This window comes from Lipophrys pholis (assembly GCF_963383615.2).
Source record: "Lipophrys pholis genome assembly, chromosome: 6".
In the NCBI taxonomy this organism is placed as follows: Eukaryota; Metazoa; Chordata; class Actinopteri; order Blenniiformes; family Blenniidae; genus Lipophrys; species Lipophrys pholis.
The window spans coordinates 14584630-14728808 of record NC_137629.1 but is presented as its reverse complement, the minus strand read 5'-3'; positions in this window follow the sequence as shown (position 1 = coordinate 14728808).

Sequence of the window (144179 nt, the reverse complement as noted above, 5' to 3'; positions counted from 1 at the left end):
TTATTCTCGGTGGCCTTCCACCACCTTTGATTAGTTAATTTGGGTGTTTATCGTGTTGGTGACAGGGCAGAGTTTTGTTTTGCCGTCACCCGCAGCCCTTCCCTTTTTTTTCTGTGCCGCTTTTTGTCAAAGGCGTGGGTTATATTGTTTCATTATTTGGTGTATGAATAAACGGCAGCTTGCCTATTCACCTTACGTGCCTTGTTGGTTTTGTGTTGCTTCTCTTACCCCTAGACATACACTGGGTTGTAACATAAACGGGGGCTCATCTGGGAACTTCCTGTTGTTAACTGATTTTCGTGAGGTTGTCTGTTTGTTTATTGATTCATTGATTGGTCTCCGGGGCACGCATGGCGTTCAATCTCGAGAGATTTTTGCAGACTCCCTCCCTCGATTTGCTTGACGTGCGTAGGAAGGATGATTTGCTGCAGATTGCAGGCCACTTCAGTGTTTCGGCTCCTAGGCAGCTGGTTAAGAAGGAGCTTAAGGCTCTCTTGGTCAGTAAATTAGTGGAGTTGAGCTTGATTGTTGCTGCGCCGTCTCCAGCATCCGCAGTGCAGGTTGGTGGTACCCCCGCCTCGGGGCAAGCCGTGGGGGAGAAGACCCCGGTGCCGCGGCAGAGGGTGGAGGGGACGGCGAGGGAGTGAATCGGATCAAATCCCCGCTCACTATACCCAAGTGAGGTCTTCTCTCGCATCTTCTGAGGGGACTCGTGCCGAGGCCCGCCTCCGGATGGAGGCTGACGAGAAGGCAAGAAACCGTGAGTTTGAGTACCGCCTGCAGTTCAAAAAGCTGGAGATTGAGGCAGAGACAGCAGTGAGGATGCGGGAGGTTGAGCTGAAAAGATAAGCTCCGCGTTCTGAAGCAGCCTCTTCCATGGGAAAATCAAGCCTTACTCCCACTGTACCGGCCTTTTCATATAAGTAAGCATATTGCTTTAGTGCCACAGTTCAAGAATTTGAAGTGGACTCTTATTTTTGTACATTTGAGCGCATCGCTTTGGCTCTTAAGTGGCCTTCAGATGTGTGTCTTCCCTTACCCCGAGATATAAACTGGGTTGTAACAGGCTGTCTCTAAATTAGGCGGTTGCAGGTTCACGCCTGGAGCAGACCAGGCTTAGGATTCATTTGGTAGCCCCGCCTGCATGTTGAAAATCACTTCAACTCCTGATAAGACCCACAGACACATAGAATCACTCCAGGACTCACTGGGCATAGTTGGAAAACACATGTCATCTTGGTGGGGATCCAGACCACTGGTGCCATTGTAGACTTGGCACATTGGTGAGAATGGGTGTCACCCTAGTGTTTGGTTTCACTCAAATTCTTATTTTCTGCACAATTAAAATGTCTCCATTATGGGGTTTTCTTGGACGCAAAACACTCAGATTTTTGTTTTCATGATAATGTTCACACGTATCAACGGTGGATTTATTTGCATACACCAATCAATCAATAAGAGGGGTGAACATTGAGATATGTATTAAAATGATTTTGAAGAAATGGGGTAAAAAGCAGCCAGCTCAAGACAACATCTGTATCCCATTCCTTCTGTCCAATTTCATGAGATGCTTGAGTTGAGTAGCGTGCATCTGCTCTTGTGGTTTTATGAATGCATCTTTGCCTTTTTCTTCTGCTTTACCACAGAACTATGAAGAAATTAATCAGATCCATTTGTTTTTCCCCTACTGCCAACAAACATGCATCATGAACTAAAGCCCTTCTGTAAACAAGCATTAAACAGAAGCACCCTGCGTTGTGCATAACGGTACTTTGGCCTTTCCCGTGAGCTTTAAACGACAGAGCCTTCAGAGGTTATGTGAAACTGCGCGAGCACTATGAATAGGGGAAACAACAAGCACATGCACACGCTCTGAACATTCAATTGTAGACTCTGACACCCAACTGACACATCAATGACACAAACAACATGTACGCTGCCAAATGGTCTCCTGGGCCTATTGTGAGCACTTTTCTTTTTTTTTCTTTTTATTTTTTACCTTTTATTCTACTGGCTTCTGCCATTGCTGCTGCACATTGTAGCAGGGAAAGGTGCAACACTTGAAAACATACAACAAATGTAGGTGCTGGCCATAACAATCAGCAGTTTTTATACACTACTGGTTTAAAGTTGAAGAACCTCTTTGTTTTTTTTGTTTTTTATATAGTTTTTAGACAAGTGAGCTGTAAAAATCCAGAAACAGCAGCTGTAAAGTTGGTTTAATATATGGAAGTAGAGGGTAATTTAACAAGCTAATGGTTCAGAAGCAACCTTCTGCAACAATTCATATATTGTGCACCCAAGCAATGTGCTTGTTAATTCCAAACAGGGTGCAGAAGAAGATCAGACTAAAGCGTCAGGGGGAGTGCGTTGCTGTCATTGTACTGAGGAAAAACAGAAATAGCAGATCACAATCTTGGGGTGCTGGAGCAACTGACAATGAGCAAATAGCAGGCTGTGTCTTACAAAGTTTCTCAATTCAACACATTGCAAACAAAAAGACAAACAAATATTAAGCTCTCAGTCACATCTGCCATTAATTTCAAGACACATGTTTGCATAATAAGGAAGTTTGTGGCCTCTGGGTGGGAACAGAGTACACAGACATCGATTTCAATACATTGCCATGTAAACCAGAAAAATTTCTGAAACTGAAATTTCAAACTGATGCGCTTGCACTACATTGGCCTCAATGTACAATCAAACTATCTTCTACTGCCTCAAACATTCTTCTCATCAATCACCAATGTTTCATCCCAGAAAGTCATACCATTCTAGAATGACTGTAGAATTCCATCATTTGTCTCTGAATGCTAATGCAAAAAAGTTGCCCATGCATGGAGACAAGTGAATGATGGACGTATAGAGTATATAATCACAACTATAATATTTATACTTGGGTGTGCACCATTCAAATGACTTTACTAACTAGAATTGAAATGCCCTCCATGCAGTTTTTATTCTTCGAGAAGCTTGTGTTTCTGTGTGCCAGTGGACATTAGCAGTGATAGATGAGGGTGAAGTGTCCAGGGTCTTCATGCTAAAACCAATCACCATACTGTCAGTCAGCCTCGTTGATCCGGGCTTCAACTGCCCCTTTCTGCTCTCCTCTACTTTGATGTTGAGCTCTTCTCTCGTTTTAATATGATCTCTATCTGGAACATATCTCTGCTGCTTGACCTCTTCCCTGTCTCTCCTCCTCTGTCTTTGTCTTGTCTGCCGTCTTTGAACTGCATACTTTAATACTTTATTTCCCCCTGACTCGTTAATTTTGCCAATTGCCCAATAGAGGCTAAAAAAACAGCTGTTTTCGGGCATGTATTTTTATCTCCAACTTATACCGTCAATCATTCTTCGCCACAATGGCATTGAAAATGGCATTCATAGCCCAGAGGCGTTATGCTTTTAGATTGTCCATCATTCTGTCCAATTGTTTATTTTTTTGTTTGTTTTTTAAGGGCAGTGGTGGCCTAGAGGTTGGAGAATCAGACTTGGGATTTGGAGTTTGCAGGTTTGAATTTTACAGCTGACATGTCGCCACTGTGGGTCCCTGAGCAACACCTTTGACCACATCAGCTCCCAGGAGCACCCGGATGTGGCTGTCCACCGCATTGTAGAAATAGGATTGGTCAAAGAGGGAAAACAAGGCACTTACTCCAGGGGCCTAATAAAGCATGGTTAGTTAGTTCATCTTTTTGCTTTTGTTTTTTGTTCACGATATTTGGGAAACATTTCTTGATAGTTCTTGTATAAGGAAGTCTGTCCTTTACAAACTAACCAGTCAGACATAGATATGCAGGCTGTAAAGACAATAGCATGTAAAGGCGTTATACTTTTTCCAAGATCAATATGCGATACCAGGAATAAGAGAATACTATACAACTATATAAACTAAAATCACTAGTTACAAAGTCATTTTTCTCTGTACACACAACATGGCGAACCTTGTTGCCGATGGACTACAGCAGCAGCCAAAGCTCTGTGTGTGTGTGTGTGTGTGTGTGTGTGTGTGTGTGTGTGTGTGTGTGTGTGTGTGTGTGTGTGTGTGTGTGTGTGTGTGTGTGTGTGTGTGTGTGTGTGTGTGTGTGTGTGTGTGTGTGTGTGTGTGTGCGCCCCCAAAGCTGGCACGCTGCCATGTTCAATTTGCACCAACTGTCGTGAGATTGCTCAGTGCGCATACCTGAGAACATAAAATCTTTAATGACATCCGCGCAGTTTGCAATAATGACAGCTTATCTACTTTAATGATTAATCCACACCTCATATTCCTCCTCACTTCCATCTTATTTTATCTTCGGCTTATTGGTTTATTTCAATTGTATTCTTCTGCAGAAACTATAGGAGGTCTTTTAGAATTGCAATGGACTGTTATGCTTCCAGTCATTACTGCCACCCTTTCAACTTACCTCTCATATTATATGTGGCCATTATTGAGAAAGAATAAGGTAGTTTGGTAAGAAACTCTGCATGGTGTACCTTGCCTTCACACATTGTTAGCTGGGATTAAGGCCAGCGCCATGCAACCCTAAACTGGGCAAAAAACTGGTACAAAAAGACTAAATAAATAAAAAAAAATGGGTGAATGGAAGCTGGTGGAACAAGATATTGTTTTTCGTATCGCAGCATTCAACACATGTATGGTGGCCTTACCTTGGGACATGCAAACACCAGCCAGTATTACACACCAAATGTATGAATGTCACACCAGTTCTAGCTATACTGTTTAATCCCCTTCATGTTAGTTATGTCAGGTACGGCTGTTTTAAAAAGCTGGGGGAACGTGAAGCTTGATTGTTGACACATTGGAGTTATGCTCTCTAGTGGGATGCGCATGACATTTATCAACGCTATTCTACCTCCACCTTGATGTGGACATGACTATAAGCAGATAGCATTGTTTGTTTAAGTAAATGCCTCTCATGCACATCTCAATCAGACTCCATTTTCTCCATGAGGGTTTTACTCGTCTCTGAAATGTCCCCCTCAAAATCAGCCTCCACATCGCACATGAACTGTCTTTCATTGTGTTCTGGGTGTCCATTTCCAGGAAAGTGGTGCTCTGAGCCACTGAAAATTGAACTTTTCGAAAACACTCCGTCTCCGTAGAAATGGGGGATAACACTGCTTTTTGAAAGCTGCCACTGCGCCTGAGCAGAATCTGCTGTGTCTGTGTGAGGCGGACTATCTTAACCCGCACATGGCCATCTTGGGAAGACGAGGAAGTACTTCCTGTCGTGGGTTAATGTGACAGAGCAGAGCTGACTAATTGTGAGAGGGACTACCTTGATTGGGATTGGCTAAACCCCTGACGACACTATGTAGGGTTTGATTTCTAATTTGCTTGTTGGAGCAACACACTTTTTAAATAATTAAACAAGTCGGGGGAGAGATAACAGACTTTCTTCACCGCATATTACTGTTGGAAAACTCTTACAAAGGTAATTTTGCATAACAGGCCAAGGTCGATACAGGCCGAACAGATCCGCTTACATAAATCTGAGCGAATCATTCAAAAGTTTTGGTCTGGATTGGGTGGTTTCATGAAAAGACATGTCTCAGTCTAAATTCAGTACACTTTTAATATAATAAATGAGACCAACTGCTCACTTATAAAAACAAGACAATATGAAGAAACGGTACAATATTTAATTATTTAAGACAAATTAGCACGAGTGTCAAATAATAGATGCACCACTGATCAAAGATCCACACCAGAGTCACGTTTTATTTGCAAAGATTTTGTAGGCAGGGTATAAGCTCCATAACTGACTTATATTGAAGACAAGACTGCACAGATCTATAAATTTACATAGCGGCACTATACCCTCGATACATTACAGGCAGCTCGGGGAATAGGACAAAAAGAAAGACTTGAATGAATGGACACCGTTGAAGAAAAAGGGTGAATCAGGAAAAAATAAATTGAACATTAAGAGAATGGAGAGTGATGAATAATGAAACAAAAGAGGGAATTGTGGTCAAATGAAACAGACAGAGACAAAGTTCGGCGAAAGTGCTGCTTTAGATTAATGGCTCATCTTCCACAAGTGAGCAAGACACTATTTGGCTCCGAGTCTAAAGGAAGCCAGGTCATTAATCACCGTGGCTACAGATGAGACAATAGGCATCGATATGACATTGAGCTTCAGAACATTTGCCCACATTTGAGCCAATTCGTGGTTTATTGCGTGCGACAGGAGCTGAGTGCAATGCAGAATTACTTCCAGAGTTGAACAGAGGGTGCAAATTGCAGTCAGTGGCTGCGACTGAGGTTGTGCACGTGCACGTGTCCCTGACTGCAGGATTTCCTGCATTAGTGAGGACAACAGAACACAAACGGAACCTGCCTCAAGCCAAATATTAAAAGTAAAATACCTACACTGAAAGACACCAAAATACAACTCCAGTTTTGTTGACATCTTTCAAGAATGAAAGAAAATCATTCTAGTTTATGCACCAACCACCGGGATGCGGACCGGTAGAGGTCGATGGCCACAAAGAGAAAATAAAGCCTTTTATTTTGAAAATTTACATTGAAATTTTTGTTTCATCTGTATTGAGTTTTACTTTGAAAATGCTTCATATCCGTCAGCACGTGATGCACAGCGCAGCTCTCAGATAACTGAGGTTCTGGATAACCGAGGCAGGCCTGTAGTCTAACGCTGCCACTGAAAGGTCTTATAAGCAGTTTCCTAAGTTTTATTCAGGGTAAAACCACATATAGAATGTTTTTTTTGGGGTGACATTTAGGACTGCATGCTTTGGATGTGGTTCCCAGAGGAAATGTCGGGCAAAGTTACCCCTACGCAGTGACTGATAGAGAGCCGAGTTCCAGGTGACTCCATGTGACGTCACAAAATGGCCGCCTGGGGAAGCTTTGACACCAAATGAATGAATGCGGAGAATACTCGCCTCTGCTGCATTGGGCCACATGGAACTGAGTAGTCATTATCATCATTTTGTCCCCATTTTTCAACTGGAAACTCTCACAAAGGCATTCCTTAATGGATTTATTTGTTGAAAACAAGAAACTTTTATGTCGTAAGTGTAAACAGATGTCAAGGGTAGTCTGTCTGTCCGGCGTATAAAAACTGTGCTTGTGTTAAACCCATAGTCCACGGAGTTGCTTGTATAGCTGGAGTATATCATTCATCACTCCGGTTTCCTCGGATATCCAATTATCAGATTTTAAAGCGCGCAGCAAGTGATTTGCTCCTAACTTTTACCTGCAGGGAAAACCTCATACACCCTGCAAATCACTAAAAGATTTACTCTTGACCTGCAACGCGCAATACTCAAAATATTGATTTTGAGCTCCCTCATGTACACACAAAAAACAAGCACGCCTCATTAGATTGTCACCACACCATCCGAATGCTGAATACAAATACAGTGGTTGGCCTGGACACGGTCAACATGGAGCATATATCAACCCACTTTGTCCATTTTTAATTCTGGCAAATGCTCAACAGAGACCCACAGGTTTAGAGGCCCCTTAGAGGGTAGTAGGTAGGGGTGCGTACCGAATTCGAACCTTTTACAGGAACCGACCAAATTCCCTCAGTACTACCGAGTACCGATTCACATGAAATCGAACAGTACTATGTCTCGGTACTTCAATGCATCCTCGTGACCGTGAGACTGGAAGAGTCTGCGGTTTTCCGAGCCGGACCTGAACGCAGCATTGCAGAGCACAAACGTGAACAAAAAAAAATGCGATGCAGATTACGCTCACTGCGATATTTGTGAAGTGCAAGGCCAGCGGTGGGAATACTTCTAATCTGAGGAAGCTCCTGGTTCAGCACTCGGATGTTTCCCCAAGCTGAAGAGATTGCTCATTTCTTTTATATTTATTTGCCCTCCGTGGAGCCTCATCACACAAAAGTTCCAGAGGGGAAAGGAGCAGGAGTTGCTGGAGCTGGATTTTAATTTGAACATTATTAACAAAAAAACACTGCGTAGTTGTAGCTCAGCGTTTTCATGTTGAAGAAATTTGGGAAGCAAAAGTAAGTTTAAATGTTGAATTGAAAAATTCTGAGTTTTTATTATTGAACAAATTATTATTTATTAACACATAAACACATAAAAGAACCAAAAATTGGTACCGTGTCAGTTCAAATGTCAAAGGTACCCATCCCTAGTGATGGGGAACATCTGCAGCCTTTCCAACCGAAACGTGTGAAATCAACACATTCTACAATCCAGAATTAATCGTTTGTAAAGTCTCCAAAGCTTTTATTATAAAGTCCACTGCTTTGGAATGTTAATCAGGTTAAGTTTACAAGGTTCCAAGTAAAAATGGATCATTTTTTTCCAAGTTCATTTTAGAAAACATGGCATCCTTTTGAAAACAATGTCCGTTTACATGGAAACCATGTGCAAACAGGGCCTTGAATACTATAGTCGTGCTCTACTTTACTTTGAGTCAAGTGAAGCCTGGGAAGGGCCTTGAGATTTTCATACAGTATGACAATTTGCACCACTGTTGTTCATAAAAAAAAATCTTTTGGTTCTTTATTCATCTCATACTTGCTTTAAGAATGTTAATTACTTTAAAATATAAAAAATGAAATGAAAGGAATGTGACACGGAAGTAAAAAAAATCCCATGCTCTGTCAAAACAGTAATTTCCTGCAAATCCCACAAAAAACTGTTTTTCAGAATTTATAGCTAAAAAAAAAAACAAAAAAAAACCCACATTCCATAAAAGTCAAGGGGTGATTAATTGAAAGTATTTCTGTATTTCAATAGGAGTCCTATGAAAATTGTTCAAGGAAAAAGGACAAAGCCTATCCTCATGTAAGAGTTTATTCCAGTAAATTCCCTTTTACATACTACTGAGCCTTGTCACTAGGAAGAAAAAAATGAACGTTGGCTTTCAATGCCGATACTTGTCTCAATGCAACTTTTTTTCAGGATTTTGTATAACAAAGCAGACTATTAATTATTAGAAAATTAGAAACAAGCCTAAAGAGTTGTTACAGATCACTGCATAAAGGTGGGATCTTTCTATTTATCACATTTGACTTGGAGATTTTCTCAAAGACTTACAAATCAACTTTGCATTAACATAAATGACTTTTCTACTTTGTGAAGGCCTTATAGACAGCTTACACATGGAGTCAAAGGGGTTGACGCCTTACCTGTTCTTCAAAAGGCTGTAAGTTTGACTGAACCCGAGGACAGTGGATCGCTCTTAAAGACATCAAATGGAAGCACCTGAAGACAAGTTAAGTCTACCCAACATGGAGCGACGTGGTCATGCTGGTACTTCCTACGATACTGGGTACAAAGTATCAAAGGAATAACGCGGTCCAATGATATTTTAGACATTTTAAGTACCGAAGATATTACCCAGAGTCAGAAAACTCAGCTTGACATACAAGCTTTATGGTTTTGATGCACATAAGTACAGTAAGAAAAGATAGGATAGACAGAGGACAGCCTGAGATCCATTGAAAACTGCTAAAGAGAGGTTAGGGTCGCAGTTAAAACCCTGCTCTGACACTGCAGTCAGCGCTGCAGACCATTCAACATGCTCATAATGGAAAAGTACATTTCATTGAAGAACAGAATGTCATTTGAAAAGAGGTGCTGCACCCAACTGGAATAGACAAAGTTGAGCTTACAAATCAAGGCAAAGGGAAAAGTACAAAAGCAGCTGTCTCTGTTATTTGAGCGTCAGAGTCTCTTTATTTCCTAATCATCCAAGTAAAATTTACTAACTGTATTAAATTAAAAATAAATAAATAAAAATAATTTAAAAAAAAGCTGCCGATAAGCTGAACACTGTGACTGAGAGAGATGAAGAATGAATCGTTTGTTTTGCACTCAGAGGCACCATTCACAGTGTGAGGCAGATGCGATATTTATGAGATTACATGCACCAGGCTCCAGTTCCACCTGATGTGCTGTTGGAACATTTGCAGCGAGTATTAACCATCATCGCTGGCTTCACAGATGCCGTGTTTTCTGTCCTTGAATGCGTCAGGTTGTTAGTGCGTGGGATGGCTGTCAACAGTTATTACTCAAGGCTGAGACTGTGAGAAAACTGTTGGGCAGAAACTGGCACCTCCAGCAACTCATATAAGGACTCTCAGCAGTCTCATTTTTCTAACTCACTGCAGATTTATGGACGCACTTAAAAAGCTGGAATTATAGTACAATGTAAATAGAAGACATATTTATGAACGAATCATCCGAAGTAAGGGTTTTTCACAATGTGGAAGGATCGGCCCTTCTCATGTAGCTTAGATCACATTGTCCTGACTGTGATGTCAGAACTTCTGGTTTGATGTCAGAACGTTTGGTTTTGATGTCAGAACTTTTGGTTTGATGTCAGAACTTCTGGTTTGATGTCAGAACTTTTGGTTTTGATGTCAGAACTTTTGGTTTGATTTCAGAACTTTTGGTTTGATGTCAGAACTTCTGGTTTCCTTTCACTGCGGCGAAGTTGAGTCTTCAAATGAATTCATACCAAACGTGCAATGTGGACTGATGGACTGTCATACTATCACAAAGTCAGATTTTTAAATGTTTCTAGTATAACACATTTGATCATCTTACTTCTTTAAACTCATCTTTCCACTTTAATTTACTGAACCTCATCCACTAACATAGTCCTCGTTCCATAAAGGTGAACCAGAACAAAGAGTTCTCTTCCCTCAGACCCTGTTTACACAACAACGTTTCAATGGAAAGCACATTGTTTTGGCCTTTTTAGTTTCATAAATGTTTCGCATTTACATGGCAATCGCATGGAAACAACAGAAACACTGAAAATAACGTAGTTCTCACGCAGGGCCATGAGTTTGGTGCTGTTGGTGATGAAATCACACACACATGTGCACCAAGGGTAATACACGGTAAACATCAACAATGGCGAGCACACGGACATTCATACGGACCGACAATTGAGTTGGATTACTACTACCGTGACACTCCGCCGTTGTTGCTATTGCCTACTCGCACACGGAGGTAGAACTATTTACTACAGCTGTAGCGAGCATGCACGGTAGCAGCATTCCCAGGAAGTTGCACTTCCCTGTATCCATAGAGATGAAGTTGTTGAAAAAGTTCCACATTGGGAGCCGTTTCCAGTGGCCCGAGCACGGGCGTCACGTACACGAGCAGCGCAATTAAAGTGGATATATTTTGAAACAGGCTGTTTTGACCTCCCTCGAGCCTTCTGTATATCTTATTGGTATTCTATTGATGACGGCGTTTCCAGCTTTGGTTTTACTCAGTACCGTGCTGGAACGAAAGCCGGCGGGTAAACACATTGCTACCTCAAAGAAAAAAGAAAACACACTTTTATATCCCCTCACATATTGCATCTCATCATGTGACGACACGGCTGAATAAGAACCCAGCGAGTGTAGAATTCCCACGATGAACACGTGCCACTTACATATACTTTAGTGTCTGTCGAGCGTCACGTTTATATCAAGCTGTCTGTAAGGAGTTTATTGTGTTTCACACACAGTATAATATAAAAAAAAAATGTAATATCTATTTTATACCAACCTTTTACTTTTAACCAAGGCATCCATCCCTCAAGAGAAATGAACAACATTTTTACTGCCTCGTAGCACCGACTGAAAAAGCGTTTCCACATTCCCACGACTGGTCTCCAGCGAGTTGGTGTGGTAAAATCGCAACGTTGATTATGGCTCATGCGTTTCCGGTGCATAAGAATGCTAATGTTGCATAAGAGATCCGCACGCGTGTATTGAGGCTATAACATTCAATTATATAAAAAGCCTTCCTCTCTGGATGTGGAAACTGCTCCCATGGTGTGGCATTACCATAAATCTTACACGGGAATATTAGCATAAAACTACATATTATTGTGAGTACCTCCGCAAAAAAAGAAAAAAAAAAAAAACAACAACTGCATTTCCATTTGGGAACAAGTGAACAAGGAGGGCTGTTTCGGTCCATTTTGTGAGAAAACAATGTTTATAAACTGCGGAAATGCAAAGTATGAGCTGTGTCTCTCTGTGACACACCAGCAGTGAGCCTAATTATCTACACATTTTTAGGATTCGCAGTTATCGCCACGTTTGCCATCTACATGGGGAGCAGCAGCGGTGCTGATAGGCCATGAATTCACTTATCTTATTCACCTAATACATCATTTTGTTCATTTGAGGTGCCAAAAGTTTGTTCTTATCATACATTGAACTTCACCGTTATGTATGTTTGACATATTGAAGAATTAGTAGCATGATTTTAAATAATCCTAAAGCTATTAATGACCCGCTTAGAGAACCTGCTTGTAATCTGGAAAAGGCTGGCAAGGTGGAGCTTTTTTTTGAAAATGTACCGACTCTGTCTTTGTGGAAAGCGGGGTGTGGTTCAGTGGCACTGCAGAGGAGAGCTGGAGGAAGCAGCTCAAGGGAGGTGCTTCAGGAGTAAGGAAACGCACACACACACACACCTTAGTTCCATCAGGGACTAATTATCTCTCTCCTCTATTGCACGGCAGCATGCTGGGAGTTATCAGGACGACGCCCAGGAGGAAAATGGAGGGACGGCCTGGAAAGGCTTGAGAGTAGAGAACGTTTGGGAGCAATAAATGGTCCAAATGTAAGCTGGATCTGCATCGTTGTGTTGAGAACACCAACACAATCATATTACAGGGAGGAAACTGCTGCTCCTGTGCATGTGGGCCACGGTCGCAGTAAATAGGCTCCGCTGCACATGCATGACGAGACGAACGATAACGACAACGTCGGCCTCCGGAATGTCATGACTCGGGAACCAAGAGGAATCGCTAAGTGAAGAGTCTCTGGATGAATCTTTTTCAAACAATAAACGTTTAAATCTAAAATATTACATGATGGGCTGGACCCAGATCCACAGACTGTAACTTCCCCTTTAGAAAACATGACACCTAACTTAGAAACTCACTTCTAAAGACCCTCAAAACCTCAACTCGTGTTTTCTCTCTTACTCAGACCGGCGATTAAAAATCTGAAAACCTAACTCCGGCTTCTCTTCGAGCTTGGGCCGACAGCTCCCTCAGCATTGGAGAAAGCTTTTTTACATTCTAATGCACAGATTCATTAAGTCGCATTAAGAAAATTAATTATGAAAATAACTTTTGATAAAAATGCTTTTACAATTAGCAGCCTTTAATGAAGGCTCCGAACTTTAAAGTAATACAGAGACAGAAGACTTGTGCTTTTTAAATTAAAGCAGCTTGAGTTCATCTTTGTCATGGTGTTTGACCGGGTCTCAGACTGAATCCATCTTCGTCACTGTCTGGACTGAAAGTGGGTGTAATCAGGTGTAGACTTTGTGCCAGCAGCATATATTACAAAACAGCTTTTAGCTTTCTGGTCTGCTCTCTTTAGAATCACAGCATCAACAGTGGTGTTGCATTCAAGGTGTTCGTGTATGTGACCACAGAGCTCGAAGCCACCAAAAACACAACTTTTTGGGGAGCTGTACGTCTGATCATGTGACCAGCAGCATCAGAGCCCCTTAAGGAACCGTTGTCGCTCCTTTCTCTCCACCACCTACACTGCAGACTTCAGATGCAGTACTGCCACTTTCAGAAGTTCTCTGACGACACGGCCATACTGGATTGTGTGGAGGGAGGACAGGAGGAAGAGGACAGGGGCCTGGTGGACGGCTTTGTGTAGGGGGTGCGAGGAAAATCACCTGCAGCTCAACGTGGCCAAGACAAAGTGAGATGGTGGTGGAGTTTAGGAGGAACAAGTCTCCCCCAACCCCGGTCTGTGTCAGTGGGGCTGACGTGGAAATCGTGTCATCATACAAATATCTGGGCGTCCACTTGGACACTAAACTGGAGTGGTCCACCAACGGCAGAGGCTTTCTACAAGAAGGGGAACGAGTCGACTCTACTTCCTGCGGAGTCTCGGGTCCTTCCACTGTCTGCAGCAAGATGCTCCAGATCTTCTGATCAAACTGATCAAAAAGGCCGGGTCAGTTGTCGGTTCGAAACTCGTCTCTCTGCAGGAGGTGGCTGAAGACAGAATGTTGGCAAAGTTGCTGACAATCATGGAGAATGTCTCCCATCCACTGCATGAAACACTGGAAACACCTGGAGAGCTTCAGCCACAGACTCATCCAGTCTCGCTGTCTAGAGGAAGGCGACAGGAAATCCGTCCTTCCTCGTGCCATGAGACTTCATAATCTATCTACTTCTGCCCGCCGGAATCCTCACTGAAACACAGGAATCTCTGCCCCCTACACTGCAAAAATATTTTTATATGTGTACGATTATATGTGTTTGGTTCTAACTTTAAATATTTGTATATTTATTACTATCTGTAGTTTCTATTGTGCTTTTATTGTATTATATTAATATATGTGCTCTTTACCCGACTGCTGTGACATTTTATATTTAATCAATAATGTAAATCTATCTATCTATCTATCTATCTATCTATCTATCTATCTATCTATCTATCTATCTATCTATCTATCTATCTATCTATCTATCTATCTTTTTAAATTCTGCCTTTTCCAAATACATGTGTTCCTATGAGGGTAATGCTTGTCTTGGTGATTATGTAGAACTCACTAAAAGTCAATCTTTTTAAGAAAAATAACTGATACCAATTGCAGCAAAACAAAACCCAGCACAACATACAAACAGCAGCACACCGCTTTTTGAAAGTTGGGAAGGTCATGGTGACTGTACACACTGTCCTCCAGAAGCACCGCTTTATTGCTCCTCATGGAGTGAATAAAAGAGACAAAGAAGCTGCTTATTGTACACATCAATAAAAAGTGGAATGAACTGCAGCTCAAAAGACACGATTTATGTCCACGTTACATTTATGTACATTTGCTATACAGCCACAGAAATCTGTTCCTAAAGTATTTCACAAACAAGCAAGTTTGCTTCTACAAAGTGGTCAAAACGGAGTGTTGGTCATTGTTTCCTAAAATAACGAAAAAGGTAGCTATACACCATTTCCAGCACCAAAAGTAGATGTTCTATTAGACAATAAATACAACGGATGTCAATTTTAACTGCTATGAAAGCGTTTCACTGCTCCACTAAAGATATAAACATTTTTCATCATAAACTTTCTCACAGAGGCACTTGTGTCCACTCTCCTCATTAAATCTCCATGTCTGTGTCTGTCTCACACGGTGAGTGAGGACGGTGCTTTGCGCTCACGTTTGATCCAACCGAGACCATCAACACCCCGACAGGTATTGTCGAAAATTCATTAAATGAGAGAAGTACTTTTTAACCCTTCAGGCCTTTGTTCGTCAAACCATGAAATAGTCAACGACAGCAATTTGGTAACAGCGATTCCATGGGTGGTTTGTAGTGATCCCATCAAGAAAGAAAATAGTTAACAGTCGCCCACAGTGTGGCAGTTAGTCCACATCCGATATTCCTTTCACACTTTAAAAGACAACGGCCAAAATGAACAGTCCCTTTGTGTTTCAGGCAACACGAAACTGGTTCTGAACAGCTGAGAGTTAAACACGTGACACATTGCCGCGATGAGAGCTTAACCGTTCAAACGGATCACCGCCGTCGTAAGTTATGACTTTATGCTGACGACGCTGCGCAATCATCAGCTTGCTTTGCAAAACACAAGCATTTCTGTGAGGGTGTATTCCTCTCCAGGATGCTTCCAATTATGGTACAGTTCAAGTAAACAGCACGTGATGGCCCGCTGCGCAAAGGATGGTCGGAGGCGCACGTTCCGATGGATCACCACCCTGGGAAGTGATTATATGTCAGAGCAGCTTTCCCGATTCCCGTCTTGTCGCCACACACAGGCTGCAAGCAGATAGACTAGAGAAGGGGTAGGATTTAATAAGCTTATGACTCTTCCTTCCCCTCTTTAAGCATGTTAAAGTTTATATTTCCATTGTTCTCATTATTTACCTTTTTTCAGATGCCTTTTCTTCCTGGCATTGTCGGACTTCTCCTCCTTTGCATTTACTCATGGATACACACAGACAGAATATGCAAACAGAAGCACACATGGCATCCTAATCTGTGTATACATCACATCTAGTGTATATGTAGGTGAATTATATAAAGTCTTAGAGTTATATATTCCATGATGCTTTCAGGTGGACTCATGGCACTGAAATGCTTTTTGAATGCTTGAAAACAATTTCTCTTTCTCTCTCTCTCTCTCTCTCTCTCTCTCTCTCTCTCTCTCTCTCTCTCTCTCTCTCTCTCTCTCTCTCTCTCTCTCTCTCTCTCTCTCTATGTCAACTTTTCCCTTTAACATGAGCCCAATATTTAGTATTCTTGCATTCAATTATATTTAGCTGCACGGTTTGTGTCGTCTTAGCCTCCATGAAAAGTAACAAGCTCACAAAACAGCCGCACGAGTCCGTATGCGCGTTCGTTACCAGTATTTTGTCGCCCAGGACTTCCTATTTCAAAGCCGCAGCAGGTACCAGGATGTTGGGACAACAGAGCTACATTTTCATATGCCAATCAAAATAGGCCTGAAGCTCTGCTGCAGCACGGCCACACAGAGGTAATGAAGTGTACACAAAACACACACACACACACACACACACATAAATGCACACTTTGTGTTTACGTGGAGTACAATACACCTCATTGTGACACTGAGGAGGAGGAGAGCGAAAGATGGAGCGACAACAAAGAAGAAAAATAAAAGGCAAGGTGGCCAAGAACAGAGAAGGAAATGAATACAAAGGCATTGTGTTTGGAAGAAAGATGTTTGTGAATAATAATAAAAATATATATACGTATATATATATATATATATATATATATATATATATATATATATATATATATATATATATATATATATATATATATATATATATATATATATATATATATATATATATATATATATATCATGAGTCGATGCATTCTATATACAATACCAGTCAAAAGTTTGGACACACCTTCATGTTTTTTTTCCCCTTTAATTTCAGGACTATTTACATTGTGAATTGTCATTGAAGGTATCAAAACTACGAATGAACACGTATGGAATCATGTGGAAAGCAAAAAAAAAACAAGTGTGAAATAACAAAATATTTTTTATATTCCTCAAAATAGCCACCCTTTGCTTGGTTGACGGCGCTGCAACGCGTTGACCCTCTCTCAATGAGCTTTGTGAGGTTTCTCACCTTAAAATAGTTTTCACTTCACGGCCGAGCCTCGTCAGGGTTCATTTGTGGAATTTCTTGCCTTCTTCCTGGAAAATCCCGAATAAACTGAAATCAAAGAATATCACAGTCATTATCGACGCAATTGCATCAAACATGGTCACATTTGTGACGTTATGGTCCGTTATTGGTCCGTTATTGGTTGGGTCTCACAGTCTCACGAAGACACAGACTGGGAAAGACTGGGAAAAAGTGATGCAGAGCGACAATAGATCATACATCCAAAGACAGAAGCACTGAAATATATTCAGCTCCTCTCGTGTTAAAATGTTAAATTAAAAAAAAACTGTGTACTCTGTACTTTTGCCGAATAGTTAATTTCCAGCCTGTCAGTGCTGCTGTTTCCTTATGCGGGGCCTGATGAAACAAACTATTAAAAAGACATCAAGGATTAACGTTCTGGCGTTGGCGGCTGACACGTTCGGCGATTCTACCGTACTTTATCCAGATCCGGGGCCCACACACACACACACACACACACACCCTCCTGCTGCTGGAAATACTAACAATTACAGGAAGAAATATCGAATAACTCACTGCCTAAACAAGCATTTTATTAATTTGTCATTTTTCCTCTGTGATTTGACTAATGTATGCTGAGGCGTCCGGCGAGGTGGGGAAAGTACCAAAAGTTGTTGGGAGAAAAATCAAGCCGTGTCAGAAATGGCAGATTTGAAAACCACATAGAGGGTTAGTGAAATTGGGCTGAATGAAAGTGCCCATCAAATGATGGCAATTCAGTGCCAGCATCCTGGTGCTTTACACGTCCTTATTCTTCTTTATTGAAAATTTTTTTTTTTAAACTTTAATTCATGTCCATCATTCCTTCATACTGCTTGAAAACCTTCTCACTGCCACACGCTGGACTGTTATTGCCCGGTTGCCCTAAGACACTTGCAAAATAGGATTTTTATTTTTTTGCAGATTTGAGTGAAACTCCTGTCTTAATCAGAGTTTGTTGAATGTTGGTCATTTCTTACTCGGCTTTTATTTGATTTCGATTCATCCCGTCCTTCAGAGCATGCAAAGGGATGATTCAAATCAATTTGTGTTTGGACACGAAAGATAAAACTTAACCACGGGTTATTTAGCAAAGGGAAGCGGGAAGAAGAAGAGTGTGTGATCCTGCTGGGATGCTTTAGTTTGCTGCATGAACGCCTCAAAATATGGTTTTTATCTGCATTTCGGTCACAAGCCATACAGAATGTCTTCAACTTGTTACCTTGAGAACAATTGTATTTGAAGATTCTACCTAACACTGCCTTCAAGGCTGTATTAGCAGAACATTATTTCAAGTGAAAACTCAGAATTTCGGCTTTTCAGAAAGGTTCAGGCTGACATGTGAACGTGAACGCAGAAGAGGTAAATATGGAGGGCACGCAGGTCAGCATCTGGGTTGCCAGATGTAACTCGCTGTTTCCAGCCCAAATAAAATAAAACAAACACACCTGAATGAAAACCAGCCCAAATCTCAGCCTGTGTAGGAATCATGTTAAAACCGTAAAACTATTATATTTGTAATAATGAACTCGCCTTAAACACTCAAATGCAGGAAGTTAAAAGGTAAGAAAATTAGGCTCCCCCAATTGGGGGATACCCGCAATATCTGGCAACGCTGGTCAGCCCGTGTAGGATCCATTTTCAAGCGGTTGTTAAATACGAGCCGACAAAATCTAGACAACATGAGGAGGGAAAGAAGGAGGAGGATGAGGTAAAACGAGAGCACAGCTTTTAACATTTTTGGCGGAGCCGCTTCCACCGGCGCTTATCTGCGACTTCAGTCACACGTCAGTGACGAGGCGGTGGCATTTTGTAAAATATCCGAATTGGAAACCACACATGAACAAGGCCGGGGTCTGCTGTAAAAAAAATTGGAATTGGAGCTTTTACACGGCCAAAAAAACAGGTCAGATATGAGTCACTTGCGAGCAAAAAAATCTGAATTGGGTCACATTTTCCTGCAGTGTGAACGAGGCCATAGTTGCAGCAGTTTTCAGAAAGTAATGTTTTCCCCCTATTACCATGGAGGTGACTCAAAACAGTTGTATTTTCAATGCCTTGGAGCACTGTGGTCATGTAAAGCGACACCCAAAAGGCAAGATCCATTTTTCTATTTTGTTATATAAAATAGGCTTCAAACTAACCAGGCAAGAAAACAAAACCAAGTCCAGTTAACCTGATTCAATTCCTTCCAAGTCGCCGATTATCTTGACAAATCATATTATACATAAACATAATTCATGCATCTATTCATTCATGTATTCATCACCTCCAACCCAGGACACCAGTCTGCCACAGTAATAGCCATTAACTTAATGTGAAACTTGAGGTTTTTGGAAGGAAGCCAGAGAACCAAGAGAAACGCATGCACACACACACCAGTACACAGCGGTGAACTGCCAAATTCACTTCGATACAGTTTGAATTATATGGTGGCAATGATAATATGGTCAACCACGTGTGAACCATGTAGACAGATCTGGAGAAGCGCACACTCTCACATTCACAGCTCGGGACAATTTAGGGTCATGAATTAACCTCACATGCATGTTTTTGGACTGTGGAAGGAAACTGGAGAACCTCGAGGAAACCCACACACACACACACACACACACACACACACACACACACACACACACACACACACACACACACACACACACACGCACACACACACACAGGGGGAGAATGTGCAAACTCCACACAGAAAGGTCTTTGAACCCATGACCTTCTTACTATGAGTCATGAGCGCTCACCACTGCCACACCTTCATTTCAGATTACTCCGAAAACACAATATATATATACGTATATACTTATTTCAGTTTATTTTTGGTGGAAGAAAAGCATTTTAAGTACACGGAAGGTTGCATAAATGAAAAAAAATATCTTATTTTTGGAAAAATCCTGACTCATTTTGATTTTATCAGGTACATTAGATTGTTTTTGGAAGTTGATGGTTTCAGATTGATATGTAGTCTTAACCTTATTTTGCATATATTGAGGATTTCTTTTCTTTGCATTTGTCCTACCCGACTCGTGGCTCTGGATATTAATATTACCGGATTTCTGTGTAAATTAAAACACTCGAATCAGATTTGGAGTAGCTCAAACGTTCAAGACTTTCAGCCCTCTTTAGACCACAGATAACACAATCTGCCGACACAGCAATAATCACATTCTCTGACAAACTCAAAGTAGAACTGAAAATTGTTGACGCATTTTAACTGTGTTGCCTTTTGTCTGGTGTCAAAGAAGTTCTGCCAATGACTGTGAAATTCACCTCACAGGAGAAAAGATGCCCTACAATATGTTTGTGGCTCTCTGAACCCTGTGTTGCAGCCCTCTCCAGCAGGTGGTGTGAAATCTCCACGGGATGCCCTCTGAAACTCTGGGAAATGACTTTAGCCTCAAAGCACAGGACCATTGCACTGTTTTATCACCCGGGTGCCTGTGAAGTTAAAGCAGTACAGCAGGACCCACAGGGTGATTGCGACTTGGAAAGAAAGTTGTTCCTCGTCTCAACTGAACGGCCGAGGCAACATTTTCTTATAGAGGCAACTTTCTTCTACCTGGATTATTGTGCTCAACAGTCATCCAGGGGTAAATTTGTTAATCCTCCACAGTTTCTGTTCAGTTCAGCGAGGGGGTGAGCATAAGTGAATTTGTCGGGATGCTGTATGCCTATCAGCTGGACAGTAGCTCTAGCAGAACTTCACTATGTAACGCCCAAATGTTGAAAAATAAGCCCCAAACTCATCCACGCGTTATTTTTTTCCCCCTCTATGTCCACTCCCGGGCTCCGGACTAAAACAAGACGGACGTGAAAAAACACCAATAGAGAGACGAAGAGACGGAATGTTTTCTGGCTCTTTCTTGCATCTGAGGTTCAGGCCAAACTAGATGGAGCGACCCGGACTAAACCGATGAATACAGTCCGTCTCCTGGTTCCTGGACGAGCGCTGTCAGCGCCAAATTGGTGAAATCAGTGACGTATCACGTTTTGGAGTGACGCAGTGACGTAGCTCTCACTTGGCTCCATTAACGGTGGAAAAAGAACCGGTTCTTTGGTGGGGCTCATTTAAGAACTGGCTCTGACACCGGCTCTGAACTAGAACCTGGTTCTTTTTGGTGGAAAAGCCCTACACACACACACACACACACACACAGGGTGTGTGAGTGTGTGTATTTCTGTTTCAGAAAGCAGCCATACAGCAGAGTGTGAAGTTCAGGCAGCCTGTTTGATTATTTTTTAATCAAGTACTTTACATTCTTTACTTAACATTTAAGTACAGTACAGTTTTATTTAATCTTTAAGAACTGTTTTTTGTTTGTTTGTTTTTCATTAATTTAAGTATAATGTTTATTTAACTTTTCTGTGCAATATATTTTAATTGAATCATTATTTAAGTACAGTCTTTTATTTTCCTATATTTAAGCATAGTGTTACTAATCTAACTGTGTAAAATGTTAGCTGACAATATTGAATATACTTCTTTAGGAGTAAAACCTCTGCCTTGTTTTTGATGAATGCTTAGGCTTACTAGGCTACTGTATAGTGTTGGTCATTATGGTGGTACTTGGAGAGCCAAGTATTTTCCTGGTGGTACTCGGTGTAAAAAGTTTGAGAACCACTGTATTAGATCATTCTGTGTTGAATCTCCCCTGAAAAAAAGCACCAACACAATATGAAAAGACATCATTCCCTGCAGACCGAGAGAATGAGTTCCTCCTCCTACGTCACTTCCACCTTCCTCTCCAGTCTCCGACCTCCCAGAGAGGGTTAACTTGTCCACAGTGCAAAATTTGAAAAAGTGTAAATTCCAGGGGGCATCCAATGAAGGCAAATACGCATTTGACTGTTCTTTTTTAAGGGAAAAATTATAATGCAAGATTAATGTTTGGAAAAAATTTAATTGTTCCTTTTGGTGCAGAAGACTGTAAAACTACTTTTATCCCCTCAAAAAAATACTCAGGAATCGTTAGGAGAATTGATCAAATCAAAAAAAATTAAATAATGTGCCAAGACAGTTAACATAGAATATGGCTTCACTGAAGCAATAAGAACTGAATGCATCTATTGTGGTAAAAATATCAACTGGAAGCTGAAGCGGCAACAGATGACCAAACACCACGAGATGGAGTGTAAACCCAAAGAGTTTATCCTCAGAGAAAAGGAACTCATCAGTACATAATATAAAGTAGGAACTGTATTTCACATATAAGTGCGTCGAGGTTCCTTCAACTTTGTTTGTAACTGTACAGAGTGTGGTGGTGGGTTTGTCTCGGTCTACAATGGGAAACATTTGTCAAAAACATGTTGGCAACCACTGATCTAAGCAATCCCAAATTCCTCCTTGGTGGAAACATAACGTTCACAACACGCTCATAGAACCAACAAAATGAAAAAAAAATGAATTGTGATTCAATAATCCAATAAGAAGTGAAGGATGAGGGAAAAAAGGTTGTGCCTAAATCAATAAAAATCAGCGTTTTTTAAAATAAGTTCCCTAAAGACTCCGTGTGATTACAGACTATTCACCTTAAACCGCATGTGCAAATTTACGAAAGTACAAATGTCTTAACAAGTTGCCATCTTTCAAGTCAAAGCAAAGAGCACATGGGGGGGGGGGGGGGGGGGGTGATACAGGAAGAGTGCTTGTTATATATAGGGGCCTCTGGGTTAATTGGTCCATGAGGACAGGGGAGCCAATGACCAGCCAGGCCGGGGCTTCACAGGTGGAAACTACCCTGTAGCACCTAATGAGAGGAGGAGGAGGAGGCCGGAGCAAGAGAGAGAAGAAGAAAAAAAAAAAAAAAAAGCCAGAAAAGAAAATCCGCTGTAGGCACTTAACAGCCCCCGTGAGAACAGATTTTGATCAGCGCGCCGTATTGTTGTTAAGGTTACGGAAGATTTGTCACGTAATACATATTATTGAACTACCTAACATGCCGTCTTTTTATCCAATGGCTTTGGAAATTGCACATTAAACGAAGCTGAAGCGCAATATTTTCCAACCCGAACGACATTTCAGAACAGACCGAAGATTCATTAAATGTATCATGAAGATGAACACAAAATCCCTCAAAGATATGACATCAAAAGTCGTGCATTTTCACTTAGGACCTTAGACTTTCCATCACATTGGTAAAAGTCAATCTTAATCTTGCCACTCTGTGAAACATTTCTGAAGCTTGTGGACTTCTTGACGAATTCCTCTCTGGACTTTAGTTCAAGAAAAGTAGTCGGCGAACAGGAGATTGTGATACGTTCACTCCTGCCGTAGTAGTTGTAGGGTCTTTCTTCACATCAACTGTTGCAGTTTTCTTTGAGCGACCAGCTGGACATCGGTTTTGACCATAACCAGTTCAATTGTTTAGAATGGCCCAATGTTTGGGCAACAATATTCCATCTCCTCTGTGATGTGCTTGTTTTTCACTCATAGTCTACTCTCTGGCGTCCATGTTGGTTCCACACATAAGTCTACACATGCAAAAACAAATTATAGACCCGTAGACATTTAGTGCTGTTTGTTGTTTGAAGAACCAATGTAAAAGGAACTGGGCGACAGAACACACCCGTCAGTCACCTCTACTAATACTTTTGTTCACAGGTTCTTGTGCTCTCTTCTGCACGGTATATCAGATTTAAATGTGAATACCTCGAAGAAAATAGGAGATGTTGATGGTTTGTCTTTTCTGATGTCAAATGAAAATGTTCTTTGTTGGAAGCAAAGATAAATGGATTGGAGTCACTGTTCCAAAACATTTGGAGGGGAGTGTACCCTGATTGAGCGTTTTCACAGGGGCGACCAATAATAAGTAAATAAGACTTACAGAACCGGCCTCTCTAAAGACGACTCAGCTTCCTTTTCAGAGTTAAAAAGAGGTAAGCATAAAAAGACTCACCTGACTGAAGGTATGAGAAAAACTTAAACTTAAATGCAAACTCCTAAAGATGACCCAACGACATGATCAGAAATCATGAATTTCAAAGACTTCATTATACAATTAAATGCCATCATCAACTTACAGTTTTCAGGCAGGAAACATACTCAAATCAGTCTCTCTTTTTTTTTTTTTTTTTTTCTCCCTTGTCCTGTTTGGCAGCTCCGGCCAACAATATGATGTGATTGAGAGCCTTCAGAGTCAGAACACTTTTTGCTCTTGCAACAGGGAGAGACCTGGAGTCTCCTGTTGCTGCCTTTATTAGAAGTTGGCATGGCTGCTGTACACGACCGGGGGGGGAATGCTCAAAGAGAGAGAGATGAGAGAAGATTTTGGGGGGGGGGGGGGGGGGGGGCAACATACAATACCCTTGTTCGTGCTACATATACAGTATTATTTGCAGTTATCACACTGATCCAAATACTGACAGTAACATGAAGCAGGAACATGAATTAACAAAGAAGCAACAACAAAAGAAGAACATGATTTTGATAGTTGAACGAATGATGGCAGAAAACAAATGACATCAGTAACATATCTCATTGATGAGGATTGCAAATATGTGTGTATTCAAGATTCAAGATTCATTTTATTATCATTCTACTTTTCAGTACAATGAAATTACTTCACGCACAGATGGAGAGAAGAAGACAACATTGGGAGAGGGAGGAGAAAAAAGAAGTCACATTGCAGACAGTACTCCTTAGAGTAAAGTCTGGAATATAAGAAAAAAACACCTCAGCACATTTAGCATCCAGCATATTACAACATAGTACATGTCACAAGACAGAGCACATAGGATTCCACGGGGTGGGGTGGGTGGGAGGGAGGGGGTTTGCAGGAGAGAGGTTGCCCCCAGTCGATCATGAGCCTCCCATTTGCTCTACGCAGCCAGTATCGGCGCGACCGCGAAGAGACCCTCAACCGCTGGGGGGTGCCAGCGGAGGCGGGGACAGTTCTGAGTTATTCCTCCTTCCAGTCAGTCCGGCCTCTGATGATGTGAGACGACCTCGGATAAGTTCTGGTCGGAGGTATGTGTGTGTGGCCTCAACAAACCACCCCAGAGAGCCACGCCCCCGCCCAGAACCCCCCCCCCCCACACACACACACACACACCTCGCATATTTCTGGCCCTGGAGGTCACTCTCAGTCGGCTGTCCATCCAAATCAGTCTGTCTGATAACTGTACATTTGAATGGAGCGCCATCATTCATGACATCACTATAACCAGCAGAATCGATGGATTCTATTCCATCAGGATGACTTCCAATTGAAATTCACAGCGGTTCTATAACAGCAGTTTCATGATGTGTTTTTACCACTCTGAGAGAAAATGATTGAAATCGAAATTGTAAGACCACCGTCTCACACAGCCAGACACCAGGAGCAACATATGGTTCACTGTCACATTCATGGTAGAAAAGCCTAACTCAAATAGAAAAAGGAATACCCAAACTGTTTATACAATGCTGAGTGCATTGGGCCAACAAAGACTTTAGTTTGTCCATACAGAATACATCAACAGGGGAGCTGTATGTGGTCCATGGACTTTATGTTGAGTGTCACTAAGACAAACCATCTGTAGCTGTCGAGACTGATTCTGATGCAGTTATGAAACGGTCGCCACCATATTTCATATTTTTCACACACAGGATTTTCAAGCTGGTAAATAAAGGAACGTCGTTCTAAAGTTGAATGTTTTGAAGTGAAACCGGAAAAAGCAACTTTTTGAAAACGGCTCCAAAAGTAGAATTTTGGGGGGAAAAAATGAGGTAAAATGCAACTTTTCTGAAATGCTGTTACTGTGGCTCCGAGCTCTGTTGTTTGTTGCAAAATGCAACAACAGATTTCCATTTTAACTTGAAAACCCAAGTGAAAACAGAAAGACATGAAGTGATTTTCAAAGCTCAACCTAATGTTTCACTACGCATGCCAAAGCAAGCTGAGCAAATGACCCGTGCAAGTATACTTTCCGAGTGGAAAGTATACACAAACGACAGCACGACACGGTCAGAGGCAGGACAATACGTTTAACTTTGCCGTAGCTAATTAGATTTTAAATTATTAGATGGACAGGTGCAGCTTTATGTACTCAATGGCGCTAATTTCCCTAGGTGGAGATATCAAAGTAAAATATAATTATATAATGTAATTAGGCAGCAGAGCCACAGGAAATTAGACCCGAATCGTCAAATCTTTAGGGTACCGATCGAATTTATCTGCTCACAAATTATAATCTCACTCAAGCCTGTGACATGTGATTTAGCCAGAAGTAATGCACAATGCTAAAATTGTTAATAATATATTATAGTGAAATGCAAGCATGCAAAAAAAAAACAGAAGATTTTACAGTGACAAGTCAAAAAGTCAAGGTATATACTGTATTTAATTAGGGTTAAATTAAACAATGATCTGCACATAAGTGTAGACTATTCTTTGGTGCCGTTCGTGCTGTGAATTCAGTCGTCTGACTGGAGAGGAAAGCTGGTATTTTAAGGCCAAGAGCTCGCAGACTCACAGTTCGGCTGTCTGCCTCCTTATTGACCACAGATCAGCATGGCTCAGAGAGGATCAGTGTCCTGGAAATGTCAAAAGTGTCACAGTGAATCAATTCAAATCATCCAGACTTCATAAAGACCACAGCTTAGGTTGTCTTAAAGAGAAAACGATGGGGTATCGCATTAAAGGTGGGAGCCAGTACATCTATATGTGCTTAAATCCCTCCTTGTACGTTTGCTTATGTGGATTCAACTGGGAAGGCTTTCATTTGTTCAGAACACGAGAATAAATGTCAGGTTTCGCTTCGTAATAGAGAAGAGAATTTTAAAGTTATTGTTTGAGGAAGATTAGGAGGATGAAGGTGTCTGAGGGGATTTGGGGCTTTTTTTTCCTCCATGCCGCCATTTTTGTGGGTTATGGAGTCATAAGACATCTAAATCCACAAGACAGACCACAGAGCCAGTAAATCTATCCGGTCTGTGCGTCATCACTGCAGGTCTGCTTGTTTTCCAGCATCACAGGCTACAGGGTAAATATACTGTAGGACACGGACATGTGGTGTCATGTCAAAAGCAAGGATTGACCAATTCACCGTGCAGCACGATAGCATGTTCAAAGGATAAAAGAAAACTGAATAATGGTAGGAAAGAAGAATGTGGATAGACCTGCCACATCCACGACCTCAACAATCACTTTGTACTATATCAGAAGTCTCTTATATGTGCAATAAATACTTAATCAGTTCATTAATAATAGTGTCATTGTTGAACTCTGGTGAGTAAAATGGTAAATAGACTCTTCTTATCAGTCAAACTCACTTGTTTGTGTCCACAAACATGCACATGATCATACTGTCACAACCTGGGGAAACTTTGACACGATTGTTTAAAATAATTGATTCAGCCTATAAACTTGTGATTGGAAGACAACCTGGTCTATCGCCTGAGCCACAATCCAGAAAAGTTGAGATCGTGTCTTGAATCAGGCGATGATTTTGGGTGTTTTGGCGGAATAATGACTGTCAAGTGTCTTTATAACGACGAGGCTTCCCACACTTGACAAAGGAAGGACTTCAAAAACCTTTGAACATAAAACACAAATAAGTCCAGGATTTTCCATCAAACAATGCAAGTACAAATAAATACAATTTCAGATAAGCAAATTCAATTAGGTTAAAGTATATTTTAAATAAAAATTATTTACTAAATCAACGCAGGCAAGTAATGTGTAAAATTACCATTAAGCAAACAGAAAACTAGGCCTACTTTCATAACCTGAAACCATTTGTTATGTTTATATCAATTAAAGATAGTATAATTTTAATTCACCAGAAATACTTTGATATTATACTACCTTCATACATAAATGAAATACTTTTTACTGGAATTTTATCAAAGAAAAATGTGCTATAGTTTAAATACTATCACATTTTGGGCCCTTTTAAAAACAGACAAACAAGATTTGAAATAAATGTTAAACACCTTAATAAACTGAGTAAATGAATTAAGCAAATTTACTTTAACATGATGAGATCGCATTTCTACAGTTCAGTCATGAGCTCACCAGTAGCTCGTCATTGCACACAGCCAAGTTGCTTTCCCCCCTCTGTTTATAGGGTGACTTCCTCATCAGCGCGATTGCGCTCACCTGTTGAGGTGCGCCACGGAGAACTCATGCACGCACACGGAGCAGCATGAGCGAGCGCACACACCCAGCATTACACACTTGGAGCGCTCAGTGCCGATCGCCTCAACAATGACAGCACTTCACATACCTCTTAGCGACGCTAAGTTGACGTCAGCAGGAATCCCTGGACTAAAACTGGCCTGTGTGGCGTAACTGTGCAGGGAAAGTTATCATTACATCCTTTGGACCTCTCTGACTGGCCATCGTCTTCGCCACTTTATCATTGTCCCGCTTACTTCCGCCAAATATCCTCTGAGGGCTCCCTCTATTCATACTCGGATAAAAGATTTTTCTTTATTTTCAGTATTATTTTTCAGTCAAGAGGAAGACGTATTGTCTTCGGCCCCATTTGCACGGCAACGATTCAAGTGAAAATGCATTGTCTTCGCATTCTCGTTTCAGATATTGGAATTCTGAGTGAAAAATACTGGAAATGCCTCCTGCTCTGTTGACGAGTGGCCTGCCCTGACAATGTACTTGGGGCACCACAATGACCTTTTTGGATGAGTCTTTCTCCATTGCAGGTTTGTCGCTGGTTCACTACGAATTTATTGGAAAAAGCCGATGATTCAGAAATAAAAAAAAAGGATTAAGTGATGTTTGTCTTTTTTCTCCTCTGAAGTCAGATGACTCAGGATATGAGTCAGTAAAAGGCTCTTTACAAGGTCTTGTTCCATAAAATAACTGTACTAACATTTCTGGAAATGCCAAGAGGGATTTATGTCCCAGAGAGAAACATTGATTCATTCTGTAGGTCCTGACACCATTAAAAAACTAAAGGATAGAGCTGTTCCCAGAACTGTTCAAGATGATAGACGGCCATTAATAGCCCACTAATGGCTCATTTTGACTCCTCCAAAGCTACAGATGTTAAAAGAGAAATGGCTTTCCAAGACACTGCAGGTCGATCTTATAAGTAAGATGCAAGATGCACAGGAGGACCTGGCAAAGTGTTTTTATGTCATTTGAGGTAACAACACTTCGTATGCAGGACACCACGTTAAAACAGCGACTTTTATCAGTGTGTGCAGATATAATGCATTTGGTACACATGCACAGTGAGTCACAAATTACCCTCCAGCCAAACGTAATACCTATTTTGCCAAGAGTTTTCCCCATAGTATAGAAGGTCTTATTAGATTTAGCACTATCGACTGACTATGCATACATATCAATGAGGACTGATATGTCATAAGCTTTTTAAAGCCACAGCTAAAGTTCAAATTTGACAAACCCGATGATTGATGGGACGGTGGTTAACACTGTCACCTCGCAGCACGCGGGCCTTTGTTCAAGTTTGCATGTTCCCCATGTGCTTGTGGGGGTTTCTTTTCGGTAGGTACTCCATTTTTACTCCCACAATCCATGAAACATGTACACTGCATGTGAAGTGGGAAACACTTTAGTTGGGGGTTGGAGAGATGGATTGATGACTGAAATTGAATATTTTTCAATTGCCTTTCCTTTAACCAAAGAGCAGCTGAAAGCAAGTTGGGGAATCTGTGCAGACTGTCTTGAATTTGAGATTAAAATAATTTGCACTCCTGCAGCGAGTGGATTTATGACTATTTCATCACAATGCGCTTGTTGTGTTTGGTGTGTCTTACCCCCTACCAAACCAGGATTTGATTCCATCCCGAACATTCTGTCTGTCTAACCAATTTATTTCTCTCCTATCGCCTAACCTCAACTGGAACTGGAGTGTCTCCTCCTCCGTGTCTGGTTTCTGCGTTTTTTTTTCTCCACATCCGAGTTTGCATCTACAGCAAGCTTCCGCCTCTATGTCTGGTTCTACAGAAAGTCCTGGCTCAGCAGGTTTCTCTCTGTTAGAACTAAATAAATAAATAAATATATGGTGATTTGACCAAGTTTTGCCCAAGAAACGTCAGTGACAGTCGCACTATAAGCTTCGGAGAATGTCGATATTTATACGTCAAGGTTTTTCAACTGTGGCACTTTAACAATAAAGGATGGTGAATAAAAAGTCAGTGCTCGTCTTGTCTCGTCTCCTCTGTGTGTAGGCCCGAGGGTGGCAAGCATTTACACAAACTCTACTACCATTATGAACGTCTGTTATGTAAGTGTCAGGTATCAAAGAACAACAAACACAGTTTTTGGTCAGAAACAAGGACATCCAAGAAAAGCCTACCAGAAACACTTAATTCATTTTACATGTGTCCTCTTGAGAATCCTGCTTCTGTCTTCGTGTAAATGCTCCTTATTTGTTCACGCGTGCTCAGTCAATCCCGATAATGTGATGCAGTTATTTCAAGTGGGCTATAAAGTTCACTTAAATTTAACAAAATAGCTTTGATGATTTAAATCAAGCATTTTTGCTGTTGCCATGACAATGAGTGTTTTTTGTTTTTGCTGCTACAGAAACCTAAAACCTCATTTTCTATTACACACATTTAAAAATACCAATTACTTACAGTCTAAGCTTCATAACTGTAAGGCTTAAAGCAGGGGTGTCCAACACATTTTAATTCAGGAGCTGCATACAGGCAAGTTTCACCTTGAGTGCGGTGGACTGGTTAAAATAGTGCCATAATAACCTTTAACTTTAAACTGTAAAGTTTTATTTTCTTACAGCGCAGAGTAAACGTGATGAAAATGTTTATATTTTCACAAACCCAAGCAAGCAAATTGCGAGGGTTCAAAATACCGTGAAATGTTCAAAAAACGTTTTAGTACCGCTGTTGCATAATGCATGTCTTTAAAAACTCACCCTGCCAGCATGGCTTTGAGACGAGTTTGATAGCAACGAGGCAGCTCACTTTCAAGGCAGCGTTACCGACGTCTCAGCTCGGGTCTCGATGAAGTGGTGCCTAAGGTAATCTTAAGATATTTGTGAAAGAAAATAAATGAATCAATGTCCACTTGAAAAATTTGCTTAAAATCAGTTTATTTGGAGCTCCTCTTACGGGCTGGTTTCGACCCACGCGCCTTATGTTTGACACCCCTTTCCCATAGCATTGATCTACAACCTCAGGCCTGAGTGCCAGTGTCGGCACATCGACACAGGCCTATCATTTAAAATCAGCCAAGTTTTCACAGTCACACAAACAGGATCAATGGATTCTTGTTTTTGGAATTAGTTTTCTATGAAATGTAAGGAGAAATTCTCCGCCTAAAATTGATTTTCAGTCTGAATATGTTGGTGTTCACCCTTAAAATGAAAATGTGGGTTCTTCATATATAAAACTTCTTTTCTACATTTCCAGTTCAATAGGTAATAGATTTCAAGTTGCTGATGCTTTGTAATATAAATAATAGCTTTTTACCTGTAATTCCTGCTACTTAAAAATATAAAAGAACCCAATGTAGTCTTGGTTGTAGTTCAACCATCCCCCCCCCTCTCAATACTGTATGTTTTAAATGAGTCTTGTGTTTTGAAAAGGGAGCCATGCTTACACTGAAAGCTCTTGTGATGAATAGACAAACTATCCTTGGCCTTAATGTTTGGACAAAGGTATGTGTTCTGGAGCAGCTTTTTTTTTTTTTTTTAATTTTTGTAATCCAATTGAGTTCAAGCCTCCTGGTCATCATTGAAAAGAGAATTTCAAAATGTCACTCTGCGTATATTATGGTTACTTGAGGTAAAAAAAGATTCATTTTGTCTCCGTTATCAGACTGAAGTGAAATACTTTAACATAAGTTGGCTTTTTTAATCTAATCAAAACGCATTAATTTGTAAGAAAACAACCTTCAAAAAAGTTAAACACAAAAGTGATTGAACATGTTTACATAATCCCCAAATAATGCCGTGTAATGAATTTGCCGCATCATAAACAAAACAAAAAAGAAAGAATTGTGATGATCCTGTCGGGGTTCAGGGATAGACAGAGAGAAAAGAATTGAACAGACCAATTGTGGGGAGGGATTCAAACCCTTGTTCAGGTAGGGGGAAGGAATAATAAGCCAACAGACATAAATCTACTCATTGCAGAAAGACGGGGGCAGGAGCCTCAGACCACAAACCTCAAATTCCACTGTCCACTGACTGTGATCTTGCTCCGGCCCACTTCATTGGGACACAACAGACCTGATTAACGAAGATCCTGTATAAAACGTTTGCAGATGATCAACTTAAAATAATAGTGTACATATTAAATGGAAATGATGTGTTGTGTCCGCTGCTCTTCAGAAATTTGTTCAAAAATCTATATTTTCCTCAACAAATTATTACAATTTGCTTGGTGGTTTGGCGGGCCAGGCTGGTTTTGGACCTTATGTTTGACCACTCTGGTCTATCGGGTCCTCAGTACGCACCGTTAGATCAGCTTCCATGTTTGTGTATGCAGTAATGAGTTTGGAGTTCAGTCGGTTGGGGCCAATGGTCTACTAGTGGTACAGAAATGTTATAAACGGATCAAAATCCAAACACTCTGCCAATTTAATTTGTGCACCAACAATTTATTTACTAAGTCCTTAGTCATATACTGGTTTGGTAAACACATGTAGTTGAAGGAATTTGTCTGGAATGCCCGATCAGAAGGCTCCTCCTGCTTCCATACACTGCTGGCTAATTTGATAATGACTCTACAGTGTAAGTCATAATGAGGTCCCATCCTGTTTGGCCTGAAAACATATGCTACAGTTTGTACTTGCTCGGGCTGTCCTCGCCAAGGAACTTCCACCCAGAAATAGAAGTTGCATCGTCAGGTTACCTAATACCTGGTTGAGTCCCATCTGGGACACTAAAAAAAACAGTATGCCGCTACTTATTAAAGATGTTGCGATTGCACTAAAGCTGCAAATAAAAGTACATTTTTTACAGTCATGTTTCTGTAATCTGTCTTCAGCTATAGAGCTCTTTAAAAAATTAAATGCATTGATGGAATAAGGCTACATTAAGGATTTCTCTCGGGCCCTGCAAGCAGCCACTATAAAGCTCCTTTATCTCCCAGACCTGCGCCGACTCATTTTGACTGTCACTTGATGAGGGCTGATTATTAAGTCCACGGATACGTCCCATCGCAGCAAAGATCAAAACATGTGACTCCCCTCAGCCTGCTTGAACAAATCCTCCAGAAGCACTGGGTAATTTCAGCAACGGACTCTGACAAATGAGCTCTTTGATCAAGTGTCTGTTGGGCGATGAGAGCCGCGTCAACTACATCTCTGGCAGCTTGTGATTTCCTCGACATCTGTGCTTTTTTGACTTGATGCAGAGGTCAGTTGTTGAGCGGCGTAATACGCTGCCGAATGCAACAGCGAACAACCATCAAAGAGACTTGATGCCAATGTCTCAGAATCCTACAGGGTTTAGTGAACTTTTTTTGATTGATTTCTTTTGGGGAAATTAACTCTCCGCATTTAATTTATCCCAATGATAGCTTACTTAACTAGACAGACAAGGAACTGCGGCCTACCACAGTGCAGTACCCAGGGAGCTGGTGAGGGTCAGGGACCCACTGAAGGGAGTTGTCAGCAGTAGAATTGGAACCTGCGAACCTCCAATCGCAAAAAAAATAAAATAGCTACTCTTAGAGAAGTGGCATTCAGTGAAATTAAACTCAAGTCCATTTTAAGTATTGCATCTAAAATATACAGGGGGAAAAAAAATTTATTATTCTGATTATAGGGTCAAGATGTTCACTTACTATTCCCGACGTACGGACATGTGCCAAGATGAAGATTTATCATTGTTATTCATTATACCTTCCACAATGCTTAGGATGATCTGTGTTTAGGCTAAAAGGTCCATTTTGACAATTAATTAAAATTGACATTACTGTTGTGTTTATATATAATATTCTTGTCGGTCAAATAGGGTTCTACACATATTCTAGATATTAAATGTACAGTGTTAGGATATTTTATTTAATATTTTACCACATTTGGCAGTGGATGTATGTGCAGTTATTCTTCATGGCACTATTGGCTGTTCTGCTATGAAATTTCTGAAAGAAATTTACATCTGAACTACTGTATTTTATTTATTCTTTAATAAATCGTAGGTGCTCTCTGACTCTTAGATGTCTTCAGTTCTTCATCCATCCATCCATCCATCCATCCATCCATCCATCCATCCATCCATCCATCCATCCATCCATCCATCCATCCATCCATCCATCTCTGATTGCTGCTCTATCAAACCAAAGGTTGAAAGATGCTGGAGCCATTCAACAGACTGTGGGGAAGAGGCAATCCATCAAATTCTTAACATAGAGACTGGTGATGGCCAAATGAAGCTTCAATGAAGCTTTGAGAGCGCCTTGGTCCTTTCACTGCGAGGCAATACTACGAAGAGCTATATGAACATGTCGTACATTTTGATGTATTTCAAGTACTAATAATTATTTTTGCATGACTGCTGACCCGATTAGACAAAAACTTGCCTCAATTAACATGAGAGACAATAAACTGAAATATTGTGTTATAAGCCCCGTTTACACTGCAATGTTTTCAAGTGAAAATGGAATTCTACCGTTTACACAACAACCCACTGAAAATGCAACTTTTGGAAAATGCCCTACCCCCCCCCCTACCCATGTGTTTGGAATCACTGCCTTGATCGGTCAGTTACAATATGCTCTGTAAGATCCAAAGTTTCACTATTGGATTGCAGGGAATGTTTCTCGTGTGGAATATGTAGCTGGTCAGACAGTTGTTGAGCCTTGATGTAGTAAAAACGTTACCGAGGTGCTGTCTGTGTGAGCCCCGGGTGGGCAGCCGCAGTGAATGATCGCCCTGACGGATATAACCTACCTTCAATCACTCAGAAGACAAGGGCAGTTCATAATCGTAATCTCTTTGCAAAAGGGGACTTGAGACGGATATCGGTGCTGTTTCTTCATTTAGCACTGTTGAAGAATTCAGTATGCTGTAAATGTGTTGCAGCAGTTCTTAAGTTTCCTGAACTTACTTGTGATTTAGGGCTATATAAAGACAAATGACATTTGTTACTTCTGACATTTCTTACTCCTTCTATTTCTCCTTCCAAGATAAAGATTTTCACTCATTTTGACAGCATATATATATATATATATATATATATGTTTTTTTTTTTTTTCATAACATGCACTACAATCTCTCACATAGCACTGTAATTTGGAAGATTTATGACAGTTGATCTTTCTTCTGGCATTTTCTTTCAGTCCGCAGCGGCAGCTTTTCTTTACAATCTCGAGTATGGCCTTCGGCTCTACTTCTACAGTGTTAATTCTGTTCCTTACTCGCTCCTCTTCCTGTTGTAATTGCTCCAGATATCCCAGCCACTGCATCACTCACCAGCATGCTCTACCCCACCCTGTCCCTCGCTTCCTGTTTGTCTGATTGGCACTGGCGACCGGAACATGTTGGACGCCTCTGCCAAGCTGTTTGGTATTTATAACCACTGAGACTGACCTTGAGGGACACAGAGAAACAAGGAGACGGAGGCTGAAGGATCAAAGTATTACAATAATCACATGTGTCTATGTTGGACTGCATTCAGTTACAGAGATCAACGTAAAAACAATAATAACATGTCATATCCTCGTCATACACACTCATTCATCATTCACAGTGCTGCTCAGTTATGTTTTATCTTCTGAACCTTTTGGCTTTGCCTGAAGCTCAGTAAAAGTTGGCCGATGCACCAAGTGAATGCACTTCAGAAGTGCTCCCAAAATACAGAATAATCCAGCTTTTGGAGTGACCCAGTCAGAGGTGAGACCTCAATCCAATAGGATATCCACTGAGAATGTCTCTCTGAGCACAATCCAGTGCATAAGAATATTGCTGGACTAAAGCAGTTCCGGAATGAAGAATGATCCAAATATTCCTCCTGAATGCTTGATTGAGGTTGTTTCTGCCAAAACGGGCTGGAGCAGTTAATAAATCCCGGTCTTGCCTACTGTTTCCTCAGCGGCTCTGTGAATATTTGAAAAAACATCAGAATGGATAATGTAGCACACTCTCATTGTGTTTTTCTATATGTGTCATTTAGATAAAGCTTACGTCCCTGTTGGATTCACATGCCATAAGAGTGTCAAGCAAGAGGCCCATAGGCCAAAACCGGACCGCGAGAGGCTCCAATCCGGCCTGCCAATCCACTGAAAGGTTCAGAGAAAATGTTGGCTTTCCAGCAAATGTCTTCAGAGGAGCAGACACAACACTGAGCCGAGCTGAGATATCTGTGATGCTGCCATGAGAGCGAGCAACGGGGCATGCTGGCAAACTCGCCTCAAAGCCATGCTGTCAGGGTAAGTTTATAAAAACATGCATAATTGGCTTTTTTGTTGAGATTTTAGTCATTTTTGTAGTAATTCTTTGTTTTGGTGAAAAGAAGGAAAAAAAAGACAGTTAAGGATCAAATTGAATGGCTATTATGGGACTTTTTGGCCCACTCTAGATGATATTGGGCTGTATGTGGCCCCTGAACTAAAATGTTTTGGCACCATGTGTTGCCACAGCAACATCTCAAGAAACCAGCTGAAGCCCAGCCTGGTTATAATAGTGCTTGAACAAGTAGGTACACAGCTACACCTATGAAACAATTCTGTGAAACAGTATCACATATTCACAGTACATGAATGAAACTTGCAAAGTTTGCTTATCCTTTTAAGAAAATGTATTTTAGATGATTTTTTAAAAACATTTTTTGCAAGTAAAAGGTTGTCCAATAAACTGGTATTCTCATGAGAAGTTTCTCTTTTCTGTTTGTGTGTGATCTTCCAGAAAAAACAGGATCTCATCAATCAGTGTTTTCCACATATTAAATAAAGGTTAAAAGGAAACAAAAAGATTGATGTGACCTTATACGGCTAATTCCTGAGCATGACTTGAGCCTCACAGGGCTTAAATCAAACTGCCTTCTATCTGGAGAGAGAGAGAAAACCTTGACTCACCTTTCTCAGGCCTCACAATTCTCTACCCGGGGTTGTAGACTTGGATGACTGACCCTTTTGTTTGAGCCAGCGCTGACCTTTTCACAGAACTCCCAATTAAAGTCTCTCATTGAGACACTTGTGATTCTGCGAAAGGCTCTGTGGATGCTCACTGTCAATACCGCTGCATCAACCTGAGGGCCACAAGTTCACACTTTTTAACATCCAAAACTATGCAACTGTTTTTCCAGAGTTACTTTTCGCTTGAGAATGTGCGGAGGTCTCCTTTGGCAATACAAGTGTATTGGACATCGAATCTGCAAGTCAGAAACTGTGTTTTATATAGAAGAGCTTTAATATTGTAATGGAGAGTTTTTTTTACGAGTTTCTAAGCAGACTTTAGATGTTTTCATTCAACCCAATCAACCGGGAAAAAAAAGAAAAAAACTAACTGTATCCCCTGATTTTCATTATATATATGTGTGTGTGTGTGTGTGTGTGTGTGTGTGTGTGTGTGTGTGTGTGTGTGTGTGTGTGTGTGTGTGTGTGTGTGTGTGTGTGTGTGTGTGTGTGTGTGTGTGTGTGTGTGTGTGTGTGTGTGTGTGAGATGGAAAACAGGGTACTCCTTAAACAAGCCAACGGTTCACCCATAGAAAACAGATAAAACACAGAGGAACTACTTCCAAATTAACGTAACAAACAAGAAACTAGAATCAAATACAGACAGTAAGCAAGTAACGTGTAGGAATACATGACATACTGCAATTGTGTTATAAAATACAATCATTTGGCCAATAAAGCAAAAATGTCAGGGCTTACCCCAGTGATATTTTAGAATTTGGCAGAGCAGGACTTTCGTCTCACTAAGCCAGAGAAAAATACACGACTGCTGGCTTTAGGGGGATAGATGAATGGAAGGGAGTGGGAGAAGAGAGGCAGGGATGATCTTTAGTCAAAATAAGAGTCACCCTGAGGTAAAGATAGAGACACATCGGGAGAAAACAGCACAGTGGCAGCAAGAAAGGAGGGATTGACCGACAAAGCATGAGATGCACACACAGGAAAAAAGAGTGAGGGAGTTTTTGATGGGTGGATAGATTGCTTTGAGGGGAGGATTGAAGAGTAGATGGGTTTTAGCTGTGAGCGAAGAGGTCTGCACTTGACTGTCAGACAGTGAGGGATTAAAGCAGGCCCAGTCAAGGAGCACGTACTCTCTGCAACAAAGTGCCACTTAGATCAGTGTAGTAGTAGTAATGATATTAATGAGGAAGGAGCGACACTGCGACTTATCTGCAATGTACTTTACGACTGTATTCCCTATACTCTGCTGCGAACGAGCAACAAGGATGGGACTAAATGTCTGAAGGCCTCAATTTGAAATAACGCAAACTAAACATGTATATATAAGTTCATACTTGTCAAGTCAAGCATGTGCACACTGGCTTAAGGAAAGTGTCCGAAAGCCCTATTTTAATCACACAAATCATTGTGTGTTGATTGAGATTATGTAGAAAAACGTTTCATGTGTCCTTTGTTTGGAAATGTGTATTGTTTCAGTAATACAAAATTGTCCAAATCTGTGAAAAGCAACATTTCTCATAGGGATGCACCTATATTCTACAGGGTACTTGTACGCTAAGTGCTCCCTGATACAAACCAGCGAGTATTATTCCGTAAAGTCATCCATCAGCAGCAGGTAGACCGGAGAGGATGAGCGATGTCAGTGGCTTTAATGAGACTGACAAGAGTACGACAGACTGTAAATCATATATCCCAAAATATCAAGAGGAGGCAAAAGATAGTTCATACAACGCCACCAACCTAATCAGCGGCGACATTTGGACCAGCAGAATTAGCCCGATGTCGCTCATTAGTTAAACTGGTCAGTGGATCCAGGAGGATTTTACCAGCAATCCTACCGAACGTGCTAAACCACTGCATGAACAAAGGCAATAAAAAGAGGTGTCAATGCATGCCATGATTTTTTTTTTTTTTATTTAAATTTTTTTTTTTAGATGGAATTTAATTTAATCATGCATATGTTTAAACTATGTAATTATCTAACAAGCAGAGGTGACGTGTCTCATTTGTGCCTCTTCTTGCATCACGGTGGGTATCTTTCCATTAACCTTTCAACATCTTCTACTTCATTTACAGCAACCACTGAAATAAACAGTTCTCAATATTTGCCCCCGCCTTGTACTAAAATCCCAGCCAGCAAACCCAAACAGGAGTCCTGGTGTGGGACACCGATATTCTTTGAAGGGAAGCTTCCAGGGGTGCCACACAACAGCTACGACAATGCAAAGCTTGAACACGAATGATCACAGAGCGCCCGGAGTCCTGGCTGAGCTGTCGCTGCTGTGATTGATGAAGTCACTTTGACCCTCCATTGGTTTCTTAAAGCACTACATCCCCCTCGAGCTGCAGGCAACTTCCTTTCCCGCCTTTCTTTGTGTCTGTCAGCTGCTCACTTTGTCTCCCGACTCTTTTCCGTCGTCTTTGGGGTTGATATTGATTGTTTCTGTTTGTCACTTCAGTTCTCCCTCTCATTCAGGCTTGGAGGGATGATGACTCTTCTCATCCTCTCCAAGCTGTGATGGGTCATTGTCTGTCATGTGATGGTGATAAATGTCTTTTAGCTAATTTGATGTCCTGCAGGAAATGGTGGGAAATAATATTTTGAATGAATATATTATTCATGATTAATAGTAACCTACAACATGACACATTATTCAAATTGGTCTTTGAGGCAATCTAAATGGTAAAGAATCTTGTATTTTGATGATTTGGCCAATTGCCTTCATGATTGTGAATTATCTGTCAGGGACAACATTTTAAATGTGTTGCCCTATTTTCAAAAGTGGAAGTACAGATACATACATAATGCATTTCATGTAGCCACCTGTCTAATATTGTGTAAGCTGTGTTATTTGCCACAAAAATGCTTGCAGCAGGTCCTTGAGAACCTGCAAGTTGGGCGGCTACATGGATCGGGGGAAATTGGATATTTGCTTTGGAGCAGTGTTAAATATTAGTCTAAAAGAGACTGCCTTAAGGGAATGCTGTTTCCATTAAACGGGTTTACATGGTCTGCAACAATGCTCAGCCGTGTTGTCGCTTTCAAAGTCACATCCACATGCTTGGTAGGATTCCCAACAGAACATTGGACCTACAATCATACTCCCTCTGTTGGCGTGGCTTCTTTCCACCCGAGTGATTCATGTTCCTCAGTTAAGTGACACAAATGGTCATCTGATTTCAAGAAAAAAAAAAAAAGTTGACCAAGCTATTTTCTATTGTATTTATTCAAGTTTGCATGCTTGCTCTGCCATTGTTAGTGCTTTAGAGGTAGCAAGAGCACACTGACTCATGGTCAGCTGTACAGCCCCATACATAATAAATTGTACTGTGCTGTTTAATCAGACACCTCTGTCACGTTTGGCTCAAAGGAGGACTCAAGACGCTGTAGATCTTTATTCCCAACAAGAAAAGACAAAAACCCAAATGACCAGAAAGATCAAAGTCTGCGAGATCACAGGTGAATCGTGAAGAGATGCTGGATGGTCTAAATATGGGAACAGAAAAAGACAACAACACAGACTGAGATGCTGCCAACACAGGAAACACAGATGGACCCAACCACAAGAAACAGAACACCATTCCCTATATAGACATCGCTGGCACCAAGTGGAGACAATCACACACTCAGACACAAGTGAAACACATCGGGGCAGGGAACAGCAATCAGACACGAGGAAGGGAAGACAAGGAGCTTGAAACCTGAGAGAGTCAGAATCTCACAAAGAACTCAAGAACACTAAACGTGAACCATGGCAACCTCTTCAACAGAACAAGGTCTGATCGGTCAACATTCCCTCTCTTGATAGCCCCTCCAATGTCTATACAAGTAATATTCCTGTCTTGGATAACCTTTGTATATATATATATATATATATATATATATATATATATATATATATATATATATATATATATAAAAAGCTATATATATATATATATATATATATATATATAGCTTTTTTTTTTTTATATCCACAGCAGAACTTTTACTTGTCTAATTTCAGGGTTGGAATTTAAGCCTAATTTGTTAAGATTACCTAAAGCTCTTTAAACTTGGCATTCTGAGGTCTTTGTTAGCCTTTCAATGACACTCTATGTTGCCTATTCAATTAGACTTGCTAATGTTAAGCGAGGCACATGTCACTTAAACATTGCCTTCTTTCCTCACACAACCTGTTGTGAATGTACTTGGCATGAAAAGCTGTTTTTGCCACCATGCCTCCCTCATGTTCACAATTTACAAAATGCTGGTTGGAACATGACTTTTTCTGAAGTATTATTTAGCTCAGAATAGCGGTCTCTTTCAGTAAAGCTTGAGAGCGTACAAGCCTCTTACCCATAATAGGTTCATTGTAAAGGTATTGTGGGTAATCTTTTCTGGGAATAGATTTCTTAATTAAGAAATAAAAATGTATTTTTCTTCAAATTCTCTTTATTTTTCTTCTTTTTTTTACTACTAGCCATGACATCTAAAGATACTGTATGTGGGACAAAGCTGAGCCTGCCTTAACAACCTTCAAATATGAAACCATCACTTTTCAATATATATTCAAAGCACTGGGGATGCACAATGGGTCCCTACAGTTCCCCTGTAGTGAGTTTGAACAACACAAATAAGAATAAACCTAAAAGTATTAATTTACTTACGATCTAACAGTTCCTGGTCATATGAGCGACAACGCAGTCGTCTGCTGATTGGTAGTGATAATCGTCACTCTCGACTTGCCCGCAATATTTAAATAGTTCATCGGCTGTAAACCCTCCCGTTGTTGTTTACATGCGCTCACTGGTTGTTTTGTTAACTGGGTTTATTGAAATATCGGCGCACGACACAGCATGGCGGACTTTTAACGAGGTGCAGACGCTCCTCTCAGTAACAGGAGTGGAGGAGATTCAGCAGGAGCTGGACGCTGCTGTTCATAATGAGAAATTTAATCAGTGTCACAGAGAACGACTCGGACGGCAGCTGAATAGCGGCCGGGTGAAGCCGGTGAAGCCGGGTGAAGCTGGCTTCCGCGTTCTTCGCCCGATGCGTCCCCGCGTCGTTCACAACCCCGCCTACATTTTTAACCGTACTTTCTGTCATGGGACCGTGCGACAGACTTGGGGCCTGGATGCGCTTCGCCGTACTGTACCCCTGTGGCACGTACTGCACGGTGGAACGGTGGCTTCTGTATCATTGTGAAGATTGTGTTACTTTGAATGGAAGTTCCATGTTTATGATGAAATTAGCTCAGTGCTGGCTTTCAATTGAAGCTCCATGCAGTTCATCTAGCCACAGTACCAATTTTTTCCCCCTTTTCTTCTTCTTCATATTATTATTATTTCTTTTTTTTCTTTTTTTTTTTATTATTATTTTGTTTTTACATGTGGCATTATATCCTTTTAAACTTTGACATCAGAAAGAGCAGGTTTTAAATCGCTATCTAAATCTGGCTCCCATATCCCCCCGTGTTCTGGTCATTAACCCACTCCATATGAGGCATATTAGAGTCGCTGCTGTGGGAATCAAACTCTTTTAGCCTGCTTTTAACTAAAGATGGCCTCTCTCTGCATGATATCTATCTCCTCTGCTGTTTCTCATTATGTCTCCGGCACTGCCACCCAATGAGGACAGTGTCCTTCCCCGCTCACTGCTGAGAGATTAACAAGGGCGTTTAAAATATATTTCATTAGTACAATTAGGGACTGGCTTGTCCCCCTTCGGCTCTCTAATTCTCTCCACTGTCTTTTAGTCCAGAAAATTGAAACTTAATTATCCAAAAATGTAAGAGTATCCAGTCTCATGCTGTCATTTCTGATATTCCTCCACTGGCTCTGTCATCACAGTTGTTTAAACTGTTATTAACCTAAATGTAGGATAGTGTAGTCCAGAGAGATGAATTGAATGACGATATACACTGAATAGTTGTGGAGGAAAATTTAAGTGACTACGCCTTCCTGAGGAATGACAGTAACATTTCCACCCTTCACACAAAACATATATTAAATAAATGCATGGTTTGCGTAACAATAATCATTAAGACCTCAGAAAAACCTCTACAGCCAAGACTCACTGGTTATATGATTTATTTGTGATTAATTGTGTGTAATTTTAGGGATTTCCTCCTCAACTATAAAAAAATGATTCCTTTGGAAAAGTACATACTCTTGGAATCTGATTGTCAAACTAATCTATATACATTCCTTTTTTCAGACGGTTCAAGAGGTCATACACCGATTGTGATTTAGGTTTAACGTCCACACCGACAGCCAACTTTCTTTTATCGGGTAAGACCCCAACATGACTGTTACTACAGTGTTTCCAAAAGTCAAAGCAATGACAAAAAGTCGTTTTTCTCCATTTACATGGAGACGAAGTTGGAGAATTTTTTGAAAAGTTCCATCTGAGAAGCCATTTTCAAATAACTGCCTTTTTAGAAGCTCCGAGCACCGCTGCCGTGTAAACGGCAAAAGACAACAAAATTGTTACGTTTTCACTTGAAAATGTTACCGTGTAAACGGGGACCAACACGGAAGTTGCGGCTCCAGCTCTGTGGCTTCAGCGCTCCGGCCACACACACACACACACACACACACACACACACACACACACACACACACACACACACACACACACACACACACACACACACACAAACACACACACACACACACACACACACACACACACACACACACACACACACACAAAAACAGGTTAACAAAACAACAAGTGCTAAGCGGAGTATGTAAATAAGAACAGGGGATTCATACAGATGATTAAAATGATTTAAAATGGGCCAGATGATCGGGCATCCATCCCCGCGTCGCCTCCGCTCACCACCGAGCGGCCGCCGGGGGGAGCCCCGCCCCCAGCTGAGACTACTATTGTGTAATGACGTCACATATCTGCGGCGCTCACCATCCCTCTGTTGGGCTCAAGATTCCATTGAAGACCTCCATGCAGTTCATCTCCACCCAGAGGGGGAGGAGACGCCAGGAACAACGGAACAGGCCATAAAACCGCAGGGGGGAGACAGAGACCATAGAGGGCCGCCACCCCCAGGTTTGGAAGCCAATAGAAACTCAGCTGTGATTGTCACGTCAGATGCGCCCATCCAGCATTTCATTGGTCGAACCGACTGGGACACCGCAGGCGTCCGAAATTCAGGACTTCCTACAAACCCACTTCCAACTATCTCTCGGTGTCTCTTCTCACCCGAACAGACGAGAGACACACACAAAATAGCACAAAGTGGACCCACAGAACCAAACCAAGGTTCAGCCCGCTGGATGAGCAGAACACAGTTTGGATCACTTTTTCTCTTTTTCTTTTTCTCTTTTTTAGATCCTTGTGATGCGAGCCAGCGTCTCTCCTCACTGCCACATCAACGTACAGCTTTCTGTAGTAACAAATTTATTCAAATTAACAACTTGTCATTAATATATTATTTTTGATCATTTATTACCTTGAAAGGAATTCGTAGTTGTTAATGAGTAAATGACAGTTTACTTCCATTAATAATTTACATTTTTCCTAAAACTACTTTCAGTGATTTATTACTTTCCTATTACTTACAGTAATTTAATGCGAATAACCATACATAAATCCCAACACCTCCTACATTTTAACCGTACTCTCTGCATTGGAAATGCACAACCGATTTGGGCCTGAGTACGCCTTGCCGTACCGTACCATCACATTCTGTGCAGTGGAAACGAGGCTATGGCTTCCTGGAGTCTCTTTGTTACGACGCTGCGACTTCTGGCACTTCTTCAGTTAACTGTAGTAAAATGAGCAAAAGTTGTGATTTTGTTCTTAGTTATTTATAACGTAGCTCAACACTGAGAATAAAAAACAAACAAGAAAAAAACTAAACTAAACTAAAGCCCCTTACTAAAGTCCCATATCTTTAGGACCCGATAAAACTTCAAAGGAGCCCGATGGCATCCGTGCCAAAAAACTGTCCAGTCGAAAAGCTTTTAGTTGTGACAAGAGCTACACCTCAGAAATCCGGAGGCATTTGTCCCCCTTGTCTTATTCAGCCGTGGCCTTCAGGTTTGTTGGTGTTGTCTTCCCCTTTTGATCTGGTGTTAAACAGTCTTTGCTCTTTGTGTCTCTTTTCCCTGTCCCCAGCTGTGCAGCGTGTAGTCAGGTAGTTCTGCAACACAAGAGCCTTTGAAATGCAAATTACAAGAGTGTGTGTTTGTGAGCGTGTATGTATGTGTGTGTGTGTGAGAGAGAGAGAGAGAGAGAGAGAGAGAGAGAGAGAGAGAGAGAGAGAGAGAGAGAGAGAGACAGAGAGAGAGAGACAGAGAGAGAGAATCTGTTAGTGTGTGAGAGACTTTTGTAAGCTTTGGAATAAAAAAAAATGTGGCTGGCACGCAGACATAACTTGACTGGTAGTAAAAGTAAAACAAAAAATCTACAGGAGCTCAATTTCCTGGAAGCCTCTGGTCTTTTGTCTAATTTCAATAAACATGTTTAATATTCCTCCAGCACCATGATGCCTTATCCTGTTTGTCCTCTAAGAATTGAGATGGTCGGGGGGGGGGGGGGGGGGGGGGGGGCGTTTGGATGCTGGATTTCATTCTAAGAAAAGTGCCGTTGCCTTGGTGTGCCTGTGCATTTTCAGTCAAGTTAAACTGGGGTCTAAAAAGTATCACGTTTTTCATTTGGGTAAACTTTTAAGAGCATGTAAGCATTGAGCTTTCATTTATAGGGGTATCCTATCTAAATGCTACTGCCTGCACATATTCAATAAAGAAGTATTTCACCCTTTGAATGTTTTCCAAAGTTATTTTTTTATTACTCGGTGCGCCCACCCTCTGGATCTTCCTGACCATTACCTATGACATCCCCAGCAACACGACGGTGAAATTTGCTGATGCCAGTCCCATAGTTCTGATCTCAGCAATGACATTGCAAATCAGAAATTCAGCACAAGATTATGTTCTGCCAATACCTTAAAAACAGCAAATATCTAGGAATAAATACGAGGCTGCTGACGTTCGGGCTGGTTCAGACCACAATGGAATGTTTTCTAGTGAAGCTGCAATAGGTGTGGACTGCTGCTTGATCGACGACGAGCTTCTTTCCTTTCTCACTCGCCATGTCGTGTTTCTCTTACATGTCACAAACATTCTGTCTCTCTAATGTATTTTGTGTACTCTCCCACTCTGTCTCTTTCTTACTTACTCTCTCTCCCACTCTACAGTCCTGCAGGAGCTATTATATTGGAACTTCCAGTATCATAGCTCCTATAGTCCTTCAGGAGCTATGATATTAGAATTGGAAGTTCGTCTGAGGCTTCCTATCTCATCGTGTCTGAAGCAAGTGGATTTAGGATAATCTGTTGGGTTTTTTTCCTAGTTACTCGCTGTCGTATCCTTTTCTCACTTTCTATCCTTCCCAGAGGCTCTGCTACATAACTGAGTGGTTTCTTTAGTGGGTGGCGGGGGAGAAGAGGTCACTGAAGTGCATCTGAGTCCAAGGTTCTGTGTTCCTGTTAGTAAAAAAAAGCCGACAGTTGGTCTTTGTCTATGCAAATAACTAAAAGCAATTGAGTTATTACTTAAAATTTAAAACGTGGATTACCAGTGCTACATTGGCAAAGGTTGTATTAAGGTTGCTGTACAAATTATATCGCCAGGATAAGCTCTTTTACCGCCATTTTTCTTATATTTTTTTCGTGTGTGTCGTGTGTTGTCAAAAAGTAAGCACTGAACCACATGTGTACTGTCTCCCAATGTTTTACCGGCAAACAGCCATAGCAATTTCAAAATGCCCGAATGTGGAACAAACCTGAAAATCTGAGTACTGGAAATGGTGCAGTGGAGTGAACAAATCACAGCCCCCTTTGGGTCTGTATCACGTTGACACATAGTTAGAAATGTTTCCAGGTGTGCGATGCAGAGGTTAGGGTTAGGGTTAGGGTTAGGAGGTGATTAGTGGAAACGCAAAGCCTCTGAATAGTCTTTGTGTAGCCTCGGCATCGATTTGATGTGGTACAATAAATTAGACTTTAGAGAAAACTCTTCTTATCTGAGCGAGTATCAGTGATCTGATCTTCCTTGAAACACAATTTGGAGCCAGACTTTCTCACCTTGTTCTAATATGGAAAAAAAAAAAAAGAAGATAAAACAAATGAAGCTTCTTGCACACAAATGCAGTCACTCCTCTATTGATATCAGGAGAAAGGGTGCAATCAATTATTAATCTCTCCTGAAGAAACTTGGATTTTCTTTTAGAGAGTGGTTTGAGAAAGCTCTCATAAAAACATTAATCGGCACCAAAAGCAGCCGTATCCTTGTCATTGCCATAATCCCGAATAACAAAAAATAGCAGGCTATTTTACAAAGCTTATAGGCGATGAATCTTTTTGGAAAATACGGAATATGCATTCTGAGAGTGAGCAACAAAGTAGAATGTGTAAAAAAGATTTTTGGGGGAACTTCCGATTTACTCCCGTTTAGAGAATCATTATTTATTTATTGATAAATACGTCGATAGTGGGACTGCACGGAGGACCAATTTCATGGTGAAGTACTTATCCATTTCATTGTGTTTTAATTCCAGTGTGCCAGTTATATATATATATATTAGTATTATATTTATTTTATTTTATTTTTTTACGCAAAGGCATTGTTAATTCTTTTTCTATAACACTGGTCATCTGTCACTTTACATCCACTGCAGTCGACTGGTTGCACAAAGTAAACATCTTCAAGAGACACATGGATCATTTTCAGAAAAAGACCAAGACAGGCATAGCAGACAACGCTCCCAGAAGTGGACATGGGTGATTTTGCTGCAGTGCTTTACCGATGCAATCATAGAATTTTTTTCCTCAGTTGCAAAAAGGCAAAATACAAAATATCTTGCTTTTCCCGGCCTCATTCGTCGCATATGGTCAGTATTGCTGCTACCGGCAGAGGTCACCCTGAAAATGGAGGCATCCTGTGCTCCTGCTGCGATTTGGGGTTTGAATCGATGCATTTTTGTGGTCCTGTGTAGATAGAGGAATGGTTTATAAAGCCAAAAATATTCCTTTTATGGTAAAAACTGTGTCCACTGTTTCATCCCTTACGTACTTCTTTTTTCTATTGGAATAGATGGCTGCCAAAAAGATAAACAAATCAATCAAGTCTTATGTAATTATTAACTGGCTTAAACATCTCTCTAAATAACCAGTTTGTTCTCACATTACAGCATAAACAAGATGCAACAGTGAGCCCCAGGAGCTAATAATACGCGCCATGATGATGTCCATTGTTGCATCTTTCTAAACAAAGCAACTCTTGATCGCTTTAGACAGCAGTGTTTTTTTCCCAACTTGCTCTGTGCCTTGCTGTATTTTTGCTCATCCTGTGACGCGATGACAACTCAATAGCTCTGCTCGTTGTTGCCTTCTGGTACATAAACCAGGGTCTCGCAAAGATAAGACATTTCCATTTTTATAAAACTTTTTGATAAACACGCCCAAGCCGCGGTTTTAATGCAAGGTATTATACTTTACAGGCAACAGGCAACTATTTAGGGTGACAGATTATTTAAAAGTTGGCATTGTTTACACAATAGCAGAAGAAACGAAAACTGTTTTCTTTGTAATGTATGGGTGAAGTCTCGCGCTGACACCTTAAGAGTTGAGTCATCCCAAAGCCCCTGGAAGAGAAACAGTAGTTTCATAACAACATTTATTTAATGAAAGGGTGCTTCTTTTTTTTCTTTTTTCTTTTTTTTTCTTTTAACTCAATTTGTTGTTGCTCTCCAGCTTGGTTATGTATGCTTTTTCAAAGAGTTTGCTCTTGTTATATAATCCAGATCCCTCACAGACAGACACACACAGGCGCCTTTGTCTTTACACAAGTTGGAGCGAATGGAACTGGATACGGGTGAGGAGTGGACATGAGCAGACACTGAGCAGACAGACCTGTTAGCGTCAATAAATCTAATTGTAAAACTAATGATTGTCTCTGCGAATCCACTTCAGAGTGTTCACCGCTAATCCGCGAGGATGGCAGGCCAGATAAGGAGTAATGAGCTGAGATTTCAGGTTATCTATCTGTGGAGATTTGTGAGGAAGTGGCAATTATTGTCCGTCTTTGATTTATTGTTTGTTGTGAGCTGATGTCCCCCGACCTCACGGAGTGGTGCTGCGAACGGGAGTTTGAATCTCTGACAATGAAAACTTTGCCGAGTGGAGAAAAAAAAAAAAAACTCAACGCGGGGATCCACTGGTTTTGCGTGGAAATACCCCTTCAAGTACGAAACTAACAAATCTGCACCCAAAAAAATTTACTTAACTCATGTTCATGTGTGTCCATTCACTGAATGTTAAGATAGATAGATTGACATGTTCACAACAGGACAAATCGAGTTTGACTGTTCATAACAAGACAAAGAATAATTGCCCAGTCTATACAATCGCCTGGGATAATTCAAACTATTCATACCAGAAACGTTTGGAGTTATAACTATTTTTTGCCTTTACGTTTAAGAAACGTTTGCTGTTTACACGGCAACGTTTTGAAAATAATGTCTATTTATATGGCAATGGCAGAAATTCTGAAAATGACTTAAATCTCATGTAGAGCCATTAAGTGAATGTTTTTTTTTTTCTTTGTAATGAAACCAAATACACATACAGCACAGACAACTGTGTACTATGGAAATGAACAATGGCAAGTACGCTGACATTGGTATGGCCGGACAACCGAGTTGGATTACTATTACGAGTGACTGTCAACTCCAAGGTCCAAGAGAATATGGACCGGGAGTTATGACACTCTGGAGGCAAATATTGTTGTTATTTAGAAATTAGTTTTGTCACTTATGAAATTTAACTTAGATAAAGCCCATGAGAAGATGTCTTTTTTGTATACAGACCCAAAAGTTTTATCTCAACTTGTGAGCTCTATATATATATATATACAACAATATAGCAACCTGTTCCCTTAAGATGTACCCTCAACAGCAGATTCCTTTTTTTTTTTTTTTTTTTATAAGAACAGAATACCTATGATAAACTTGTTTTGTTTGCCCAAATAGTAACTTTTAGAAAATGCAATACAGCGGCGGAGGAGGCGGCACAAATCAGCATGCGGCAGCTGTGGCTATTTACAACAGCAGTCAAATCAATGGAATACATCAGCAGGTTTGAATGGTTCGGTCTTTCTATTGTTCTCTCCCCCCCCCTTTCTCTCTCAGGACAGTTTGAGATGTGACACAGCAAAATACAAAGTAGCTCTAAAAAAAAAAAAAGGTGATGACTTTTGTTCTCTTGTTTTGTCTTTTGCTCTATGGACCCAAGGGGTATTGCATGATGAATGATATTTCGTGAAAGTGAATCACCCAGAAGATTTGGGCAGGAGAAAAAGATAATGTTTTTCAGGTCGAGCCGAGAAAACGTCCCCCCGGTGGTGTGGTGTCCGTGATTGCACACTCGCTCGAAGTGAGTGGGCACGTTGGCACAGCGGTTTGCACGCTCGCCTCACTGCAAGGTTGTGGGTGCAAATATATAGCCCCGGGCCTTTCTGTGTGGAGTCTGCATGTTCTTCCCGCCTGTGAGTTTCCCGAGCAAGACCCCCGCGGGCCCCACCAGCTCGTTGAAGAAATTCCCCACAAAAGGGTTAATAAAGTACTGTTCATTCAGGACAGGAGGCCCATGCTGGAAATGAAGATGAAGCAGAGACATTGGAACCTAAAGTTCGTCACGATTACTAGTAGATACAGAACCTGCAGGAAAGGTGACCTGTTAACTGAGCAACAAAGTTTAAAACAACGACCCAAGCGATTTTGCAACTACGCACAGTATGCAAAGCAATAAAGCATGGCGAAGCCCTCAGGCAAACGGACATATGAGTAACTCAGGCCCCGTTTACAACATTTAAAGTAAAAACGCATCGTCTTACATTTTCATTTAAGTTCTTCTTATACACAACAACCTATGTTTCCATGGAAATAGCAGAAATGCTGAAAAACGATGAAGTTAACGTGTCAAGCCAGGTTAGTGCAGTTTTTTTGTTTTTTTTCTCCTGTATGTCCTGTTCGGCGGCTTGGGCAATAAAAATTCTTGATTGTGAGCCTTCAGTGTCAGAACAGTTTTCGATCGGGATGGTGGGAGCCCGTTGCACCAGGACCCGGGGTGATCGTACAAGTCTTGTTCTATTAGGAGCTCTGACGCATGTGCTGCAATTAGGTTTATGTAAAAAACAGCACTGAGGGTTTGAAAACTTTATTCTGCTGTGACTCCTCCGTGGGATCAACAGAACACCGGTTGTACATCCTGCGTCGACATACCGCAGAGGTTCTATTCCGCAAGACATTCCCACCCTGTCGTCTACCGTCACACTTCAAGGTTTGTCAAAGTCACTCAGACTCTTAACACTTTTCCTTCTTTCTAAAGCACCAGCTTCTAGATCCGGCCGTTACTTGGTGCCTAATAGAGCCCACGCTTTGACAGGTGCCGTAGTAATGAAATAATCAATGTTATTCCCTTCACCCCTCGGCGGGTTTAGTGTTCTGTCTGAATAGTGTGTCTTTTTCCACTCTTAAAGTGAGACGAATGACCTTTGAAAACGACTTCATACAAAAGAAAGCACCTGATAGCTACCATTCACGTAAGTGCCCAACATGAAAACCTTGTTTTTAAAGTAAAACAATAGTGTTTTCCTTGTCAGCACTGATAAAGAAAGAGAAAATTGCACTGACATAAAGTAATCTCGCAGCAAGTGAACTTACCAACTGTGTTGTGTTACCTTAGGGTGAACCCTTCAGGAAGGCAAGTTTCTTAACATTAATTAACCTGCCAACACGTGGTTGGTGCTATTGGAAGGTACAGGGATATGGCTTAGCTGTTAAACACTTTGTCAAGAATGGAAATTCAAACTAATTAAAAAAAAATTTAAAGGACAACGGCCCAAACAAACAGGGTGAGGTTTTTAACTGAAATTGAAGGCCGAAAGGAGATTCAGGCTTTGCGTATAAATCTATAGAAGTGTGTCACTAATCTGGATTTTAGACATTAAGCATTTTGCAACTGAATTTATATAACTAGTTTGAGCATCAAGATTTGTTAATTGCATATCCATCATGCTCCTCTTCTTTTTTCCAATTACAGAAAGGAATCTCACAGTGATCAGCCAGAAATATTCAATCGTGAGTTCTCATTGTGCTTCTAATGGCCTCTGATTCATGCAAACATGACAAACGCTGACTTTTGAGACTTTTGTGCACTAAAAACTGAATCCTTCAAGTACTGGAAGTTGTGGGGTTCCTACCGCACGTCCATGAAATGTACTTACTGGGTGTGAGTTCCTATGTGATGTTACTCAAACGATTTCTCTGGTCCCCATTTGCATATTGAAATGGTGCATTATCCTAGCGCCATATAGCCTTTAAGCTAGTAGCATATTGCTGCAGTGTGAGTCATTGAAAGTTTTTTTTTTTTTTGGTTTACGTGATGACGTTTTAAGTGAAAAGGCAACGTTATTTTCATTTCAGAACAGATATTCAAATGAATAGCAATGAAGTTAGATTGATATTCTGAGTTACGCAACTAAAATATGGCCTGACACTCATGATCTTGAGGCTGTTTTTGTTCATATTGCCCATCTACTCGCCTCTGTGCAGAAGATGTATTTACTATGGCCATGGCACACATGCACAGTAGCAGTGTTTTCAAAAAGTTGTGTTTTCACTGTTTACTCGACAGTGCGTATTCAAAATGTTCCAGAGCCATGAAAAGGTCACATTTTCAGTGGCTCTGAGCACCGTCATTGTGTAAATGAACCCCCAAAACACAATGGAAGTTCTGCGTTTTTACTTGAAACGTTGCCCTGTAAACGACTACAAGCTCGATCTGTTCTCTAAACTTTGTTCACTGTGACACCCGCTGCAATAACCTGAAGGTTTTATAAAACACAGCTTGAGTTTGTGGCTTCATGCTGTTAATGTCTTATTAAAAGCCATATGCCAGCTCAACTGGAATGGGAATTCATCACATTAGGCTCCATCTTCATATGTTTTGAATACCCAGGATAGCCTTTTCTGACTGGAGTCTCACATTGGCAATATGCAGTATATTGTCATGGCTGTCGGTCTGGCACAAGCAGGTATACAGGTACTACGGGTAAATAATCTAATCAAATGTAGGCATCCTGACTGTATCATCTTCAAGTTGTAAAACCTGAACAAATCCCAACATCTTACTGTTCATCCAGACTACACTTTTCTTAAGCAACTGTCTTCAACCATCCTATTATGAGCCTTAACTGTTTGAAGATTCTCCAGTTGATTGCATTGGTTTCAGCTATAGTGGCATCGAAATAGAGATGATCGCACCATGATGCTGGGGGTGTGCACTATCGCGATATTAGATCATGAAGGACTAGAATGTGTTGACGATCTGACAAAGCAGAGAGGTCGTAGTATCATCTGTAGAACACATTCTATATGTTGCGGATAAGATAAGGCATCCCAGCTGAGCGTCTTTCACTAGGTGGATAGTCAAACATTAGAACGAAATTAAACTTTGTATTAAAGTGTCAAAGATATTTCTGTGTAGTTATGGGCAACATTTTTCCTTTTGAGAAATGTAGAAAAGATTGGAGTTTTCACATTGTCGTTTTCTAACGTGTGCATTCTCAAGTGTTCCCGCTTGAAGTGCATTTCATGGAAGTGCAGCTCTACAGCTCCCTGCAGAGCTTTCGTTATGGAACGCTCCCTCTGGATTGGCCATTTCAGGGGTTGAAACTCTTCCAAAGTGCCATAGGAAAGATAATAGGCTTTTCTCCACGCTTTTCTTTATGGGCTGTATTATTTGGGAGGCTGTTTGGAAATTGCATGAATTCTGACACAGGCCAGCAAATCCTCTGTGAGTCCTTAGATGACTTTATGCTTTCTTTTTGTATAAATACTTTCTTGATTGAAGGAAATTAAGTGATGCCAGTTCAAGAAAACTAAAAGGATATGTGTTGATTATTGTTTAGTTTGCTTTTGTGGTCATTATCCTTCTGCCATATCTCAAATCCTCACATTTCACTGAAATAGTATGTTCCTGTAAGTGGCCATTATGTAGGCTCTAAACATGTTTGTGAAATGAAGGCACACAAATAATACAAGTTTAAAATGTTTATTAGCAATTGATTTTTTTTTGTAGAAGGTGCAGACCTGTGTAGAGAAAACAGTGTAAGTAAGATTATTTTTCTAAAATGTCTGAATGGTGGAACTGTACTTACCTGTGGTTTGTTCTGCCTCCATAGGTGTTATGGCCAAAAGAGTCCCTGACGAGCCGGAGCGCCCGAAGAAGGTGTTAATACAGGAGGGATGTCCTGCACTGGAAATCTGCCTCAGCTCTGGTCTAGTCTTCTATACTTGATTTATTTCTTGGAGTGACAGCTTACTTTTGTCCTGAGCAGCTTGTGCTGTGCTGGCCTTTATAATTTTATTATGTCTGCAAACTGCTTTGGAAAATGGATCAAGATCTGCAGCACAGGGCATTTGTCACCTATTTGGCTGAGAGCCGAGCAGCGCAACAGAGCACGCTACAGTTAAAGAAAAGCAAAATTGGATGATTTATAGTTTATTTTAGCACAGGCCTCATGTCATATGCATTAGTGACATAGTGTACTTCTCTATATGACTTTGCCTCGAATTTCTCAGCGTGTTTACACAGTGTTCAAACTTGGCCACTGACAGAGGCAGAGATATTTCCCCCTGTACATAAAAGAAAGAAAAGAAAAAAAAAAAAATATATATATATATATATATATATATATATACAAATGTGCATAAAAACCTGGTTAAAAGCTACTATGAGCAGGCCAAACCTATAGGGGGCAGTGTAAAAGAGAAGCATAAGCCATGCTACTGAATTTGAAACCTGGAAAAAAACATAACCCAGGTCGCCCACAACTGACACTAGTGCCACCAAAGCTACTGCCGTAAAAGCTACTGCCGCTAACGCTACTGCTTCTAAAGCTACTGCCGCTAAAGCTACGGCCACTAAAGCTACTGCCGCTAAAGCTACTGCTGCTAAAGCTACTGCTGCTAAAGCTACTGCCGCTACAGTTACTGCCGCTAAAGCTACTGCTGCTAAAGCTACTGCCACTAACGCTACTGCCGCTAAAGCTACGGCCACTAAAGCTTCTGCCGCTAAAGCTACTGCCGCTAAAGCTACCGTCGCTAAAGCTACCGCTGCTAAAGCTACTGCCGCTAACGCTACTGCCGCTAACGCTACTGCTTCTAAAGCTACTGCCGCTAAAGCTACGGCCACTAAAGCTACTGCCCCTAAAGCTACTGCTGCTAAAGCTACTGCCACTACAGTTACTGCCGCTAAAGCTACTGCTGCTAAAGCTACTGCCACTAACGCTACTGCCGCTAAAGCTACGGCCACTAAAGCTTCTGCCGCTAAAGCTACTGCCGCTAAAGCTACTGTCGCTAAAGCTACCGCTGCTAAAGCTACCGCTGCTAAAGCTACCGCTGCTAAAGCTACCGCTACTAAAATTACTGCCGCTAAAGCTACTGCGCTAAAGCTACTGTCGCTAAAGCTACTGCTGCTAAAGCTACTGCTGCTAAAGCTACTGTCAACATGCTTTCATGCTAGCACAAGTAGTAATGCCATTATGCTAATCAATTTCAAATGTTGCATATATATATATTTTTTGGAGCTATGCTATAAAGCCAACAGATCAGTTTGTGAAGGGTCCAGATGCCAAGGCTTCCAATTACAAATTAGAGTTCACCTGGTCAGGCCTGCAGGGAATCACCAGATGGCGATTACACCCCAATACCATTTGGAATTTAATATTACAACAACATGAGCATAAATCATTACCAACATAAGCAAACTCTTAAATTAAATGAAATCAAGTAGGGGAAAATGTCAATGTGTGGTTATATTGTAAAACGTCTTCATATAATGCTATTATATGTCAATAAACTTATTTTTCTGGGAAGTCCACAGGTTGCTTCTTCTCAGGCTGGCCAGGTCAATTCTGGACACTGTCTCATCATAGATCTTCTAACATATCTGGAAACATGTTCTGCCAGAGAAACGTACCCAGAAGCACTATCACAACTTGTAATTTACAAGTTACACCTGGCTGATCACTCGATCTACACTCGCCAACAGCGCCATGTTATAACTCTTCCGTATTAGAACAGGAACTTTTGTAGTATTTCTTTTTTTTATTCACTTCATTGAGTGCTAACGATTCTACCAATCCTGACGACTGAACACATAACAGAATAGATTTTGCCCGTTCAGTAAACTATCCAGAAAGAATATTGTAGAAATCTAGCGGACATGGAAGCGTAATTTAAAATGAATGCGAGTTCCTATGCCCATGTCAGTTTAACTGAAGTCTCCCCTGAGCTTTGTGTGGACTCTACATGAATACATCCCAGGAGTTTGGATGCTCTGGAAATCCACACACGCACACACCAGGAGTTCCCTCCACTAATGACGAGCGGTGGCTACCACTTCATAGACTGTGACCTTACCAAGCCCGAAGGTCAGGACCAATAAGGAGTAGATTTCTGTGGGGGGAAGAGAGGAAACACCCAGAAAGGAAAGTCTTGGGTCTATTTTCCAATGTAATTCCAGTTTGCACTGCGGCTGTAGGGGTGATGAAGAAAGAGAGGAAGAAAGTGGAATAGGAGGAGGACGTGATGGATGAAGAAGGTGGAAGGTTGAAGGGTATTTTTTATTTATTTTTTTCACTCTGCTCTGTAATCTTCGCTTAGGAAGACACATTGAGGGAGATGAGGAGAGGAAAAGAGGTGCAAAGGGGTGAGATCAAAGAGCATTACATTCCTTTCCTGTTGAGACGCAGCGTGGAGGAGAGGGAAGCGGCGGAAAGAAACCGGACTTCTATTCATCCATCTATGTATCCATCCGTCCCTCCAGAATTTAGAGGCAGAGACGCTGCAACTGCTGTGAGGCCGCTTAGAGCGAGAGAGAGCTGAAGGATGCTTTGGGTTTAGGGGATTTCGGGTCGGAGGGTCTGAGCAGGCTGGATCACGGATGAGCAGACAATTGAATTGAGCAATCCTGCATTTTGGCCAAATGAAGTGACCGAATTACCAGCAGATGCAGAGGGCAGGGAATTCCACACATTACTTAACAGTTTTCTATCCTACAATGGATGGGAAAAACTTTGATTTGGACTGAATAATATATAACAACCAAAAAAAAGGCCTTATTTTGTATAGCAAAATGCTCTTGAAGTAGAGGACGAGTCAACCAATGCTCTAAATTCTACAGATGGGATGAAACAAGTTCAGCTTTTAAACTACAGACAACTATCTCAAAAAGAGCAGACATCCTGTACTGGGCAGACGAATCATTGTGTACAGACCGCTTCTGAAAACAAAAAACAAAATACTCTGAGAGGAAACACTTGAATGGCAACCTAATCCGTTCTTTTTTGTCAGTGAGACGTCCTAATGCACTCACACCAAACCTTTTCCTGTGCAGTTTTAATCCATCCAGCCCTCATCGAGGTGTCTATACACTCCCAGTCCTATATGAACTGACAATCTCTGCCTCGAGGAAGTCGAAGCAGTTTAGAGGCTTTTGTGTTTTTGCTCCACAAAGATGCTTTATTCAAATGCAGACGTGCACAGCTGCAAACACTCAGACGTATAGGAAAGGTTTACCCAGAGTATATAGAGCCCACCTCTAATCCCTAACTGGCTCCATTGTGGAAAGAGTAAAAACTTTAGATGGAACGGAGTGTGTGATCTGTTCAATGGCATGCAAATGGAATCAGGAAGCAACCCACGCCCAGAAGTGAGGAAGAAAAGCTCAGCTGTTGAAATAAATATACATTTCTTGAATTCTCATATTTGTCTACAGCATCCTTTATCTATATTGGTGTATCCATCTTCGAGGCAAAGGTTGGCTGTAGTCAATCCCAGCGGCTCATGAATTAAGACAAGGGTACAACTGGTCACAGGTATATCTCAGGTCAGTCCGAGCCCGTTTACACGATGTTCAAAATGAAAACGCATTGTTCTGTGTTTGCACTAAAGATTTGTGTTTACACAGCAACTTTTGAAAACGATGTCCATTCACATGGAAAATGCTGAAACGAATAAAATGATGTACTTTTCATGTTAGGCCACTAGTGGGTGGTGGTGTTAATGTTTGGAATGAAACCACACAAAAAATATACACAGAAAATAGTACACTATAAACATTAACAATGGGAGTACACAGATATTTCAAAATGAAATTAAATTAAACAATGAAATTAAACAATATATTAGGCCAAAACCACACACACACATATATATATATATATATAAAAAAAAGTTCATCCGTCCCGTTCCAGAGAATATATATATATATATATATATATATATATATATATATATATATATTCTCTGGAACTTTTTTTAAACCTTTTTCCAAATGCCTTTTAACCCAAATAGTCTTGAAATACCTTTTTGAAGACCTTTTATCTCAAATACTTTTGAAATGAGCTTATTATAAATCACCTTTTGGAACTTTTTTCTGAAGACCATTTTTAATTCAAATAGTTTGAACCTTTTGCTTAATATACCCTTTAATTATTTTCTAAATCAAATTATGTCCTCTTCAACACGTTATGCACCTTTTCAAAAACACACACACACTTCCAGAGTTAAGTGTTTAACCCGTAGGTGGCGCACTTCGCTCAAAGCGGAGCCCCAAAATAAAACGTGTACTTTAGATTTTATACATTTTATCTCAAACATAGGTTTTTAATCATTTTAGACCGTTTTAAGTCCATTTTAACCAGTGTTTTAACACACTTTTAACAAAATTTACTTACTGCCTCTCTTTTTTTTTCTTTTTCTACAACACATTTACACACTTTAATGTGGTTTTAATCCCTGAAATATTTGCTTTACTTTGACTCAAGCATGCTTGAGTTATACAGTCAAACTAAAGTTACACATTTAACGGCGAATACATAATGGAAAAAAAAAAAAAAAACATTTTACAAAATAGGGTGTGATTATTATATCACAGAGATGTTTTTTTTTTTTTTTTTTACTGATGGCCAAGATCGATGTATTTGTTACAGTACTTGATAAAAGTTTTCTCAATTGTTGTTTGGAGATTATTAATCGCACGGGGTCTTACCTAATGCCGAAAACACAACAACCGGCTATTCCCGTGGCTGGTTGGTCCACTAAGGCAGGAAAAGTAGGACACTGGCGCTTCAAACAATGACATACGGACATCCCCGTCCCCAAGCAGATGGAAAGTCACTCCTTATTAACTGTTGTCATGTCAGGACAGAAAGATGGGAGAGACTAATGTCAGAATAGCCCTGAGACAGGTTCCTCAGTTATTTATACCAGCAGCTTAGTACATTCATCTTTGAGACTGGAGGAGATATTCTTTTAGAAGTCACATTAAGCAGCAGAGCTAACTTTAAGTGGCATAATTTACAAAGTGAAGGGAAAAAACCTGAATGCCTGACCCCTGTAGTGAAGTAATCTGCTGGCTCTGTTAGCCCGTGGAGGGAATTGTTTGGGTCCACTTGCCCTCTCAGAGGGAAGTGTCACTGCACATTACTACAAAGTTTTGCTGAGTGATCGCCTTCATCCGATGGTGAAACATCTCTTTCCTGATGGGAGTGCAGCCTTCATTCATGAATCACCCGCTCTGACCTTCGCGTCAATGGAACACTTTAGAGGAGATTTAGGAGCAATGTGGAGCGTTCCTTCAGTCACCATCATCAAAACACCCAATACAAGTGACCATCCTTTAGGGGAATGGAATTCATTACGACAGGAATGTAACATCAGAAACTTGGAGAAGTTATTGAAAGAATGATTGTAGCTGATCCAGTGAGACAATGTGACCTAAAACCTAACTTTTTGTCCCCGTTTTTTTTTAATCAACAGGACTCACTCTTTGCCATCTTAACGATATTCACAGTGTACAATGTATTGTAGATGGTTTTTTTTTATTTTTATTATCTTAATTATCCATACATGTTTGTCTCACTCACACACTCGGCTGCTATCATTCATTACTGTTAAGAGTGTAGTGCGCTTAGGCTTTCGGATAAGAGTGACAGATATGTGACTCGTGTGTCAAAACCAGTACCCAATAGGGTTAAATGCAGCTCAAAGGTGCAAAGATAACAAAAGAAATGATCAAATATCAATAAAAACAATTGCTGCTCCTCCATTGTTTCAGTAATAGTTATGGTCATGACAAAACACTGAGACATTGAGCTTTTGGAATCGAACGTCCAAGCTTGAAATATTAGTGATGAACTTGTGAATTATTAGAAAAATAGCATTTGCATCAAAGCCAAATTTTGTGGTAAGTTAATTTTTTATATATGTATGTTAAAGACTAGAATTCTGACAGCACTTGCACATACAACTCTGAAGGCATTCAATGTACTTGGCACGATGTCCCTTTCAATAGTGTACTGTTGTGGTCTGAGGCTTCGTTTACTCGGCATAGTGAAAATGCCTTGTTTTTGCATTTACACGCCAACATTTTGGAATGTTTTGCCATGACAGCACACCCGCATGTGGGCAGAAAACAATATACGCTATAAACATTAACAATGGGAACACAAGGACATTCGAAAGGACAAATGACCACGTTGGCTTGTTATCACAGTGACTGTCAGCAATAAAACTACCAAATGTCCTGACACTCTGGAGTTCCACCATTTGTTGTTAGTGTCCATCTACTCACACATGTGCAGAGGAACTATTTACTACAGTCATGTTTTCCTCCGTTTGCGAGTATTTTCAAAAAGTTCCACCTTGGGAGCTGTTTTCGTAAAGTTGTGTTTTCAGTTGCACTGCGCCCCATTGCTAGTGTGGGTAGACGCCAAAAAGCAACACAAATGTGCAGTTCTACCTTGAAAAAGACTGAATCTCTTGTTGAGATCTTGGTTGCGCTTTGCACCACTTCAACAATGTGGTCCTGTATTGATTTCCCTTGTAATTCACTCATTGATTTGTAATTCGTCGTGACAGCACTGTATTGTTGAGGATGCTGTGGAATCTTTTTTTTTTCTGCTAAAGTGTATACCAAGCTGGTGATGCAGGACGACAATGGCTCAGAAAGCGGACCTTCAATGCAAAAGCCATAAAGTCAAACGCAAATCCAAAATTCAAGATGTAAGCGGTGGACTTGTTTCGCTTTGTGTTGACCCTTCTGGGCCGCTGTGCAATACAAACTACAAGACAGACTCTAAATCTGTGGTGTTTTAGTAAATGTTAATAAATTAATTCCCAGTCAACATTGTGCACATTAATTATTTCTTATTTTTTAACGCTGTGACTTTGAAGTGAAGTTTATATTTTGTACGAAGAATTGTGCTTCACCCAGAGAACCAAAGGTTACTCATTTTGTCCTAAAGATTGCTACAGACTGAATGTGAAGCTGTATTCATATGGAAATGTGAAGAAAAAAAACAGGTTCATAGCAAAAGCAGCCTGCATACCTGCTCCATTCAGAAGTAATAATTTTCTTCTATTGTGCAATAAATTATAATGGAGGTGAGGCCATAGTTATACTCTTCATCCATAAGCAATAGCTCTCAGGCTTTATATTGTATTTGGGTTTTTTTTGGGCGTAATGCATAATTTAATGAAACGATGAACCAGTTAAATAAATGTGAATGCCCCCTCTGAACTCTTAAGGCCTCTTCATACTCCATAAGAACAAGACGAAAGTTCGGCAGTGCGGGGTCCTGCCGAACAAAATGACGTAATTTCCTTCTTCCAGCTACCTAGAGCCGAAGAAATTAGTTTACTATGCGGGTGCCACACTGCCGAAACCTCTGCACTGCCGTGTGCTGCGCATGCGTGTTCCAGTTCGCTCATGACTATCAGTCATATTTTAATCATATTTAGCTTGTAACATCGCTACTGTACGAGCGCCGCAGCTCGTTAAAATGTCAAGGCTTTTACATGATGCACCTGAACGCATCACGAACAGCTGTCATCTCCTGTAGTTAAAACCGGACCAACATCGCGCTCGGACAAAAACTCTCTTTTATTACTGAAAAGGTTCAGTGAAATGTACTTCTGAAAGCACTGGAGGCGAGAAATAAACTGCAGTTGAAAAATTTTAAACGCCGCATCACAGACGTGTGGCTGCTGCGAGGGGGCGTGGCCTCCGACTTCGGCAGCTTCTTATCGGAGTATGAACAGTCCTGCTGAAAAAGCTTTTTTTTTCTGCAGCTGGCTGACGTCACTGCCGAATTTTCTTCTTGTTCTTATGGATTCAAAAAGGGAGAATGCAGGGGCCTCAATAAAATCAACCCCAACCTCGCTGGCAGGAATCACTCTTTTATTAAGTTGAGGACTCGACGCTCGCTTCGTCCTTTTCATGTGCTGCAGACGCTGCTATGCTGAACATGCATGAGCGGAAGGGAGAGGGAGGAGAGGCTTTGTATGATGGATGCCGTGCGTGCGGCGAGGAAATGGGGGCACAGTTCACGGGGTCAAGGTAAAGTCACGGGTTATTTTTGAAGGGAAGGTGGAGACCGATTTTTTTAATTGTGTACTTGGTGCACTAATCACAGTGTGGAGCTCGTGTCAGCTATTTTCAGGCTGCCGTACATTGTGGAAAATGCTTGCAAGGCTTGTTTCTGTATGTGTGTAATTACAGAATGGTGTTCGGTCCAAAAAAGAGCCAATTTGAACGGGCTCCTGACTTGTGTGCTAACAGGGAACCTTCATTGGGAGGAAAACCCTCATGAGCTTATTAAATTGTACCACAGGGGCCAAAGTTAGCATGCTGGAGACTTCCCCCAAATCTCTCAGGACTTTACCAGATGTGGAATCGAGATTAATAACCTCACTTTATAATCAGGCCAGGTGTGGTCACCTCTATTTTGAGGTCCTTTAATTAGGTGTCGTGGAGAAATAGGAGGAAAGAAAGAACCGGGTGCTTTTATCAGCCGATCCAAAGATAAGCTATCGCCCTCTTTCGTTCACTCCTTCAGTCTTCTTCGTACTTCCTCCCTTGTCTGACTTTCTTTTTCGCTGCACACTTTTTACTCTCCAGAGACCCCGTCGCCACAACCTTTTAATAATCCCAAAGCAATTTACAGAGACTTTGGCTCATGTCATTTCGAGGAGCGGCTCATCAACGACCCAATAACAATAACAGTAACCCCACTACTCCCAAAACTTCAAGTATTGATCGTAAGGCAAGACTAATAGGGGCAGAAGGGTCATCTTAGCCCTTTTTGGTACTGCTTCTGTGTACTGTATGTAATTAACTGCACCCTGATCAATGAAGTTGTCTCAAGTGATGATGCGTTCAAGTTCCGGAACATGAAAGAAAGACACGTGGCACTTGGAGCAGTTGAACATATAGTAGCTGTATTTCTGTACAGCTGGGCCCGTTTTGCACAATGTTTTCAAGTGAAAATGGAAGTCATGGCTGTTTACATGACGACGGTGTTCGGAGCCACTGAAAATGCCTCTTTTTTGAAGGGAGTTGTTTCTGACTATGTCTCAGTGAAAACGCCAGAAGTCGATGAATAAAAAGAACAATGGCGGCCTCTGGCATGACTCCCAGTCCAGATTCTCAACAACAGCACCAACTCGTGGCTCAGTTGGTCTGGTTCACACCATCACCCACTCAAATTACTTGTTGCCTATCAGACATTGTGAAGCTGTTTTCTACTGAAATTCCGCCATATAAGCGTCAAACCAAATACAGAGGTCACCTTTTAGTAGAAAGAGTACAACAGATATTGTTTGATATTGCGATGATTTAATGCCCACCTTCAAAAAGTTTTTAAAAGTGCAGCCATCTCATTCTGAATGCGTCATTTGAGCTCTCAAGTCTGGGACATTAATGACACCAACCTGATCATAGAATTGCCTGAACACTTCCTGACATAAATCTCCTTTCCTAAAAATGTGTAAATTTATATTATCTTATAGTCCGTGTGTTGGAAAAGAAAAAGACGGTCGACCCATTAGATGTCAAGGAGTGACCCACAGTGTTGAGTGATGTATCTCTCAGGGAGCACCCCCCCCCCCCCCCCCCCCCCCCACCACACACACACACACACTGTTGAAAAGACTAAATCCATGCTTGCAGCACACAATATAATAACATTAGCATACTTAACATTTGTTCCCGCTCTTGAAAAGACACATTCCATTCCGAGGTTTCATTTCCAGTTGCTACAATTAGAGAGCCTATCATGGAGCCGCTTATCTACAGTATACATGCCCTGCTTTGGTCAAAACTTCCCCGACCTGAATCTCTTACCGAATACACCACAAATCCACCTGTGAGGCATTAGTCCCTTAAGATTTGGTCACGGTTTAGACGATCCTCCTCACTATATGACAACTCAGTGCATGCTCCTATTGTGAGAAGTCCCACGTTCAGACCATCACTTTCAGATGAAGCGTTTGACATGTGGCTTAGAGGAGGAATTACCACACTAAATGATTTATTTATCGACAACATTTGAATGTCCTCCGACCAGCTAATGCTGAAATTCAATATCTCTCACTCTCATTTCTGTAGAATCAGCATCCATTCCCTTCCATCACAACCACCCTGCTCTCTCCTAGATTCATTTCTGAAACTAAATCATTGTTCTAAATATACTTCATATTTAACGTTTACACAAGAGCTTATGTTTGAAACCCCAGTTTTAGACAATGAATCAATGCCCTCATGAATCATTTGAGACAGGAGAAAACTCTCTACACTATAAAAAAGCCTGCTCAGAAATGTTGTCACATGGCAGCTTCTTTTTAAACCTATATAGAAAAAAATGGCCGCTGTTAATATTGTATTTCTGTGATAATGACCTCATGCTACTGCTTACATATTTTTCATTTGCAACTCAATTGCTTTTTTGTTTGTTTGTGTTTTTATTCTGTTACCCCCACTTCATTCTATATTTCTCTCTTTTTTTCTCTCTCTCTTTTGCAAATACCCTGTCCTATCAAGCCTGTTTGTATGTACATGTAATTATTTATCGAGTGCTTGGTCAATTAATGGTGCAGTGCCACTGCTGCAGGGATTGGGCTTTGTTGGAGCCAAATATGAGCGGAAATATTGTATTTATCCAATGTGTTTGTAAGCACTGCAATGTTTACGTTTTCTCCAAAAATATTTTATATTAAAAAAAAAAAACAAAAAAAACAAACAAAGGAACTGTTTGATTTGACCATTCCAGACTGCAGAAATAAGGCCGAGCAACACTGCAGGCTCTGTGAAAGATGACCTACATTCTATAAAGAGCTATAAAGGGATCATGCTACAGAAACATAAAGCTGCAGTTCCTATGTTGGTGTCATGTGCTTCTTGGACGGAGTCACGTATCAATGGCAAACTCAAAAGCAGACTCACGCAAAGGAAGTTCAGAGAGTATATTGAAAGGTTCAAACCCGAGGCAAAGATATCCTGCAGGAGAATCCTGGATGAAAAAATAAAAAATAAACAAAGGAAAGGCACGAGATTTCTAAACACAAAGGTTGAAAGACGATCTGGCACTGACACATGAGGGAAAGAGGGCTTAAATACAGTGGGGAGGGGAAGACACAGGAGGAGACAATGAGATGCACAGAGGGACGGAAGACAGGAAGACAAGTGTGCAGCAACTGAGATGAAACAGGTGAGTATCAAAATAAAGTATTAGGAGGCCTGAGAGATGGAGTTTGGAAGTCATTCCAGTCTGACTTTAGTTTGGTCAGGGGAAAAAAAATAAATGACAACACTTGATGTGTCAAGAAAAATGTGATGATTCCAATCTGTAGGTAAAAGCTTCAGCGGTGGACTCTTCTTCAATAAGCCACTAAACCAGAAGCAAAAAATGAAAATCGGAAAAAAAACTGAATGTCAAGCAGGAACCTGTAGCAATAATGTATGCAGCATGTTGCACCAGCTGTTGAACTTCAAACTGATCATCAGAAGCCGGACAAAAGGTAATTTGACTTTCAACGCAGACAGGTTGTTGGTTTGAGTGTTTCACAAATTACCGATCTGCTTTGAGTTCTACACGAAAGCATGTGTTGTATTTTCACAGAAATGCCTGTAAAAGATAGAGTGAGCCGGAGTTCTCTGGATGAAGATGTCTCGTCAGAGAACAGTCAGACCGATTGGAGAAAATAGGTGGAGCAACTGAGTGTCACCTTGTTTTGTGTGTCTCCAGTGGCTTGCTGTCATCGTCAGCCCCCTGGGGAGCCACACTACAGTGGTAACCGGATACACCAATGGCTTTGGGTTATCTATAGGATGGAGATGAAGCAGTGTGGAAGGAAGAAAAGGGGCTTGACAAACACATAGTATACCCTGAACAGTATTGAGCGGTACGGAAGATGGATGGATGGTTATTGTCTCGACCAGTACAGGGTGACAGCCCTTATTCCGTCATCATCTTATTTAATCATCAGCAAACCTTCCATTGTGATCTGATTAATTCATGAGCAAACCTTTCATCATAACTTCATATAATCATCAGATAACTTCCTATCACAGCATTATGATATTTTGAGCAAACATTCCATCACGGCCGCAAGGAGTCGTTAAAACCTCACGGAATCAAGAGAGAGCCTTCAATCAAAAAGTCACGAGGAAACCTTCCACAACTACCCCGAAAATTCGAATAATATCAGCCATTCTCAATATGCCGCTGTCACCCTGGTTGTTCCCGTTATCTGCATAATCTTGTGCACTATCATCAATATAACTCTGCTGAAGAATGAATGAAGAGGGTTTCAATGCCGGGACGCCACGTTTGATTGAATATCTGCACTCTTAGGTTCCTCTAAGACTTTTCGGCTTCAGATGCTGCTAAAGAATATTAATGATGATCTCTCTGATAGAGGGGTGCAGCTCATTCTTTATTGTAAGAATGAGAAAGTCACTTTTGCGAGAGCTCCGAATTACGACTCCATCAATGAAATTGCTCTCATCGTCAAAAATTCATTTGGCAAAAGCCGACGTCTGTGCAGTCAGATATGCCTTTATGATACAGTCACTAGTGTAGATCATCTTGGCAATGGAGTTCAGTTCTCTTCTTCAAATCATTACCTACATTTGGAGTCTTTTCTTCTAATCTTCACTCACGGAACAAAGAATCGACGAGCTGACAAAGACTTTGAAATAAAAGAGAGGAATTGCGAGACGAAATTATGGGGAAAACAGAAACACGTAGTCGGGGAATAATGAAGATAAAATGTCAAGTATCGCTATTTTGGTACAGATACAGCGGGAATGAAGTGAAAAGGCCAAGTATGAGGAACCCAATTACTATCTTGGCAAATATAGATAATAAGGAAATGTGCAAGAGTGTATGAAAAAAGTGCGATATTCCAGTTTGATATCAATGTAATGATGAGCTCTTTATTTTCCAACAGGTTGATTTCACCAGACATTACTTTCTCAACATTATTAGATTGTAAAGTGCTGCATAATCTCCCTGTTTGGCTGCAGAATACGACAGCGACTGGCATTTATCACCAGTCAAACAGTGGGATGTCTTTTTGCTTTGATAGGTTTGTTTCAGAGATTTTGTGTGAGTGGTGATCTTTCATTTAAAATTTTGATTTTGGGTCTTTGGAACTATCACTACTCATACTAACTTGCCCTATTCTTTTCAATGATGCTAAAGTACAAGCAAAATGATTGACAGTGCGTTCTCTCGAATCAGTTGCTTGGTTCATTTGTGTGTTAAATGGTACCACTTTTGAATTTATTGCACCGCCCACATCCACTTGTCAATTTAATTGCGGTACGAGTTTAAAAGAATATTTACTAAAAACTGCTCCATCGTCATCACATTCGTCCATGCATCCATAGACATTTCCAGCTAAGCCCTTAAAAGGGTTAACACAGGCACAAAACCAGACATACGCTCACACATACAGTATAGGTTGCAAAAAAAGGCAAAAGGAAAATCCTTGAGACCTTTTCTAGAAGCGCCTAAAGAATACTATGCATAGGAAGAAGATAAAATCTCAATCTGTTCCACTGCGAGGCCAAAAATTAACCACATCAACAACTCTTCTTTTTTCTGTCAATTCTGTAAAATGTAGAGTTGGTAGAGCGGTCGTCTCCCAATCGGAAGGTTGCAGGTTCAATTCCCATCTCTGCCATCTCCGCCTGCCTACATGTCGAAGTGTCCCTGGGCAAGACACTGAACCCCAAAACTGCCCCCATTGGAGTGACAGCGCGTTGCACGGCTGCAGCCTCCAACGGTGTGTGAATGTGTGTGTGAATGGGTGAATGTGATGAGTGCTTTGGAGCTGTTGTCAGCGAAAAAGCGCTATATAAGTTTGTCCATTTGCCATATAGATGATACAGAGAAAATGAGTATGAGTAACGAATACATTCCCTTTATATTTCTCAGACGGTATAAAAATGTCACACATAGTCTGTCTTTAAAATGTTTCTAAAGAAGAAAAATGGGAACGAAAATCTTCTTGAATGCTACATCATCAAAATACGGTGTAAAGTGAAAACCATGTTGGTTATTATGGAATGAAACCACACACACACACACACAGACAAAAATACGCTATGAACATTAACAATGAGAGTACGTGGACGTTTGTATCTACAGACGACATAATTAGATTGTAAGACTATAAAATCGTTGTCATCTAAACGTATCCCAAAACAAAAGTGTTCCGTTTTCCCTCGGAAACGCTGTCGTGTAAATGGATCTTAAATGTTGAGCACCACTAAGATTAAGTGGTTAGAATCAACCCAAAGATAACTAGATTGGACATAAAGACAACTACAGAATTTTGGGGAATTCACACAAAGGCTGACTTTGGCTCGGAGGAGGCCCAGAACAAAAAAAAAAAAAAAGACAAAAAACAACTACTCATCCTGTTGAATTTCAAGTGGACGCCCGTCAGCAATTGGTGAACTTTTAGAAGTTTGCTTCACCCTTGGAGACTGTTAAGGCTGTTCATGCCACTCGGGCTATGCCCTCACCACCCTCTGATATGCAACTGGCATACCACAGGGGTGAGAGGTAGTCGACTCTCAGACCTCGACTCATTGTATTACCTCTGTCTCAGGGGAAGGCCAGCCGAGTTGCTCCAGATCACGCCCACCCTGGTCAGACTGTCAGAGGAGCATACTGAGGAACTGCTTCTTTTCTAGAGCTGTACCTGCATCGTCCCCACGGGACAAGCAGACCTCACCTGAGAAATGAGAGACACTGCTGCAATTTGCTGTACGCCGTCTTCATTTCTTTTTTTTTTTAACTTCATGCGTCTGTGATTATGTTCCATATATCTTTATGTTATTTTCCCCTTTCCGATTCCATCTTTCTTTAAGATGAGAGGGAGGCAAATGAATTTTAATGCCACAAAGCACCATAACAAAAAGTTAATTTGAAGTCAAGTAAATATAATCTTTCCAGCGGAAATATCAACAATGGTCATATGAGAAACGTTATCACTGCATGAGAAGAATAAGCATGTTTGATGTGTTGTGTACCGAAATGTTGCTGTACTTTTAGTGTTGTAGTGGTATTTTTGCCTGTTTTAAAGCAGCCTTAAACACCATCCGGTTAGAAACCGTGGCGTATCATTCATCCACCCATTTCTCCTACCTGAAAAAAATGCTTTATGTTTTGGGAACTTACTAAATGAGAATAACCTCCTGTGATCAGATTTATGTAGTTCTACTAGCCTTGGTGCACATGTGCAGTAGCAGCATTTCAGAAAGGTTTTTTTTTTCCGTGGAGACGGAATTAAGAGACAGACCCTTTTCGAAAAGTTTCACCTCATGAACCGTTTTCGAAAAGTGGTTTTTTCAGTGAAATGTTTACATTTTCACTTGAAAACATTGTCGTGTCAACAGGGCATCAGTATACTCACTTAATCACTCATTTGAAACTGTGGGATTCTGATCTCTGCCAGTGTGTCTCTGATCTTACTTATGCCATCACAACCTCAAGGAAGGAAATTATAAAACTTGCTGCCTGATAATTGACGGAAAAGGACTTGAGTTGTATAAGCAAGTTCAAGTGGTTCATGGCTGATATCATCAAATAGTAGCAAGTGTTCTTTCCTTACTTCTTCTATAACTGCACAATGAACATAATAATTGAGCTTAATTCAGTCCTTAATAGGGCTGGCAAATATACTGTTGACACGCAATCACTAAAAGTTTGTTTAAAAAAAATAATTATAAAAAGTGTTGTTTTGCTGTTGGAATAAGCAAGAAGACTTAAGAAAAAAAAGTCTGAAATATGCTCGAATATTCCAACCTTAATGTAGCTATGGAGCTCTTTGTGATATGACATGTCTGGTGTCATGCGACCCTAATCCGAGCACCCAGGAAGTGTCTTCGGGCTGCTGGAGCGACTGGTGAAACAACACAGGACCACAGAACAAAGATATAGAACTCGAGCCCAGCTTAAAGTGCAGTCACCAGGTGAAGACAATCACGCACCCAGGCACAGGTGAAAGACATCCGGGTGGAGAACAGCAATCAGACATGAGGAGGGGACGTCAGGGAGCCTGAAACGAGACGCAGCGTGAGACTTGAAAAGTAAAACAGGAAACAAAAATGTGCACTGTGACAGACACAAGCAGAAGTTTCACTCAAACTGAAAGTGACCGGTCCACCCACTTCAATGTCCCCATAACATCCAGATGTTTACCCAATTCAGCGATCAAAAGCTGCTTTCTCCATTGCGGATCAAAGAAAAGTTTCCCCATATGTAGTCCACCTACCTGTTGCCTTGTGACACCCAGTACACCCTGTACCATAGCTAAATACATGTACACTCTGCTCCAGCAGTATGTATCCATCCAGAAACCCTCAGCCTTTTTGCTTGAGGACAAAGACATTTGTCTGACACGGACTTTAAAAGACATAAGGTCTTTTTTTCTCCAATTTCCTGAGCTAAGAGCTTTTCATGAACTTGGAGAAAATGTTTCTAACCATATAGAAAAAAAAAAATCCTGCTCTTTTAGTGTCATTTCCAATTTTTGCTGATATAGCTTTCCAATATAGGCACACAAAAAAAAACAAAAGCGATGGTTTCATCAGGGTGGGCACCGAGAGATACAGTATTTGAATGTCAATGGAGCTTCCTTGGGTCAAAGATGCCTCCTCTTGACACGTCTTTCACCGGAATGAAAAGAGCAAAGAAAGCAGCATTGGGACCAGAAATAAAAGCCTTCCTGCGATCAACATTTTCCTTTCATGAGGAAGTTAAAAATCCATCAGGTCGAAACTCATTTTGTTTTATAGAAGCCCCGTGACAGCGACACATGGAATCCACCCAGGACATCCTTATTTGGAAAGGGGCGAGTTTGTTTGAATATCTAGAACTGGATGTTCCGGGTCTTTATTCTGTTCTTTGATGCGTCTCTCTCGAACTTTCATGTTTAGTAAGCAGTTCATCCTTGTATCCTGATTGGCTGCTGCCTGAAAGATGAAAAATGCTCTTTCGTTGATATGCGAGTCGTATCCAGGCCAAGCAACAACTCTTATGTGTGTCGCATGAGCAAATCTGCACGTTTTTTTTCAGACGCATGCTCATTTGTGTGGACGCTCGCGTGTCGGAAAATGTATTTTTTTTTTTATGTGAGGCCACGTATGTGCAGCATTTTAAAGACCGTCTATTTTTATTATTGGACTGTGTGCTGATTTATGCAGTCACATTCATATTCAAAGCGTTGCTCTTTGGTCTGTAGAACCACTCAACCGTTCCGCTATCTTCCAACTGCAGCGCCGCCATAAAGTTTCGGACTTCACTATTGAATCTCTTCCCTATAACAAGCTTAGGTCGGCAACAGCCACGCATACACACACACAGAAACACACGCACACACATAGAACAGCTCTGTTGGAGGAGTGGATTTACAAGGAGCTTTCACTTGCTTGATTTCTCTCTTTTTACGACGGGAGATTTCTTATTTTTTCTTCCAATTTTCATTCTGTTGTTTTCCTTTTTTTTTTCCCTCCTCCTTTTCATTTCTCTCCTATTTCTCTCTTTGTCTCTCCTCCATCCTGCGCCTCATCCTGCTTCCTCCAATAAAATCAGGAAAGCTTCCCAGTCGGACTGAAGTGGACGTCAAGTCTTTTCAACTCCGGCTTCCTTTTCAGTAGTTTTTTTTTTATTTATACCGTGATGACCTGTGTGGGAAAAACAGACAGAGGCCATTCAGGCAGGGTTTTTTTTTTTTTTTTTTCTTCTTTTTTCCCAAAAGGCTCGATTAAAAGGAGACCGTCTTCTTTTTCCCTTCCACTTGTTTTTTTTTTTCTTCTCCCTTCTATTTCCATTTTCTATCGCTCCCGCTTTCATTGCTGCTGCTTCTTCATTCAGGGCAGCCCTTTTTTTTTTTCCTCCATAAAGCCTGCCGCTCGTCTTCTCCTAAGCTCCTCTCGCCTCCCTACCGATGAATGAGGGGCCACCTTCCTCTTTTCCTTTTCGTAGTCAATGACCTGGTTTTGTACTTGAGATTTCTTTTTTTTTGTGGCCTCCAATAAAACTGACGCTGGTGCGGAATGGGAAAATACAAAGTTATAAAATGTGGTTTATGGCGCTTTCGAATGGTGTGTAAGGTTCTGCTTGGCTTCACAGTACCTCCGTAAGTAGAAATACATACATAGTTAGAGCAAACAATTGAAAAAGTAAATGCGATATTTTAATGATATCATCCTTTAAAAAATGGTTATTTACAACTATGGGCTTCAGCACAATATTACTGTGATCTAAAGACATGAAAATGCTCCTTTTATCAAAGGCATTACATTTCTCGGTTCCACTCATTCTGGAAAAACGAATTGCAGTTAACAAAAGAAAAAAATATCAAGAGGCCACATTAAGCTGGTTTTGGCAGCAAAATCCAGTCAGAAGAAATAAAGGTCAGAGATTGAGCTGTGCAAAGTTGCAGTAGGGATTCAATTACATTTTATTTATACAGTTCCGAACAGACACTGCACGAGGCACTTTTACAGAGAAAAACCGAAGAATTCCACATGAGCAAGCAGAGGAGACGGTGGAAAAGAAAAACTCCATTTTAACAGGAGGCAACCTGCAGAAGCAGAGGTGGAGATTTTTCTGCTGTTCCTGTTTGGTGTTGGGGGATTAAAGGAGAGAAAAGGAGAGGGCAGCAACAGAGTGCAACAGGCAACAAAGACTGTTGATCGTGGGGAGAGACGCACACCCTGGTTTGGGTATAAGGTGACACAAGTCAATGAAACAATCAGATTGTTACGAATCAACTTACAGCAGACGGGATGGAGGCCAGTGGCTCAGACCACAAAGTTCCAGTTCTACTGTCAGAGATCCAGCAGGAAGGGAGATAGAAAGACAGAGAAGAGAGAGAGAGAGAGAGAGAGAGAGAGAGAGACAGACAGAAAAAGAGAGACAACTTATTTGTGACATTTGATAGTGACACATCAATATATGGAGAGTGAGAAAGGAAAGAAGCTCAGTGCAAGTCTCACAGCAGTCTTAACCGACAGCAGCTTAACTAGAAAGCAGTCCAAAATGGCTTCATGAAGCTTCATGAACCACTTTCTATATTTTCTGACTCCACCAGATGGCACTCTTGGTTTCAAGATAGAGGCTGAAAGACTGGCAATGAAGTGTGTTTTCAAACATTTATTGAACAGACAGCGCCATCTGGTGGCTTCAGAAATTAAAGACAGTGGTTCATGAGGCTTCATTTGTGCCATCACTAATAAGCTTGAATAGAAATGTCTTAAGCCCTAACTTTAAAGTCTGAGACTGTGTCAGCCTCCCCGTCAGGTCTCTGTGTCGGTCTGCCCCTGTGTGTCTCGCCTCTGGTTTTCAGTTATCCTATTGTGTTCTTCCAATGTTCAGCACTAATGTGCAGCACATGTGGCATCCCTGCCTTCCCTGTGTGTCTAAACCCCTCTCTCCCTGTTTTCTGTGTCAGGTTGTCTTGTCGCTTGTCGTTCCTGATTCCCCTGCGGTTCCTTGTGTTGCCTGGACTTTTACTACTAAAGGATAGAAGCTTGTGAGTCTGTGTTGGGGTCCATCCTCACATGTCCTGACACTCGGAGCAGAGAAGCAAAATTAGTTTAACTGAAAGCCTAGCACTTCAGTGTTTCAAAATGTTCATTTTTCTCTGACTTTATGATTCAACAAAAAAAACAAAAAACCCACTGCAGCAGGTTTTCTGTTATAACTTTGGGCTACACTTTCAATCAAAGAAAATGCTATATATACAGACGGTATAGACACGGGCAATCGAGATGAAAAGGCTGCAGAGGATAGGTGCTGTGAATGAAGAAGCAGGAATAATTAAAGTGTCATTTACGTGAATCCAAACTATGAAGAAATTGTGTGTTGCGTGCATTTTTGCTCGGTGTTCAAGTGACAGTGTATTAAGTGAAATAAAATTTGCGGGGGCTTTTTTCGTTTCAGAAAAGTTTTGCATTTACACAGCAAAGTTCTGAAAACGATGCAGTTAGTATGTCTACTCTTGAGTTGGTGCTGTTGGTTGTTTTTGTAGAGAAACCACACACACACAGGCACCCAGAGAACTCTAAAAATATTATCAATGGCAAGCACATGGACAATGATATTGTACATCTAAATGTTCAAAAAAATCGATTTACTACAGTCGTGGTCTATATGCACCGTAGGACCGTTTCTCAATCAGAGCATTTTCAGAAAGTTGCATCCTCCCCCTTTCGACGGACTCTGTGTTTTCAAATATTTCCCCAAGCCCCATTGTCCTCGTCGACACCTAAAGCATAACAAAAGTTTTCAATTTTCACTTGAAGACTGTTAAGATAAATGCTGTACTTGCTCACGTGTTTCACATAAAAATAAATTCCCATTTAAAATGTTGCACTGGCAAATTTTACACTTCCTGGTTTTGCATGTCTTACTTTGTAGCTTTGCCCAAGCTGGAAAGTACATGTCATCAAAAAACATAACATTGTAAAGTTTCATCATTCGAGTGTGAATCCCAGTTTTATTGCTGCATCCAACTCTCACCCTCTCCTCCTCCAGACTGAAGACATCCACTTGTTGTTTGTTTCTGTTTTCTTTTCTCCAGCCTGCCTCTATGAATTTGAATCTGAGTTCAGAAAGTCCAGTCCTGCAGAGGACACAGTCCGTGGCTTGCATGACTCTTGGGGATCTTCAGGCGCTCAGGCAGATATTTAACTATCAGGAGAAGAAGAAGCCAAATACAGAGACGGGTTTTCTTTAGGGGTCACATTTAAAATGGGTCTACTTTGGAGGGCAGATCATGGACAATGCAATTTATTTCATTGCTTTACATGTTTTTGATAAATTACCGTTCCAGCTTGATTCACAATATGTGTTTTGGCTGGTAGTAATAATATGTATTATTTAAGTTCTTTTAACCCGGTCAGGGTCGCAGGTTGCTGAAGATGGTTGCTGCTAAATACAGAAAGACAGAAAGAAGGATTGTAAAGTACATCTTAGTCTAATTTATATTTATAAATTGCTTGGTTGAGACAAAGTGCTGTACATGAGGGGTATGATGTAAATACAATGAGACTGTCTCTGTGAGCACCAAATCAAAACCGGTATAAAAACTGTTTAAAACACCTCCGAGCTTCCGCTTTGATTTGGGTTCCACCATTAGCAGCTGATCAGCTGACCTGAAAGGCCAAAGAGGACCTCTGAAAGTTAGTAGGCAGTGAGACGTTTAAGGATTTAAGAACAATAAATGATGTTTGAAATGTACAGGCAGCCAGTAAAGTGAAGCCGGACTAAGTGTTATAGTTTCACTCATACCTGCTTTTTAAACCAGCTGAAGACGTGAGAGGGAAGAATGAAGTAAATGATAGAAATCCAGCTGAGATATGATGAAGGCATGGAATACTGCCTCAAAAGCATTCTCCTGGAAGCACCAGCTTCACTGTGCTCGCTGCCTTGCATGAAAAAATATGGCCATCGTCACTTTGATGGTTCCGCTTAACATCACTGTCTATGTCAAAGGACTCAGGGGTATTTACAGCAACCAACTTTTTTTATTGTTAAAACCTAAAAAAAGAATGTAGGACCATCAAGTAATGGGGCTCTCGCCAGCATGACAATCAAAGGAGATACTGTGCTTTCTCAGAATAGAACGCAGGGTAAGTAAATTACAAGAGAAAAGCAGGGGCCATAAGATTGAGCCTTGTGGAACTCCACAGAACAGGGGAATGGAGAACCCAAGTGAAAACTAATCCTTTCCATCTTTACATTTTGTTTGGTCCCTGGCTCCGGAGTGAAGGCTTTTAAGACAAACACGAGTTATTGGCTGATCTTTATCTACTAAGTGCTTTTGTACTCCATTTATTGCATGAGTCACCTCGAAACACATTAACATCCCACCCAGGTGGGGCTGAAAACACACCAATCCTTGTAGATTCTACATACTTGTAGTCGACCATGAACCCACAGTTCACTCTCCAGGGCTGAGCAGCAGCACTAATATTGTTTCACACTTAATTCTACCCCCCACCCCCCCACACACCGAACCCTTTCCCCCCTTTTCCCTTCTCCAGCAGCCTTGCAAGAAGTAGAGGGAGTTATTCCAAAGGGGGAAGTAACCCTTCCCATGATGGGGAGAGGGTAAGAAATGAGGACATATTCCACTGATCAAATGATTTTAGCATTTCAAATCAAAAGAGAATAATTTAATATCAGCACTGACTCCTCATTCTTTCCCCGACTCTCTATGTCTTTGTCTCTCTCGTCCTCCAGTCCTTCTCTGAAGTCGGCACAGCTTTGATTTCAGCAAATGAAAGGACACAGGCCCATAAAAGCTGCATGATTTCAGAACTACCATGTAGCCGCACGGAGCTAACAAGCCTGAGAGGTGAAACGCTGTCCTTATTTTTGTAAATCTTGAGCATGACAATAGCTTTCAAAGTTCACTGGCAGCAGACCACAGAGAGAGCAGAGCCAGTTCCTATCCCAGAATGCACCCTCAGCAACTTTTCCCTAAATAACTTGGTATGTGTCAGACCAGAGCGCATACATCCTGATAGGAAAATGGCCGAAACAGCCCATTCCCGCCTAAAGTGCACATTTTGTAATCCCTGAGCATGATATTTTGATTTCATTTAAAAAAAAAAAAAAAAAAAAAAAAAAAAAAAAAAAGGTTCAACAAATCAAGATAATTTCTTGTTTCAAGGGATGCATTGAGAAGTTTGGTTCCTTACATGGACTATTCTGTGAAATCAACAAAAATAAACAAATGACCCACTCTCAAAGGTTTTCTCTTCTTATAACTTTGGTGTTTTCACATTGCAGAGTCATAGACTGGTGATACAGGGCTCCACTTTAATGGCCCCTAGTGAAGTTTTATGTACATTTTCTCAGCTCTTTTGAAGTAAACAGATCATAATGGGCGGAAGTTGAGCTCAACAACTCACTCCTTCCGATTTCAGGCAGCTACATTTGCCAAGTAGGTTTTCAATCCATGCCAGGAAAAAGTGTCTGTATACTAAATTTACCCTCGTCATGTTACTACAAAGCCATCCGACATTTTCAGTCTTGACTATGGTAACTTTCGGTGACTTTTTAAAAAAAAACGTTATTGCATGCTTCAGTGTCAGGACAAAGGTTAAGAACAAGCAGCGATATTTTATCGGCTCGTGTCTCCAAGTGAAGAAAACCCATTGTGCTTGAACGAAAATAAAGTATAAAACAAAAAGAGCATTCGCAAACTATTTCTATGGCAAACACTTGAGAAATGACTCAGTATGTGGTAGCGTGGCCTAAAATGGATTTAGAAACCCATTTCAATCACTCCGTACTACTAATAGATATATGAAATTAGTCTCAAAGAGGCTTCCTCACAGTTGAAAACGTATAAACATTATTTAGTCAACACTCAGCAATGAGTCATAACACCCAAGAGAATGTATATGGCAAAGTCAAAAACAACCATTTTAAAGTTTGCATTCCTTTTCAAAGCACTCCAGCAGAACTGGTCTCCTATGCGGAACGCGTCTAACATCCACAGAAATCTGTGTTTCTACAGAGAATGAAAAGCACAGCAACACCCAGCCCGGAAAAAGCAGGTCCCCAAAGAGATACGGTGATCCCAAAGAGAAGCAGCGATCGACTGTGCCTCAGACAGAAAGGGACCGCCATAGAATAGCAGGCAGGCACATGTATACTCTACCTTATTGACGGAGACGGAGAGAGACAATAAAGAGTTTTCGAGAATAAATCAAAAGAGCCCCAAAAGTTTGTATCAGCTTGAATGTATCCAATGCAAGAGAAAAAGACAAATACAAGTAAGCCTGTGAAACATTTCAGAAAACCTCTTTGTTGTCTGGTAGAAAGACCAAATAGTAGAAATGGCATCGATCTAAAAAAAAGGAAAACACTTCAGCAGTAGGGACTTCAGGTCTTATTACGCTTAAATTATCCTCTCAAACTGTCTTGACACACACACACGCACACACACACACACGCACACACACGCACACACACACACACACACACACGCACAGGTTGTAATGAGCTATCAGGACAGAACGAAGTGTGTAAAAAGATTTTTGCAGTAAATGTATAGATTCAGCTGCAGTTTCAGACCCCCCCCCCCCCCCAAACCACCCACAAAAACAAGCTACAGTACCTCATAATTGTGAAACCAAGCCTTTTGTTTTGCTTTCCAACTGCTCAGCCAGAAGGTTAAACGAGTTATCTTTGGTCTTAAACATGTAGAGGAAGGAGCTGTGGGACAAGGTGGCATTCTTGAAGAAACAATATTTCTCTTCAAAACTTTTCTGCAAATGGTTTAGATCATGTACACAGAACACGAGGTGAGTTACTGAAGTATTTAATGACCTTCTGCTCCAAATGGAACAACTGTGAACAGTTGGACGCGCAAGGATCAGTGAAAAGCATCGTCGCCTCTTGAATACTGTCCCAATTTTCAAGTCAATCAATCAATCAATGATTTAGCAACCAAAAAATACGTTTCTATATTTTAGGTATAGAGTAGTCACCTTCTGCGATCGATTTAGAATTTCCTGCACTGCTGTTCACACCAGTCAGTCGAACCAGACGCCCTACATTTTAAATGCAGTCAAACACTTCAGCAAAGACAATCTCAAAGTCAATCAGATTTCTGGAAATTCCAGTTTTGAGTCAATGTTTAGCGTTCTTTCTCCGTTTGAAATGTGTTTGGTCATACTGTGGAAGTGAACAGGGGACCTTATCAGTCTTTTATGTTTGTGGCAGAAACTTACAGAGTGACCTGACCCCACAGAAGGACAGCGCCAATGCCGTCAATAGATTCAATGATGAACGGAGTGTGTTTGGCAAACATGAGGTGCAGCGATCGGGGGAAGTCAAGGTGAGTAAATAAAACTGCAGTCTTATCTGGAATCCACTAAGACTTTTCACCATTAAGGGGAGAAAGGGGAGGTGAGGAGGCATTGAGCATGAAAATAACAGCTGTGGTAGACTTTGTACATAAAGGTGGGAAATTGTTAGAAATGCATTCAAGTGGTACAACCTGAAATACTGGATTATTCAATAAATATGACACAAAAAAGTTAGACCAAGATGCAAAAGAAAATGAAATATTCAATGTATGACTGATTGTATGACTTCAACGTATGTCATATTGAAGCTTAGCAAATTGTGACTATCAATGACCCCCGTCAGTCAAAACCTTACACAATACAGTCAATCAGTATTACACAGATTACATATACTATTCACAGACACAGGCATGGCTCGGTTGGCAGAGCAGTCATCTTCAAACTGAAAAGTTGCAGGTTCAATTACCATCCCCACCTGTCTACATGCCAAAGTCTCTTTGGGCAAGGCACTGAACCTCAAATTGCTTCCATTGGAGTGACAGCGCCTTGCATGGCTGCAGCCTCCATTGGAGTGTGAATGGGTGAATGTGATGAACCATGTAAAGCAGCAAAGCTTACCGAGAGCTCTGCTCCGCCACCACAGAGGGTACAGTTGAAATGTAGTTGTGAACGACACAGTTATGTGACGTCATTACGCAACGATCGTCTCAGCCGTCTTGGGACCAATGGTTGTGGCCACACACAAAGAAAGTGTGAAGAGCAGAGTATGTAAACAACAACAGAGGATTCACACAGCCGATGAGATATTTAAATATTGCAGACTTGTCGAGAGGTAAATCACTGACCATTTTCTTAGCTTATAGAGAATTTGAACGTCCCTTAAACATTTCTGGGGGTTCAAGAAAAGTTGATAGGAAAGGAGATAGGAGGATGGATAGTACCGAAAAAACGGTACACAAGGGTTAAGATTTTTCGTCACCCTTCCATTGGGGTAACCAGCACTACAGAACTGGTGCGATAAGGAGGAGCACAAGTGATTGAAGTTTCAATGCTTCCTTTACAACCTCCTTTATCATGGGACACACGGGTGCATCCTTTACTAAAGGAGACGAGATAATTCTGCTGCCCCACAATTCCTTGCGGCGACAACATTTAAAGGGACCCGCTCATCGGTGCGTTCACTGAAGCTCACGATGAGTCAACGCAGATCATGCAATAATCTGCCTTGAACAACTTTAAATAATCTAAAACCCAGATCCCAACTATGAATGTCATGCAGATGTTCTAAAACGAACACAGTAAAGTTTTTGTGCAGCCTATTCTCAGTTTGCATTGGTTATTTATTCACCTGGCAGCCGTTTCACCTCAGCCCCTCATAGCCTGGTAGCCTCTTTTCCTTTGGTTTCAATTCAAACGTTGTGATATTTGAGATCATATCAGCGGTTAGAAGGGGAAAGTGGTAGAAATGCACTTTTTTCTTGTCCCTTTTCAGAAATTTGTAGTTTTTTCACCACGGCAGATGTCACTGCGGATCATTATTTCATCACCTATGCGGAAGTGTGGTCGGTCAAAACAACGCGATCGCCTTTTCCTAACTCCTTTAGGAAGCCTCCTAACACCTTTCCTTAACCCCGGGACGTCATCCATGGGGCTCAGGAAAAGTTGGATAGGAAAGGACAAATGACTGTGAAGATTACTTCTTCTTATTAACACGATATTGAATATTCAACAGCTGGTATGACATTTGAAAGTAGGTCTTAGCAGAAGTGATTAAAAAAATGAAGGTTGTATCATTTATTGATAGCTATATAACCTGAAAAGTAAACACATTCCAGTGTTATATACTTATTGTGCTAATGATATAAGATTAGAAACCACGAAAACCTCTCAGCTCTGGATAACGTGTGTCCAGAGCTGAGATTTTACTGATCTGCTGTTCATACACAAATTTTCCAGGTAAATTAGTTTACGCTCACCGCATACAGCTAACATGTCAGACCAGTAATATCAAAAAGTACTCAGAATGGACGAGTAGTGCAAAAACAAATTGCTAATATTCTCTGCCCCTGCTCATGCCACATGGGCAAGTACTGTTGATGTATTTCATATCTCACTCTGTGGTTAGTGGAGACTGAGCGGGTTTAAGACACTCTGCATTAAAAGTATTGCGTGGAAACTCCAGCAGTGCAAAACCAATGAATGCTTTAGAAAAGTCAGAACAACTTCTGGCAGTAAAACGTATAATATGCTCCAATGCTGCCTAATCCTGTTTATGTTAACACGTTGTACTCTATATAAGATAGGGATTCCATTCTCAGGGTGGTACGCTTAGTTCAAATAAACTAAATTTCAGTACATGAATTACTGACACAGTCCCCTGGTTGACGGTTGGGTGAGATGCCATGTTGACACTATGGGCTTGACAGACCAAGATCAGAGGTGTAATATAAGGTAAACAGAGTGTATACCCATTTATGCAGAAACTTCCAATTCCTCCCTGATGCACCATTCAGCAGTATCTGTGAGCCAGATTGTCTAATTTCACCCCCCTTAGGATGATGAAACCATGAACCGCCGACTCTCATTGGCAGATTCTTGATGCATTCACTGATTTGATTATTTAAAGTCTATGTTTACTGTCCAGCATGAGGGCTGATAAGCCAATCAGAGGAAGAGTAGGGTGGGTTGTCACAAGGGGAGTATTTCTAACTGATAAATGATACAGAATTTATGTGACAAGGAGCAAATACTACGGATGGTTTTTCACTAAAGTTCACAATTGATTGCACAATACATTGAATGAGTTCATGAAAATGTCCAAAAAATGTAAACTAACTGACCACATGACTTCAGATCTTGGATTGGTCTGTACGTCAGTCAGATAATCGAAAGAGTTTCTACTCACATGTCCATCATCACTGACATATTGGGAATTTTGTACCAGACCAACATCCTTGGTTTACAATACCATCAAGCATCATTTGTACAACTTTGTCCCTTTAAACAAAAAGAGGTTCCAACGATTAATGAGCTTTTACTCATTAATATGGTAGAAAGCAGTTTGAGAACTAATCAGCTCATCTGCTCTGTAGGGGAAACCTGCGGTGTAAGTGAGAATCACGTATTATTTCAGTGTTGCTGTGAGTTTTACACACGGTCCAGAGGCCCGCAAAAACAGTCATCTCTTTTTGTATAAAGTGCAAATGCAGATAGCATTAAAGGAGAAGTCCATGTGGATTTTAGACCGGGACTTCTATATGTCACACTCCTGTTGTCCAACAGCACACATTGTTATCCACAGTGCTTGTGATCCACATTGATCCAGTCACATTAATCCCGTCTCTTGCTGAAGACAATATTGCGCCTATATATCAACCTGTAGGGCTTTGGCCATCAGGATGGATGGAGCGGGCACCGTTGGACCACGTGCTGGGGATTTGCGGTAAAACCTTGGAACGCCGTCAGGTCGATGAGAGTTGCAGCGTCAGCCATCATTCAACTCAGAAGGCCCTTGGAAGAAAAAAAAAAGAAAGAAAGAAGAAGGGAAAAAAAAAATCTCGTCAATCAATACAGAAGCCATCAGAGTCAGTCAGAGACACACGAGGAGAGGAGAGTCATCTATTACCACCTTTAAGGCTGGGGACAGTGCGGAGGACTTTTTAGAGTACAGGCTGATTTTCAAAATGGAGTGCATCGCATAAAACCTTCATCTAAGGTTTGTTTTTGTCACAGAATTATTATCTGAGACGTTTTTTTTTTTATTTATTCACCTTGTGGTTACTGCTGAGGGCCGTGCTCCCAAATGCTGATAAGTTGTTGTGGTGTGATTTTAATCTGCTGCTTCGGGTGGAGCTCAAGGTGAAGACGAAAAGGACTCAAAAGCACATGTAAATACGTATCTTCAAATTTGAGAGTGGCTGTGTATTATCTTGACAATACGGGGAGAAAAGGAGGGAAAAAACACTGCTCACGAAGTTCAGACACTGTTTGTCTGTTCAACTGACTATTAACAAGAGTGCCATAAATTAGAAACGGATTATTTTCGTACTTACTTCTATTAATGTTAATATACCTGTAGCAAATCAAAAGCTATAAAGCAGAGGTGTCAATCATAAGGCAAGGTGACCAAAACCCCTCCCATAAGAGGTTCTAATCCGGCCCGCCAAACCACCAAGCAACTTGTGAAAACTTCAAAACAAGCATTATCGTAATTTACGGACTAAAAGCCGCTACTTTTTTTTTTTACACGCTTTGAACAATGACGTGGCTAATTTAGGAAATCTTATGGGTTAACAAGCTTCCTTTTTAAATTTGGTGGGTGCAGCTGATATTCAGGTGCATTCAATATTCCCGAAATTATGGTAATTCATTTATTTCTTCTTTTGTTTTCATTCCTAAAAGTAGCTTACACAACCCAAGATTGGGGGGCCAAGCTGAGAAATGAACACAAGCTACCGAATCACTATCAAACAACTGCTATGTGACAAGTTTTTCCACTGTGTTTTATACCAGAACGTTTCATTTAAATTGGCTTTTGTTGAGATTGTGGTAATTTTTGGGTGTAATTGTTTTGGTTTTGTGAAACTTTCATGTATAAATTCATATTTGATAAACACAATTGCTAATACTAAATTATCCACTATGGCTGCTTACAGTTCGATTAGCAAACGTATACTCCAGAAAACTGAACTCACAGGGTGCAGGAGTGCCTGGAATCTCCTTCAGGATGGAGGTTTTATGGACACACCCAAAGATGTATTCAAAATTGCCAGTGAATTTCTTCTTTTCTGCATGTGGAAACAATTGCAGCATGATTTTGCAGTTAAAAACTAACATATTCTGTCCCATTGTGTCAAACAAGAATTCGGAAGGGCATTTACATCCAAGAAAAATTCAGTTTAGTGAAACATTCCAATCGATGTGAACAGTCTCAGAATGTACGGTTTGAAGGTTTGAATGAAAGCACACGTCAAGTCCTTTATTCAAAATCATCATAAAGGTAATCTTAATTTTGATCAGTCTAGATCATTCAAATTTCACAACAAATACTTCAGTACATCTGTTATCTAATGCTGATTCAGCAAAACAAAACAAAACAAAAAAAAAAAAACCCAGAGTCAACCTTAGACACCTGGGAACTAAACTGCCTGTGTGTGTGTGTGAAGCAATTCTACAAGCGTTGCATTTTTTTAATATACTTGAGGTGGCAAAGGTGGTGATAAATGGTGCACAGTGCCATGAAGTCTGGCTGCCTCGCTGTGTTTTGCTCCCGAACTGTATCTCTGGTGGAAAATCATTTGAAAACTTTGACTTGAAGATGGGGCCAGAGCGCGACTTTGAACCCTTATAAATCACTGCCCTTTTTCCAAAATCAGCCCCGTTTGCAGCTTTGTCTCTTGCATTTATTACAGTTTTACACAAACACCATTCCTCTCTGACGTACTGGCATAAAGAGCAGTGTTGCTCATGATAGATTAGATTATTTGTTTTGGAGGAGATGCCAGAGGGAAGCTTTGAATGACGCAGGTTTTTAAATATGGACCATTATTGACATCCCACAGCAGGATATGTCCTTTGTCGACCACAAGCCACATTATACTGTGCTGAGTTGCAAACTTTGCTCAACTTTGCTCTTTCGTTTGTAGTGTTTTCTGGCTGGAATAAGAAGGGGCCATAGGGGACAAAGTCAGACGCCAAGATGGGCTGATTATGCGCACAAGAAAGACGGCGTTCTGCTAGTTAGACACGCACATCCCGAGCCGAGGTCGACCGAGCATCGTTCCCACCCTGAATGTCTCACGCAGTGTTTTTGCCTGTGGGGTGTACTGCTGCCACCCTTTTCATTAGCGCTGCAGCCAGGGCAGGGAAATAATACCAGAAAAAAAGAAAAGAAAAAAAGAAACATGAATAAACTGAAGTGACAGTCTAACACTGTTCACAGCTCATGAATAGAAATGGATTACTTCTCCAAGCAGGGAGTCAATTCTGAAGTGTTTAAATAGGCTTTTTTTTGTGGCTGTTGGGTCAAAAAGTGCAGGGCCATGATTCACGCAGTGTTTTTATGGAGGAAATTATTTTTCATATTCTGTTTCAGCCCTCGAAAGAAATTAAATGAAATGAATACAAAAATAGCAATCGAGTTTCTTGTGATTTCCCAAATTTTTTTTCATTAAGTTTTGTTAATGGAAACAGAACATGCGGCATTTGTAAAAGACTAAAGGCCACAATAAGTTCTTGAAAATGACGTCCCATTACACGGAAGTGCTGAAAACAATGTAGTGAGCATGTATGGCCATGAGTTGGTGCTGTTGTAATGAAACCACACACACATGCAAGCACAGAAAATAATAACAATGGCGAGTACACAGATATTTGTACGTGCAGACGACCAGGTTGGATTGTTCTTACGGTGACTGTCAACTGTAAGAGAATATGGACGTGGAGTCATGACACTTTGGAGGCAAAGATTGTACTTATTGTCCATCTAGTGAGCATGTGCAGAAGGACTATTTACTATGATGGCGCACAGGCGCAGTATTGGAGTCGAAGCATTTTGAAAAAGTTCCATCTTGGGGGCCATTTCAGAGGGTCTGAGCAGCAAAAACGCCAATAAAGTTTTGCATTTTCACTGGAAAACGTTGGAAACCGACCGTTAAACTAAAATCAGACGCAAAAGGAAGGCAGCTCTTTCAGACTCATTCTAACCCTCTTCAACGTCTGGGATCCCTTTTTTTTTTTTTCCCCCTTTTAAACATTAAAAAGTGTCATCCACCACATTTTACCCTACTGGCTTTCCATAAACTTCTAGCCTCTTGCAGACCATCAGCTGTCTTCATTACTCTGATCGACGGGTGCGTTGATGAAAATCAAAGACTGTTGACGCAGGCAACTGTTGCGAAAAACACAATGTAATGCTCGGAGAAATGATGACGCTTGTGAGTGTCACCAAATGTCCCAAAATCAAGGAATAAAAGTGAGAGCACCCCAGAAGGTCCGTTTAGCTCCACCTTCTTTCCCAGCACTCGCTTCAAGTCATCTTTCTTTGCCTGGATCCCTTTTGTGTGGCGTTTTGGCTCCAGTCACCATTTGAGAAGGTCATTGTCTCGCTGCTCTCTGATCCGTTGTACAACATTTCATTCTCTGCACTTAGGCAAGATAAGATGCTAGAATTGGCTTGTCAATGTCAGCAGAAGAAAGAAGCTGATGTTTTGCCACTTGACTTGTAGGCACAGTGAGCAGACTGTGAACTTACTTCACCGTGTTTCGCTTTTGAGGAGCATTCTTCATCTCATTCCACTCAGTTTCACTATTTGACAAATTGTCACTGAAGAGACATTGGTCCCGGGCAGTTACGGATGTGACAGGCTTTGGAGGCAAACTGCAGGACACTCAAGAGTCTCGGCAAAAAAACGATGGGAGGGGCTGACACATGCCGTCATCAGCATATGAGTAGTACCACCCAAGGCGTCACGAAGGAGGCGAGTGATCTCAGCGTCGCGGTGCGGATTATATGGGCGAAACGCATATGCTTACTTGCCCTGAATGGCCATCGGCCAAAACATGAAGTCAAAGGAGAAGCTGGAGCTGTACAGACCTCGACACACAGACTCGGCAGTGGCTTTCAATAAAAGCTGTACCGGCTGGTTAAAAGTGGTTCACTTGGCAATGTGTGACGAAACTCTTTGCTTGGAAATTGACTCATCGTGCCTACTACATTTTAAACTACCTCTTGTTTTCTCCATCCTGCAAGGACATTCATTTGAGCACAAAGTCCTTGGAGTTGGGGATCTCATCAATATAACATGAGGCAGTGTCAATTGAATTCAACCATCCTGAGATTGAACTGTTTTGGACATTTTTTTATTTTTTTTATTTTGGTTTTGTTTGGAAGGAAATTCCGATACCAGTAAGGCACTGCCTTGTCATGTCTGATCACTGACTCTTTGCATGTACGCTCACCACCTGTGGTTTATTGAAAGAATTGCCTTGAGAAGTCATTTACTTTGACTCCTTCAGCAACAAGATCAGCAACCAGAGTTATTACCCATAATGGCAGTTTATGTTTTTTCCTCTATTGGATTTTTCCCAAAAAGTTGTAGTCTACTGCAATTTGAATGAATTTAAAAGAGCGTTTTAAAATGTATAGATATGATCTATCTATCTATCTATCTATCTATCTATCTATCTATCTATCTATCTATCTATCTATCTATCTATCTATCTATCTATCTATCTATCTATCTATCTATCTATCTATCTATCTATCTATCTATCTATTTTTTTATTTATTACCCCTCATATCCTTGTCATGAGGTATGGAATGTCTCCAATAGAACTTGTGCTTGCCACCTGAAGAAAAATAACACATTCTCCTGTTCTTGTCCATCCATCGTATTTTCCAGACTATTGAGTGTACATGAATATAAGCCACACCCGCAGAATAAAGAAAATAAAAGTACATATATAGGCCACACTTGGCTATAAGCTGCAGGTCAGGGCAGGAATTTCACTGCAGGAACACGGGGATTGTCCATATTTTCATCAATTCCCGCAAATATGATAATAAGAGAGAGAGAGAGAGAGAGAGAGAGAGAGAGAGAGAGAGAGAGAGAGACAGAGAGACAGAGAGAGAGAGAATACCAGAGGGTTTTATCTTTGTTGATAAAGTATTTAATCGGTTATTTGCTGATTGTGATTCCGAGGAGGAAGATTTCTCAGCCACAGAGTCCAGCAGGGCGGCTTTACGTGATGAACCTGAACGCATCACTCACAAGTTCCAGACCACAGAAAGCAGCACAAGACGAGGTCACGAAGAGCAGAAATATCACTTTTCGGGCAAGTTTTGGAAAAACAGAGGCTCAAAACAGCATTTATCTACATGCGGAAGTAGAATCTGGTGGCATGAAGCCAGTTAGCCCGTAAAAATCCATAAATTAGCCGCATCATTGTATAAGCTGAAGGGTTCAAAGCGGGTGAAAGAAGTAGCGGCTTATAGCCTGAAAATTACGGTAATTCATATCTGAATAATGACATGCATTAAGGTGAAAAGTTAACCATCCTTATTTTCCAGTAAACCAGAAACTGAGAAGACGGTAAGTGAGAGTAATTATGAATTATGAAATTATGAAGAAAAAAAAACAACCTGGGTCAATATCATAATGAAAACTTGATGCAATTCACTTAATTAGAACTACATTTCTCTGAGTTCCCTGATTTATTCAGGGGAAAACTACATAATGATAACCTTGGAGGGAGTAAATTACCTGGTGTTTGGTCTCAAAGAGCTGTCACTGCAAGGAACCGCTAATGACTTCAGTCACTACATGGAAATTGAGTCGCCATTACTTAGTGTCAAAGAAATATTGCATAATTACTCAGATGAGAGATTTTTCTTTTTTCTTTTCTTTTCTGTCTGAGTGAGCCAGGTCTTCTGGTGCACAATGTCTGCGACCCTTTATGAGAAGGACAGCCTTGTGGAAGACATATTGGACCCGTGTCACGACTAATGGGTTCTCCCGGGGGGGGAGTTATGTCGACGATGGGAAAGAAATGATGTGAGCCCCTACATGACAAAAGAAGACTCATGGAAGGTGAACTGGCAATGGGAGCAGGTGATCATCGTCCACAAGACTTTCTGTCCTATATGCTCGGCCGCCGCAGTGCTCTTCGCTTCATAATGCGGCGCCTCTGCAAACGACAGAGCACCATTTGAGAGGGCTTGAGTGCTTTTCCTTTCCAGTAGTCCAAACCAAAAGGCTTTCGCGATGTCTTTAACCTATAGGAGTTGCAGAATACACTTCTTCAAATTTGCGAGATCATTTCAAATCTGTGAAGTAAAAAAAAAGAATAGAAAACTCAAATTATGTCACATAGAGTGCCGACATCTGCTTCAACCTACTTTTATTTTATTTTATTTTTTTTTATGTTATTGGCCATGTCAAAACGGTGCTATCATAATTATCATCGCACGCTGATATTCATCAGCGTATTCTTCAAAGCATTTCTCAGCTATTATTCAGCTTTATAAAGGTGCTGAATCAGCTGATACCATAAAATGGTTGTGTTTTAGTTTGGGGAAACGTTTTGCGTTTGGACGGCCAACGTTTTAAAAACGACGTCTGTTTCCATGGAAACAGCAGAAATGCAGAGAATGATGGAGTTTGTCGCGACACCAGTGGGCTTGGCTGTTTTTATGTAATAAAGCTACTTGTTGTTTGCCGCAAACACTGAAGCTCCCTTAAACTGTCTCTCTTTGTCGTTTAGGTCGGCTCAATACCGGCTGTTTCTCCAGGTGATAGTGTAGTAAATGAGTAAAAGAGTGAGGAGCACCCACCACATTCATTACCATGGATGAATCCCTACGCATGCGCAGAACTATTTAACTTTCGCCATAGTGTGCATGCACAGCGTCAGCGTTTCACAAAAGTCCAATTTTCACTGTTTTCATGGAGACGGAGTGACTATTGTCGTGCAAACACCCAAAAATGCAGCTGAAACTTTCTGTTTTCACTTGAAAACACTGTCACATAAACAGGGTTTGGAAGAGGAAGTCACACGGTGCAACTGTGACAGCATTAAGATGGTGTGCAGACGCTCCTGCGAGGACCTTCTGTCTTGCCACTTGATGTTCCCCCTAAATTGTTCTTTAAGGGGATGCAGCATTCAAAACAGATTTATTTTCTTTTAACACAGTTCATGCAGTGTGTCAACAATGAGTCTTGAGTTTTTCCTCTCCACTCTTTTGTTGGGTTTTTCTCTGTAAAAGTGTCTTGAGATGACTCTCTTGTACCTCTCCCTGTTTTGAATGCTTCATTCTCTTTCATCACACCACCTGTTGCTTACTAACCCGGTAAAGGTATGTTGTTTTAATAGGACTTAGCATTATGTAACATCCAGTCTTTTTTCTTTGCCCCTGTTCAGTCTTTTCTTTTTTTTTTTTTTTTTTAAGTAGGAGTTGGTTGTATGAAATTGAAAAGGGTCTTACATTTTTTCAAACACAGTAGAATGTTTCAGTTTTCTCTGCTTTTGCTTGGCGATTCATTGAATTTTGGAATTCAAAAACATCCTATATCTGTGAAGTCCAAAAGTGTTTCATCAATTTGATTGCTACGGCGGAGGAGCGGTTATTGACTAAAACTGGGGGGTGCTTTTCGTTTTCTTTTTCAATAGCCTCAACGGCAAACGGTCAGAAACATACTGGCAAAAAGCCCAAAAAGCCCCTGTAGTACTTTATAAACCAATGTAGTAAGGTAAAACACTTTTTCAGCAGTGATACACACACACACACACACACACACACACACACACACACACACACACACACACACACACACACACACACACACACACACACACAAGCTCTGCAAACTACAGTGATTGGCGGTGGCAGCAATCTATGGACCTGATCTCCTAAAGATTCCCGCATATGAGAAAAGGCGCAACTTGATAGGCTGGGCTTCGAGGGGGGATCCACCGAGGGTCACATGACACATCTTTTTTTTTCTGATGCTGTTTTCGTTGGCCACAGAACTGTGTGTAATGTGATTTTAAACATCTGAGAGTGATGACATTATGTATTATCTTACCTGTATTTAGTGCAAGTACTTACATTAAATATGCTCTATTTGCACCTCTCACTAAATAAAGAACCGTAGAGTGTCAGGTCCCCTTCTGCGTTATTGTCCTTCCTGGTATATTTTGACACGCCTCTCTTTTCCACGTTCTTGCATATTGATCCTTCCTGTGCTTTCCCTGTGCATCTAATTGTCTCAATGTGCCTCACCTGTGTATTTAAACCTCCCATGTATGATCTTTCAGTGTTTTTTTTGGCGTTACCATTTTTGAACGCACCTTTTCGGATCACATTCAAATGACATCAGGATTTAATAAACTCGCCCGAGATGTTTGACAATAAAAGGTTTTTCTTTCACCGTGACTTTTAAATCCAGACTTTAACACAAGATTGTCTGTGTTCCACCTCAGAGGATGACTTTGACAGATGATCTATTACATTGAGTTTTTCTTCCGCAAAACTCCTTTCAATCACTTCAGGGCGCACGCATACAATAATATATGGAAAGCAAACTTTAAGTTTAAAGGTAAACCTGAATATTTAACACAGGACCCAAGCGATTACGGCTGTTTTAAATACACAATGTAAACTTTACTTGGAGTCCGTAATTGGACCTGATTTTTTTCAACTGACCCTTTACAAACAAAACCCCACAATTCGTTCAGTAATACTTCAGTTCCAGTCCAGGAATCTCTCAAAGAGACTCCGACTCTTTCAACGCAACTTGGGAGATTCAAACTCCACTTTTGAACGGAACTAATAACTTTAAGAAGTACGGATGAATGCTTTTAACTTATCTTAGACTTATCTTCGCTGGGATTCCTAAAATAAAGTAAAACTTCTTGGACTAAAAGTTTCAGTGAAACCAGCAACCTTAATACCTAAACATTGGTTAGCTCGAGGTTAAACTCTCGAAAGTCTTTCAAACTTGAACCACAATACCAATGGGGTATGCATGAAAAAAGAAAAAGAAAAAGATAACATTATGTGTATGCACACTCCAGTGAAGCAACAGATTTCTTCATATTTATACTCTCTCGAGACTAAATATCAATTTCAAATGACTCTAATTTCGCTGGGTCACTACATCTCAAGAGGCACGACCGTACAGTACACAGCCCTCTCACATAGACACAATTAGTAAGACTACACTACTGAAAGGCGCTATCTAATTCTGACATTCTGTGTTACATTAAAAACCTAATTAACCCTTGGTAACCCACAGTAAATTATTTGCGCATAGATAATTTTCCTAACCCTTTCTTTGAGGCACTCACATCTTCACACAACGCCTCTTTATGGAAATAGATGACACACTCTGTGACCTTGTTGGGTGATTTAGACAGGAAATTGAATTAATGCTGATTGCTGGAGTCATGCTGTATTATTCGTTAAATGGGGCGTTCCAAATGAAGTGAGAGCAAGAGATGGGACAAAGAGATTTAAGCAGGTTAAAGACGGTGAGCGATCTGGGTCAGGAAAGGTTCTCCCTAATGGCGAGCTGGTGAGACTCTGAGTCAGAGAGCTGCTCTATTTGTTACTGCTGCGTACAGATGCACCGTGGTGAGCGATACGCCTAAAACTGCAGGCGACTATGATTGTCACGGGGATTATTAAAGTGGAGGACAGTCAGATCATCGCTTTTTGAATCAGAATTGATGGCTTTTGACCTTCCAGTTAATACATACACACGTGTTCAGTTATTTACCATATATGTTCATCCCCAGCTTTTTGTTGTTTCTTTCAAACTGACAGAAAACATCACATTTCAAATTTTTTTAAAAATTGTGCGACACACGCGTCCTGCTTTAATTTGAATGACATGTTAGGATGGTGAAAGCTTTTTGAAAACATGAAGTGAGATTTGAAACTATAGTTTGATTTAGAGGACACAGAATATCACCATATTAAATCTATCTTTTGCTGTTATTGATCAACACTGAATTTTCCTATTGTGGGATAAATGAAGTCTATCGTATCTTATAAATACCATCTAGGTTGTTTTTTTTAAAGTGATTGTAAAAATGAAAAGAAAACAGTCAAAACAAGAGTCAAAAATAAAATAAAGCAGTGTTGAATTTAGGGTCACGGTTTACAGGAGTTGGGCTGACCTTTGCCTGACTGTCAAAACGTTTTCACTTTTTCATTTTATTGTCTTTGATGGTTGCGGCGAGTAAACCAGCCATTGTACTTTTGCTTCTTAATCCTGCTGTAGCTCCAAAAGTGACTAAATACACCACCTCTAACTGAAAACTCGTGCTGCAAAACTAAACCGGCTGGCACAGGTTGGCCAGCACGTTACAAAACTGCCTTTGAGATGATATCAGAATGATCACATCTACTTCTTCTGATCATTTAAATGCAACATGCGAAAATATTACACAAGGCACCATTGTATAAAGTAAACACTGCTCAAATGATTAATGTACAGAATTAAAGTTTACTTTTGTAGGAACGTATAAAGAAAGAAAGAAAGACTCAACACACTGAACTTGCACTATATCAATGTAGTACTCTCGTTTCCTGATTCATCGAATGTTTTAAAGGACACTTGTCTTTTTAGGCTAGACAGTAATGCTTCATCTTGAGGGTTTTTATGCGGAGAAGCTGTGATCAGCAATAGGTTAACTATTGTTTCTTTTCTGGCTTGACCACTGATTTCCCACATGAAGTACACACAGTTTGAACAATGAAAGTACAAATAGTTCATCAGGAAACTTTGTGACATGAAAAAAAAAAAATGTTTTCATCGTTTTAGACAATAAAATAAAATGTCATTTTTGCAGGGTGTATGTATGACCTGCTGTTCTGACACCAGAAATATGTGTCTGTGAATACAATGTAGCTCAAATCGACTGGGAAATGCCATATGTGCTTTTCTTTTAACGATGCAAATATATTTGATTTAGCTGACCAAATCTGGACATTTGCATTAAAGCCCAGGACCAGACGTTTAATCCAAAAAGCTTCTGGCACTGTTTGAATCCACATGTTTGCATGTGCAGTTAGTAAATACAGCGTATTTGGACATGTCCACATGAATAATCCTTTTTGGATGAGCCCTACGTGCTAATGCATTCTGGTAATATATGTGTGTTTGCTTGCACACAACCCTGGGCCAGTGTGAGGGACTCGATGGGTTCGAGCAAAGCTGGAATAGAAAAAAAGCAAGAAATAAAGTACAGGGGTGAACCTGAGGGGTCGATTTAACGAGGAGGGAAGGAATGGAACCAAAAAACAAGAGATAAAAGTTGGTTTGCAATGAATTGAATTTAATCAGGCCCCATTTACATAGCGTCTGAAGTGCAAACGCATCAGAGTTTCTTTTAAGGAAAGTTGTGTGCTTACATATCAATGTTTCGGGAAAAAAAAAAATCAGTTTACATGGAAATGACAAACACTGAAAATGATGTAGTTCTCATGTTGGACCACTAGTGGGTGGTGTTGTTTGTTACTGCAATGAATTCAAACACACGCAGAGAACAATACATAACAAACATTAGTGATGAGAGTAAACGGGCATTCGTATGGACAGACGACCAAGTTGGATTGTTAATCCAAGTCCCAGGAGATTATGGACTGGGAATCATGACACTGCGATGGTATAATATAATATAATATAATATGATATAATCCAACAGTTTTTCTGTATCAGGCAATATAACAAAGGAAAGCTTCCGTACTGAAGGTGGAGAAGTCGCCTGTGTTGGGTTGGAAAATGGCTCTATTGGTTATAAATGTCCTCCTCTGGTCTGGGTCTCCATGCATAAAGACTTTACTGACAGAAAGCCTGTTGATTTCCACATGTGTAGCAGGCTCTTTTGAATATAACTTATAATATAACTTGCGCAGAGAGAGAGGCCACGGGCCTGGCGCCTATGCCGAACTGTAACTTAGGACACTGTGCTCTTTTGGAGAATCAAAACTCAACAAATATCTTTGTTGTCTTTGGTCAAAGACCATGACGACGTCCATCCTTGAACCAGTCTCACAGTGTGACGTCGGACCCCAGATTTAGAGCCAAGACCAAAGATTTTGACACAATTCTTTTGCGATTGCTATCTTTCCTTGGTGGCGGCCGATAATCCCACAGTATGTAGCGGCCTTGAGGACACTGCTCATATCCAATGAGAAATTGAATGCTGACTTTGTTGGCCTTTCTTGAGATTAGGAAGAGTCGGGAGTAGAAATCATGCCATGTCTAGGTTCTCCTAGACCGGGGAAATGACAAATATAATATATATAATTTACTGTTGCAAATGTAACAATAGGTGATTGTTTCTTTCACGACACATTTTTTTATATATACTTGGTAATGACTGTTTCTTCACAGAAATGTGTGTTCATACAGATATAGCTACAATGCTCTGGAAAAGTGTCTGTACTCCTGATATGTTCATATGTCGATGTTTCTTGATAAAATGTGGTCCAAATCCAAATTATGACAAAGGCCAGGCTATTGTAATTAGCAATGTCCTGATCTGATTAGAAGTTATTCAATCAGGGACATTTTTAGTGTAATTCAATTAATCACTGATCAAGAAATTAACTCATTCAGCTCAGCCAAAAGTTTTTCAATACAGGTATCGTGAGCAGATCATTGATTAGACCACATCCTAGTAGTGTCATCAACACATTGGCTAAACTATCAGCTATGAAGACATATTCCCAAGGAGAAAACACAAGCAGTCTAAAAGCCACTTGCAACATCTGCAATCCCAGCAATTCAACAGATCTATGTATCAAGCGTGTTGTTCATTATTACCAATTTGATACAATCTAAGTAAAAACACAATGGGAAGGTTCAATTATGGTACTCTCACACGGATTGAATTTCTTTGTCCAAGTGCTAAATCAAGGCCTCTTCGACACAACAATGTTCCAAGCGAAAACAAATACTTCTTGCATTTTTATGTTTGAAAAAGTTTTATGTTCATCCACCTTTTGACACCGAAACTGCAGAAACGGTGAAAACGATGCAGTAGGCATACCCGGCCACGAGGTCATGCTGTTGTTTGTTTTCGTAATTAAACCACTCCCAAATGCGCGCAGAGAACAATACACTATAGAAATAGAGAGTACGCGGATAGGCGACCAGGCTGGATTGTTATTACGGTGAATCTCAACTATAAAACTATCAATATGGACTGGGGGTCATAACAGTGTGGCGGAAAACATTGTTGTTTGTCTATCTACTAACATATGTGCACGTTGACTATTTACCACTAGCGTTTCGGAAAAATTGCAATTACTTCATCTTTACAGAGAGTGCTTTCGAGAAGTTCCACTTTGGGAGCATTTTCCAAAGAGTGGTACAGTGGACCTCATAAATGCACTGTTGTACTCAAAACACAAGAACAGTGACGTGTGCCGTGCGATGGAGAGCTTGCGCTGTATAACAGTTCACTTAAAGGGAGGCATCTATCTGGTCTGTAATCGTGTGAACTGCCATTCACATTTTCACCTTTGCTTGAAGACGAACGTCCCGGACGGAGCCTCCGAACACGTGTAGAATGAAGAGAGAAGGAAATGCTCGCGATCCATGAAAGTGAAGCTGACGTGTCCATACCTTCACGTAATCCCATCACACAGCCTGCTGAACTGCAGCCTTGGTGCTGCATCAATGAGAAACAGTGGGGACAAAGAGAGGAGATGCAAAGTGAACAAGTCTTTCTATGCCACAGTTTTTGCAGCGCGACACCCGTACAGGCTGAGAGAATCCGGCTCCAGCCGGGCGGGAGCCACACTTTGTAGTCCGACGACCGGGGGACAGGAGGAAGAGGGGAAAAAAAACCCAAACAAAACACACAAACATGAATGGCATGACCGCAAAAAGTGTGCCAGACTGGCGTGTTGTCACCCAGCAGCAGATCAAACATTATCTTTGCCAAGAGCTCAGTGTTTCTTTAAGAAACATCAGAGAAACAATGAGTGGAAAAAAATTACTTGGATGGAAACAGGGCCAGCGGTCAGTACGTGACCTTGTTCTGGTCCAAATAGATAGCTCTGTCATCTACTGCGTGTGTGTGTGGGTGTGTGTGTGTGTGTGTGTGTGTGTGTGTGTGTGTGTGTGTGTGTGTGTGCTTGTGTGTGTGCTTACGCAAATAGCATAATCCAGTGTCCTCGTGCCACCTCCGTCAGACCACGCTCTGCCTCCCATCCGCCCTCTTCCTCGTCACCACTGCCCTCCTGTGCAGGTGTTTCATTCCAAATGTGAAATTTGAAAAGAAGTGGGCAAAGTGAAAGTCGATACAGTTTGCTCGATATCACAGAGTCCTCTCCACGCTCATCGGAGGCGACAAAGGCTCGGGCTGATGAAGAATTGATGTAGTAAATGGCGCTGGAGATGCTTCTGTCGATCAGCTAACGACACGGGGGCCACGTGCCATCAGCCCCGCGAGGTGTGGAGCTGAGAAATGCCCTGTCAAACAATGACACCTATCTTACTGTGTTACAGCCACACAGCATTCACTTATTTAATGCTTATTTTCATTTAGTAGTGTCTCCTCCTCAATTAGCCTCAGTGCTGTGTCTTTTGTCTCTTTTTGTGTTTGTTGCAAAACATGGAGGATCACAGATGCTGAAAATGACAAAGAAATAGGATGCAAATTGAATGAAAGGTCAATAAAATCATCCATTAAGACACAGCAAATAGACACGCCGCATCATTTGATGTCATTTCTTGCCTTGAACGGAACATGAAAATAATGAAAACGACTAGGAAGACCAACAAAATTCTGGTAAATACAATATAAAAAAACAACTCAATATAGAAATACAAAATGACCACTAAATAGCACATCTACAGCGACAAAAATAAATGCAAGAAATGAAATGAAGAACACCAGATTCAACAAAATAGATCTTGCATGTCCCCATAGCAACAAAACGTGTATTATGACACAAGACATGGTTACAAATGCACTAACATCCGTGCCTATGTGTCCCTTTTACCATTGCCAAATACCATGAATTTAGTTTTACTTGAGTTCAAAGATCATTTATTTATGTTAAACCACTTATTTAGTTTGCACATTTCACCACCGATTGTTCTCAGTAGCATCTGTAAATCTCCCCCAAGACAAAAAATATTTGTGCCATTTGCAAAAAGAAGTAATTTTATTACTTTTGATATGTTGGTAATGTCATTTATATATATCAAAAATAGTTTTGGACCCAATACTGATCCCTGGGGAACCCCACAAGCAATGTCCAAGCACGATGATGAGCACTCTCCGAGTTTCACAAATTGTTTTCTGTCCATTAAGTAACTTTTCACCCATTGCAATACCACACCCCTGATCCCATACCATTCGAGCTAAGTGATTAATATGTCATGGTTTATTGTATCAAAAGCTTTTTTTTTGAGATCGATGAATACTGCTAAATTAGAAAGAAACCAAATGATCATAAGTGGATTTAAACATCCACACACAAAAACCAAAAGAACAACGGTTATCGACAGAAAGATATGATAAGTGGCAATAAAGTGAAACCACAGGCATCTACGAAAGGAAACTTATAGACGCCGGCAACCAAGAAGAAACATAAAAACATGAAAACACGTCCCAAATGAATTCAAATCAAACCCAGAATTAGAATTTTTGTTGTCTGTTTACTCAGCAATGGTCCTCAGAACAACTGAAGACACAACTTTTTGAAAACAACTCCGAAGGTGGAAGTTTGTGAAAATGATCCGACTCTGTCTCCATGGAAAAGGGGGAAGCAGACCTTTTCTGAAGCACTGATGTCGGCTGTAGTGAACAGTTCTTCAGCACATTGATGGACAATAAGAACAATGTTTTCTCCAGAGTGTCATGACTCCCAGTTTAGAATCCGCTGGGACTTGGTAGTTTTGTAATGAACAGTCACCATAATAACAATCTGCCTTCGTCGTCTGTCCGTACGAATGTCTGTGTTCTGGCCAATGTTAGGGCAATCAATATTGTTGATTGAGAGCCTTCAGTGTCAGTACGGTTTTTACTATTGCAACAGGAATAGATTTGGAAAGTCCTCCTGTTGCTGCCTGTTTGTAATCTTACATTTCGAGAATATTATCCTAAAAGGAGGAAACCAGGACCAATACGATCTCTTTAAATAATATTATTTTTATAGTTACTGCAACCAAAAAGTTTCAAATCTTTATGCATTCCTACATATAATGCCACAGCTTGCCTTCGTGTTCATAACATTTGGTACATGTGTCTGGAACAGTTGGTCAGTTTTACAGGTGTGATATGCAGTATATTCATTATACTATGAGTAAATACTATGTGAGTTTTCCATCAACACATATTTTACCTTCTATAGTTGTAATTACAAAGACTGTAATTTCTTATTTCCTACAAGGGCACTTTTGTACACAAGTATTTGTACTTCTATGGGAGTAAACAAAGTCACTACATTTGATCGATGGTGCTACTGTGACTCAGGGTTAATTGGACACTTCAATTTTATATTACAGGCAGTCAAATATAAAATTGTGTCTGGAAAGTATTTTATGAAGCTCATTTGTTTATATATCTTGGATAATAGTATTTCACAACATTACATATAAAAGGACCCCTTCACAAATGAAATGCTGCGGTAGTCTCCAAGTACATTTTGAGTATTATCCGTGTCTGAACCCCGTCTGGTTTTGAATTATTCAGGTATTGGGTTCAGTTAAGAAGCAATATAATATCAGATATTCTACTGAAAGCCTGCTTCATTAGAAAAAAAAAAAAAAACACACCAAGAAAAAATATGTATAATTGAATACCAAAAAAAAAAGGGTATTTAGGGTGAGCATGCATGACACAGACTCTTGGCACGACCTAAATCAGAGCAGATTAGGCTTTGCTTCGTTCCTCCTTTACATTAATGTCTCCAGATATCCCGCCCAGGCCCAGTTTTTTAATCCCATTCTCAAAAAAAATTTACCCTATGTAACCTGCGAAGCATTCACTCGGGGAAGGTACATGTGCCCTTCCTATTAATGCTGGTGGTGAGAAAGCATTGAGAGCTTGAAAACAACGTGGATGCTTCAGAAACCAGCGTCGGTATTGCTGCAGAAGCCCAGAGGTGTTCATTTTGTGTTGAAGCAACCTTTCACAGTTCTGACTCAACCTTCAGGATACAGAAAATAGAAATGTGACAAATGCATTCCTCCATGTATTTAAGAATCGATGTGTCACTGCGAGCGCGTTGTTTATCGAATGCCAAGACGGTAATGGCTTCTGCTAATGAACGTTTCATTCCTGCAGCATATGTTAAGGGGTTAATCCTGCGACGCTGAAGTCACAGAGGTCGTTTGTGCAAAGTTGGTATCCAGCAACGGTCATTACCATCGAACAAATCTGCAAGCTCTGCTGTTACAAAATGAAACCTTTGTGCATGAAAAGAAAAAGAAAAAAAAAAAAGAACCTGCCCGTTTCTTGTATTATAAAGTGTCAGTGTTTGGCTTTGCAGCAATGCGTTGGCAAAAGACTGAACATAGAGGGGGGTTCACAGCTTTTCTTACAGAGAGTATGGGGAAGCTCCAAATATGAAAGGGAACGTTCTGGCAAACGATACATAGGAGGAGAGGGTCCCAGCCTCTGAGGGGGCAGGCTACAAGGAAATAAAGGTTTGGAAGACTGAATGAAAACATGAATGAATGAGAGATGCGTCGATTCCTCTAAGCTTTGGCGAGTTGCCAATACTGAGCACCGATCAGAGTACTTATTAAATGCTATAAAGTATGCTTATGCTTTGCATAAGCGTTGCTGCGACCAGTGTTCATTTCGTTCACTACTACTATGGCGAAAAATATTAGTCAACCACTCTTTTTCATGGGCGAAGACTTAATAAAAACTAAATAGAATGTAAGACATGCAAACAAAGACTCAGAAGAAATGTACCTGACACTTTAGTCAACGAATCAAAATGAGACAAACACGTTAGGGCGGGACGACTGAACAAGAGATCCAATCAATTAATATTAGACAATCTCCAAACAGCTGACATCGCTCGTGCTCTCTTGAGTTTGTATCGGAGTAAATACTATTTACCAGCTTTCACCGGTACGAGTATACCGGGCAGTATCGGACCAGGTACTGCTATTGGTATCGCTGCGTCCCTAAAAAGATTTTGAATGTTCAGACTATATAGATGTAAAGAGACCACAAGCCCCGTTTTACCAGCCATTCAGGAAGCACTATGAACTTTATTCTACTTCTCTGGAAGGAGCTTTATCAAAAAAGAAATAAAAAGGGTGGTTGATTGACTTTGTGTTTCAGTGATTTCCTCACTGTACCACATGTAGTACATCCATCACTGCCATCTTGATAAACAAACAAATTAATATATATCAACAGATAAACATTTGTCTCTATTGAGAAAACGTTTCTGAACAATCCCCTTGGTGTCGATGTACACTGTGCAATAACAGCATAATTAAACCGCTGAAGTTAGAAGCTGGCTAAATAATGCGACCATCAAATTTGCGACATACGTGAAATGACTCATATTCCCAACAATATTGCGCAATAGTGATTCATGCTGATTCGCCCTGCAGCACCTCCATATCGGCTGCAGCGCATGCCTCTGAAAGTTTTTTTTTTTTCCCCCCACTTGTTTCCACTCGGTTCCTTCAACAATCTATCCCTCCCTGGGGGGCGTCTGCCATGACATTGACTGAATATGTGTCACGAACCCCTAACTGCACTAATACCAAGCCTCTGCAGACGTCCCCCTTTATGCATGTATCTGCCACGGCTCCTTTTGATCCGGCTGCGTCACACGCTTCTGTAGATTTGATGCACCGCGTCCATCTGAGAATGCATGGAACGCTCGGCTGCACGACGCCGCGCGTAAACACCAGTTCCCTTCATAACGTGCCGAGCGAGCACCTGTTGCGCTTGTTGGAAGATAAAGCCATCAGGCCCCGAGCTCGGTAGTCGGTCCTCCAGTCAAGTTTGCGTGTTTCGCGGTCGGCTGTCAAAAGACTCCTCTGAGCATTTTCCATTCAGCGCATACACGCCGCTTCCCCCAGACTGGTAATGTATTCAACCCCCCTGCTGTCATGTTTATGCAGCGCCTGCCATCATGGTGATTTCGGATCGCTGCTTTTCTGGGTGTCTATCACAGCCAACAAAGCACAAATAAACCGGATTGTTACTCCCCGCATCAATTTTCCCCCCCTTGACGTTATCATCATCCCAGCTCTCTCTGCCGCTCCTCCCGTCTCTTTCATATCCCTCTCTCTCGCTATTCATTTCCTCCCCCCTTTCTGCCTCATCCCTCTGACACTTCTCCTTTCTTTGCCTTTTCTTTCTTTCTTTCTTTTTTTTTAAATTCCTGACCTCACCAAATATTTCCTAGCGTGCTTGCCTGGTGCCACTGTGCCCGAGGGGGGATTTGGATTGGAGGGATGATCAAGGGAATATGATGTGCTTTGCAGGTTCTTTTTTTAAAGGTTTTCTACCCCCCCCCCCCCCGCCCGTCGTGTCTATGTAGTACTTTATCTCTGAACGTTTAGACGACTCATTGGGTGCCAGCTCCTCGTGATACGCAGCTTGTTACACTGTCGACTAAGCATTAAAAAAAAGAAAGAAAAAAAAAAGAGGCACTGGCATCTTACCGATGTGCTTGAAAATCAAAGTAAAAAAGGCTGGAGATGATGTTGAAAGACATGTCAATTGAGGAGGAGGGAGTGGCCCCTGAGGTAAAAACAACTGATTGAAGGTGAGATCTGAAATGAGCCGAAAAGACAAAGTGAAGCACGAGGCGCAGACGAAGAAGAAGAAGAAGAAGAAGAAGAAGAAGAAGAAGAAGAAGAAGAAGAAGAAGAAGAAGAAGAAGAAGAAGAAGAAGAAGAAGAAGAAGAAGAAGAAGAAGAAGAAGAAGAAGAAGAAGAAGAAGAAGAAGAAGAAGAAGAAGAAGAAGAAGGTGTTTCTAGGTGAAGCGTAGACTGGAGGCGAGATCTGTGATCCCCTTTTCTTTCTCCCTCTCCCTCCCTGACACACTTCATGAGTTGCCAAATTAAACGTGGAAGTTATGAAAAAACAACTTGAATAGGCAATTATCCCCCCCGCCCCTCCTCCATCCCCCCTCCACTTCCCCTCTCCCTCCACTTCCCCCATGACAATCCCCGTGTTAGCGTCGGCTTATTATGATGCGAATGCGTCTGGCATTTAGCGAGTTGTTTGTTGCACAAATGAACGGCGAAAAAAATCAAAGCTTCAGAGGAGACTTTATTAGACTCTTATGTACTCGCTCACTGGGCCTCCTCGTGCACGACTGCCGAGATTAAAGCGTGTGAAGACGGAAAGCTCAGAAAAATGCTGTCTTTAAAAATACCTTCATATGCCGAGTTTTCCACAAGGTAAGAACATTCTCAGACTGCTCTGGCTTGTTCCCAGCCCTTTGATTGCACGGCAATTTGTCTACAAAGAACAATGTTCTTTCTTATACCTGAGATCTCTGACAAGCAGAATCCCTCGTAGAATCTCTAAGGTTGAAAACTTTATGATGCTTCTTTATGAAGTAGAAATCTGTTTGACTTAATGGAGTTATAGATCAACACTTGTATCACCTCGTGGTGCAGGACAATGCAAGATTGAAAACGGTCAGGATCTCTGAGAGAAATCCTCCCAATGACTTTTTGAAGGAACTCAACATCCAGTAGTGTGATGGCCCCTGCAAAAGTGGGAATAATCCTAATTTCTTTCAAAACAGCCCAGATATGCCTTTTTTTTAAGAAGCAGTGGCTTCTTTATTTAGTGAAAATCTGTACATAGTATTTATCGATTAGTATCATTAGCGTCATAACGACCTGCCCTAATCTGCTTCGGATTGGCTGGTCAGCCCTCATGCTGCAAGGGTAAACATTTACAATAAACCAATTAAATCAGTGAATGCAGTGGGTACTAGCCAATCAGAAGCAGAGTAGGACCGGCCATGGCTTTATCAAAGAAATATGCAACCTGGCTCATACTTACTGCTGAGTGGTGCATCATGGGGGATTTGGAACAGGGTTGTATGCAATGCTGACTGGAAAATAAATATGTATATGTTATATAAGTCACATATACCCCTGAATACACCGCTGCAGGCGGGCACAATTGTGCAAACCAAGTGCAAGCAACTGCAGCATATTGAGAAGACAATATATATCACAAAAAAAACAAAACAGAGCACATTAAATAGTGAAATGGGGACTGAAAATTGCTTCAGGTGGAACTGTAAATCATTTTTGAGAAGGTCAAGGGAAAGTAGACACTTGGCATAATCGTGAAAGACACAAAGACACATTCTGAAAAGATGAAAAATCATAAAACAGGAGTGCAAACATGGGATAAATATTGAGCCAGCAGGAAGTGGAAATTACTTCTTTAACTCTAAATGGTTTTATTTGAAATTGAATGAATTGATTGGAATGTGCATCACAATAAAATCAAAACCGTATTTCATTCGATTCGGCTCCCTAATCTATTCAGATTCACTACTTTCCACTCAGATTCCCGTTTTTCCAATCCAATGTTTCGTGCTGCATTGTCAAAATACACAATAATACAGAATTTAGAGACCAGTGACGATGAAACATGGCAATTATCCATCAAAAAATATCAATCGCTCTGTTGTGGGTCTTTGAGTCCATGGAAGGATGGACCATGGACGAGAACTAACTTTCTTGTTCATTGCACCATTGAATTCCCTCTTTATACTCATCAAACCATTATCATGTAATACCTCCAGTGGGACCGAACATATTATTCGAATCAATTCAATTCAACTTTATGTAGTGCCAAATACAACACAATAATTTCTAGGTGGTTTTGACAGAGATTAATTGTTTTCCTTCTATTATGTTTCTGGAGGTGAAAATATCGTTGAAAGAGGGAGCGAATGCAACAACATGATGACACACTGTGTAATAAAAACATTGACTTTTGGCCGGCGCAATAAATGTACTCATATGTTTCACTATATGCATTGTCTGCCATTCAGGCTAAATCATTGCTTTTTTTCCCCACATCAGCGTCTCAATATCGCTCTTAAATAGTTGATGAAAATGGACGGTTGCGGCTCGGTTGGTCGACCGGTTATCTCTCAATTGAAAGGTTGCATGTTCGATTCCATCTCCCCTCTGTCCACATGTCGGAATGACCTTGAGCAAGAACCCCCGAATTACTCCCATTGGATGGACAGGGGTGTGTTGGCGACAGGTGAAGGGTTAAAAGAAGGAGCGCGGTGACGCATGAGAGAAATGTTTGACTGTTGTTGGAGGCAGTAAAGAAAATCGACTCGACTCGTCCGTCCGTCTCGTCTTTCTCTGCCTCGACAATATAAGTGCGTTTGATGTATTATTTACCAACCAACGTAAAGGTATTGCGTAAAAGAGGAGAATCAGAATATGCGTCATGCTTCAAACCTTTTTTCATGTTTGTAAGGCAAAAACAAAATGCATTACATTTTGTTTAATCCGGACAGGTACAACCCCGCCAGTCGAAAAGCCGATTGTTCAATATTGTCTCATGTTTTTTTTTCCCCCCCGCCTCGTAGGCTTTTATGCCATTGCAGTTCCAATTCAGTATTCAAGGAAACTGCAGTCATTTCTTGAGCATTTGTGAGGATAAGTGATTTGTGCAAAGACAGGACATGCGAGAAACATTGTGAGGTACATGCATTTCTCTCGAGACGGAATTCTCCATGGACGTGTACGTTCAAAGACGCAACTGCCTCCAGGAATTGATATCAAAAGATTTATATCATGGTGGAACTGCTGCTGCGAGTAGTTCCTCCTCATTTCAGCGTACATTTTTCTTTTCCGTGAGTTTGGTCAGCTAAGCCTTTTTATGATTACTTTAATGTGGTACAAACACAGTGAAACAAAAATGTAAAGTAATCAACAGGGCTGTAAAAATATTAATTACAGGAACTCTCACGATGTCACAGTGGAGGGGTAAAAAAAAAAAAAAAAAAAACCCACATCGAGTTAACCCGACATCTCATCTGGGTTGTGCTTTACTGAAACCATGATACGTTTCTTTCCACACTGAGCAGAGTTAAATAGGTCCTTTCCTGAATGTAATCTGTTCCAAACGTAACAAATGTCGCTCGGGTAGATCCAACTTGTTGCTCTAATCTAACAAATCATTTGATTGCGTTCCCTTTGTAATGCAGGTTATTCGAATGTAGCTTTCGTCTAATCTGCTTGCTAAATGACTCATAATTTGAGCTCCGGAAGATAAATGTTTAATTACTTTAGGGGACAAAACACAGGCTTGTGGCAATCATCACACCAATCAGCCACAACAATAAAATGTCCGGCCAAGTATTTCAGACAATATTTGGAAGTGGGCCTTAAAAAAAATCTGTTGGGAAACATCAATAACCCTGCAAGACCTGATTCTGGAGAGAGTTCTGTCACCTTTGCATTACAAAAAGAAGTTAATCATTAAGATTTTTGAGGAGATCTGAGAATCTGTTGTTTTACAGAGATAAAAATATAAAAAAAGTCAACCTTATCAACTGTTTGTGTCGTTCCTCAAACCAATACTGAGACCTCCTTTTACGCGCAGTGGGGAGTAATACCCCGCTATAAGAATCCACTGTGCTCACCTAATACCACTGCCCCTGGAGTGGTAACAAGTGGTAAGTGGTAATATTTCGGTGGGTGGAAATTGTCACTGTTACACCCACATCAACACTAAGACCAAAGGCTTCCCAGTTGAACATTGCCCGTAGGACCATGCCGTCCTGCCTGCATTGTCCTTTTCAATAGCTCGGGAGCTCCGCTGTAGGATCAGACCACATGAATCAGTCTTCACACCTACACACATCCATTAGCTGTGGACACCCATGACTCTGTCGCCAATTATCCCTCCTTGGACTCTTTTTGTGGGTGCTGACCCTGGCAGCAATACCTGTTGTTTTGGATTTGCCCTCAGCAAGCTGTCCACCTATCACAGCCAGCCCTTGTCAGAGTCACAACAATTTATATGCTACGCTCTCAACATATCTGCTCCTACAACTGCAGCCATCTGTGGACAGCCAATGGTTTTCCTCTAAAGACTGACAGCTCTAAATCTTATTCAACTGGGGTAAAGGTATAATGTATAATCATCATATCACGCATGCATACATACATACATAAAGAGCCCATACTAAATAGAGATTCATTTTCAATCCAATTTTACTTACACAGCTAATCTCAAGGCAGATTTACAGAGAAAAAAGACACTTCCACATGAGGATTGTGGAAATGAAAAACTTCCTTTTTACAGGAAGAAACCGGCAGAACCAGAAACTAAATTTGAGAGATTTTTGTTCATTCTTTTTGACTTCTTCTGTGATTACAGATAAAAGTCATTGCAAACCGTTTTCAATCACAACTGCTTTGATTTCACTTGGTAGTGGATCCGAAAGAGATCCAGGGGTCCATGGACGGGGGGGGGGGGGGGGGGGGGGGGGGGGGACAAAGAGGTACACCCAGTTGTACCGAGGAAACTGCAGATGAATGGATTCTTTAAAGAGTCATTGTCTTTATGGTTATTGGTACACTTGAGAGATTTTCGACGTCTTTGTTTAAAAGCTGCATTTGCAGTTATTACATTGTCAGTTTCAACTGCTGACAAGAAAAGCCATTTAGCCGAGTCATTCTCCCTCTGTATTGGCTTCTGAAAAAGAAATCTGTGGTTGGGGAAAATGTAAGGTGCACTCGAGAACGTGCCCGTTTTTTTTCTTTTTTCTTTACTGATCTGTCTTCATGGAGTCGTAGCTGAGACTCTTTAAGTTCATAATCTTTTGTTTGGGGGTTTTGATTACAAACACACACAAAAAACCTGCAGCATCTCACTTAGGGAAGGAGCTCAACTGCAGCAGCAGCAGGGAATAAATTGCACAATAAAGAGAAATCCGCACTTCGGGTCCAACAACAATGGTGCCATTTAGACTCTGTCAGCATAAACAGGGATATGAAAGGCTAGAGAATTAGAAGGCATTCAGCAATTTCTTAGCACACTGTGTCGGTTTTATGCGAGACACTGTAACGAGCCATTTTGTGGGAAAAACATAATTTTGTTTGACGGCAATAACTGCTGGTTAAGGCAGAAGGTGGGGGGAAAAACTGCGAAATATCCTGCTTAAGTCGGCCCCTTGGCAGAATTAGACGGAATTGATTCTGGATTGTATGGATGGACAAGGGCATATATTTGACGGGGAATACACATTGTAGGACTTTGGGGTTTAATGTAACTCACAAACTAAGGATGTTGATGAACTAGCTTTTCTTTATAATATAATCTAACAAATATAGGAATAAAACAGTAGTAATGGCTGTGATTAGTCGTATCCGTGGATAATAAAGGATTTAAACAGAGCAGGAAAGACGCTATAATTGTTTTGTATGCATTTGTAACACTCCCTGGTATGCTTGCATTAGTTATCTCCGAGTGGAGCTCTTTGTCTCAGATGAACACACACACACACACACACACACACACACACAAGAGCGAGACACTCATGCACATCCAACTACAAACACTGCATATTACAGTATTTGTCTTATCCGTCCTCGGTGAACAGGCTGCTGTGCTACGGAGCTAAGCTGGTGAATAATATGTCACTGCAGCGTTTTCAACACACACACACACACACACACACACACACACACACACACACACACACACACACACACACACACATACACACACTACGGGCAGAAACTGCATCTTTTACTCCCCCCATATGTCCTTGGTGAGCAGCTGTTAGAAGTAGATCATAGGGCTGGAGGATAACATGACACACAAAGCCTTTAAGCCCATTTAAATGTTCATAGGGTTTCTGACTGAGGCTGGGCGGGGGGGCATATCTACTGTACGTCCATATGTGTGTCTGCGTGTGCGAGGGTGCATGCGGCGTGTGTGAAGGGTTGAAATCGGCATGTCGTCCTTGTCTGAGTCAGCGTGAGCATGCTTTGGGTGTCGACTTTGAAGCTTGAAATCTGTGTGTGTGTGTGCGTGTGTGTGTGTGTGCGTGCGTGCGTGTGTGTGTGTGTGACTCCAGCGCAGACTTCTGCCTCAGTCAGTTTAGCATCAAGCATTCCGAGCTGCCTGCGTGTGTGCTGGTGTCAGAGCGGGTTACCACTGTGAGCGCACGCAGGCTGCACATGCGAGCACGGGCGTGCGTTGCGCCGCTCGTCGTCTTCCCCCCTGCATCACAGCAAGCGGCGGCACTTTACTCAGTCAACCTGATAAAGAGAGCATTATGGAGGCAATCCATTTGCCCGGAGAAGGTTTGCAGATGAAATAGAATAGCTGGCTGCTTGGGGTGGTGGTGGGGGTGGTGGTGATGTGAGCTCGGGGTGAGGAAAGAGAATACAATTTGACGCATTACTCAACATGTCAAAAAGTATTTTTCCAATTTATTCCACGCAACTTTGGGAGAGTTAGAGAGATAGAGGGGGGGCATTTGTTTTGAGAGCAGCCAGTCGACCCTTGTGGTGCTGGGAGGGATGGAGAGAAGCGGAAAGAGGAAACAAAAACAATAGGAGGGAAAAGGAGGGGGGAGGAAAAACTGGCAAATATACCTTAAAAGTTGCACTGGGCCAGCACCCTTTTTAGCTCACATCACAAACTGGGGCATGGACGGAAATCAAGGTTCTCCCTGCTTAGGCAGTGGCTTGACCCCATTTGCACAGATGAAAGAACAATTTACATATTTTATAATGTTTAAATCTCTGCATTGGTGCTAATGTTCTTTCTTTCCTTGGCTATAAATGCCGCCTGTCGTGGCTTTTGCAAAGGATTTATGCTCATGACATTAAAGCTTTTGAGAAAAGTACAGCTAAAACTCTAAACTGCCCAGTGTAGACCTCTTGTGGAATGATTCTGTTATGGCTGTGAAAGGAAGGGAGACGTAATCTAGTACATGGGCTCAACGTAAGTTTATTTTAGGTCGGGCAGATGGACCCCAGACAGAAATTTCCCTGACGAAACTTATTTTGAGTCGAGAAGAAAGACTGAAAATCTGAAGGAAATGCAGTTTAATTCATCCCTATGAATTACAGAATAATTGCGGCGTCAAGATAAATTAACTGGTCTTCAAAACCAAATTTTCTAAATTCTTCAATAATGTCTGCCTACCTCGATTATGTTTTCTAACAGCAAAAGTAATTGGTTGAAATTGTTTTAGACTGAATCCGGATGGGTTGCACACAAAACTATATTACACCGTAAACGTGTATAAATAATTAATAAATTGCATAGCAAATCAATTTAAGAGCAGTCAAACCAACACAATGCTAATTTTATAGATTTGCAGGTAATTAGTTATTCTAGTGAAGCCTGGTTGTTTTCATTTTAGTAATCTGTGATTGGTGAAACTCAGCTGAATTATAGAGTATACATCTGTGAAACATGCACACAATGCTGCTGGTAAGTCCTATAAAGAGCAATTTATACATTTAAAAAAAAAAAAGAAGAACCATGGTAAATATGAAAACCTAGGTAATAGTTATTTTCCGAAAATCAATTCAGAACATTCGGTTATTATCATTATCGCTTTGCACTTAAGGGCAATTGGCTAAAAACACCCTTGAATAACACAATGGGGGTTAAATTGTATAGAATAAAAAAACAACAACAAAAAAAAAACATCTCTCTACAGCAGGGGTGTCAAACTCATTTTCACCGAGGGCCACATCAGCATAATGGTAGCCCTCAAAGGGCCACATGTAGCTGTTAAACAATATAAAATGTAACTCACTTTAACCAGATATAATGTAAAATACATTTAACTACTTAATTTGAAATAGCTCTGACTTTATTCCTTATTGATATTGCAAATATTACGTATGCATTTGCATGGATAAAAAATATGTTTGCTCGTTGCTCTGTCAAGGCTAACTTTGGCATACTTTGCTCCGTGCTTGGCGTCATAATGCCAACATATATTTCACTCTTTGACAACCGACACTGCCTCATAACACAAAAGACGTACCGTTTTTTTTTTTTCCCTTGAAGCACAAACATGTATTCGCCTTCCCATCATTCATGAAACATCCTTCCATCTGCTTCAAGTTTTCTCTTTTTGGGATATTTTATGGATCATTTGTATTTCTCATGTCTACTTGTTGATAATTGCATTGATGGTTCTACACTGCAATATAGCGGGCATGCATTGTGGGAAATGTAGTTTATGGTCAATGCACTTTTTTCAAAGGTGTGGCGAGCTCGAATAAACAAACCTCACTACTCGATAAAACGTGATCTTTTGCAGTGGATGCAAAAGTGCATAAGCAACAGTCATCTAAAAAAATTTTTTATTGGAAACAATACGGTATCGATTTTAATACAATCAGACTTTTAAGCTCTCGCGGGCCACATAAAATAACAAGGCGGGCCACATATGGCCCGCGGGGCCTTGAGTTTGACATGTGTGCTCTAAAGGGTTAGTGAGTGACTAATGTTCCCAAGCAGGGCTTAAATTGCTCCATTTTGATGGTATTACAATGTCTCCAAGTGAGCCAGCGACTCTCTGAGCCAGCTTTAGGTTTGTGTCACTGAGCTCATGAGTCCAACTGAAATCAACTTTTTATCTGTAACAGATGCGTTCGAATATAATGTATCACACAGGATCTACCACCGTTTCTGGACAGGATGCGAACGTCAAATAAAACAGTCATTTCAACAATTCCACATGAACAAGCATAAACGATGGTGGAATAGAAAAAATCCCTTTTAAAAGGGAAGAAACCTACTTAACCAGATTCTGAGGAGGAGATTTACTGCTGTTCTGGTTGGTGTTAGATGATGGAAATATAAAAAAATTAAATAATGATAGAACAGACCAACAGATTGTGAGTAGGCATTGAAACCCTGGTTTGGGTAAGGGGTACGGATTTCTCACTTTGTTCCCACAACCTCCGCCCCTCGGAAAATATCAGCAAGACGGGAGGAAAAGAGGAAGAGAACAAACAGTGGGTCTGAGCAGAAATGAAAATGTAAATGCATTTGTCCCTGGTTTCACTGTGCTTACGCTCAGCGGGGCAGGATCAGAGCTGTTGCGTTGAAAATATCAAAGACATTTGATGAGGACGCATCCCCTCCCAGACGAGGCTGCGGCAATCGGAAACAGCGGGGTGCTGACCTTCTCCCGGCAGGGCATCGATGAGGTGCCGCAGACATGTGTCTCCTGACTATATGGAAGTCATTTGGAACTGACTATGTATCATTTCAGAAAATGCACACTCATTCTAAAGAGGTTTTGATTTGTTTTGGGTGTGGAAGTCTATTCAAGTGTGCTGGTTAAGAGTCAAACTCTATTGTATACCATGCACGTTATGCAAGGCCCTGCATTGTTTTTGCATTTTTGTCTCAGAAAAGTTTCACGCTTACACGGCAACATTTCTTAAATGATGTGTGTTGACATGGAAACTGCAGAAATGCTGAAAACGATGAAGTTAGGATGACCGGCCATGAGATTTTGCTGTTGGTTGTTTTTGGGAATCAAACCACACACACATATGCTCACAGAGATCAATACGCTATTAACATTGACGATGGGGTTCAGTGAACAGACCCTTAGACAAGAACTGTAAGCAAAGGCGTTCATGAAGCCCATTGATAGAAGGGGGCAGGAGTAATCGCAGACTGTTTTTACATAATGTGTCCAGGTGAAAATGAGAATTTCATATTGCATTTTGTATGCCGCTGTCCATTTCTTGAAAACAGCTTCCAAAGTGCCCCCGAATGGAAAAAAAACTATTTTTCGAAAATGCAATGAACTGTACATGTACACTCCAGTCATAGTCAGGAGTTCTTCTCAATGCGTCCAAGTAGACTTTATGATCTTAGAAAGTGTTGGTACTGCTGATTCATTGTAATCTAATAGCGTTTCTCCAACAAAGGGAATATTTACTACACCGTCATCTGTATAAGTGGAAGCACATTTCTTCGATGCTCAGAAACTGAGTGAGCCGACGCGACGAAGACGGACAGCTGTCACATCCTCACCCAATGTTCACCCACATACATGTGGGTGAACATTATTGTTGTAAACTGTGCATCTCCAGACCTGCTCGGTGATTGGCTCAAAGCCAGCCCTGGTTTGTTTGGTTTGACAACAAGTCTCTGATTATTAACTCTGTCACTTCTCTTTCTAATTTACTTGTTTGAAAATATTTATGAATGACTGAACATCTAAGAGCTTAAAAAAAAGCACACTATTTATACTGCCCTTCTTTTTTTGAGGTTGTTTTTTTTTTTTAAGGCATTTTAAAATGCTTTTGAAATATGAATTAAATGTGTTGTTTGAAAATATATGTGATGTACTTTTTGTTTTCCCGAATAATTTCAAGTAAACCAGCCACAAAACATTCATTTTGTCAAATGGACGAGTGAAGCATCGGCTTGTATTTGTTTACAAGTATGTTCATAAAACAGTCATCTTAATAAGTGTCCTCTATTCACTAGTTCTTTCAAACAACTATAAGGTTTCCTCACTCAATCTAAAGAAAAGGCAAGATTGTTGTAATGTGATTTATAAACGCACTGTGTTTAAATGAAGTTAACGTTGGCTGAAATTGTATAGTGATGAAGAGCCCAACCTAAGAAATGTATCACCAGCTGCCACTGGTCTCAACGTTTTTCATACGCCCATGTGAATGGCGACCATTATGAAAATGTTCATGACTGATCAGAAAAAAACAACAACCCCACAATTCAAACACAGACCTCATCTTTCGTTCAGCAGTGTTGGGAATAATGTATTATTGACGAATGCAATGATTTAGTTGGGCGGGAATAATCATTTACGTGTTACTGCCATAATAACCAAGTTATAACAAATTAGTATTGTAACCATTTGTCTTTTACCCTGAGTGAATCGCGAGCTTTGATTTTAGGTCCAAACTGCAGTTAAACTGGTTTGATTCCACTAAACATCTGTTTAGATGAGGTAACTTATGATCCAAGTCCTCCTGGTACTAGAATTTTACGATACATGCATAATGTAAATGTCTGAATTTTAGAATTTAATCAGCTTTATCGTTGCTGCTTCTCCTCACTGTCATCAATTCATTAATCTGTCGCTTTGAAGAGGCTCTGACATCTTAAGAATATCTTGAAAGTAAAGGAAACCAAGACTTATGTGCATGTTAATAGGCTGGCCTGATGGAGACTCACACATCTAATGCAAGAGTTACTTAAACAAGTAACTCTCTACTTTATAATTTTACTGACTCATAACTTATAACGTGTGCGTACCGAAGAACTCATAAGTATAATTATGTACTGTCCCTTATGCCAAAACAGTTTACCAGAATATACCTGAGCTTGGTTTCTGAGCATTTTCATCGCAACAAAACAAGTCAGAACATACAGGATTGAGAGAAGTAGCACACCTCTCAAGAGTTTATTGATCACCAGTGTTGGGGAATAACAACTTATAGCGCTGAGCTATTTTCAACAGGTTTCCTGGGGATTCCGAATGATTTGTTGTGTAATTGATAGTGATTTATGACGCAATCCATCTTTTGTTCAGACTGCAATGTCAGGAATGGTTGATTTTCACTTCATCCGCATAAACCCTCTGGAGGAGCAACATGACATTATACCAAAAACAAAACGCTGTTTAAACCGCGCAAACATTTTACTTAGACATACGAAACATCAGAGTTGGATTCAATCTTATTTGATGTTTGGAGCCACGTAGTTATTCAACAATGAATAGAGTTTTCGATTTTTTTTCAGTGATTAAAAAACACTGTTAGAGGGATCGTATGTGATCCATCTGTGCACACCATTCTCCCACCATCTTCTAGAGGTCACATTTGACGAACATGTTGTGTTTTTTCATTTCTTTTTGAGGAGACCAAAAGAAGATTTAATACAACCAAACATGACAGAAAAATACATCTGTCCGAAAACATCTGAAATCAAACTGTTGCTCACATTATGCCGACTTTGCTTGCAGTTTAAAGAGACTGAGGAACTGGAATAGTTCAAGTTGACAGTATTATTGAACTTTTACCAGCTCAATAGTTTGAAACAAGGATTGTGATTACTTACAATCACTTATTGGCGATGTTTTACATACGTTTCATTAAACTCTCCCGTGATGAAAAATAGCCCGACAGAAAACACTGTCCCTGGGAAACCAAACCTGTTCTTCCAAACGCTGTGGCTTTTACTCTGTTGTGTTGACCCTTCTTGGCCACCGTATCGTTTTGCTTCCGGACTGCCAGAGAAGCGATGGAAAGTGACTTTCGTCTGCTGTGACTTCATATAAATGCCGACATCTTTATACGCTACCGCAAGTATCTACAGTATGGAAAAAATGAAGAATTTTAACAATCAACGCCACTTTGACGAGGAGGTGGAGGCAGCGCGCCTGACTCACATCAGGTGCCATTCAGCTCTCTGCACATAAAGGCGGAGCCGCCCGGACACAGGCGTGACAGCGCACTTTGTCATCGGAATGGTGGCGGCAGTATGGCGACCAAAGCCGGGGGACGGTGAGGCGCCAGAGAGCTGCAGCAGTTTCAGTAGAGGTGGAGACGAGCCGGTGGATGGAGGCAGAGGCCGAGTCCAGGAGGGCGGAGACGAGTCAGTGGGCGCCTGTCGGCACGTCTACCACAACCACTACTACCACCTTCTCTTTACCACCCGGCATATTCAGTCGCAAGAGCAATCACATCCAGCTCCATTACCTTGATCCCAGATTACATCTTCTCTTTTCTTTTCTGATGTGCCAACTTTTTTTTTTTTTTGCCAACTCAGCTCAGCAAAATGCTTTCATGAAATATTTATAGCTTTTTTTTTTTTTTTAATTCGTGCATCATTTTGTGCGTCACTGGCAACACTCAAAAGTGTTTGGATTCGTGATCCCGCTGTGGGATTTCCACTTACATTTTTTCTTTTTATTGTTTTTTTTTTTTTTATGAGGTGCTTAAAAAGTAGATAAATGTGATAATATATGATAGCAGGTGGATGGAAACATGCCCGCTGGCAGATGCAGCACAGCCTCTCTCTTTAGCTTGAGGGACACTTATTATTTCTCATTGTAGAACACTTTGTCGCGCTTGCAGTTTCACCACCTCACCCCTTGTTGTTCCTCTCATGGTCGCAACCTTGAATCTGAGAGGAGAACCTTCGACAATGAGAATATCAAACTAAAAATACAATTCAGTGTTGTGCCAAGCTTTTCTGTGTGTGTGTGTGTGTGTGTGTGTGTATAAATGTATGATTCTGTTCTCTTTACAATCACAGTACATTCGGTTGCACAGTCCCTCTCCTTTTCACACACACTCCCACTTCCTCCAATTCTCCTCTTCACACGCACTCACACACAGTACTCTCAATTACGCAGCACTTGATCATCAAGGCTTCACATATAACGCCCTCTCATCGCTTTGACACTCGCTCTCCATCACACGTACACCCTGGCACTACTTAATCATCACATACACACATGCGTGCACGCACAAACACACACACATCACAATCGCTTATCAGGCCCTCATCCTGTAGCAGTGTGTACCGCCGAGTGGACTTGGAGTGATATTAGTTCATTACAGCCGGCGGTAATTGCTGAGGCTTGCGAGACAACAGAGGAAACAATAATAAGAGGAAATGTGAATTCCTCTGAGAGTTCGCTGCTGCATCAAGATCACACACACACACACACAGGCCAATACTGGTGTTATACATACAGTCTGCATATTCATAAACATACAATAGCTTACTTGTAGGATACATCTGCTCATGTGTTCCTTTTACAGACTTGGGCCCAGTAAACACAAGTTTTGAAGTGAAAACAAATAGTTTTTTGCATTTTTGTATCAAAAGAAGTTTCACACTTCAAGGGAAACGTTTAGAAAACAATGTCCGTTTCGAGGAAAGGGCAGAAATGCTCAAAAGTATATAGTTAGCATGCCCGGGCCATGAGTTGGTGCAGTTGATTGTTTTTGTCAAAAAAAAACACACTATAGACATTAACAGTGGCGAGTACATTTGTATGGATTGACAACCGAGTTGGATTGTTATTTCGGTGACTGTCAACTGCAAAACTACCAAACTCCAAAAGAATATGGGCTGGGAGTCATGACACTCTAAGGGAAAACATTGTTGTTATCGCCCGTCTACTCATGTATTTGCAGCAGAACTATTTATAATAACTGTGGCGTGAATGCAAAATAGGAGCGTTTACGACATGTGCATGTTCATCCCGTTTTAGTTGTCGAGCACGGTTGTCGTGTAAACAGACACCCAAAAGTTTTCAGTTTGTAAACGGGGCCTGTGAGGCATGAGTATTTTGGTCACAAATTTTACATGAGTGGCCAAACCAGGTTCAAACCTCAGCAATTAAAAGGTCAATAAAAGCTTTTAATGTTTTAGACAGAGGTTTGGACTCATTTTTATTGTCTGTGCATAAAAGAGCTACAGGTGTCTAGTTCTTCAGCAGGGTCACATCCCCCTTCTTTAGGCAGCAGGGAGATCACCGCACTGCGACAGGAAGCAGGAAGAGTCCCATTCTTTAAAAACATCTCTATAAACATCCAACAGGTCACCTCTAAGCAGGCTCCAGAAATGTTTACAGAACTCTGGAAGCCCTGGAGACTTCCCAGAGGCAATCTGTGACACCGCAGCACTCAGTCTGACGGTCCTCTGGACTCAGCTGGGGCAGATCTTGCAGCAGCTCCGCAGCAGCATCCCCATCACAGTCCTCCGCTCCAAACAGGTCTTCGTAGAAGGCTACAGGATGTCTCCTCATCTCAGCAAGGTCAGAGGTCGGCCGCCCATCCGACACCCATCTGTCTCCGCTGAGCCTCTGACCTCACCAAAGTGAAGAAGAAGGAGGTTGGAGCATCCATGTCCCCCAGCGTTCTGAGCCTGGCTCGGACCAAGGCTCCTTTTGCCCTCTCCTGAAGAAAAGACTTCAGTTGTTGCTGCTTAGACAGCAGCAAACCAGCGTCAGAATCAGAAACATTCTGTAGTCCACTGATTTCTGCTTCCAACTCTTCAACAGCCCTCCGAATCCTGGCAGTGGAAAAGGAGGTGTTTAGAAATGTACAGCAAGACTTAATCCATTTTTACGACATCTTATGGATAAAAGTTGAATTTGAATGTCACTGCGATTTAAAATGAGAGTTTTGAGGCATGTCATCATTTTGATCAAAAAAGAACAACACAAATCCAAGAAAGAAAGTAACATTATATTTAGGGCTCGAGCCCAAAAGGCCCAGAGGGAAGGACCCTATTGTTTTTGTAATGGTTCTTCTTTCTTATTATTAATACGCCGTGTCATTAGACCCAGATTTGACCCACTAAACACGCTCAAAAACTCACCAAATTTGGCATGTTCTTTAGGGCTGGCGACAAATTGAAGAAATTTAATAATATGTAAAAATGGATCCCAGAGTGCCAAAATATGCTCTCCAGCACCACCTAGAAATACTAAAATGGCCACCAGGGCCTGTAGGAATGTCGGAGGGAGATCAAACCAAAACTCCTTTGTGCGTCTCATCAGACCTAAAAATGGCACCGATACCCCGGACATAAATGCAACAGGAAGTCCACAATTTGCCTTTCAAAATAAGATTTTCACCCAAAATAAGCCCTCGCGCAAACGCTATCTCCTCTGAGGTCGAATATCCTATCGGCTTCAAAACACGATTGAATAACAGAAGAGACGCTTTTGCTCAAAACTTCCGTACAACTTTTTGATGAGTCAAGCGGTTTCATTTTTATTCGCCGTCAAAGTTCCCAACACAGAATCCCTCCGCCTCAATCCTCTCATTCAAATACATGGGAAAACCAAAATGTCTCCTCAAAAACAGCCGTGGGTAGAACACCTCGAACAAGTGGCGACTGTGGCTAAACCGTGACTATGATCGACAGAGCGAGCAGATCAGACGCGCAACAAGAACCTGCTGAACAAGACGATGTCACACATGTGGGAATAATTTCATAAAACATGGCCTTTTTGACGAGAGAGAGAGAGAGAGAAAAAAAAACATGTCATCTTCTTTTCATCCTGCGATTTGAAGCGACATTCACATTGAGGTTTGTGACTCCGCTCCACTCTTCCTCTCAAGAAACGATAATCTTATGAAAATACTTGCCCGAAATCTGAGGAGTCGTTTCCAACATATGTAGATAAACTTCGTCCTCTCTCCCACTCCGATGACATCACTAACTGCAGAGCTCGACTTCCGGCTTCGCTGCTGTGCAGACGTGTCCTCTTTGCCCTCCACTTCACTTTTGACCTATTTTCCTAATTTTTTGAAATTCTTTTTCCCTTCCAAGAAAAGACAATAAATGACTACATTTCCGTGCAAGTAACAGTAAATGATATACTTTGACTAGATCATGTACAGAGGGAAAACCTTTTAACCCTGAGAGTACTAAGCCGCATGTAAACCACCTGCATAACTCTGCAGTAGTTGATTCTTTAGTTTCCTTTTAAATATGAATAGTGCGGCTGATTGTTTTAAGTTGCTTTCCAACTCATTCCATACGTTTAGACCTCTATGACATATACTAAAACTGGTACATTTTAATTTTCTATATTTACCTTTTAGAAGTTTATTTCTGGTATCATGTTGGTGAGAGGGTGAGTATAATGGAATGAGTTCACGTAATCTAATATACGACCTGTTAACGACATTGTACATAATACATGCATTGTGATAAAGATTCACTTCAGGAAGCTTGAGGAGACCCTATTTGTGGAAGAGAGAAAAAAACTTTATGGACTCAACTTTTGTAATATCTATGCCGTCTATTTTTATATTCATGACCTGGTCACTGTACTTGATGATATTTAATGATAATTTATTACATTTAAACCAAGTATTTACCTTATCAAAATGCTCATTCTGGAGCTTTTCAAGCTGATCCATGTGCTTGTGTGACATAAACAAATTTGTGTCTTCTGCAAAGAGTATTTTATCAATATCACTAGAACAATGTACAAAGTCATTAACATAAACCATAAACAAAAGAGGTCCCAGAATAGATCCAAATTCTATGTTTTCCTTTTCAGAATTGATACCATTTATATTTACGTGTTGCTGTCTTCCCTAAACGTAATCCCTGAACTACTGGTGACATGGTTGGTAGAATCGATAGAGGCCTATAGTTTTGCATGTCATTTTTGTCCCCAGATTTATATACTGATATTATACGTTGATAGAATCGGTTATTTCATCAATTAAGTATTTATGTGCATCGTTTGGATCAGTGGTATTGTATATTTCATTCCAACATAAATTTGGCAGGGTTTTGTTATTGAGGACTTTTTACTTTTCTCTCTGTACATGAATTGGTTATTCATTTGATCCCGTTTGTAAAGAATACAACAGGATAATGATTGGAAATGTCTGAATATAATACACCTGATTTACAGCCAGTCTGTTGTATACTAGTTATTTTATTATCCATGGTTGACTTACGACTTTCTGTAAGCATTGGCATTGGCAGACACAGATCCGTCAGCCGGTTCCTCAGTCTGCGGAGCACTGGCTCAACAGCCATACTGTACAAGTTCATTGTGAAACCAGCTTCAGGGTCCATACAGGAAGCTGTGTGAAAGCTACATAACATCATTAATGCATTAACACAGACATCTCTAATCGTAACACTTTAAGAAACCAGGTCAAATCTCAGAAGCGCCATCACATTGCTACTTTGAAGGGTTCTTCTTTTGCATAACGGAAGTGTCTTTGGCATCACATTTGACACAGGGGTGGCACAGCCATTGACATTACCACTGTCGGGCCGATTACAGAAAAAAAAAATATATATATATGTTAAGTTACTTTTCCAGTTACTGCCATACAAAGTTACCTGGGAAAGTAGCCAACTTAATAAGGACTTAAAAATGAGCAGTTACTGTTATTTTCCTAGTGTTACTGTGGTAAGAGCCAAAGATAAAAAAAAAAACCATTGGAACAGAGTCAAACGGGCAGCGTTTCACTGAGAAAAGTGGAAAAAATTTGAAGCACTTTGAGAAACTAACGTGAGTTTTCATGAAACCTTTTGGAGCAAAATGCAGTAAAAAGTCCCCCCCCCAATAAAAATACTTCTCCTATAGCTGTTGCATTATGGATGTTTTTACAAACTCACCCTGACAGCTTGGGTCTAAAGGCTAGTTTGATAGCAACGGTGTGGCGAGCTTTCCTTGCAGCATCACCGATATCTCAGCTCAGGTCCAGTGTTGTGTTAAAAATCAATCAATGTTTTCTTTTAAGATTTGTTGCACTTCCTGGCTGGTTTTGGCCTTATTGGAGCCTCTTGCTTTTGGCCCAGGAGCCTTGTGTTTGGCATCCCTGGTCTTCAGGGTAAATAGTAATTTTTCTGCATACCATAAAAAACATTATATTTCCCACTGGAACATGAGTGCTCCTTGAGATGTAGAGATTTGCGATAAACTACCAACATCTAGACAGCAGCAGGAAGTTGGTAGAAAAGGAAGCTGATATCTAAAGCTGTTACAGCATCACAGCTACCGTTAGCACAGGCTAATGCTAATGTTACACACAATTTATGTGTCTAATCTGCCCAGTGTGCCTGAGCAAGAGACAGCGGCTCTGTAACGCTCCATCTTCTTTAAAAGTACAACAATAGTAACGGAATTACCAATTTCAGTGTCACTGTATAGTAACTTTACTGCTAAAAGTTATGATCTGAGAGTAACATGCTCCTTTACGGCACATCGATCCTTACAGTGGGAATACACAATGACTCATTTAAATATGTTTAAATAATGTCTCTGTGTTTTTTGTTTGCGATTGTGGTCATTCACATTAGTACCCAACACGTCTCCCTATTTATTAACATTAAAAATAGTTTTTCCCATTTTGTTGTAATCCGCAAGCATGATAGATTTATTGATACCAAAAACAAACAATACATCCTGCTCCAAGGAAAAGTGACGAACCTGAATTTATTGTATCGATTGTAGGCAATCTATTCATTACATTGCATTTAACTGAACAACAGACCAAGTGACGCTCATCCACAATATCAAGCAAAAAACAAAGAAAACAAAAGCAAAAACATCCAGTAAAATTATCTTGAAACCCGTCAGAAGAAGACAAAACAACGTCAAAATGTGTGCACAGTACGTTCACCATTAAGCAGGTTTTCTTCCGTTTAAACACCCGCATGCTGCTCCACAATTCAACACGTTAGCGTATTCAGCACCCCGTCCTCAGCCAACATATTTACATCCACAAATTCACACGTGCAGCCGTGTGACGCACACAAATGCCTAAACCACTGCGAAACACCCACATCTTTAACATGCGCGCAAACACACACCTCCATGCAGAACGAGTGACACCCTCATGGACACCTTCACACACACACACACACACACACACACACACACACACACACACACACACACACACATATACACACCCCACACCGTTTGTAGCTAAGCATGCGTGTTGTTCTGCTCTATTATTTCTCCTGTATAGAGGTGGCATGTTATTAGGAGAGGTTTTATCACACAAAAACACACACGCGCACACACACACACACACACACACACACACACACACACACACACACACACACACACACACACACACACACACACACACACACACACACACGCACAGTACGGCGTCTGCTAATTATGAATAATAAAGCGGAGGTTTAAATAATTGCCACGGTGGTCCTTTGGTGCCTCTCCAGCAGCTAAGTGGGTCACACTTGATGGAGCGTTTCCTTCCAATCCGTCCGGCACTCCAACCCCCGATAATAGCGAGTAGGCCTGGGAATTCAGCCGCGTGACATCCTGCTGAAACCATCCAATATAAGTAGGGAGTATTTTTGGCAGGAAAGCAAAAAAGAAAAAAGAAAAAGGAATTTTCCGTGTGACATTTTCCATTGTGTTGGGGGAAATAAATCAGATTCCATTACCTATGAGGACACACATCATATTTCCATGGCAGTCCAATGTGATTTGGGGAATCGGGAGAATGAGAGGCTTTTATAGCGACGGATCCCAGAAAGAATACAGAGGTGGGGCAGCAGCAAATAATAGGAATTTGTTTTATATCCCCTGTACACTACTGATTTGGCTCCATAATATTCATTAACATACACATTCCCCAGCCTGAAACCCTCAATTAGATGATGGGAATTCGGGAATCTTTATGTATATCTGTGCATGTCCCAGGATAGTAAATCTCCATTAAATATATATTGGGAATAGCCCATTATTCTCTTTCTTTGGTCTGTAACACTGGCAGAAGCTTTCAAGTCTCCGAAGTGGGCTTCAACGTCCAAGACATCCATATGCATGGAGTTAATTTGGAGTTAAACTCTTAATGGTAAATTCCCATCACTGCATCCCCTGAGTCGAAGGTGGGAATTATTTATAGTATTAAGTGTTAAGCCTTCAGTTGTTGGCGCTTCAATGGCGGGTAATGAGCCAAGTCTCTGTAGTCACATGACAGGCAACCATATGTGTGGAGAGTAACTGGAGCTGTGACTCAGTTTCAGTGCCAGGACAATATCAGTTATTCTCGTAAAAATAAATAGAAACATACTGTACTCTTCCATATATAGCCAGCACTGGATGGTGCCACTAATTTATGCATGATATTCAGCATACAGAGTAATAATTACCTCCCATGTGCTCTCATCCCTTAAAGCCGAGGTTCTCATACATAATCTATCAAAAAAAAGTTATTTGAAGTTTTTAGCGTACGTTGATAAATTGATAAAAGAACAAGCAAGGAAGGTACATGTCAAGTTTTAGTGGAGTTAATACTTTAAAGGGAAGTCAATAAAATGAGTGTGAATTTAAAATTTGAATCCAAAGGTGAAGTTAAAGGACATTCATATACTTTTTGGCCCATTTTTGGAACATTTTAGAAGGACAACAACAACAATGTTTGCCTCCAGAGCGATCTCCATATTCTCCTGGGACTTCAAGTCACTGTACAGTCACCATTATTAATGTTTATTATAGCGTATTGTTTGAGTGGGAAAGGCTCATTGATGCCAAAGGTCAACCTGTGTGGTCAGACAAGCTACTGAAACTCAAACGTATGGAGAGTTTAATGCCAGTTCTAAAACAATAATTAATACAAAGAAAATCGTAGCATGTTGTGTATGCATAGCCATAGAGCAGTCAGGATGGCCATGCTAACTCCAGTTCACCACCAAAAAGTCAACAACGAGCAACAATAGAAGCATCAGAACTGGAACACGTAGCAATACATTTAATAAAGTCCATCACTCGATGAGGTCAAGGATGTTTTGTGACAAATTGAGCACAATGACATGGAAGATTGGTACATGTGCCATGATATGATAAGCATAGCGCTTAATGGTAGACTCTTCAAAAACCTAAAGTATCAAACTTCCTTCAGAAAATGGTTCTCAACAAAGTCAGATTCAAATCACTGCACGTACCAAAGTTCTTCGGAAATACTTCCCGTTACTAAACTGGCCTCATTTTTCTAGCAAGACAAGTCTCCACATCAAGCTGGATAGGAATTAACCTCTCAAGCACATGCCATGAGACAATTATCAATCAAAAGCTTTACCAGTGACACACCCATGAGTAAGACAGATGGCGCCATCAAAAACTTCTCAATGACTAATTAGAGTAAATAGGGCATGAAGCTGTCAATGTCTTATTTCTATGTTTACGTCGACACTGATTCTCCACCAGCAATCTGTATTTATAAAGTTCATAACATTTTTTTTTTTTTAAATGAACATTTGACAAGAAAAGTTTGGTTCAGTTGGAACTACTGCTATCGGGGTAAATACATGACAGTATTTGTCAAGTCTTATCCCAGTCCCAGAAACTCAAACTTCTCTGAGATCAGAGATCTTTTTCATTCCAACCATGACACAAGCTGAAGTGAAACACATTTATAATCTCAAGGTCCTGTTGGCATGACAACGTTTCTGGTTAAAATGCATAATTTTATGCATTTTTGTCTCAATAAAGTTTTGCTTTTATTTGGCTTTTATTTAAAAAATCATGTCAGTTTATACGGAAACATCAGAAAGACTAAGAACAATGGAGTTAGCATACCAGGCCATGAGTTTGTGCTGTTGGTTGATTTTGGAATGAAACCACACACACATCGAAATGCTAAAAACAATAAAAATGAGGAGTACATTAACATTCATTTGGGCAAATGACCAAGTTAGATTGCGATTACGGTGACCCTCAACTATAAGAGTGCTTTCACACGAAGATAGTCTTTTAATTTTGCACTTTAGAGAGCGAGACCAACCGCCTGGGCAACATCATGCAATTACAACAGCTGCTGGTTTGGGGGCAGTATCATCTGAAAGAAGAAGAAAAGTACGACAAAGCAGAAACCCGGAGTAGTGATTGGTCTGGACTCCATGAGCTGGCTGGTGGGTAGTCACAAGCAACCGTGATACACAGGCTATCCCTGAAACAAACTCTGGTTTGTCTGTTTGAAAGCACCCTGAGATTACCAAGTCCCAGGAGAATATGAACTGGGAGTCGTGACACTCTGGAGTTAAACATTGTTCCTATTGTCCATCTACTCAGGCATGTGTAGAACAACTACATACTATGGCCACAGCCTGCATACACAGCAGTAGCGTTTCCACCCTCTACATGCAGACATAACCCGAACATTTCTTACAAGTTTTTTGTTTTTTTTCCCGTTTCCATAGAGACAGCCAGTGCATTTTGAAAAAGGTTCACCTCGGCAGCCATTTTCAAAAAAGTGTGTTTTCAGTGACCTTGAGCACCGTTGTCCTGTCAACAGACACCCAAAAACCCCAAAACACAAAAGTTTTGCGTTTTTACTCGAAAACGTTGCGATATAAACAAGGCCTTAAAACGAGCACGTTTCACGTAATGTTTTTGTTTCTTGGCATTTTTTCCCCTGCCAAATAAAACTAGAAGTGGGACAGCATATAACCTTTAATTCTCAATTAGACTTGGTATTTTTATTTGCATAGCTAAACCGCCGCTGTTCTGATCTGTCAGACAGCAAATATTCCCACAGATTATCTCTCCTGTGTGGTACATCAGAGGACCTGGATGGACGGATAAATGAGGTGCTCAAGACAGAGTGGACAAAAGGCTGAAGATAAAAGGATGGCAAAGACATTGAGAAGCTGTGAATGGAGATGACGGCTCACGAAAGACCTGAGAGTGACTGGACGACGACAGAAGGTAGTCACCCGTTCTTGATTAGGGGCTGCGGTCTGTATGCTCTGACAGTCTGTGAAAGGTCAGGAAGCCACGGGGAGGCGTAGCTGCTAATGTCAGCCATTCGCCCGAGAGACGAGTGCATGTATATTTTACTACACATGTGTAATTATGCATGTACATGTGCTTGGCGTATTTTCAATGTGCCTGAAGATAATGGAAAGCTGAAAGAGATGGAAAAGGTCTACATTCAAATGCTCCGATTGGTATCGAAAGGTTGTTAGTGCTTGCTTTGGATCCATGAATGTCAGTGTGGAGAGTGTCAAAGAAGGGACTTTTTGCACCCTGTTGATTGTAAGACTGTAGTTTTATCACGCCCGTTCATGAGCACCAATAGCTTCACATTCACTCTCAGCTTGTTCTATGATTTCACTGGTGCCATTTAGCAGGTTGGGCCACCATGTCACACTTTATATTCATACTTCCTCTGACATTTACAATGATCTACATACGATTGTTCTAGTGGTGACAATAAAAGTGGAGAAATAAAACTGATAGTATTTTGAGAATACTATAATGATCTCACACACACACCCACCCACACACACACACACACACACACACACACATATATATATAAATATATATAACAAAATAAATGCAACACTTTTGTTTTTGCTCCCATTTTTCGCGAGTTGAACTCAAAGATCTAAATGATCTGATTTCTTATGAAGCCGCGTCTGTGCTTTACTCTTTCTGAAAAGAGTCCTCAAGTTTGGTTGACAGGCTGCTCTGCTCGCTGGCTACAAACTCTGGTATGGGTTTTCTGAATGGAGGCGGGTCTCATTGAGACGCGGAGTAATGAGTCAGGAAATTTGTTCCACAGTTTGAAGCCAGCTCGCAGGCTAAAGTAGTAGCATAGCGCTAGCCAACGTTTCATGACAACATGTCCGCTGTTTGGACATACAGTATTTTACGCTCAAAACACCGGAAAGCAACACAGCAACTTGCGGCCGCTCTGCCGCCACGCATCACCGTTTTAAAACGACAGCTCGTCGCGGAAAACGGCGCTGACAGAGGCATCAAAACAATGAAAAGCCGCTCAGCAGGCGATTCAGACTTCCCTGAAGCTGCGCCCTACCCCAGGCAAGACTCAGTGAAAATAATCCCAACCGTTTCTTCTGCGTTAGAGCTGGAAAAATGTCTGTTTGTGCCGCATTGCTCAAGAATTTCCCCAGGGATTAATAAAGTGATTTGAAAGGTTTTGAAGATATAACACGTTTATTATGAGACGATAACGTCACGCAGACCTCCACATTGTCCAAATTGAACAAAACTAGTTTGTACTTCTTTCTTTTCTGACCTTATACTAACCTCAAGTTGCCTTTTGAGAGAATACGTGAGTGCATTCATAAATTTAATACTTGCCTGTAGAGAGAGGCGTTTATTACAGCCTCATATAAAATCAACAATAATGATAATAATAATATTTAACCAAAGAGCTCTGGTATCCGAATAGTCTCGGTATCGGCAGATATCCAAATTCAGGTATCGGGATTGGATCGGAAGTGAAAAAACGTGGATTGGTGCATCCCTACATGTTATATTAGAACAAGTTGGCACTGCTCAGTCTGATGACGTCACAGATTCATTCAGACCAAAAAATTCGACAGATCTTCTGATGATCAAAGCTGGTTCAAATTTGTCTGTTTTGCTATATTTAAAAACACACATCATGAACTTTTTTAGGGGAAATAATTTTGATAACAATAATTTGTCTTGATACCCAAAGGCACTACCATTCAACAAAGATATGTATTGTACGTACCGTTTCATCGAGATCCAATCAAATGTTTTCTTTTCAAATGTGTTTGTTTTGTATTATTAATTCATTCCAGACATGGCAAAACAAAGATACAAAAATGCGCATCCATATACAAAAGAAAAAAGAAATCTATTTGTGCCAATTTGAATTTATACACCTGTATAACGTATACATGTGAATGCACACATGTGCACACACACACACACACACACATATATATATATATATATATATATATATACACATTAATACAGCCACACACTTGCACAAATATACACAGATATATAAATATAAACCCCTTATAGATCATCTATAGAAATAAATACACACACAAACACACACACAGCTAATTCAACATGCCTGATAAGGGGGAGGAAGAAGTAGAACTTATTTTATCCTACCTCTTCCTGCAAGATGGAACAGAAGCATTTCTCGCAGACGTTCCTTTAACCTTTGCACAGTATTGTTTATCTCAAAGTTCACGTCGTAGAATGGTAAATTAATTTCACTCATATAGCGCTTTTCAACTGCTTGAGCAGTCGCACAGTGTTTTGCATCGTTATTCACATTCGCTCCTCATTACTATTCCATTCCTGAAACTGTAATTGTTTTATTGAACGTTGTTTGTTTTTTTTCATGGTCTGAATGGGAGAATCATGAAAAGTAATTCTCTTGCTTCAAATTTCAAAGTTTGAAGCTTTTAGCTTTAGCTTGGCAAAGTTTGGTGGACTGTGAGGTTACCATGAGTAAGTGTGGAGTTTATTTAAGTACTTGACATGTTGTATTTTGCATTTATATTGGTAATTTGACAGTATATCAAACCAAGTAAAGACACCAATGTTTGTTTCCTGGGAAAACTTCAACGGAACCACTTCATGGAAGATTATACTGAATGTTGACTGTGTCTTTTGTCTTCGCACCCCATGTGCATCAGTAACATCGAACTGCCTGTAACCTTTTCAGCAGTTCACTGCTTTACATTCTCTGGACATCTTTTGGTTGACAAAAGACCTCTGAAGACTGGGGACACCTCACAAGCTCCACAACTGGGGAGACACTGACCCAGTCCACTAGCATGTTCGTGAGCTTCTAACATATTAATCGCAAAACGTACTTAAGACAAAGCCAGCAGACTTTAGTGGCAAGCTACAAGCTCGCTTCCTGCATGGTGTCGTCCATATTATCAGAGGTGTGCAAAGCGTTGTGTAAACAGAATATTTTTGCCTTCCCCCTTAAGTGTGCTCTTAACTCTTTAATTTAACAGCTACTCCAATAAAGTGCACATTTACGACACCCATCGTCTGTGTCACATGTGGATTTTCTTAACATGTCCCATGACGTATTACAATGGACCAATCGGAGCCCTGGTGGTCTGCGTACTCTCCATCACGTTCTGTGACACTTTGAGGCGTAGTTAGAAATGTTTGTAGGTTTGCGTCAGGCAATGCAGACTCAATGTATAGGGAATGAATAGCTTTTGAGTATCCTTTGTGTATGAAGTATAAATTAGATTAAATTAAAACACTGCCGGGTAAAACAGGGCCTGAAACCTTTAGGTCTTTAATATACAGTGCATCTGGAAAGATTCACAGCACTTCACTTTGTCCACACATTTTGTTACAGTTTTATTTTAAAATTGATTAAGATCTTTTTTTCTTCTCAAACTTCCACACACAATACCCCATTATGACGTGAATTAATTATTTTTTTTCATATATTTGTATGAATAGGAGAAAAGGCATATTTGTTTTTTACTTGCGATACAATGTTTTGCTAAATGGTCTTGTCTTCAATTTAGTTTTACAGCACATAATTTTTCAAACATGAAGAAAAGACTTGGAGAAGGTGCTGTTTCCAAAGGCTTCATATGACACCATTCATTGTTTCCATCTATGCAATTAATTAAAGTGAAAATGCATCATCACAGAGTTGTCATATTGGGCCCAATAGTGGATGTTGTTGGTTTTGTATTGAAACAACACACACATGCATGCAGAGAAGAATACGCTATAAGCATTAACATTGGGAGTACACAGGTTTTCGTATGGACAGACGATGAATTGGATGCTATTGCGGATGACTTTCAACAACAAAACTACCAATTAACAGAACAATATGGACTGGGAGTCATGAAACACTGGAGGCAAACATTATTGTTATTACTACTACTATTTACTACTCGCACATGTGCAGTAGCAGCGTTTTCAAAAAGTTGCATCTTTCCTCCGTCCACACAGAGATGGAGTAGGACCGTTTTTAAAAAGTTGCATTTTCAGTGGCCATTATACAGTATAATGTAACACAATACCTTTGAAGTTTTATCATATTATGATAAACTGGGGATGGAATTCTACATGTTCCATTCTACGCTTTATAACTTAAGCTAAACTGGCCACTTCGGGACTTGGATGTTGCTTCCATTGTCGGCAGAATTGAAGAGGGATTTGGTGTCTTTGGTCTGTTGTGGCGCTCTTTGAGAAAATGAAAAAGATGAATCTGTGTTTGTGCCAATGCGGTCCAAGGTTTCACGATGACAAAGTTAATGAATTAGGCGCGAAACAGGGTGTTGGCCTCATTGTTCCGCCCCTTCAGGCTGAAAACAAAGAGGAATAACTGCAGTTTCTTTGCCGTCTTCAGCTTCTAAAATCAAATACCTCAAAATGAAAAGTACAGTATTGTGTATACAGTAAAACCGGCGATGTAGGGACATCCTAAAATAGAATACAGGTGTCCACTCTTCAGAGGTCATGAGGACAAATTGTAGGACCAGTTGATATTGAGTGAACCAAACAGCAAATGTGTTATGGAAAAGAACAAAAAACATACTTTTATTTAAAAGCACATAACTGAATATGTACATAAGGTTAAAAAGCACATTCAGCATAATCCCAGATCCTATTTACAGAGCAGTTTTTGCAGTAACATAAACTATACGGAGTTAACCTGAAACAAACAATAATGCTTATCAGTCATACATCCTGACACCATGTTGCTCCACCTACCGTGGCCCAAAGAAGATAAGTGTCTTTGGACACGAATCAGCAGATTAAGTTTCTTGACAATTTCACCAAACTACCATGAGACCGAGTTGCTGCTCCGCTGATGTCCTGATCTGCTGCAGACGGCCTCTGCACTTTCTCCGTGCGTTAGTAAGTCTATTGTTGAAATGTTGTCGTGTAAACGAGATGCTGTCAGATGAAATGATGGAACAGGATTCATACCAGAGAGAGTTCACGTGGACAGAACTCACTTCTTTTCACTTGTTTGGATAAAGGTATTGTAAAGTTGGAATTACGCTGGGAATCATATTAAAAAATTGGGTCAGCAGCGGTTTGCCCAAGTGTGGTGGGCGCCACAGAATCAAGGACTTTAGTTATTAAGAAGCACGGTCTCTAGACATTGTTTTGCCCTCCTATAAGCAATTAGGAAGCACACCAAGGCAATTAGAAAGCATTTAAAAGACTGTTGCTATCTTGGGGGTGTTCATAATAACAGAGTCAATGGAAGAAAAACATTTTTTTATTTATTTTTTCACAGTAGTATTTTTCCTTTCTGCTTCTCGGTGTTTGTTGTTGTTGTTGTTGTTGTTGTTGTTGTTGTTGTGAGACTGGGTTGGGATGCAGTGTTGCAGAACTGATCAGAGTCCTGGCAGTTGCGTGGTTGTGTAATCCTGCCGGCATTACGGACTCGAGCTGGTCAGCGAGCTGAAAACAAGGCTGCGTTTACCCCCGAAGTCCCCCCCCCCCCGCGTGACCTCAAGATTATCTGTCCATCCATCTATCTGGACAGTAGTGACTTTTACAAACATACGCAGGCAGACTTCTCCTCACTTTTTTCCAAGAAAACTGGCAGTGACCCAAGTGAGCTGCCCTGTGTGCAATATACAAACTCCAGATTTGATATTCCATGTATGCCCTAAAATGCACTCCTCCAGTTATTCCGGCAAAATTATAAAATAAATAAATAAATAAAAAATACTAACAATTTCATCCCAAGCTTCATGAGTGCACAGCAATGCAATAAATGCCGCTATAAATTAGGATGAAGGTGGAAAGTGGACTAAAGTAGGTTTATGAGTGGGGAATGCTCATTGGCTGAAACTGGTTCACTCTGGATTTATAGCAGGAGCCTTGGCTGTATGCAACAGGGAGACTTGCTGCTGGGAAAAGTCAGCTCCACCTGCAGTGACTGCATGAGGCCCATGGCTAACTCGAGAGCTGCCATCTTTCCACATGTCCTAACAAACGGTGTTCTTTTTCTTATTGCAACAAATGTCTTCAATGTTTCTTTGGCCCAGAAGGGTCATCACAATGCAGACGCTTAAAAAAAAACTAAACAAACAAATGCATAAACCTAAAGCCTCTTTATTCACATTTTCCAAAAGTTCCACCTCGGGAGTTATTTCCATAATTTTTTTCAGTGGCGTACCGTTGTCCTGTAAATGGACTCACAAAACGCTGGGAAATTTGAGCGATTTCACTTGAAAGTGTTACTTTAGGCAGGATTAAATGTGACGATTTGGGTTTTCTCCCACATCATGTGAATGAAGCTTTTAATAAAAAGATAGTTCGTATTGAGCAGAACTCAAATCAACCGAACACCTCAGCTCTCAATAGTAATGCACATTCTTCACGTGGCCCTTTGGGGAAATGAGTTGCCCACCACTTTTCTAAAGATTGTTGAAATGTTAAAATGAAAGATCTGGACAGCATCGGGCATCGCTGGACGTTTCCACTCTTACACAGGACGAGTCCTGTTCGAATTAAGACACGACTTCTCAGTATGTTCACACACCAACCTCGAACTCAAAGAAGGGATGCAGCAGAATCAGAAACACTACAGTTTTAGTGTCTTGCATCTTCTTCAGTGCTGATAACATCACTGGCGATTCAATGTGGGGTTCATTATGCAAAGCCTCTTTTCCTCTCTTCAGGCATGGAGGCTTTTTCAACATGCCTTTGACATTATTCGACGGAGTTCTCCCGTCTTTGTCAACAATGTCATCTGTTAGTGGTGGATGATGTGTCTTTATATCAGCTGGCGTAAAAACCTAAAAACAGCCATACAGGGAACACTGCAAAAGAGAAATCACACACTGGACTAGGACAAGTCCGGAGTGATCCACTCTGAAGAAGACCGCCACGAGTGCCGGATCATGGAGGCAGTAGAGAGATAAGAAAGTGAGGCACGAGGACAATGGACCAAGACGAGGGAGCGTATGTGTCGTCTCGCACCTGGAGCAGGGGTCCTGACGGAGCGGACGGATCGCCGTCAAAAGCGACAGGTCAGTCGCGCCTCTGTAACACCAGCTGATAAACCGACATGTCATCCGCCGCCACCAGATGACGTTTCTGACAAAGACAGGAGAATCCAGTCGAAACGTTTTGAAGGTTTGTTGAAAAAAAAAGAAAAAAAAAAGAAAAAAAGCCCTACTTGCCCGAAGAGAAGAAAAGAGAAAATGCTTACCGACACATGATGGTTTGATCTGGTTCAGTACCTCGCAGCCGTTGGTCTGAGAAGTACTGCTCAGCTCCTCTTTGGGATTTTATTTCATTTTCTAAACCTGTAATCCTCCACCACAAACCCTCAGACTCAAGCGGCATAAATGAGGGTTTTATGAGGACATTTATCACGGCTTTATCACACCGCTTCCTCTGGAGTCAGGCAAGAAAAACTGCGTTATGCAACTACTTTTGTGTATGTAGTCGAACTCTTCTACACCTGCAAACTGCCTCCAGAAGCCTCCCTGGCGGCGCGGCGTGACGGATAAATGTCTCAGCAGCTCAGGCAACTTGACCGTTCGCCATACTGTGCAGTTTTAAAGGATTGCCTTTTGATTGGCTGTTAATTATAATCATACCCAGAGGTTCCATCTTCCGGCTTCAGCCTGCTATTTTTGTTATAGAAGCAGGACATATAGAGCGGTGTACCTCACTTCCAGCCGAGCGTTGATGGATTGCTGTTCTGCCGAGTCATCCCTCATGAGAAAACGCATCTTTATGAAAGCTGCGCGATGCCTTTACTGTTTAGTTCAGTACAGTGTGGGTAATTCGAAAGATGTTTTTATCGTCGCCTGTCGAGTGAATGAATTGTACCTAAAACTTTTCAAAGCCAGAAATTAGACCCCATGTTCCTGCTTTGACCTTTCCAGATTCATACAGTCGAGCGCTATAACACCATAAATTCAGGGTTTCCTATTCAGAAAGTCCCTGCGCCACAGTAGTATGTCCGTTAGATCATCTAATTGTTCACAGTGTTATGAAAGGAGCTGATCCATGTCTGTCTGCTCTTTGGTCCAAGACAAACTCTGCTACTTATCTGCTGCTTAAGACATGGCGAGACAATCACAACCTGACCTTTCCACTGCTATCTGACTCCCATTTGACTTGCTGCCTCCATGGCTGGCAGGAAGCAAGATAAATCATGTGGAACCTGAAGCTCACACAAAGGTTTCAAATTCAAATTCTTGGAACCTGAGATAATAATTTCCCGAAAAAGGAAATAACAGAGCCAAATAAGTGATAATCAATATGGACGAATTCCTAGAATATACTGACAGACGACAAGTTATGGCCATAATTGTAGTTTTTTTGATATGACGGAATAGGGAACTCAGCCTCGAAACGCTACGCTAGATATTTCTTTTAACTGTTGTTATTGTCACAGGCAATGGCTTTACTCGACAGCATGACTTGCACACTCGTGACTTTGCTGTTTTTCTGGATTATGAGGTATAATCCAGGCCTCAATCACAGTATTGTGAGCCAAGGTTAATAATATTTGAAAAGTTTTCCTGTTGGTCGATATTCAATTCATACATCAGGATCTACATCAGGAGTGTCAAAACACATTTTTGTTTAGGGGCCAAATGCACCTAATTTCATTTTTGAGTGGTCTGGTAAAGTAAAACCATAATAACTTTTAGATTTGAAAGTTTTTAAAGTTTTTCCTTTGTTGTGGCGCAGATACGCGATGAAGTGAGACAAATGCTATTTTGATAGCTTCCATGGCAGCATCACCGATGTTTCAGCTCAGGGTTCAGCGTTATGCCCACTACTCTTTTTTTTCTTTTTAAATCAACAAACAAATAGCAATTGGAACAGCAATTCAACGTTATCGTCTGTCAATACGAATGTCTGTGTACTCACCGTTGTTAATGGTTTTTTTTTCATATTGTTCTCCGTGTGCTCGTGTGTTTGTGGTTTCATTACAAAAACCACGGCACCAACTGAAGGCCTTTACATGATAACTACTTCATTGTCAGTGTCCTTTTGCTGTCTTTGTGTAAACCGGCATCATTTTGAAAATGGTGCGTGAAGGTGAACACATTCTGAAATGAAAACACAAAAAAATATGTATTTCTACCTAAAATGTTGCCATGTGAACGGGGCCTGAAGTGAGAGGGATTTGCTTTACAACCCTGCAATGTTCACGTTGACAGGAAAGAACATTTTAAAATCCGAACAAATTTTTATTTGCATTGATATGATTACAATAAAAAAATTAATTTAAAAAAAAGACACTAGCTCTCAAGACTGATTAAAACCCAGCACACATATTTGCCCTTCATTTAATATGCAGTTAACTGAGGCAGTCAGGAATACTTCTGGCAGAGAACCTGCTGAAGTGCAGGTAGAGAAAGTTTCCCTGCAGTGCACAACTCAAATCACAATTCTTCCTCCTTCTTCCGGACCTGAGACCTCAGGGTAACCCTACCCTACCCTTCTGGACTGAATATAACCTGAGCCCAACATGACTACGCTCCCAAGTTGGCCCAAGTTATAAAAGAATCTAATTGGATCTGTACAACTCTAACTTCAGGTTTGGCTTTCATTTACACAAAATTAAGCCCACAGGTATGGAGTACGCGCTAAAGAGTGCCTATTAATGGAAAATGCAAAGAAGTGGGATTTCCAAGTTACCAAATAAGTGCAATTACAGCTGTATATTGTAACAGTCACATTGAGAAAAGCCATTAAAGTTAGATTAAAAGCACAGCTCTGAGAAGCAAAGGTGATCGTCGGGGGAAGATCAGGATCACTGCGACTCAGCAGGATACATGCAGAGCAACAACCAGAACATTAGCATGTCCAGGGAAGTTGAAGTTAAAGAAGCTTCAAAACTAAACAAGTTATCAAATTTGATTTACCAGAAAAATAAATAAATTAAAATATGAGACGCAATAAAACAATTTAGGTATGGATGGACGGATGGATGGATGGATGGATGGATGGATGGATGGATGGATGGATGGATGGATGGACAGACAACTACAATTTTGTAGATATTTAATACAAATCTAAAGTTTAATGCTGTTTCGTCAAATAAACTGAGCAAGACACTAAATGAAACAAAACTGATAATGAACACTTGAATATTGGCCAATGATCATGTATAACCCTTACTCTTTAATATTCATATTTTATCCGACACTGTTGACGATTCCGAATTACCTGAAATAGCAAGACACCATTAAAAAGTTAAGATATGAAAATGTTTATCTTCTTCCTTTATTTTTATGCATTTACCCTGTAGAAGGGATTTGACATTAAACACAGAAGATTCCACACAACTTTAGTAGTCTTCTTGTTTGTCAATATGTGGAGTGAGATTGTGGCAGGGGTTGGAGGTGGAGCTCAGGCGGTGTCCGAGAATGACCCGGTTTAAAAAGTGTGAAGAAAAAAAAGGTTTTCACAAAGTACAGGGAGGAGGATGGGCTGTTGACACTGTAATAAGAATGACTTATCATTTATTTTTTCATTTATATTACAAATGTACTACTTTTCTGGTGAATATGGATATCTATGTATTTTGTTTGTTTGTTTGTTTGTTTGTTTTTCCCTTGTCAGGACAAGGCAGTCCCCCCCCATACCTGGAAGAACAAAGGCCCCGCCGGGTCCAGTCAGAGGACAGCCAACTTCACTGCCCCCACGACCCCTGTATTCCATTGTTTGTTTGTTTGTTTGTAAATATGTACATCAATAACCACAAGGGTGTCGAGTGACTGATGGTTGAGAAGAAAGAAGTGTCGGAGTAACTAAGCTTACGCTTCGTCCGACTCCTTTTTGGATATGTTGGGTCATTTATCTATTTATTTACTTACTTGTTACTTATTTTTTGCTTTGCTTTCCTTTGTTATGTCTGTTTTGTTTTGTTTTTATTTTAGTGTTTTGTTGTTATTCCCACATGTCCAAAATGCAATTTTCAATTCAATTCAAAGTCAAGTTAAACATGATCAAAATAAATATATACAGACAAATTCACGAAAAACAAGCATAAAAAAACAAACAATTAACAACAATACAACAGTCCTGTTTGAAAAGCACTGCAGCTTTGTGACTAAAATCTGAAACACAGATCAGTTTCTCAGCATCATGCATGTCTAGTAGTTAATGAAAATTTGATATATTAAGGTGATAAAAGGCATTTCAAAAGTTTAATTTCAGACGATGATGTTGGACAATGTTTCATGTGGTGCGTCTCTTATGGCATATCTCTTATGGTTACAGCATAACAATGGCAGCCAACCAGATTCTTGTTTATTTCTGACATGATTATAACGGAAATAAGACAGTGGCCCCAGTACTGAATAGTGAATACAAACATCACACAATATTTGCACATTGTTCAGTTATACCAGATAAATGAACAATATCAAGCCAATGCAATATGGGAAAAAAATCACTTTAAAACACTTCCAGAAAGGCCGATAACTAGTGATGACCAAATGAAGCTTCATGAACCACTTTCTATATTTTCTGACTCCACCAGATGGCACTCTTGGTTTGAAGATAGCGGCTGAAAGACCGGCGATGAAGTGTGCTTTCAAACATTTGTTGACCAGACAGCGCCATCTAGTGGCTTCAGAAAATAAAGACAGTGGTTCATGAGGCTTCATTTGACCATCGCTACTGACAAAAACATGCAGATTTTTCAGTGATTTCAAACACTGGGTCATCCAAAATAGCATAAATAGAAAAATCTTGAATATCAAAACGAAATAAAATTAAAAATGAAGATGAAATTGGATCGAAAACACATGAAGACGCACATATAAGACATTCTCTGATGAAGCTATGAAGCATTCTTGATGTAGAACACCGGTTCAAGTTGAAGCCGTAATGAAACCTAAACAAAGAGCCTTGTACGCCAACGTTGGCGAACAAATGTAGGTTTTTATAATAGAAATAAAATCCACATTTGGGAAATGTAAGTTCTGAGTTCTGCTGATCAAGAAAAGGTTTCTTCTTCATTTGTATGCCTGCAAGCACGTAGCCAAGGAAGTGGGTCAGTGACGCTTCACAGTAACACAAGTTTGACCGTCTCTTCATTAAGGAGAGACTGAAATAAATAAATATGGAATATGGAGGAGGTAGAGGGGGGGGGGGGGGGGGGTAACAAAAGCGAGCGACCCATTTCCGAGAGAGCCTCTGCAGTGACTGCAGGTGTGTGAGCAGAAAGCAAAGGAGGGGGGGGGGGGGGGGGGGGGGGGGTAAGAAAAAGCAGAGCGAGGCTGAGAAGTTTGTTTTGAGCTGTGCACCCTTATGTGCGGAGGAATGGAGTGAGACAGAGAAAATGTACGCATGCATGCACTGCGTTGCTCCAGGGGTTATGTCAGGTGTTATGATTCTGTCTGCATCATTCCACTCTCCGGCCATCGCTTCATTCCCATTTAACCGGCTCAAATTCAAAAAAACTCACTGGATACTATATAGTAGTATAACCAGAAGCATGTCTGAAACAACATGGAAACATTTTTACCTTTAACTGATTTTTTTTATTTTTTATTGTTGAGACAAAACACAAGTGTGTCGGGAAAGTCTGCATCATTAAGAGTTGGTTACAGTTGAGCATCACTTAAAAAAGAAAAACAATATATATATATTGTTTTTCTATATATATATATATACTGTGTCAGTTTCAGTAAGGCCTGTTTGTTCCCTTCATTCAGACACCATTTACACGACAACAGTTTCAAGTTGAAATGCATTGTTTTTCATTGTTTTCATTTCAGAAACGGGTTATTTTTACAAAGGCAACCTGTTGAGATTTTGCATTAAAATCACTCAAACATGCACGCCGGGAAAAGTAGGGTACAAAGTAGAGTTTAAGCATCTCGGAGTCTTAATCACGAGCGACAGGAGGAAGCATCGTGAGGTCGGCCACAGGTTCGGACTGACCGCTACAGTAATGCAGTCACTTGTACCAGACCGTTGTGGGCCGATCTCTGTTTACCTGTCGGTCTACATCCCCACCCTCACCTACGGTCATGAACAAGCGGCCAAAATGAGTTTTCTCCACACAAAAAAACAACTCTGCTCTCAGTGTGTATTCAGCCACACTGCCTTGTTTCTCTTAGCGAGCCATTTTCTCCCACTAATAATTTGAGTCATTCTCTTCCTGCAGAAAATTGTCCTATAAAATACATTGAGGGCTCCACTGTGTCCAGCGTTAACAAAGAGGAAAGATGTGATCTCCATGCAAAATGCACCGCGGTGGCACAAACCTCCGAACTGATGTGAGGAGGTCAGTGGAGGTTGGACATGAAAATCACCAACAGGGACCATTACTCTATAGAGAGTAATGCTCGCTAATGCGTGTGGAAAAAAAATAAGAAAATCACTGGCCTCTTAGGTCCCAACCTTTAAGATGTCATTGTAAACATGGCAGTAACTAAAGGAAACAAGATCAAAAATCACGAAAAGTACATTGAATGTTAATGAGGAGGTACAGTATGTGCTGGGGTACCTCAAACACACTCCTCACCTGGAGAGATTCCCACCAAATATAATTCAAATGTATCACAGTAATGCTGATTCTCAGAAATGGGGTTTTCCACATGATGAACACTCAGAGTTTCTCAATGTCACAAAGGGAGCTTATCTTGTTTGTTTTCACACATTTATGCCCTAATACCTGCATTTCACTCAGTTATCGGCTGATTTCTTTACACTTAACTTAACTTAGTCCAGGCTAATCTCAAGTCACAAATGAGAAGAACTAATTGGGCTTGGTCACACCTATGTACATTTCTCGAGTGTGTCTTTGCACAACAAAGAGTCACCCGCCAAAAGCAATCTGATAATATGATAATGAGCCCAATATGAAATTTCTGACCGTAGTCCGGATAAAGCCGGTTCAGGCCGCTGAAGCCAACCCCCCAATGTTTGGCACTACACCATCCACCCATACTGATAAAGCAGACACACGATCCGTTACAGAGGTGAATCCACGTTCCGTACTGTTTTGCTATTTCCCAGCGTGATGCTCATTTCACTTTTTCCACGAACATAATAAAAATCCGACCGCCGCCGTAATGTTCACATCAGCATATGCAATCAGACCGTTGTAATCAAACTAAATGTCAGCGGTTATTTTTCCCGCCGCACACGGCAATACAACATAATTGAGAAAGTAGGTAAGCAGGTTGGTCAGCGGTGGGCTGTCACGGCATCCTTCCCAGTCATACCTTGTCTCATTATTCCGTCAAGTCCGATTTTGATAGCCTGACCTTTTCAGTGCATTAAAAAAAAATGGGATAAAGCCTTAGGGCTAGACTTAAGACATGTTCAGTGTGTGTAGACCTTTGTGTGTGTGTGTGTGTGTGTGTGTGTGTGTGTGTGTGTGTGTGTGTGTGTGTGTGTGTGTGTGTGTGTGTGTGTGTGTGTGTGTGTGTGTGTGTGTGTGTGTGTGTGTGTGTGTGTGTGTGTGTGTGTGTGTGTGTGTGTGTGTGTGTCAGGCACTCGTATGCCTGTTCACTCGTGTGTATTAGAAGCCGGAGGTTTTGGTCAGGATGTGTTTTTGTTCAGCACCTTGTTCGCTACTTGAGGCAAATCATTGTCAGTCGAGCCTTTTTTCATTTTGCGTCAACTTGAAGTTTTGTTCATTGTGCATCATCGGGGGAGTGTGTTCATTATGTGGAAGGGTGAAGGCCGGACGAACAATTTTGTTCCAAAAACAGAACCTTTTTTGTGCTTCATCACGACTGGCCTGCCTCATTGCAAAAAAAAGAAAAAAGAAAAAAAAAAGAAAAGGTGCATTGTTGTTCATCCACTGCTCCTGTCATTTCCTTCCCATCTGCACTATCAGTGGACACTTCTACTCTAATTCCCGTTTTCACAGATACGATTATTTTCTCCTTTCTTTTAAATGACAAACAACCACCAAGCTGTGCCGCCGTCGGGATTATTGTCAGCGCAGAAGCAGAATCCGGTTCATTATTCGGAGCTCAGATGCTCAGATGCTCAGGTCATGACGACTTAAAAATGAAAAGGTTGAGCCCGATTGTTCATTCAGCCTGCATTTTCTCTAAGTAGGACACAAGCTGTTCACTGTTTGGCGGAGTGCAAGTGCGCAAACAGTTTGGGATCAATAATTTGTGTCTTGTAATGGGACAGTTGGCACCAGTGGGGTTGCTCTATACATGTGGGCCCCCCCCCTGTTTAAGAGTGTGGGTTCTTCTCCCCGCAATACACCGCAAACAGGTTGTGGTTTTGTCGTGTCTGCAGCCCTGCAAAGGCTTTGTCACGATAATCTAGTGTTCTCACTTATCACTTTGAGTCTGGGAGGACTGTAAAGAAGCACTTGGCATTACAGTTTCTCTTGCTCCTTGGCATGACAAACGTTTGGTTTTTTTTGTAAGAATATTTACTTTTCCTGGTGATGAATTGGTAAAAGATGTAAAATCACAGACTGCTGAAACAATTTTTGTTTCCTCCAAACACTTACCCCCAAAAAAGCCTTGAGATGGAATCGTTTTTGCTCAAAGTCATGCAGAGGACACCCACTGTCAGTTATTACCGTCTGAATCACCCAAAGGTGATTGTTTGTTTTGGTCTGATGTGGCCGGGGTTTTTGGAACACAATTGGATGAAAGATTTCTGAGTGGGAATGCGTTCAATGATCTGAAAGAGGTAGAGAGCTGGCAATGGTAATGATGCTTTTCTGGAAAAAATAAATAAAAATAGATAGATGTATTCTTTGCTACCTTTATTTAAGTTCACAGTCAGACCTGTCAATCATCCACTCCACAGTGAATACTTTCAAACTTACTCATTTTCTCATAGTCCCTCAAAGCCACGAAAGTTGATCTTGGCAATCGAAGCAGTACCGCGAGAGCACCTCCATCTATTACAGGATTTTGTGACATGGATTGACCCAAATTGTATTAGCAGGCCACTCCTTCATATTTTCACTTGAAACCATGGCTGGAAGCAAGTCCGACTTAGCTGCACCTGTCATTGGTCGATTATTTGCTGAATCAACATAAATAGGATGTGTTGTCTGAAAGACTTTGCAAGGTAGAGCAATAAAACTTTTGGAAAGATAGAGAAGTCAACAATTGTTAGATCATTTTGTCCGTTAAACTTGGTGGGATGAAGAGGTTTGCGTTTCCTAGAAAAATCAATGTGTTTATTCGAGAACATTTTATGCTTGGGTTTTCATAGCCATAGTGGTTTGAGTCGCTTTTCCGCGACAACGTTTGAAGTGAAAGTGTGTCGTCTTTTGAGTTTTCTTTTCAGAACGGTTTTGTGTTTGCACGGCGATGTTTTAAAATCGATATCTGTCTACACAAAAATGGCTGAAACGCCGAAAGCAATAGAGTTAGCATGTTGATTATAAACAGACCCAAATAAAGTAAATTACGCTTAAGTCATATCATCCAGGATGTATGTGTCCGTAATAGCGTGGCAATTGTAACGATGATGCCTAACACAGAGGTCTTCATTTTTATCTTGTTTCCCGGATCGAAAAATGATCCAGAAAAAAATTCCAGAGCTGAATGGGAACAATAAATCCAGTTAGAAGCGTCACAGAAGCCCTTGAGTGGCCCTAGATTTCTTTCAGCCACCTGGTGCTAATGAAATCTCCTCAGAAGAAAGAAACACAATTAAATTAAACCACCAGTCATGAATCAAGACACCCGGAACGTCCCCGAAGACACAAGGCTGGCAGAGAACAGTGACAGCAGCCACAGCACCAGGCAGCCGACAGCGCTCTAACTGCCGCTCATCATAAGTTAAGAGTTCTCTCTCCGTTCTGCGGACAGTTGACGTTTTTGGAGAGATGAGATTTTCATACCACTGCAGAGTTGTAACTGATGGATGAGGGGAGCGTAAACTCTGCAACAAAGGAGTTTGTCCGGGGGCCCAGAGATGTCTCACTTTTTGACACTTCAGCGTGTAATCGTCGCCGGGAGAGCCTCGAACCGCCTCGAACCGCCTCGAACCGCCTCGCGGACAAAAAAAAGAGGCGTTTTTGATTTAAGCTCGCTCCCCCTTCCAGTCAGAAGACCCTAATGAAGACATTGATTTGCTCCCGCGTGCCAGATACGTGTTGTTGCAGAGGTGGTTCAGTTTATCATGTACAGCAATCCTATTATGTAAACTTTAGCATAATCACACATTTCAGGTTGGGTGGAGACTGCAAGGGGCTGGCTCTACGTACCTGCTGGGAAATTAGGATGCCGTCATATATTCCACATAGAATATGTGCAATTTCTATATTGTATTGGACTTTTTGTGCAGCATTGCAGCACAGTCATAAATTGAGTCACAGAAAGTTTGCTCAGATCTGTAGTTCCTTTTTTTTTTTTTGCCTGTGCTCTCTCACTCTCTCACATACACTTCACTCCGTTCGCCATCCATCACCTAATCAGCACAGAGAGGCAGCTCACGCTCACACTCCTCGGCATTCGTCCTCCTCTTTCTGTCTCGCCTCGTTTGTGAGCCTCGTCGACTTTCCAAATGCCAGCTGACACTTTTCGGGGGGGGGGGGGATAAAACAGCGTTTGCAACAGCAACAGACACAGATCAGGCATATCATTATGGTCACTGAAAGGTGGAATGAATAACAGTGGTTATTTCTTTAACTTGGCACTTTATAGTGGATTATAGCAGGTGGATAATTTGTCCACACAGTCCACAGAGTTTGACAGTCAGCCAGAGCTGGCTCCGAGCTACCGTGGTCTGCAATAACATGGGTCTATCAAAAATGGTCCAGAGGAGGAAAAAACCTTCAACAGGATCAAGAATGGCAAGGATGAATTATGTTCCAATCTAATCAATGAGCTACTGTATCTCATAATGCTGATGAAAAAAAAAAAAAAAAAAGGGATCCAAATTGACAGCCTATCATAGTTCTCATTGTATGGAGTTGCATAGCCACAGACCA